The 144,179-nt window shown below is 40.1% G+C and overlaps 2 protein-coding genes across 2 annotated transcripts; both read right to left on the reverse strand.

Moving 5' to 3' along the window:
* Positions 1–11,724: 11,724 nt before the first annotated feature.
* cdc42ep4b (CDC42 effector protein (Rho GTPase binding) 4b) lies at positions 11,725–32,450 on the reverse strand. Its single transcript, XM_053341484.1, has 2 exons — positions 32,279–32,450; positions 11,725–15,885 (listed from the first exon to the last, which is right to left on the reverse strand). The coding sequence occupies exon 2, from the start codon at positions 15,703–15,705 to the stop codon at positions 14,707–14,709; it is 999 nt and encodes a 332-aa protein (XP_053197459.1). The 5' UTR covers positions 15,706–15,885; positions 32,279–32,450; the 3' UTR covers positions 11,725–14,706.
* Positions 32,451–38,030: 5,580 nt separating this feature from the next.
* Positions 38,031–112,948, reverse strand: sdk2b (sidekick cell adhesion molecule 2b). Its single transcript, XM_053341153.1, has 44 exons — positions 112,854–112,948; positions 99,216–99,322; positions 95,078–95,225; positions 86,143–86,276; positions 83,612–83,723; positions 82,924–83,114; positions 81,447–81,530; positions 80,975–81,169; positions 78,321–78,437; positions 77,779–77,946; positions 77,336–77,438; positions 74,555–74,731; positions 73,399–73,535; positions 72,487–72,634; positions 71,309–71,449; positions 70,401–70,582; positions 69,698–69,813; positions 68,352–68,547; positions 67,852–67,950; positions 66,777–66,968; positions 64,700–64,821; positions 64,381–64,490; positions 63,280–63,430; positions 62,906–63,143; positions 61,892–62,007; positions 61,497–61,686; positions 60,957–61,055; positions 60,151–60,345; positions 59,402–59,603; positions 58,868–58,971; positions 58,362–58,432; positions 57,588–57,720; positions 56,841–56,897; positions 56,022–56,123; positions 55,578–55,693; positions 54,968–55,154; positions 53,307–53,444; positions 52,692–52,853; positions 52,472–52,597; positions 51,379–51,543; positions 51,109–51,249; positions 49,308–49,446; positions 44,317–44,446; positions 38,031–38,453 (listed from the first exon to the last, which is right to left on the reverse strand). Exons 1-44 carry the CDS (start codon positions 112,931–112,933, stop codon positions 38,031–38,033), a joined length of 6,444 nt encoding a protein of 2,147 aa, XP_053197128.1. The 5' UTR covers positions 112,934–112,948.
* Positions 112,949–144,179: the final 31,231 nt, after the last annotated feature.

Here is a 144,179-nt window from a genome sequence, read left to right on the forward strand (position 1 = left end):
TGGAACAACTCAATCCAATTTAGGATTGATCCGGATTTGTTCAAGTACATCTTAATAGAGCACTCACATGCCATATGTACATTGGAATAGTTTTTGGAGTCATTCCTCCTGTCCATACTGGCTGTGAAGTGATCCCTTCATAGCACAACCACACTGTGAAATATGGGGGACGTAACCCACAGTCGTTTATTGCAAAAATGCATTCCAAAATGAAGCTGAGGCTAAATATGATGCTTCTGCAGTCAGCCAAATTAAGTCTGTATTTTCCAAACTTACAGTCTTGGTAGTGTGTCATTGGACAGTGTTTACTAGGTACTTACTGATACTCAGACTGCTGAATGCTCAGATTTGTGTTGGCTAAACTTTGCAGTACAGTGTTTGGACAGGATCAGTCCTCCTGTATGGACAGGTGAAATCATTACAGTGACCAGTAACTCTCAAGATCATCTGTAGGAATTTGCAAAAGTATGCATTGAGCTTTGGGACTGTATGGAGGATAAAGCTACAATATAGTGCATATATGAAGGTGAGGGTGAGGTACGGGTGAGGAGATGTGAGATGCAGGGTATCATTTATTCCCACTCCAAAGAGCAGCTGTCCCAAGAAGGGTCAAACCCTGCAGGTGGTCTGGCAAGACTCCAATGATACTGATAGAAGACCAGTTATTTCTAGGTCTAAAAGATGACTTCCTATCCTTAAAATGTTACATGTCTAAAGAAACAAATTACAGAAGAAGTTCTAATCTTTCTTTTTATGAATACAGAAACAGAAGTCGTAACTATATATAAGAATAATTTTTTACTGTTGTCTTCAGACAGAGTCATGGATTATATTTAGTTAATTACATAACTAAATTAACTAAATTTAATCAACCCAAGGATGCTGCCCCCAGGGTATCACGTTTAGCTGTTAATTGCGTATTTCCTTACTCTTCACTCTCTTCCAACTATCTCTGAGTATCTGAGAAAGGGCTGTTAATTAGGGTACATTTTACAATACACAGAAAGCAGCTTTTCTCATTATATATTAATATCTTTTTTAAATGTAGATAAAATACAAGGGGTTTAAGACACAGTGTCCCTATAGTAAAGGAGGTGCAGTAAACACTGTAAGGCTATAAGTTCCAACCCCTTAACAAGTTTCACTGCACACCTCCAAAATAGCTGCACAGTTTCCAAGCCAAGACATCGATGGCCTTTTGACCTTCTGCAGCCCTGCAAGGGATATGCAGAGGTGTAGATTTAAGGCTTCTGAGTATAGTTTGTCTGGGTGAGACCTCTGTTGGGTTTGTTGAGTACAACTGCAAAAAATGCATTGCTCATTTGTGACCAGCCATTGTTGTTGTTGACCTATTATGCTTTTCCTTATTTTCAGTCATACAATGTTGCAGTGTCTGATGTTCATATTTACTGGGGCCAAAGTGTCAAATAATGAGGAAAACGTATATATAAGTGATGCTGAATGCTAGTTTTCCAGTGTTTTTTCTACTTTCAGTCCAAACTGCTCATGACGGATTTCTTTATATGGACACCTGCTTCAAGCACAGGCCGCTTGTACTATTCCTCCATGCATTATTTCTAACTGATGCACTGAACAAATTGCTCCAAACATCACCATACCCCATGGTGACAACTGTTTTTTAGCATCGCTAGTAGAACTCTGCTTAGTTGGTTTAGAACACGTTTCGATTCCTGTAAATTCTTCACCATAAAAGTCTCCATTATTTAGTCATTAAACACTTTATACACACAATATGAACCAGCACACAATATGAACCAGCAGATGGGGGATGGGGTACACAAAGGGCCAGTATAACATAAATACACACGCACACATATATATATATATGTGTGTGTGTCTGCGTACATTTAGGGTAAGGTAAAAGTGTAATGAAGTGTAGGATGAAAAATGTTCAGTGTCACAGATTCCTTGCATCCGATGCTTCTTGGATGAAGTCAGACATTTTTAGAAACAAGCAGGAAAATAAGAGGGTGAATGTCTGGCATTACTCTCACTGAGGGTGACAATTGAACAGTTCATGTTAAAAGAAGGAGAGGGTTGGTTTGCCTCTTTTTCCTAAGATGATTCTTGTAGTGTTTATTGGAACAACAACAAAAAAAACCTTCAAGCGTTAGAAAATCAAATTGTTTTCAGATGTATTTGGTTTTTGCATTTTTGAATGGAGGGATAGTTGCAGTGCTTGTGTAAATAAACCCTTTAACCTAAAGTGGAGGTGTGGGGTTTCATCGTGTGTGGTCCACATGCAAACTTCTTCTCATGGTTGACATGAAGTTTCCTGGAAATGAAAAGGATTGAGGATGATGAACACACTCTGAATTTCCTCATGGTTGGTTCTGTATCTTTACTTACTCATACCAATTTATTATTTTGGTTTATCATTCACATACTGACATGCATAAGTACAGCTGTGAACCTTTTAAAGGCAGGCCAAAATACTGTTAAACTCTCTCCTTACAAGCAAGTTTTCCCTTGTAGTTTTTGTTCCTCAGCAAAGGCCTCACTTTTCCACACATGCTGGTTAGACTTCATGCCCTGCACCAACTTTCCAGTGTGCAAAATGTTGTAACTGCTACTCTGTACTCAGAGACTGTCCTTTTTTCCATTGCTAGGGCAAACTATCCAATGAGCCAGCGGTGTCACTGGTGATGATGCATGACCAAGAAGTGCAGCCGAGGGTTTGTGAATGGCTGGCTAAATGGCTCATTAATCTGCCAGTGGCTGTGACCGCTGTCAGTCATGATGGGGCCTGCTTGGTTTGCTAAGCAAATGTAAGGGATTATGGATCGAGCCTGTAAGCAGTCACAAATGCTCCATTGTCAGGTTTTCTAAAGCACGCCAAGAACAAAAATAAAAGAGAACTATGTCATTAATTGTCAACAAATCTTGTGCAGAGTCAAACCAACAATTGATCCTACTTACTGTATTAAGTTGGAGTGGGTAGTATTATGTATTGTGTGCGTATCCAAAGCCTGATATACCATCTTCCTATGTGCTGTAGACCTCCATTGTTGTCCAAAAACTATTCCAGCAATCACATTTTCAGCCTCCAGAGAGTGGTTCCTTATACAGGAGACATCACTGAGCATGCACAGGGATGTGGTTCAAGTTTACAGAACTTCAGTACAAAGGCAAGAGGTTGTAATATATGTGAAGCATTGTAAACAAAACTTCATTCTTGTGCATTCACATCGGCATCTGTGCATCTGCCATACAAGAACAACTCTACGGAGACTGAAAATATGATTGCTACTTGAAGCTTTTTCAAAATAAACTACTGTGACCGTATTCTTCAAGGTGAAGGAACATGTCACCTACTATTTTTAATAGTTTTTGGACAACAACAGCAATCTACAGCAGCATAGAGGAATAAGATGTATCAGGCTTTCTATACTCCCAATACTTGTAAGTAGGATTATTCGATTTTTGTTTAGCTCTGTACATGAGATTTGTTGACAATAAGAAAATAGAAAATTGCCAGTCTTATCTATTACAGTAATAGTACACATTGACTTTGCATTTGTGTTGTCTTAACTCATACAGTAGGTCTAAAATACTGTTTCCCTTTTTATGTAGTAAAGGCAGCACATTTCTTAGGAGGACGATACAAAGAAAATCCATGAAATTAAATTCAAGCCTCATCATCCTCATACAGTATGAAGACAGTCCAATATGTAGAGGGAATGGCTTTTGGAGCACACCCAATGATTCAGCACTGCATCCTGCAGGAAATTACTGTGTTGAAATGAGGAGCAGAATCTCGTCAAAGTACACAGGCAGGTCACAAAAGTGTGAGATTTAACCCGTGAGACTACTTACTGTCACATATCTACAATCTAATCAAAGTGAAAAGAAGATAATGGCCTTTCAAGTTATTAAAAGTTTGATTTAGAGTATACTTGTCCTGAATCTTTATTCTGTCAACAGTCTGTCTGGTATATCAATATCAGTCCTAGTAAAACAGAATAGAAAGCAGTTTACCTTCACATCTCTTTTGTGTTTTGCAGAAAATGACTCACTTACTTTCAATTCTGCTTTTTTATTTGATAATGTTATACCTGAAAAGAAAACAGGAACACTGGAAGAAGAGTGGGTGGAGAGATACCATCAGGGAGGATATCAGACTCTTCTAAGTTGGAATCAACACTGCAGCTCTTCAAATTCTGGCTAAACCATAGGAACACCTCCTCTGGGTATGTTCAAGCACATATGCACATCTGGCAAAAAATAAACACTAAAGAGGAAATGGGAGGTGCAGATGATGGAGTAGTGAAGTATCCGTCCAGTCCATTTCCTCTTCTGTTTCGTTGCGAAATCGCTCTCGACCCCACCCCATTTTTTTCATTCAGAGGGAGAGAATATGCGGGGCACGCCTGTGTTTTCTGTAAATATCTTAGGTCTCCTTTTCACCACCTCCCTACCAGGGAAGGAAGCTGACTCTCTGTGCCCTGTAAGAGGTTAAATCCCAGAGGGGGGTGCAAGGAGGCTGTCATCCTGGACCCTTAGACTGATAGCAGGAAAAACTAGGAGGAAACCAAAAGGAATTGTGCCTGTTTTTCAATAGTAACAGACAGGATGTGTAATGTCAAAGTGGTGATGTGAAGCTATGGTATGCCCGGGTTCTGTGACCTCACATTCTATGAAAACACCCACTGTCTAATCATTTGATATCACTGTTACTACGAGTGGTTGTAACAACCTTTTTTATTTATTTTTTTTGCCTAGGAGCAATATTCCCTCTCAGAAATACCAATGTGCTGCTTGAACGTGATAAATACAAAAGGCTTTACACTGTAATGTTTACTTTAACAAGGGGCCAGAGCCAGACCTTTCTATTCAACATACCAGTGCTCACCACATTACCAAATGCCATTATTATAATCATATCCAGTACTACCCCATACATTCCAGAGCAGGCCAGTATCCAAGGCCACGCTGTACTCTGTGTTACATAGCTCTTCTTAGCCTTGATATTCTTTGGATGCGGTTCAAGAGACGGAACTGTCAACAGTTTTCATCCAACATGTCCGCACTCAATTACATTAAGAGGCAGACGTATAGCGCCCAGCTCATCTGTGTACATATTTGGATTGCCTCTGACACTTCATGCATCAAGTTTTGAGTGAGTCACCGCATGGGGAAAATATGTGTAATTTTGATAATTCAATAAAGTGTATTGTCTGTTTTTTTTTAATAAATTTTCAGTATGATTTAGTGTTTGTTATAATTATTAAGAGGGTTGGGATTTTGGCTTAGTACTCCTTCTATCTTAAATCTCCTACTCTGTGTGGCCTCAGAGGATACTTGACATGAACATTAATTAATGAGTACTTTCATGACCAAAAACAATGTGGACATCCCTGCCCACACAACTTTTGTGTTCTTGTGGTCTGAGGCAATTTTTCATGATTTGGACAACGCCTTATAGTCCCAATTAGGGGAAATTTTAAAGCTACAGCATACAATAATATTTTAATTGTGTGCCTGCAACTTCGTGGTAATAGTTGGAGAAGGCCCTCTCCTGTTTCAACATGTCATTACCCCCCATGCACAAAGCCTGGTCCATATGAATGTCATATATGAGGGTTTCAGTGACTGTGAGCCAGGTCTGATTGCCCAATATCAGTACCCATTCTCACTAGTGCTCTTGTGACTGAATGAGAGCAAATCCCTGCAGCCAGGTTCCAAACTTTAGTGCAGATCCCTGCCAGATGAGTGGAGGTTGTTTTAGCAGCATGTTAATGGCCATGGTTTTTGAATAATATGTTCAAAAATGATATAATGCTCAGGTGTCCACCTTCTTTTGGCCATATACTGTAATATTTAAGTATGTTTGAAACTTTATTAAAATATTTATCAGTGGTAAATGTTAAATATTAACCTCTAGACAATGTATATGATGCATTACTGAAAGGTGAGATTGAATAATTTATTCAATGCTTAAATGAAAAGAAGTGACCCTGACTTGTGTATATTTTGCCTCAGACATCAGTAGAGCTAGTTTACACTATAGAAAATGTTAACACCTACAATTAAAGGCCAGGAAGTGGGTGAGTTTTTGATATTAAACATTTCAGCTTTCAAATTTTGGGCTATGTTAAAATGCTAATGCTGTGTGTGAGCTCACTTCCAATGTAGGAAGTTTAAAAGTGCCACATTGGAATAACATGAATCATGGTTGAAAATATCCTCACCCTGCTTCCTCTTGGTTTGAGGGTTCCCAGAGCTTGAGGCCTTCTTAAAAGAACCGGAGCTAGAAAAAAAAGGCTTTGTCCAAGCACTCAAACCTACACAAGGGGGCCATTTGCAAACCTCTGTTATTCCAAAGTGCTCAACTGAAAGCCCTTAATGTGTGGCTGTTATCCCTTCACTTAAATGTGCTTTGCTCAGCTGAAAATGACCAACATAGCCCTGAAAAAAAAACACCTGCCAGACTCATTAATTATAATTTATGGGTACCAGACCTTGGACCTTGACTTGATGGATAATTCCAAACAGCTTTCAAAATCAACCTATATGTTGATCAAAGTTATAGTCAGAATGGCAGAAGAAATAAATGGAGTTGTATGATCCTCTGCAGCGAGTCACTGTATCAATGTACAGTGTGCAGTGAGTGCAATCACACACAGAGATTCAGGGGCTGACGCTTCATTATCCACCCATCTTGGTTTGTTTGACCACTCTCTCATTTGAAAAGATTAATTGGCCGGCTCAGACCGGCTCAGCTCGACTAAAGTAAATATTTAAGTGTTTGAGGTACATGCGGTTGGCTTCAGACCCCTCAGTGATAGTTTATACTTTATACTGTGGTTTGTTTTACTCAGCCCACGCAGCAATCACACTTTTAACATCCAGCTCCACCTCAGGTTTACTTATAGAATAATAAAAAGAAAAATCAAATGCAGACAATAGCCACACAGAGAAGAGTAAGAACTCCAGTCACTCCAGCTAGTTATTCTACATGGATTTCACTGCTTTGTCTGCAAAAATGCTTTCTTGTTTGTGAATACATTTCAGTCTCATTACAGGATAAAATGGTGGATTACAAGGAATACATGTCTGCTGAGACTAAACAAAAGACAAAATAATTACTGGTAAGTCTGGTAAAGATTTTCAACATTCGTTCAAAGGTGCATTTAGTGTAAGCAATGCTGCACGAAAGGACTCAACATAAGACATTCTTCTTTAGAATGACTCTCAAAACATATGAATTGTAATCCTAAACCTCCAAAATTAAAGTCACCAAGCACCAAATTTAGGTTAAATTCAACCTTTGCCAAGTCAATTTTACAAGGACTAACACTCAATATGTGCTGATGCTTCTTTAAAGTGGCATTTTAAGTAATTTCACTAATGTTATTTCTAATACATCAATGGCAATGATTCATTATACATGTACAATATGTATCACTTTTGCACAAAAAGTCCTTAAAATCCTGTGATATAAACTTTCAAATCATGTTATGTTCATTTGTAATCAAATGTTTTACAGCATCAGTAGTTTGGCTTATTAACAGCTCATAGTTTGCATTCCCTCTACAGCTGTTTGATATCATGCACATCATCGCTTATGTAAAATACCAATCACACATACATGTTTGTGTGAACATCTGATTTTCAAGTATAAATTGCAGCCAAAAGCAGATGAGGTGATTTGGACATGTTATCATTTTATCTTTGATCAACCAAGATGGCTTTCCTTCACTCCCTTAACTTCTGTAGTTACAGAGGAATATCCTAACACCTGGAAATAATTCTTTATAAGTAAATAGTTTTTTACTTAGCAAAATATTGATGAAAAAAAATGAAGGCCTTGTATTTGCTTGTTTTCACTGTTGCTCCAAAAAAAGCAAAACAAATGCTCAGATGGATGAAAGAAATAACTTCAAGAATGCCAACAGAATTAACAGCTGGCACATTCATCATTTTGTCCTGAAAAGTTTGTTGTGTTGTGAGAACATGAGTATTTTCACAAAGACGTTCCAGGTCATGTAAAGTTAGTATAACAATAATCTGTGAGAATTACAAGTAGGACGTAACAGCTGAAACAATAATGTTCCAAACATTTCTGACACTTTGACAGGTTAATCACTGTAACCACACTGTGAAAGAAAGTGTGATGTTGGGTGTGAATCAGCAGCTGTGAAAGAGAAGTGAAGTTAAGCAAACTTAAAGCTATATGATTTTAATATTGCTTGTCACAGCTATAGAGAGTAATATGAATATCAAACCACACATGCACATATGCACGTACACACCAAACATTATGTTATATGAACCTGTAGTAGTAGATTAGTAGATAGTAAGAGAAGGGAAAATGTTGCTGTGCACTAACCACTGGCTCCATCTAGTGGTCATTAATAGACATGACGTACAGGTCCACATCAAATTCCAGTGTCACCAAAAATGTACTTTTTCCTCTATGAACCAAGACCTTTAAGTAAGAAAACTGGAAAATGTGATTGATTGCTGGTATTAAACTTTCGCTATATGCTGTATTTTTAAGAAATGTATTTAAAATGTTGAACAATTATCTATGGGTCCAAACATAAATCAAATATGTAAAGTAAATGAACATAAGATACCTATATTGTGTGTTCATTGTAATTGGAGTCATTCAATCTGTACAGATAGATAGATAGATAGATAGATGTGTTACTATATTGTTGACAGCAGGGGTTAAATTGGGCGATGTTATGTGAGTGTGTGAAGGCTGCTTGCCAGCTGGCTTAATGTAGCAGTTTGCTGCCAAAGATTGGAGGCAACCTGCTTCTAATCTATCTTACGTTAAAGTAATAGTATCATATCGTAAAATTCAAACATTGTTTAAGCAGAATATCAGACCAATTTCTATCCCTACCTTGCCATCCACTTTTGAAATATTAACACAGAGAAGGGTATAAACATATATTCATTGTGGAAGATGTGTAAAGTTAAGTGTCCCCTGATGACACAGGAGAGCCTAGGCCTATGTGCTGGGGCTGGTCCAATTTAACCCCTAGTTGAAAGTCTCAACAAACCTTACAAAACACAAGCTCTACTAATTAAGAGGGTTGACACTTCACAGATACTAAATAAACACGTCATACTACAACCTTTTCTAATTTCTAGGATTATATTCCAAGAAATCATCCTTTGCTCAACTCACAATGTATGTATTCCATCTCTCTGGTAGGTGTTGCTATATTATTAATGATTGCTTTGCATGATTATGTATTGATACAGATGCACAGAATCAGGTACACCCGAACTGCACATGTACATATATGGCTTCATGATCATCAGGATGACGTCATCATCCTACCTAACAACCAGGTCTAATGATCACCCAGCCTTTATTAAAGTGTCAGTATAGATTTCCACTGCCCTCTTCAAAAACGCATCCAATCAAAAAGATAGTTTTTTTGTCTTCATTTAGAAAACTTGTCTAACAAAACACGGTATAGGAATCACAGAGCAGCATTTCAAAGAGGTTTTGAAACACTCTGAAAAAACCAACAGCACAGCTTCTTTTTAAGTATTTCTTATTTATGACTGCGTATGATGATGTTCAAAATGAAAGAAAATAAGCAGCTGCATGAGCTTGTGGCCTTGTAGTTGATCAATTTAGACATTCGTCAAATAGACAAGACATCATAGACAGGGAACATCAAACAAGAGGAAAAGCAGGGTAAACATTTCCAGCATAGCACACGGGCATTAATTTTTTAGCAGGATACTTCATCTCACTGGCAAGAACACAGACTGTTCCTCGTCGCCGCTCCAGTGAGTCACCATTCTGATCCGGCTATTTATCCTCCTCCAAACATCGCAGAAACAAAGGCGATACATTACTGAAAGCACAATTTCTAAATCCTCTTATCTGTCCATGCAAATACATTTAGTATGCTTTTTTGCTGTATTGTGTAAATGACAAGACATAGTGGTAGGATATTAGTATTATTTGCAATTAGAAAACCTTAATCTCATTAATAGGATATACAGGAAAAAATAAACATGTTATTGATGATTGAGTTCTGGAGAGAATGAACAAACATAGCTGTATGATTCTGACCAACATTGATGTAAAAGAATATACCTTAAGTATATATATTTTGAATGTAAAATCGAAATGTAAAGACAAAAAAGCCGAAAGGTTGTGTTTGAAATTATTCAGTGATTGCAAGTATTTTATAGCATAATCTTAAATTTCTCACACACACAGGATATTTCTGTGAAGCAAATTCACAGAAACAGTGATGGATGGTAAAACAGGAGTCTCATAACACGTTCACATTTCATATGAGGTGTATATAGTGTGGATTTAAAACTCATGAATAGTTTGCACTGCAGACCTGTTTGAGGGATCAGGTAGAGCTTTGCATGGTTGCATCTTCTCAATACCCAACCAACAGCAACAACAACACATCAGATATGGTAGCCTGACGTGAAACTGATGCAATTCAAATAAACAATGGACACATAACCTCTGTAGTTGTAGTTTGATAGATGTAAGCACTTTAACATTGAGTTGTTTAATACTGCATATCCTCAAGCTGTGAGGTCTGCAGAAAAATATCTATCTACATAAAACTGCCACTAGAGGGCGAAAGTAGTACACTTATAAACGAGTACATTCACTTACAGTTTGTCTTGTCTTAAGTGCTGATATTTAAACCAACTGTTTTGCAATTAATGTCATCATTTTATGGGATGTGTAAAGCAGCTTTAGAGTAATCTGCCAAGCTGACAGAGAGACCAATCTGTTTTCATCAAACTACACTGAATCTTCCAAAGCTTGTGTCGGTTGTCATATGGCTTTGAGGGCAAATATCCAAAATGAAATCAGGATTTTATTTTTGTCCCCTTTTGATTCTGTGAAGTTTTGTGTTGATATTCTAACACTTTGGTTTCTGTTCTTAAGACATGAGATCGTGACAGTCTTCATTGAAACTAAAACTAAAACCTCCAACTGTCCTGAGCACGTGTGTGTCACAATGTTGGCACAGACCCAATGTGACGCCTCACGTTACTCGTAAGAATAATGGAGACAATACTCATGTCCAATCATCTTATGTCCAGATGGCCATCGACTGGACAAATTGGATTTGTTAAAGAAAGAAAGAAAAAAAGCTGTGATATATTCCATCTGTACTGTTAATGTCCTGTTCTGTCCGTTAATCATGCATGCACCAGTTAAGCTATATTCACTCAGCTTTTGTTAAACATACAAAACTAATGGGGGTCATAGAGAAAAGTAAATATGCTGTTTTAATTGCTGTGTAATATTTGAAGGGTTCATGCCACAACATGAAACATAAGGTATGTCTGATTGTTTGTGCATCTTCATGCTTTATTAACCAAGCTCTAAAGCCAGTTCACATCTATGTCAGACTGGAGCTAACAGTAATTAGCTAACAAGACAGATCTTGCCCGTAATGTGGAATCCGTTACACACAACAAGGTTTTATCTTCCATTTCAGGGTTATTTATGTAGAATAATCCCCTCCAAGTGGGTGTTTGTTAAACTGTGGATGTGTCTGGAACTCTTTCAGCAGCTCCCTCAGTAAAAATTCTTGGGTGTGCATCAAGGTCAGATTTCGTGTGAGTGTTCTGCCTATTTTGGAAGCAGAGTGCGAATAAAGTTGCAAAAAAAGACTTTGAAAATGAAGCCGTCTCCTGCAGTATCAGACCTTTATAGAGATGAAACAAAAACAGCAGTCACAGTTAAAGATTACCAGCTTTCTCTTTTATTGAAAAATATAGCTGTTATTTCAAAGAAAGGAAAGGAAGGGAGGTAAATATATTAATATACTGTAAAACCAGACTGAAAAAGAGGAAGAGAAAACAGTACATACTTGGCATAACACTACAGCCACTGAATAGAAAAAAAAAAAAAAAAACATTCTACAGCTGAACATGGAGCCAGTTGTTTTTTGCAGTCCTTATCTTTTTTTGCCACTCACCAAACCACAGCCGTCGGGGCACAGACAACTTTTAAGCAGACCTGGGGCAGAAAGTATTCGCAAATTCCTTTATATGGTTCTGGCCTACTTAGAAGTTTCCCACAGAAAAACACAACAAGTGCCAAAAAGTTCAGACAATTACAAGAAAGTATTTTAGAGTAATTTTGTATACTTTTCCATAATTCTCTATTTACATTTTCCAAATTCCGACTCGCAAATACAATTAGGCCACAAATGTGCTATTTAGTTTAAAGCGGCTAACATTCTTCTGGTTCACACACCAATACCACGGAGTGACACTGCCAATAAAGATTGTTCACTGTAATCATTGATGGCACAAATTATATTTACATTACTTGATTATAACGATGGCAGATAAGGAGTGTTTTTGTTCTTTCTTATTTTTTTTAGTGTCCATTTCTTGGTGATAAAACATGAGGGATTGCAACTGCCCAAAACAATCCACAAGCCACATATTTCACGATGGAGCAAAAAAAAAAAAAAAAAAAAAGTAAGACATCTTTAAAATTTGGCCCATTTACATCAAAATGTGAAAGAGATCAAACTCAAATCATACTGCATATCTATACATTGGTAAAAAATAAACAAAATCCAACATCCTGCTAAACATTACCCGATAATATGGTTAAAACATACTTGGCAATTACCACTGAATTTCTCGCAACCTGCTCATGTAGACATGGTTTCAAAACAACAATAACTCAAAGCAGAATGACACAGCATCCTGATTCTAGCAATATACACACACACCCCTGCATCATTGTCACAACAGGAAATTCAAAGCTCCCATTTGTCAGATGTGGTGAATAGTTTTCTAACACCTAATAATGAAAAAAGAAAAAAAAGTCAGACCATAGTCATGGATACCGGACAGGAAAGTACTCCTGTTTCTGTCTTAATTCATAACTGAAACTGAGCCAACTGAATGAGCCAGTATTGTAAAAACCAACTAAACGCAAAAAAAGCGAAAAGAGAAACAGCCCACCTGTCTGTCCCTGACCCTGCTGTTCTTGGAGTCGTTCCAGCTGGTTAGGGGCCAATTATCCAGCATATTTAATGAGTAGACTGGGAAAGGCCAGATGATTGGTTGATTTAATCATCTGTTCCTACTATGTGATTTGGGTTGTGTAGAGTAGGTGAATATTATCACTTGTGGGGCCATTTCAAAAATATCTTTCATTCTCGCTGCCCCAAAACATACCTGATGCCCAGCTGCTCTCTAATAACACTTTGTGCATGTTTTGACATCCTTTCGCTGCTTGTAGAAACAAGTATGGACCGATGTCTACAAAGAAGAGATGTGTTCGGATGAAGCAGTGACTATTAATTTAGATGCAACCATTTTGTTTACTGCAGCAACTCCCTTTCAGACATTTCCTCTTCGTCTTTCTGCTGACCTGCTAATCCTGCTAACCTCAGTGACGATGTGGAGTGAACACAGAAATACACATCAGTTGCACAGTCATATTCAGCCACAACCACCACTTCTGTCCTTGTCAGTTTCAAAACATGTGTATTAAAACACACATAACACATACAAAAGGCCTCTTCTTTTTTTTTTGACAATTCATCTTTTTTTCTTTTTTTTTTTTTGCTAATTAAGAAGCATTCACTAACAGCGAGGGATTTTGTAAAACAGAAGTAATTGTCATTTAATACAGCCTTACCATGACAGTGATAGCAGGAGTGATGTGATTTTGACAATTTTATGTCTACTTGAGTCCAATAATTAAGTGCAATTCAGCCAATTTCTATAGAAAGAAGTTGACCCACTCTGTAGTACCATTAAGAAATTCAGTAAGAAATTAAACACATCAGAACCCCCCCCCCCCCGCCCAAATCAAAACGTTTAAGACCTAGCAGTGCACATTAAGTATGATCTGTCCCTTATGAAAATTAACAAATAAATATCATAGATCTGTCTGTGAATTTAAAGAATGAAGACCTTTCCGATGATAAACAATTGCAAAACTACACACTACTCAACTCAAATACAATGGGCTTCTGTAGACCAACTGCCAAACACTGTATGTACCTAAAATAAAGTAAAAATAGCAAAAAATCACCCCTTAAAGTCAGACGTGGACAAAAGTAATATCTACTTTATCTATTTAGTGTCATGCCAAAACACTGTATTTGGCAAATGAAGCTCCATCACTCCCACACACGGGGAATACAAAGCTATCCGAGTTTCACTTCTTGTCCTTTTCCCTCTTCCTTCCTCAGAACTTGTACTACACATCCACATTCAGTTCGTGACCTCGTGTATCCTGTTTTTTTTTCATACATCACACTCCAAATGTGATATTCATGTGATTGACAGTTTGGGTACAGTTTTCTAACCTTGTGATCACCCTTGTTGTCTTAAAATGAGTGTGAGAAGGACAGGGTTTAACACAAGAGTTGGAATTTTCCAAAACATGTGAGTTCAAAGTGTGATGTCGCAAACAAAATTTGCAAGTCGTGGCCACTTTGTGAGTCAGTCTTTATGCACTCCAGCACACACTCAGATCACATCTTATGCCACAGTAGAATGAATAAGGCCTGATTGGTTTCATTTTTGATGTTTAATAGAGAAAATTGATCTAGAAGAAGCTTAAATCAGATGTGGCCCTGCCTCAAGTCCCTCCCTTGCCTTTCCCAGTTTGCAACAGCCTCCCAACGTCTTCTCTCTTCCATTAGTGTCCTTCACGACTGTTCATAGCAGCAATATTGGGTAAGCTTACACTCGAATCTCATCATCATCCTCATCCATGAAAGTGAAATCTCTGTCTTCGTCTCCACGAGGGGAACTGTACTTTGCACTGTCCGTATCACCATCATGGAGGTGGTACTGACGTTTCTCTTCAGTGGCTGAGCCGGAGCTCGACACAGAGCAGCTATCCAGGTTGTGGTGGTTGTTCCTGGTGCGTAGCTCTGGGGTGTAGGGATCCACCATGGCCTTCTGTTGGTACATACTGCGAGGTGGCCTTGCAGGGGCCTGCTCCTCCTCCTCATCATCTATATGGGGAATGTGGGAGGGGGACCCACGGCCCTCGCTACCTTTGCCCTCCTCATAGCCCAAGTCGTCTTCCTCCCAGCCTTTCTTTTCCATCACGCTCAAGATATCCCCGAGCATAGAGGGCCCCAAGTCAATGTGGAAGGACATCATAGATTCGGCATGCTTCATCCCACCTCCCTTAGGCATAGATGGGGGCAAATCTGTAAGTTCGCCAAAATTACGTTCGTCAAACTCTGCATCCAATGTCGCCATTGCTGCTGCTCCATTTACTGGCTTGGTGTCGACCTCCATCAGCTTTTTCATGGGACTAGAGGACACGCTCTTTGGCATCTGGCTGCCTCTGTTAGTATCCTCATCATTTAGGTAAGGCAGGGATATGGCGTTTTTCACATAACTGGATGAACCACCAGATGGAGCCATATTGTAGTCATACTTGTCTCCCCGATTAACTGACTGAGAGCGCTTGCTGCTTCTGAAAGTGCGGGACAGTAGCCCTTGTTTTTGGCCCGGGGAGCCCTGCTTCGGTTCTGGCTCTCTGGGAGGTTCGCCTGATCGCGTGCTAAGAAACGAAGTGTCCCCGAAGGCATCGCCTCCCCGGCCCACGTGCATGGTGTGGCGGAAATCTCCCAATGGGGCGCTGATCATCTCTGCAGTCAGGTCAACTCGAGACCGTCGCTTCGACTGGTTAGAGTTGTTCACCAGCTGCTTGAGAATAGGCATGATGGCTATCTCTTTCTTATAATCCACAGGCAGATGTGAAAATAGGTTCTGTAGGAGTTCCTTCCAGAGTTCTTTGGCAATTCTATGTTGATGTTGTCAAAGCACGTAAAATTCCAGGTGTTTAATGTGTGCAGCCATAATGGTCCTCCAGCTCTTGTTTCATCTTACGGTTGGTTCAGCCTATGATGAAGAAGAAAAGAGAGTATTAAAGCCACATCAGTAGTTATGTAAAGTAAGACTAAGCTATGCACCTTGGCAGGCAATGTGGAAACATATAATCAGACACATCAGACAGCACTTTATTCTGATGAAAATGCAACACACTGCTTTAAATGCTTCTCTTAAGAGAATCACATAACTCTCTGTTTTCGGATCAACATCAAGTATGGAAACTTTCGATGGCAGAACTGGGTGTAAATTAGCAAAAGCTTTTATATGGAGCAATCTGTAAGGGTGTTATGTAATGATGAAGAAAAGCTTTCTGGTGCAAAGTTCCCAGAACCCTCACCTTACTTCAAACTGGTCATAATACTCCCTGTGAAGTTTACCGTGGCAAGATAAGTTCCCATTCAAGTCTGTCGGTACAATTATTCTTGTACATTTTTGAGCTGTTTCTAAAAAACCCTAATAGGCTTCTGTCACTTTCAATTTTTCAAGTAGCTGCAGTGTCCGCTATCACTGCTGTGCTTTAGTTCCCATTTAGGCCCCTGACTGTTACATAACCAGCAAGACACAGGATACTGGGAGCTGAAGCGGTGAAAGATGCCAGGAATAAAAGAATGAAGGAGGGGAGAAAAAAAACTGAATGAAGTGGAACAGCATTTTTCTAGCTCTGATCGACTCAGAAAGTCCAGATATGCTACATTCTGTAACTCTCCTATCATCAAAAGATAAAATGTTTCCACTGCTACCTCTTTATGTTTCTCTTTCATTTTTGTTTTTTTTCTGTTCAACCTTGAAGGCAAGATTTGAGCACCTCCAACAGAAAATGTAGTCTATTACTTTTTTAAAAGTCTGTTTTTAACTTATTCCACACCAATGGGCATCTCCCAGTACATACATGAGTCTATCACCTCTGGAAATGGCAGTGACTGATTAAAAGCTTGGCACACTAAATACCGAGTTTCCATTAATGATCTTTGACTCACTGATGCTATGGCTGATTTCAGCAGGATTACATTACTCAGACGGTCAGACAGATTGTCCTTAAGTCACCAGTGACTCAAGCATGAAACTTGATCTTAACACAAAACCGAATGGAGAAGAGGTTGTAACGCCCACTTATGTGCTAGCTACAGTCCGCTAGCTCCATGTGTTACTGGCATTAACAAGGGATTCAATTGTTTCAGCCAGACAGCTATCCCATCATTCCCAGTGTTTTCAAACTGGAGCTGAAGCCCACGCTGTGTGCGTATTCCCCCTGTGGATGAATGGAGGCTTCACTCAACAATATTCCAAAGTAACGTCACCCATGAAAACATTTGCATCTCTAACAAGAACCAATTCAATCGGAAAGCTAACTGTAGCACTATAGGGAACAGAGGGGGGGTTTGAGAGATGATAAAAGGCTGTTTTTTTTCAAGACAGATCATCCCGAAGAGGACTGAACTTTATCCACTGTCACGATTCTAGCTTCTATAATCAACACCTTCGTTTAAGTCTTCTTCAGTAGCTAGATAGAGTAGCTAATAGAGGAGAGAACTGTCCCCTCAAACAACAAAAAGACACAAAACAAGGCCTCAGAAAGCACAAAACGCATAACAATAGTATTTAAAGAGTTGTTGGAGTTCACACCCTTGAACGTCACAGAATAGTTACTGTTACGAAAGCTATTTAACAGCAACTGGATGCCAAACTATAAGATTATAGCTTTGACTAAAACAAATACCAACAAAGTCCCTCTGAGCGGACCCATAGTGGTTAGATTAATGCCGTATGATCTATCATTAGCTAAACCCTTTATTACTTCATGCCTTGTGCAGTAGCCAATTAGCATCTGCTGGACAAAAGGCTGCTGAATGTGTGACTGACCACTCAAGACAACTCATCCACTGATATGCTCCTCCCTGCTGCCCATAGTTTTGTATTTCTCTATGGCAACATCAGAGAAGAGCAGTGGCTATCGAGCGAGCTTCCTGTCTCTAAGCCGGCCGGAGACAGAGAGAGAAAGATTTTATCCCCTACATGGAGAGATCAACTCATTCAGATGGATTAACCCTTCTTGGTGGCCACATGCAGGGCAATAGGACAATCACAGTGCTATAGCTGAAGGGGAATGCGTTTGATGTGTCTTGACACTAGAGGACATTCAACCTCAGCATAAAAGATGTCAGTGGGAGCTCAAATATCAAAAAGGTACAAACCTCACACCTTAAGTCATTCAAGGAAATGGCCCATTTCATGTCTTTGGGGGCCCCATGGTGTTTGATGAGGAATAGCCCCCCCCCCTACCCCTAGCCCTCCCTCCCAGGCTCATCAAGACCCCATTATAGTAGGCATGACAAAAGATGAAATATAACCTGCAGGCAGTCCTGTCATATTCACTTCTAGGCTTTCAGTACTTTTAGAAAGATAAATCATGAAGAATGACAGTGTCATGTGCGTGCTACCGTTTCAAAATAACATTCCATAGACCATTTGAGAAGTCTAAAAAAAACACGCTTAATGTTCTGCATATTAAAATGGAGCCATGTTAAATGTTTTTTCACATAAAGAAAGAACATTTTGGCATTTTCTCTGAAACTATGAACGCTTTCACCAAATCACTGTTGAGTACTGAGGTATATTTAAACCCTGCAAGGTTTTCCCTGGGTTGACAGTGGTGGCGAAGGGTCAGGATGCGGGGGTGGGGGGGTCTCCTGAGCAAAACTCTGGAGAGACTCAGCAGCCAGAGCAACTGAGATTGACACTAAAATGAGAATAGCTGGTTCACCTTAAAGGTCAGTCCACCTTCAGTGAGCCTGGTCAGGTTAGGCTGACACACTGTCGCTAACTTCGAGGCTGACCTCCTTCACTCTTCCAGCAGTTGGGAAACACCACACAAGACTTTTCTTGGTCTTCAGCACAGCATTCACTAACTGACACACTATAGCCTTTACTGTACATTTACTGCAAGACTGAAAACTTACTGCTAACCTTAACCTCTGCTCCAATCGCATTCACTGTCACTTTAGTGCCTCTCCCTCTCTCACACTCGCTCAACCACACACACACATTACACCCTGCCCTATTCCTTAAAGAGCTACTCTACTCTTTTAACAGTACCTTTCACATAGATGCCCTTTGGAGAATGAGGAGAGGGCAGTAATCGGTACAAAGAAAGCTTTTTTGTTATCTTGGTTGAAAAATCTCCAACGTTTAGGATTCATCTGCTAACTATTTCCTTGATTGACTGATTAATGAAAAGGTCAACAGAATCTTAAAAATGTGAACAAGCAAAAATTTTTATGGCTGGCTTTTAGACATTTGCATAGTAAGGACCGAATGTTGCTTGACTTTTTCCAACATATTACTGTACTGTATCTGATGCTTTTATTGTATTCAGTTATATATTGATGGTACAAAAGAGTGGGATATGGATTGGAATAGAAGTTCTGATTTATTTGCTGGTGCTTTACTCAGTGAGATTTAGCGACCATATGGAGTATAATACGTATTCATTAATAAATTGTCTATTTCATTGTCTGGTCACACAGAAAAACACATATTCACAGCTTTGTGTTTGCTCATACATTGTGCTGATTTGATGACCAGGGATTTCAGTCTGGCCTGTATGGCCCATACCACACATGCTCTGAGTTCAGCTGGGGGCAAAATTCCATCTCAGCACTCTTTCACAAGCTGACAGAGCTATACAGACAAACAGGTCATTCCACCAGGACACAGCTACCAATGCAGACACAAACAAATAAAAATACATTTGAACATGTTTGTGTTAGAGCAGTCAGCATACAATGTTTGTTTCAGTTAAGAATTTTTACGTTCAGCTGTCGTGCCAGCCGGCGACGATGCCTTTATGTAACCGAGCACTCAAAGTGCCACATGATACCAGCTCAAACTGAGACAAGTGGTGACAGGGCCATGAATGATTAAGAGCATCCTATGTCGCCCGCAGACTCATGCACACAGAATGACATCACCACCACCACCATGCTCATCAGCGTTCAGTCTTGTAATCCCGTGGATCACAGGCGCCATACAGTCCTCAGCTATCCCATGCCACTTTCTCTCTTTCCACTCCATGCACAAGCGAAAGAGGCTTTGGCTGCTTGTCCAATCACAGTTCGACTACTGTCAAGTTAAACCAACAGGCATGCAGTGACTGCGAGAGGTTCTGGTTTTATTTTTGACTGTGTTTAAATTTTTAAAGCAGAGACAAAGAAAGAGCCATCATTTATTTAGAAGATAGAAGCCTCCATGCGATCTTACATAAAGAGTAATTACATAACAGTGATGGAACCCCACGTCTTCTTTAGCAAGCTAACTTGATATCTGTAGACCATAAGGTGGATATGATGATAAATATGCTTCCCCAGTTCCCACCATTGATAATGTTGGCTTATGCATCTAGCTTTATCCAGATAAACAATAACAGCTTTCCAAAGTACTTTACACAAGAGTCACCCATGGCAACGTAGTAAATCAGTAAAGTAAGTCAGTAAATTGTACTGTTTACCATGTATTTTTCTGTTTTTATCTTATTGTATCTTTTATCTTCCATTTTATTGAATTCTTAATGTGTTTTATATCTTATGTAAAGCACTTTTAATTGTTGAAATGGGATATACAAATAAACTTCCCTAGCCAAGCAGAAATTTAGTAGTCACTTTGTGATTTTAAATGCCACGTGTAATATGTATATTTTTTTACAAGGAACTCTTGTCTAGGCTGGCTTTAAGTCCTCTGTGGTCGGTTTTAAGAATATAATGTTCAACAGAGACTATGCTGTGTGCGCAATAAGAGAATCTGCTTTGTTTAACCTTGAACTAGCCACAATCTCCTCCATTGTTCACGCCTATTGTCAGCAACATTGATATGCAAATGAACATACGAGTTAGCCAGCGCCGTCTATAATGTTGCTAATCAATTAATCAATGGGGCCGCATGAGAATGGAAAGTTCTCAACTCTGACAAAGAAGATCGGCAAACTTCATTTGTTCCAACTTGACCGAGAGGTTCGTAACCTTAAGCCCAAACAACTGATTCCCACGGGGGGAGAGGAGCCTGCCAGTGTGAAGTCTTTGTTGGAAGTTTACACATTTTAGCAATATGTTATTTTAGCATGTTAGTCATATATCTGGACGTTTGCAGATATGAACCATTTCATTTAATCTACTACATTACTACTTCTCTAGCATGAATAGATGCTAAGCTATCCATAGCATTAGACATAGACTGAAGGATTAGAAAACTGCCCCAGCTATAATTCCCTATGCAGTAGCCATAATGCTGCTACAGCCAGTTTGTGTGTTAACATTCGTTCATTTTCACAAACTTTTGACGCAATTCATGTAAAAATCATGTTCATTTCTAAAGCAGTAGGAGGCTGACAGTGGTTATACTGATAACCATAATTATACATGAAACCTCATACATCCAAATCCCAATCTCTGGAATCTCAATGACGGAGCTACATAGCTAGCTGGCCAGCTGTACCCACCAATCCCTTCTGCAGTATAATTTTGCATGTGCAATTATTGGTGTAACATACTGTTTATGTGTCACAAATTGTTATGTGCCATGGGGTTTTGTCCTGTGAAAGATAGTTAGTTGTGGATTATTAATTGTTGTGTTATAGAGTTATATTTGTTAACAGGGGTCCCCTCTCAATAAACTCAACACAGCTTGCCTTGACAATAGCACTCTTGGTGGCCATTATATATTTTCTAGCATATTGAAGAGTTAGAGCAATTATCTCAGCTATGCACTGGTATGGCTGTGTATGAAAATATAACATTGTATTGTATATTAAAGTAAGTATACCACCCAGCACTAGCAAAGCCTCCATGTCATTTAACAATTATTGCATGTGCCTCAAATTCCCCTCTAGTCCATAGACTTCCTCTCTTAAACTCGCTTCATTGATAATTTAAAAAGAAATATGCTGAACACACCCATAATAGCTGAAACAGGGATCAGAAGTTCTAAATGTGTCAACCTGTTACTGACACAAAACACAGTGCAGTTAACTAGCCTTGGTTCTTTTGTACTAGCCTAATACTACCTGTGACAGAAGGAACCTGTTCTTCCTGTTGACCTTCATATCTATTCACCCAGCTCTGAGGCTAACCCTGGATGACAAATGGCAGAAATATCTCAACCCCTATCAGACAAAGGGTGGGAATGTTAAGAAAAAGGGCCTCACCTCCCATGTGTCATGGAACATACCTATTTCACACAGGTGAAACTCTGAAGAAAGTATGATCTCACGGTAAACAGATCCAACTCATGTAAACACGCCTGGGGCACACTGTACTGACATATCTAATCCTACCAAAGCATGGAATAAACTACATAATCATTAACAATACAGTTTGGACAATGAACTCAACACAGCTCATGTACTTACTCACAGACAAATTAAGATGAAAAATTGTCCAAAGGTAAAACACATAAATTGTGTCAATTGAACTCTGCAACAAGTGTTGAACCTGCTTAATATCACATCATCACCACCCACCAGCCAGTTTGTTTTTCTGATGAGCTGATCAGTGAAGATAATTAAAGTATTACTATGAATATGATACAGCTTTGTTATATTACACTGAGTAAGACTTTAATTGAGCCAAATTTGAGGAAACTCCCTCAAGGCATCCCCTGAGATTTCACAACCTGAACATAATGTCTCTGGCCATCGTTGTGCCAGCACAGTGGCATAAAAACCAAGTATAGAGTGTGCATATGCAAAAATGAAGTTGAAGCTTGTGGGAGTAACCACCATTATGTCACTATAAGCCATGCAAATGTGTCATGCTAGTGGGTTCTAATAAGGATGACCAGCTGGCTGACATGGGTATGAAGTCACTATGGAAAGAAACATCAAGATACACAGAAATATGAGCTATGCAGATATTCAATGGTTTGCATAGATGTTGGTAATATAAGAGCAAAAAGAAACCCTGTGACATGCAACAGGTTGGACTTGGACAGAGGTCAGAGCTGTTGAGTTACATGAAATGTTGACTGTTTCATCTGTAGAAGACACACAACATGGTGAACACAGTGATATTAATTCAAAAAGGCTTTAGGACACAAATTCTCAAATGGCTAAAATATACCTACATCAGCAGGACAGGGTGTTACACTATAGGCCTTCTGTGTGTGTGTGTATAAACTGTATCAGCCTCCAGGGCCCCAATGCCGCACAGGCAGAAACAAAACCACAGCAGGATTAAGGGCAGCGTGTTCGACGTGAGCAAATAAAGCCAGCAGGCCTGGACCGGCCCTCCACGCTGTGTGATGGGAGCTCAGGACAGCAAACACCACACCTCTGTCCACCCGAAGAAACATAAGCAAACCACTAAATGCCTAAGCAGCCAGCCCTCCTCAGGCTGACTCCAAAATCCACCTTTTATCCCTTTTGCTGTGTTGCACAAGCTCCTGTTATGACATCAGCACGCCATGTAACACAATGACCACGTGACTTTGTGGATTTTTTTTTTTTTTTTTTTAAATCTTACCAAATCCTAATATCCAGAAGCAGATGACCAGCTTCCAAACGATTTCTCTGTGTTTCCAGTCAAGCTGGCCTTTTATAAAGCTGTTACTCCTGCATGGTTGGACAGCGTTTGGTTGGATACTGGGTGGGCTGCCATGCTGGGCTCTAGTCAGAGAGGGAAAAAAAGGAATCTTGGCTAAAAAACTATGAGATGGATAATGAGAATTTTTCTTGACTGTAAAATCCGGCTTTGCCCAAAACAAGTCTCTTAAGAGTTGTGAGGAAAAAAAACGGCCCTCCTCCTGATGTATAAATTACATCCCAAATAAAAATGTGACGGGGCACAACCTTTCCCATGTGGAGCAACATTACTGCAGGGACATCCACAAAAGGAAAGGCACAGATGGAAGCACTGAGGAGAAACACACCCTCAAAGGGGCGGTGGAGGGTGTCACCGCATTGGATTCTCTCAGTCATGCCAACACAGTGACAGACGTTCTTTCACCGTGTCCTGCATGAAATGTACCCAAACCCTCATTATGCCTACAGTGGAGGGATTGTACTATAGTGTGTGTGAGTGTGTGTATGCGCACGGTGTCTAATTAATCGCAGAAATCCTCCCCATCAGTCTCTAACAGATAGACAGTATTCACGACTGGTACCAGAGGACAGGATGAGAGCCAAGTGGTTGAATTAACTGTCCAATAGCTGCTGGATGACAAAACAAAGCAGGATTCCTTGTGAGGATTGTCTTAAAAAGACAGTGAGAGAATCCAGAATACTCTGTTACAGCAGGGATGCCAATATCACAGTTGGCTTAGACTATAATTAAAAAGTTCAAATAGTTTACTGGCCATACTGCCTGTTGTTTTTCCAGAGAAAGAGGGTCAGAAACGCTAACAAGTTTTTCTGAATGAGGCTTCTGGGAAACAAAATGTGCCAGATCGACAAAAAGATAAGTCGATGCCAGTGCGACAACCTTCAGTCAAACGGGGCACGCGCACATAAACACACACACACACACACACACACACACACACACACACACAAACTTTAGTGAAATCAGCAGGAGGCCTCTCAGTGTGACTGGAAGATAAGTGACCGTTTCAGCGCTGTGTCAACTTCTCAACGGCTCCTGGCCTTTTTATCAGCAGCCTCCCCGCTGAAGCCAAACACACAAACCGACTATAAAGGCCTGCAGGCACCCAGCCCTGACTGACAAGATGAGTTAATAAACCCCCATGGTGTTAACTTTAATGACACCAACTGCAAACAACAAAACGCTTGCAGACAAAAAAGAGATCACGCCTGCCCACAAACACGGCCACTTCAGCCTGATAATAGTCATTCAAAACAGTTGACAAGCTGAAAAATCCCAAAACAGTGAGGAGAGATAAAGACTGGAACACGTACACAGCTCCTTCCCTTGTAAAGCACGTTGTTAACGTAATTGCTTCCTTGCTTGATTGACCAAAATCCACCGTGATTTGGTTAGTGCTGCGTGTTGCTGTGAATGAGTGTGTGTAAAAGTGTGTGTAAGGTCTTCTTAAAGTGACTCTTCAGGAATGTCCAACCGAGCACACGAGGATTGGTTACATCTCAGCAGCTCAGATCTCTGATAGTGTTGTTCAGTGTGCACTGCATGCGATAATCTGATGTGAGCTAAGTACTGTTTAAGTGAAACCACAAGTCAGTTGATTAGCTGTTTGGCAGAAAAATCAATCAAGTAATTTATCAAGCAAAAGATGTCATAGATTCAGTATTTACAACTTGACAAATATGGAGGCTTTCTACTTTTTTCTATTTTATATTGCTGTAAAGTGAATATCATTTGACTTTGGACTGTGAGTTAGACCAAGTCAGCAATTTGTGGAAGTTACCTGTGATGGAAAGTTTCTAGAGATAGAGACTAGATTTCTAGTAAATAAAAGTCACATATTCACATCACACTTATAATACATAGCTCTTCTGAAACCTGCAGCTCTGTTGGCCAGATGGTAAACGTGCCAAATTCAGAGTGCTTTCAGGAATCATTGAAGGATAACCAGTGTCATCTTACAGAAATCATTCTTTCTTTTTATTTGGTTTTGTTAAAGATAGCTTTCACTTTTGGTGTGCTACTTTGATTTGGCAGCTCACACTGGTTCATGTCTGCGGGCATGATGTTTCTATTAGGGGGAGGCACATATGGCATGTTGTGACTGGGTTTATAACTGAACTCTGTATGTGTGTGTGTGTGTGTGTGTGTGTGTGTGTGTGTGTGTGTGTGTGTGTGTGTGTGTTTATGAACGTGTTGGTGTTCACACAGAGAAGTTCAAAGTCCATCAACAGCTCTTGCTCAAATGGCCCGGTGCTTAGGTTAGATAGTCAGTAAAATAGGTTCAAGGGTCATCGGGAAGAGCTGGTTTATGTTCATTGAGTGACAAACACACACACACACACACACACACACACACACACACACACACACACACACACACACACACACACACACACACACACACACACACACACACACACACACACACACACCTTGTTGGTTCCAAAGCGGAAGACAAAATTTCTGCGTCACCGAGGAACAAGTGATGCCAAAAGAGGTACAATAGAGGACAAAGAACAAAGCACTACTAAGGAAGATGGAAACCAAACCCTTCTGGCACACCCAAACTACATGAATATATAAAAGGTGAAAAGATAAATGCACAAACACACACATACTAAGATCCACAAACGAATGACACCTACTATTTACAGTTATTCAAATTCATTCCATGCAAGGATACAAAGGCTTGAGATGATTATCTATCAAGGTACTGTAAATTTTTTTCACAGCACCCGAATGCTGACCTAGAAATATCCTCTAGAGTCTTAAGCCAGTAAGATATGTTGGTCTATATTCATAAGGAAGCCAGCAATTCTCACAGGGTCATCAGACAACCATGATAAGATCTCACAATAGGTCATGCGACTGTTCCCCATCTCACAACTAGTTTCCCAGCACGGATTTGTCATCTAGTGGGCACAGAGGGGACCACAGTTACGCAAACAGTCCTCCTTTGTCTTTTCAGTACGCTTGGGAGAGACCACCTGTTTCTGTGTCCGTACAGAGCTGCAAAACAATGAAAGTTCGCTGGACTGTAAACAGGCCGAAGCCCGGACCAAAAACGGCCAGCTGCACACGCCGCCAGGAATGCGTGTTCACAATACAAATGAGTCAGTCGTAGTCAGGTCAACATATTGCACAACCATGGTCCTGCTGTTAAAAGCGGTATCAGTGACTAAGGCGAGAGGGAAACTTAATGCAATCATAGCAGGTTAATGCTTAACTAATACATTAGAAGCCCCGCATTAGTGCTGGGTTGATGGAGTAATGACAGCACTTGGATGTCGGATTTCAAGAGAAATATTACGCAAAGAAAAATAGATCTACTGAATTTCTCACTGGACTGTTTCAATTAGAACATTCAGTTGACCAAATGTATAAATACACATAATACAAAAAACCCAGACCATTTATTAAGCTTAAAACAAAATGTGAGGCTTTCTAGCACATTTTCAAGGCAATGTTGTTATTTCTCAACCAGTGTGTTATATTTCTGTCCATAATGACTTCAGGCCATGACAGCATTTTACTCACCACTTCCATGTTGTTCCAGTGAGAACACCAGTAAACGTGCTGATGGGCTTCAAACTAGGTGCTTGTTGGATTGTCAAACAGTATTTGAAAACCAAACCTCCACACCTTTTCGAAATCAGAATTGGGTCAAGTGGGTGGCAGTTAACAATTTTTGTAACTTTTCAAAGCAAAAGTGCACCCACTTCATGTGGTGATGTGTAAATACGCAGCATTTGAACTTTTCATTCTTCACTGATCATTTCCTGTCACTATTTGAGCTTATAACAAAGTGCAACATCATGGCAGGCTCAGAGAAAAGACTGTCTGAAATTGTGCGCCATTATCTTTCTTGTAGGACTCCTCTAGATCATCTCAAACACTTGTCTAGGAGTGACTGACTGAAATTAAAAACAGAAGTTCTCCTCTGAAAATCCATGTGGCACATGGAATCAAATTTGGATGCTGCAAAGATGGCAAGCTGTGTGAGGCATGCACCACCCTATTCAAATCTGTTCTGGCTAGCTCGGTGTTTCCCAAATCAAACAAAGTGAAATGTTAACATGAGTAATAAGCTTATCAGACAGAAACATGAAAATACGACCTAGGTTGATGTGAATTTCCCTATTTCGCTTTTAGTCACTGATAACAGCAGACTACCAGTTCTTCAATAATAGGGGTGTAACAGTACATGTACTTGTCCTGAACCGTCACGGTACAGATGTTACTACAGTTGTATGAAAAATTCATTTTGTGACCCAAACAATTCTTACTTACTCCAATGTGTGAAACAATAATCCTAGAGTTCCACCCAGAATTGGAAGTGCACTACTAGCATGATTGTCGGTATGCAAACTGGCTTAGCCAACGTAGCCTGGTTACCCTGCTGGCCATATTTAAATGGCACCGCATCTCCTCGTCCCCTTTCCCCTTTGGTTCCTCTTTTATTGTATTTTGTAATTTATTGTAACAATGTTGGGTTATAAATACTGAAGTGTTAGTGTGTAAGCACAACATTACTGTGGTAGCTGCTGGAGGTGGAGCTAGTTTGAACTACTTTATACAGTTTGACCATAAATCTGCATAAAACAGCAGTCAGCAGCTGTCCTGACTCATTGCAAGAAACAGAATGATTGTTTTCCATCTCTGCTGCTGAACTGTTTCAGTAATAGTTTACACAGCAGTAAAAATAAACTGTTTCAGTAACAGTTTTGGCCAATGAGCCATTGTTGGACGTTTACATCTTCATATCTGCATCTAAACTGTACTGAACCATGAACCCAAAACTGAAGAACTGAACCATGAATTTTGTATACTGTTACACCCTACTCATTAACGTGCTGCAATCACACACAAAACTATGACTATGTTTCAAAATATGCTTGTGTGAGATTATACACTGTAATCAAAGAGGATTCCAGTGGAGTTGGACAGGTGTGCCGACTGATGAGCTGTTCTTTTACAAAGTGAAATCTACACAGGATGTTCTGAAGCTTTCGCAACATGGGAACAACCCTCTGAGCTAGCCATGATCAGCTTCACTGAAACTGCTCTAACACATACATGATAATTATCTGAACTGGTTTTACAACTTTAAACAACACAATGCAGCAAATAAACAATGACGATGCTGCAAGGGAGTAGGTGGTGTAAAATAAATCTTCAAAGATGTTGCTATGTGCTATATGGCATAGTGAAGTGATACTGTTGTTAGTGTTATCATGCCTGGAGAGAAATGCATACAGTGTGGAGTGCTATTACACCGCAAAGGAAAATCATTCCTGTTGAACTGGTTATTTTTTCCCCACAATGATCATGTCTCACTGACAGTAACCAAAACAACCACATATGTGTGCTATTGAGTGTCAGGTGCATACGGGTTGTCACACAAAAGAAGAAAGAGAAAGTGGTCTCTTCTTTATGGGAAAAGCCGTGATATATTGTTGTTAAATGAGGTGGCATCACCTTACCAGAGTCAGCCATGGTTTCCCTTTCAGTTTTGTGGTGGACATAGAATGTTGATGGGCTTTTTTTTTGGGAGAGGGGGGGTTGGCCCAAAACAGCTGATGCAGATCTGCCTCTCAACACAATAATGAAACACCATCATCTGAAATCCATTGACTCTAGAACATAAACTTTCTAGAGATCAAAAATACACTCCAGTCCTTAACTGGGGTCAGGAGTCCACATGGGGTTGCAATATCAATGTCAGGAGTCACAAGATGATTAACAAACACAAATTGTGTTTATCTTTTAGATTTTCCTCAAACTTCTATTTTTTCTTGTGGATAACTGGAACATTTTACCACTTAAATAACTGTCTGCCTTGCCAGACATTCACAACCAGGGAGGAGGGGAATCTGCTTTGTTTTAAGGATTAATATATTATATAATCTCATAATATATATATTGTGTGATTATATAACAACATTTTTACAGAAGGAAACCTCTTTTACAATGACATTGTGTAGCATTGATGGGATTCATGTTCATTTTCTTTAATACTAAGTGCTCTTATATTCTGTGAAACACTTGACATGACATTGACATAAATCCAACATGGATTTTGCTGCCTTATAAAGAGTGTTGAAGAATGAACTCAAACATCCTCAACATGATTTCCTTATCACAGCTTGCAGACCTACATGCCTTCTTAACATGTGGGGTGTCTGAAACAAAAACTCCTCAGGGAGTTCAACAAAACCCTCAATACCAAAATCAAAAGCGGGGAAAAAATGACATCCTTTGTCTAAGAGTGAAAATTATGAACCACTTCAGAGTTTTGGATTGTATTTCTGAAACACTTCCAATAACATATTTAAACAAGCTGTTTTCCAAAGTTTGACTCAGTGAAAACTAAACAAAGATAAACTTTACTTTTGGAAAAATTCGCCTCTGTTTTCCATTTCTTAAGAAATTATCATAAAATCTAAACATGCTAAAAATAATTCATAAAAACTCATCTTAATGTCTTGACCAAATGTCAGGACATTCTCCCATCCTCCCCGGACAGTCTCCTATAAAGCTTGAGATAAAGGTGGGTGGATTACTGAGGACACAAATAATCTGCATTCCCTTAGCCATGGGAAGCAACGAGAACATGTAACATAGTGTACGTTACCACATCTGACTCCACCTAACATGCTCCACAGATTAAAACCTCCAGGCATACACACACACAAATTAAACACTGACTCTTATGTTGATTCACAAGGAAATGAGTTGCCCTCCACTTTAACTAACTGCATGAAACAAAACTGCCTGAAGTTTTCATGAGAAACAGAGTGCAAATGAGTCTAACATTTCTCCCCAACCCCCCACTCCTACACGCCCTCTTTCCAGTATAAAACTGTAATGACCTCAGCTCAGTCAGAGTCGGGCAGGTAGCCAGCTTCCTCACTACGCAGCAGCACCGTCCCCTCCACGGCAAACTGAAATAGCTTCTATTGCAAAAAAAAGCACAGTCAGAGATGACACACACACACGCACGCACACACACACACACACCCCTCCCCTCTGACTCTGAAGCACATACAATAGATCTTAATGGAGAGATATCTGCCTGGCAGCTCTGTAGAAGCCATACAACAAGGAGCTAAAAGGCTTGGAGTGTGTGTATGTGTGTGTGTGTGTGTGTGAGATAATGCACCACTTTCGTCACTGGAAAGTCACACTCACTGTGGGTAATGATGTCTGACCTTGGCCTAAATCTCTCTACTTTAAAACTTTAAAAAAAGGCACACAATGCTGTATTTTGTTCACTCATTTCTCTATCACATCCGAGTCTTGGGTAAATGATTCGTCAAGCAATATGACAACAACTGACAGAGCTTGGGGCTGTTGTTTTCGGGTGTGGTTGTGTGTGTGTGTGTGTGTGTGTGTGTGTATGTATGTGTAGGAGGGGGTCAGAGTTCAAGAGTCTGACAACACCAAGCTCATTTGTCAATATGTCCACTTTTGTTGAGACTGACGGTTTAACGAGTACAGAGGGTTAATTACTGATAATACGTGAGGAATAATGAATGTTATAAAATGGGACCCACAGACTTTATGGTCAGTGTAGTTAAAGTCAAGCACACACACTATACAGCCTTCAATTAGAGCATGATGAATGAGGCTGGGCAGGTATACAGCCGCGGTGGCCTAGAGTAAATTACCCAGTTCATCAGGCATGATGACCATGAGAGGCAGGCGCCAAGTTTGTAAACACAAACAGGAACAACAAACTAATGAAGCGAGAAGGAGTACAAATTTGAGAGGGACGGATGGAAAGTAGCTGTGTTGTTTGTTGAGCTCTTGGTTAAGATTTCTAACCTCAAACTGCTGTGTGTGTTCCCACTGCTAAGTATTAGTGTTACGTAACTCTCAGAGAGGAGAACTGATGCTCCTAAGTCCATCTGCCTCACTCTGCTTAAACTATATCCTGTCCTGAATATTGTTATTTGGGACACTTATTTTAGACCCTGTAACCTGGTTCCCACTATGAGTTCATCTCAAACCTGAATAAGTACGTTATTATGAATCCAGAGGTCTGTGGACCCTTAGGGGCTCTTTATGGGGCTCCCGGGAGGTCTCTCCAATAATGAAGAATAGTTCAATTTCAGTATTATTTAACTTCCCAGAATTAAACCCATGACTCATTTCATCTGCATGTTTTGTTTTTGGCCTTGCATTTGAAACAGATGATTATGTAAATGTATGATGAATTATACATAGCATAACTTCTTGTTTAAAATGGGTGCTCTGTGGTTACATTTAATTGGGGTAATCTAAAACTTCAATATTTGGAGGGTCCTTGACATAGGCTAATAAAAGATTGCCTACACTCTTTAACAGAGCAAAGTTGAGAAAGTTTACATTGTATTTTACGACAAAGAAAATCAATAGTAAAGCAACTTTTGACCCATGGAGACGCTTTTTCTATGCTGTAGTGGTGACTTGCATTATGTTATGGTTTGATTTTTACACTTTCTAATCCTCATCAGGCTCATACGGGGACAAGAAGGAGGCCAGAGGACTCATTGTTTTGTCTCTACATGGGACAGCCAAGAGCCTGATGTGACTGCCAGGCGCTGATTGTCCTCCAGCAGATTTGACATTCAAATGAGATGCAGATTTCACACCGTGTTTTTTTTTTCTTTTTTGTATGGTTTTCCTTACTTCAACCTTGTCTGAAAACTATATTAGACACACTTACTATCGCCGTGTACTTACTAAAAGTCGTCAACGAGTCTAATACAACACAACACTATAGTTTAATAAAACTAAAACAAAACAATAGTCACACATGAAGAAGTGTTTACCTTTCTGTCCGACCGGCTGGGAAGTTTTCAGGTTGTATTCCACTCAGCTTTTTTGGTAAACGCAGGAGAGCAGCGTCTGCCTCTGCGTCGCTAGAAATTCAGGTTAGTTTCCTCAGCGGGAGAGCAGCGGAGTTGCGGCAGGACAGTCCCCTTGTCGGTGCTCCTATGTGTGTAGTTTGCATCTATCTGGCTGTGTGCGGCTCACAAAGCGGCCCTCCCCCTCTCCGTTTTCCCCCCTCCTCCTCTCCCTCCTCCTCCTCTGCTGGAGAGCACCACCTCCTGCTGCGGTTTAAAGGGACAGAGCCCCATTTACCCGTTTAGTCCCCCAACACATCACAATAGAAAGAACTTCAACTTGGTGGGGCTCCCAGGCCATTAGTTCAGGACTAATGGCTATGGAATAAGACCTTCAAATAGTTCAGTGAAAAACACACCAATTTAAAAGAGTAGTTTAGCCGTTTTGCACTGATTCGCTTTCTTGCTTATACCCATGAGAAGGCCAATACCAGACTATAGTAAATGGACTGGAAACAGAGGGAAATATGTTCTGGCTCTGTTTAGATCAAAATCCTTCTATCAGCACCTCTAAAGCTTATTAGTTAGCATGTAACATGTGCTATGGCGGTTACAGATTATTTCCTGGTGCACTGATTTGAGTCTGTTCTCACCTTTAGGTTGCCAAGCAACCACAAGAGACTCCCAACAGCTTCCCTGTGCCAAACCAGGAAATCGTCTGGCACTTATTCCCCCCTACAAAAACACAACTTTTTCATTTGTAAATATTTAAAACAAAACAAAAAGCAAAACAAAACAAAATACAAACTAATTAAATACATACAAATACAGATTGTTTTTTTAACCTTTTGGACAGATCTCTATTTTTTAGTATTTGTCACATGGTTGTAGCTTGCCATAGAGATATATGAGAGTGGTATCAACCTCATCTCATCTGACTCTGGACAAGAAAGCAAACATGGATGTTTCTCAAAATGCCAAACTAGTACCTTAATTCCTGTTTAGTAGTTATTTGCTTTCTAAGCTGAAATTCTTAATATTTTGGAGTGAAACATTTGAACCAGCAGCGGTTGAAAGAGGGATCATTAAATATATTTCACACCAGCACAGTCTGTGAGGATTGGAGATCTGTGTGAACCTAGAGTGTTCTGTTAAATTTGATTTGTATGCATTTGTGTTTGATACATTGGGTTCCTTCTTTAAAGTATATAATAACCTATTTTTAGATTTCAGATTATAGGACTAAAAGTGGTCTACAAGTAGAGTTAGCGTTAAAAAAAAAAAGTACACTAACAATCCCATTTTTTCCTCATGATTGCAACAACACACAAATGCAAACTTTAATACACACGATCATATAGGCTTAGTACCTGTAACAGGTATTGACTGTGAGCATTGCCCATAAAATTCTACACTAATCAATGCTCTTCTCATTCATGATTTGCAGCATTAGGGCAAGTGTCCTGCAAAGTAGCCCATTACTATAATTAAAGATCCAGACATATTGATTTATATGATCACTAACTCATGCTATCCATGAAGGTAATTATGGTGGACGTGGTGCCCTTTACAGCAATTATTTTTTGACAATCTCCAAATTACATTCAAAATGGCCTTTAATTTCACACACACAGAGCAAATTTACAACCTTTGATGCGTAACACATTCGGGTCATGTAGAAATGAGCTTGTGCATGTGTGGTTACAAGTCATCTGGTCCTCAGGTGTGAACTTCAACTCTAATACACCACTGACACCCACCTGTCTGTTAAAGCCTCATTCGGCCACCTGTAAATATCATCACGTCTTATATTATTACACTATGGACCAATTAGAGGTGCAGTATTTTATGGTAGCTCTGTTTGGTTTCCTCAAAACTTCAGTGAGGTTGTGCAGGAACACAAATCTTTGGTGGCGCATTACCCTGAAGTGGGCCCCTTATTCCGTTATTACTTCCTTGTGTGGCTTTGTGTTATACGTTATGTAATGCATACAGCCTGCAAAGCCCACAGTAAGAAATTGGGACATGAAATACTCTCTTGTCAACAAACACAAACCAACAAAAGGATAACTCCAATGAAATTGTGACCAGATATGACTTTCAGCAATTTATGTCACAATTTTCAGTTGCCTTACATCCCTAATTAGATCTTGCCTGAACCAACCTGCGCACAGCAGAACGTAGAGTCTGTCCAAACTGCAAGAAGAGTTAGACTGAAGCTGGTTAGGGCAAATTGACTTTAAAAAAATGCTTACGAACATGCAGCATTATTGTTGTACTCTCTATCATAAACGCACATTAAGTCAGAAACCAATTTAAGCATCCAACAAACAGTATATTACAAAGGCATTCGTGAATAGCACTCAGGGAACATCCCCTTTCTCAAATTAGTATCCTTTCTCCAACTGCCAGTATATCCTTCTCAAATGCCCAAACCACCCTCAGTGAAGCTCACAAATGAGGCAATTAAATTCAGGGTTTCAAACTCCTTTGAACTACACCTTCTGTCTGAATCCTTTAATATTCCAACTGTGGGTTCTCAAAGCTCATCAGGGCTATTTAGTACCTTGGGCTCCCTTTTTAACAGGGACCACCAGCTCACTCTTTACTCTGTCATTCATTTCCTGAGGGAGAGAGAAGGAAATGAACATTTCAGCAAGTGAAATAAGTCCTGTCTGTGATTCTTCAGTCGGAGAGAAATTTCCCATGTGTTTTCAAAAAAGGGATTAGTGCACTGGACGCCCTCGTTCCAATTCCCAGTTCCATCCCATCTAATCTCCTCCCTTCTCATGCCTATGTGTTTAGTAGGTTAGCTCTGGATCAAGTTGACTGTGATCCAATTAGCATCTAACACCATCAGATAGTGGAGATGTGCTTCTGTCATGCATATATATGTCTGTTAATGTAATTCATTTTTTTTTCTGCTCAACCATTACAAATGCAACAAAAACAGGTATTCTTTAATGGTTGAAAGGTCCAGCAGAGTCAGTTTAGCTAGTAAAAAAAAAAAAAGATGAGCTAATGAATTGTTGTTTTTCAGGAGCGGAGAGAAAGATAAAAAAGTCAAGAGGGGACGTTTGCAACCAGATAACAGGATTTCACAGCATCTGCACTAATCCAATTTATTGCTGCCCTTATTAGAACTAAGGTTAGGTACAATTTCATCAACTAATTAGGCAATGACCAATGCCACACAACACTGCCAACATGTTATGTACACTAGTATTTTTGCATGTTTTATCTTTTCCTTATATGTTATAATGATATTTGTTCAAATTAATTTCTTTGTAACCAAAGTTGATGTGATAAATGTGATATATCCTGTGTATGTAAGACATGTGTTGTTTACATGTTTGCTATGTTCAGACAAATACTAGTATGAACTTTTTGCAATGATTGTCGGTGAGAAGCTGAAATACAACCTAAAAAGTCCAGCTTGCCTAAGTTTGAGGACTAAAGGAGCTGAAGACATACGATTGATCAGATACCAAACCACCACAACTGTAGTATGATAAATATGATATGCTACAAGGTACAATATTTTATCGGTCCACTTGCCGTGACATAAGATGTGTTACTTCTTAGCTAATCCTTACTAAAAGACACAATTACGATGCAATGACATTGCTGAGCTTTTAATAAAACAAACAGTATTTATATTTAGACTGAACTGATCAAAATAGTTTGACAAGCAACAGATTGGTCCTATTTATAATCCAAGATAATTTAAAGTAATAATATGAATAAATAACATATCGTTAAAATCATTGAACTGTATTTAATTTTCCAAAATCTAAGCTCTAGTCTCACTAAAATAGTTGCATCATTTGAATTGCCACGTCAGCATTAGCCATTAACTGTCCTCATCCAATTCCTCTTTCGTTTTCACGACTTTACTCCCTCTTTTACTTACCGCTGCATTTTCACCCTTCCCCCTTTTCCCATTTCCCGTTTGCAATTGAGCACCAGAATCACTAACATTGAAAAATAATTTATTTCAGAAATGTACTGTGATCATATATTCATTCAGATTCTGCATGATAAGCTTTTGTAGCGTACAATGAAATCACCCCACAGAGAAGAAAATAAGTAGAATGACATTTTTTTCTTATTTTTTTCTTTTGAACTATGGAAACTAGGAACACACCACTGAGTCTTCACTATAGCGTTATGAGTGCACCTGACAGGCGGCTGGATGGTGCCGACGCTCTGTGGCGTTACTCCAGGCAGGTTTACAGTTGCTGCAGGACAATCTCTTTATAACCAGACACACAGTGAATGATCTGTAAAGCTCACAAAAAGTGTAATCACATGCACACACACACACGCACACACACATTAGCATTTGGGACAATACAGTCACACCTGAATAGTACAGAGTGGTTGATTACACAAAAGGGAAAGAGGTGAGGCAATTCAATGACATCATCTCTCGGTGCAGACTCAGTGCTGCCCCGTGATAGTGGTCAGTGACAGAGAAGAGTTATACCAGCAGGGAAGGAACCAGGAAAAGAAATCCTCTTTGTTTCTTGTCAAAATCACACTGCTAACATTTTAGCGGGGAGAGCAGCTGTGCCCATTTCAAAGCATTTCAGTAGACATGTGCAGAATGAGACCGATGTGTGTTCATGTGAGCCAGCAAAGGGTGGAAAAACATGAGTTGTGTATGCAAATGAATTCACAGCCCACATCTGTCAAGATTAAAAGAAGGCTCTTGTAGCGCGAGGCCAGCCATTACGATGCTACAATCAATGGCACTGTCAGCAGTTCAGTCACAATTGGTGCCACAGATCATAAATAAGTGTTTCTCTATCAAGGCATCGTTGATCCACTGTAACACACTCACAAAAAGACTTTTACACTTTCACTTTAACAGATATACACCCATTTCATATATCCGCAGGATCCTTCAGGCACAGAACAGTCACTGACATTTGACCCGCCATGGCCAAATGTTGTCCGACTTTTCCATGGATTAGTGTGCTATTGACCAGTGAGCTGTTTCCATGGAAACGCATGATTGTTGCTCCAATGTTCGCTAAAAACTCTCCCAGCCAACACATTAAAATTTGTTCGATTTGGCATGAATTCCACATCCATGTCTGTCTTTCATCAGTTCCTTTTTTACATCCAGTTCATCTTCCCATCATTTCAAACACAAACGTGTCCTTGCACTTCCACAATATGGCTCCATCATCTCGTTTCAGTCTCCATCAATGCAGAGTCCGCATTGACTTGATTTCATCTTCTAGGTACATCTACTATATATATATATATATTAATATGCGTGTGTGTTTTCAAGGATTCTTGTGACTTTGTACAGAATCAAAGAGATTACCATTGAATGTGTTCTAAGAAAAGAAAGCAAAAAGGGAGGAAGTAAATGGTAAGAAAAAGTCATGCAAATAGTTCAAATAGCAAAACAAAAGTGACTAGATATTGCAGTTACTTCATTAACTGGTGAGAGAAATCAAAGTCTACACTGGCACACTTCCACGCATTAGACAAAAAAAAAAGTGCTCCAAAAAGTCTCATAGTGTTGTTGCGTATGTAAGGCTGAACTAAGAAAGATAACATAAACAAAACAAAGAAAAAGATAAAAAGAAAATGTAATCAAATGAAAGAGAAGCATAAATGACTTGATTCAGCTGACTGCGCTTTTAATGCGAAGCTGTGTTTTTTTCAACACAAGTTGGGTAGATATTTCCAGAAATTTCAATGTCCTTTTCAGCATTTTTCACACAAAGGAGGAGAAGCCAGCAATGGGGGCCCGTGAACCAGGGGCTAGGCTGCTGGGGGGCCTGTAGAGGGTGCTGTGCTGGCTTGGGGGGTTGGAGCTCTGCTGGGAGGGGGTGGGAGTCCGGCTACCTTTGGGCCTGAACAGGCTGCCTTGGCCCTGGGGTTGTCCCTGGGCCTGCTGAGGCTGGGGGCTAGGTGAACTGAGCTGGGGTGGCAGCGGAGGTAGAGGAGGCAGTGGCGGTGGGGCGCAAATTTCCGGCTCGCCTGACTCGGACTCTGTGTAGCTGTAAGCCTGCGCACGTGATATGCCTTTCTGTTGGCGGCGCCAGGAGTTGTAGTAAGTGGGGTCACTTATGTAGTGATTGACAAAGGAGTGGGTCTTCTGTCGGTTGGGGTCCACCTCATACTCACTGTCGCTGCCCTGTGAAAGAAAGAAGAAGAAGAGATATTGATTTATGAGGTTAGCATGGGATGATTCTGTAGTGTTTCCATGTGGAGCAGTTAGAGTTGCAGAAGCTATAAATGTAAATGAACATGAAGTTATTGAATTATTCTGAGCCGTTATTAATTCAGACTCATCCCTACCTAAACAACACACACATGCACACACACACACGCACACACGCACATACACACACCCACACACACACATTTACAACACATCACAAGTACACATGGACGCCAAAAATGGTCAAAGATGGTCAAAGCATGATGATGGAATGATGACTTGTTACTGAAGCGTGCATTGTAAACGGACCATCAACACAAGATGGCAAAGGTCAAATTATCTTCAGGACTAAAACCAATCAGTCAGTGGATCAACTATATATTCAGGATATACGATCTTTGAATCCACATCACGCCAGCAAGACGGGGTTAGGTGTTGTATAGCTCAGTGTACCACATAAAAAAACCTAGAATGGGAATCAGAGGGAGAGGATTGGATGGGAACTAGCAATAGGAACCAGTCACCTATCAGGCTAAAAACATTCAAAGCAGGCAGCCACAGGAACCTCACCAAATGCAGTGGAAGTGTATGTAGACCACCTGTCCCATATGAAAACACCAGCGCCTCCTATGGGTGAACAGAACAATGGGTTTTACAGTACATCACCATAACAGAATGATTAAAATGGCCCAGTAATGACGATGATAATACTATAAATATGTGTACATACGGTATGTAATGTAATGTTAAAAGCTAACAAATGGTACAAAAAAAAGATTGTGCAGTGCATTTTCAAAACGAAGTGTGATTTTAGGAGCTCATTGAGAAGGAAGTGGAAATATTTTTCTTTATTGTTCAAGTCAGTTTGAATTCCGTTCAAGCCATCTGCAGAATAATGACAATAATCCTCCACACATTCTCGTCACTGACCTGCTACCTTGCTGCAGGCTGGGCTAGAAACACTATTGTGTTCACGTCAAGTAACATTCCACGTGTCAAGTAAAAAGCAACGTGATCATTGAACACTCAGTGGGAAATGCTCATGGTCAACTAATTGCCATGAAAGCAAGCTGCCAATTGACCAGCTAGCCTGTGATTAATCACAGGGCCACAATAAACTATTGTACAGTTGACTTTGCCAAAATCATTGCTGGAACATTTCCCAAAGAGGCTGCTTGAAGTATGCATTAGGTGTATTACAAAATCCCTCATATTATCATGTTCTGTCTTCTTATATGAGAACATGGGTGCTGGCACGCACTCCAAGGATACGCTCCAGAGCACTGCTCTAATGCTGGATATTGCACATCACATATGTGATGCATATGTTGGTAGGCTCAGATTTCTTTCTGCCGGTTCATGTCGCCTTTGCCAAAACCCTTATGTAAAGGCTTTTCTTCTTTACTTGTGAGGAGAGTTTATAAATGTCCAAACATACAATGCTTGTGTTGAATTATAAGGGAAAGGTCTTTCATTTTTGATCCTCTTTGACTCTAACAAAGGAAAGCAACCCCCCTCCCCACACACACTTCCTTTTCCACAAATAAATCAAAGGCAGACTTTGTGCTCAAAAAAGTTTCCCTAAACATTCAGAAGTTGATCAGGATGTTCATACTTTCCTTTTTACTTTCTTTTCATATTGTTGTTTCTCTCAATAAGGGGAGTCAGATGAATCATTGGCTGTGTGTGTTTGTGTCCATTTAAAAAAAAGAAGTTACCCTGTTGTAAACACTTGAGGCCAGCTAGTGTTGAAAAGCATTCCCATCATGCCAGTGAGTTTAGCAACACAACAACACAATAACAAGATCCATTCACAGTGGACCAACAAGACATACTGAGCCACTTCAAGTGGTATTACCTCACTCTAAAAGAATTAACACTGCATTGGGAGATGAAACACCACTCACATCATGGTTGTGTGTGTGGTTTTGAGTGTGTGTGTGTGTGTGTGGTAGAAGGAAAGACTGTGTACAGACCAAGTGTTGATACAGTGAATTGTGTCCTACTCCTGCGCACCCCTGCTTGGCTGTGGAGTGCGCTCAACAGATGTTCTGACTCTTGAAATCATCTATATATAAGTATACACTTTGCCTCCTTTTGCTAACACTGGACTTAAACAGATATAACTCAAGGATCCAGCTGAGGAACCTACAGTGGAGATGGAGATGCTTGAAATTTTGCCTCTGGGGTAGCACGGCCAATGACACAGCTCCTTACTTCAACTCATTATAAGCTAATTACTAGAACTGAATGCTGTGAAAGAAAAAGAATTAAGGCATGAAATGCAGCATCGCACCTCAGCCTCCGGGGAACGACCATCATATTTATGCGAGGATATGTGTAAAACAGACACATACCAGCCTGCCAGTGTCAATTATTAACCATGTTTTCATCATTATGATGTTAAATTAGGCAGAAAGAGAGATTAAAAAATCGGTCCAATTAACAGGGGAAACCTCTTGACAGTAGTTTATTTTATAATCAGCATAATAAGTTTTCCTGTGTTCCTGTTTACAATTGCTGACAACTTAGGAGGGAAAACAATGTGAGAGATAGAAAAAAAGGAACATCAGACAATGGAAATATACTTCAAGTATAGGTAGATATTTCTTGCCCTGTTTGTTGGCGATAATTTGATCATTACTGGCAAATAAACGTGAACTTTGAACTTTGACCTTTGACCTCAGCCTGGTAAGAGTTCAGCTGAAAATACCATATGTCATCTCCTGTTCTTGTTTTTATCTGCATGTATGCCTTAATTTGATCCACAAAGCACTTTAGGATTAACCAAGTGTTAAAATGCTTTGTAAATAACATTAAATCATACCTTCCTATGGTTTATATGATGGTATGAGACTAGAACAGCAATCTCCTGACGAGCTAGGCCCCCATCCCCCCACAATTGATGCATACCCTAATACCACAGAGTGGGTCAGTCCTTTGTCCTCCAGTTATGGATTATTGCAGGAAAGAGGGGGATAATAGGGGGGCTGTCTTTGTCACTCTCATTGATGAAGTGAACACAGCGGGAGTCCCCAGAGATAAAGACAATAACAGTATATGTGGGTCTGGAGGGGGATTAAGAAGTCCTGTTCAAAGACAGGTTCACAGTTTGAACATTTTTGTGGGTTTGTTTCGCAGTTTCTGTGTAGAAGGAAGGAAGGAAAAATAGAAATGGGAGGATGTAGCTGGGTTTTTGGCACACTGTTGCTTGCGTCAAAGTGATGTTGTATTTTGTCACCATTAAAACAGGGATGTAGGCCTCCTAAGCAGCTCCTATCCCCTCTCACTACCACTAATGTATGTTGCATCATCAGAACAATTATAATCAAAAGGGATTTGAGTTTTTGTTTGGAATTAGTGCTGTCCCAGACTGGTGGACTATGATGACAATAGGCATGTACACCTATTATATTTCTCAACTAATTTTTTGGTCTTGGTTTAAGGGACTGTATGAGTTTGGGGCTACTTTTCATCTGATGTCATTCCTCCCCTCACCCACCATTGCCAATCTCTCTCCATTACCCTCTGTCTTAAGTTGATGCCATACAATTATTAAAAACAAAATCTAATTTATTCACGGTCATGACTTTGCCTTTATTGTAAGCTGTGACATCATACTTCAGGCCGGGCCAGTCAAAACAAAGCGGTGCGTTGTCACTAGAGACAATCCAAACACTACAGACGGTATTCTCGGTTGAGCCTCAGCCAAAAAAGCTACAGTAGTTAAAAAGACGGGGAGGGTGAGGGTGGAGAAAGAGAGAGTTAGACAGACAGAAGCTGAAAGAAAGCATGCAAGAAAAGAAAGCAGACATTTTCATTTCTCTCTCCCACAGAATGCCACTCTGCAGAGAGCATAATCTACTGTCTTATCTCTGACTCAGGGATGAGATCATCTGTCTTCGGCTGGTTTCAAACTTGTATGACACACAAAGACAACCTTGGTAAATGAGAAAGCCTGTATTATAAAGGAAGAAAAGTCAATGGGTCTCTACCTGCAGGGGAGTAGAGCAGTAATGGTGGCCTTGTTGCCTTGCCAAGTCAATGTTAGCTTGGCCCAAATCCCCTCTTGAGGAGAAGCACAATAGTCAACTTATACCTGCTGGTGGAGGCCCCAGGGATTAAAGAGGACAGACAGCACAATGTCATACTGATAGCTCAGAGTTATCTGCTCAATAAAACTTCAAAGAGCATTCCTGGATTTCTCTGAAGCACCATTGGGTGCTGATATGGTGGCTTGTCAGGGGTATGGCAGTGGAGCCCTGGGGTAATAGGCACAACTGTGTGTGTTTTAGCCCATTAAAGCAAAAGGCAGCCCCCTGAATGTGCAGTGTGGCATTGGGCAAGCGTTGTCATCTCAGACTGGGGGGGCAGTGACTGCCTTAGGTCTATGTTTGACAATGCACAAGTGCGAACGGTAGATATGTCAGACGGGTGATGAAATGTCGAAATGCTTCATTTGAGAGGATGTTATCGTGCTGCGAAAGGTCCTGTCTGTAGCAATTCATTGAGGAGAGATTTTCATTTGATCTGGAAATAGGACTTAGGTGGCGATAAGGCCAGGTGAAGAGAGACTTTTGCTTGTGGAATTCACACTGGGGACGTTTTTTAGGAGATATTCTGAGATAATTTGGGAAATGCCTAGAGTAAAGAATTTCTAGATGAAAGAAAACACTGAAGGGAGGCTGAAACCGAGGAGATTCAGGACCCCCCCCCCCCCCCCCCCCCTCCCGCCCCCCTCCCATTGCTTTCATCTGACTGTGATCAAAACCAGACTGTGGACCACAAGGCGTTTCACAGAGAGCTGGAGTAGGGGGTGACATAAACAAAAACTGAAAAACAAAACATATGCATATAAGACATCTGAGACAAAATGATTCAGGGCGAATAAAACCCTCAAAATGAAAAAGACAACTGTGAGGAAATCAGACACATGAGGGTGAGCGGCACGCAGACCGATCAATGGGAAGATAGAGACAGACGGATAGAAAGGCACAAGTCATTGATTAAACTCACTTACTGGGCAAAAGCAGTTTGGCTCGGCACATGGAAAAGGCCACGAGTCAAAGACATTCTAGCAATAGCTTTTAGTCTTTTATCAGTCTTTATATACAGCCAGTGGTTTTGACAATATCTGCTCCGACAGGAAATACTTAAAATATTCAAAAGATTTTAAAAACTGTAATTTTTGACTGCTTACAATTCATATAAAGCTAGGTTCTGCCACAGAGGAAGAGCCTGGGTAAAAAGCCAATACAGTATTCAATAGGTTTCCTCATGAGATGATTTATATATTGACTTGACTTACAGAAATCCAGTAGGAAAGTTGGATAGGCTGCCTGGCTAGAGCTGCAAATTCCAATACGTAACTAGCTCGAAAATACATTTTGCACAGAGTGTATCGGCACTCACCATCTTACATAACAAGTGCTGTGGCTGAGTGCAGTGGCCTGAATCTCAGGTGGATGTTTGCAGAGTGACATTCTCCACAGGTCACTGCCTTGTCTAAAAACTGCTTTGCCGCTAGTGTTCAGAGTCATTAATCTCTCATCTCTCCATGTGTATTACTGTAGCTATATCTTATGAGCTCTGCAGGCCAAACGCATTCAGGTGAATGACAGAGAAAGGACACCACATTATGAACTGACACAATAACACTGTACAGCCAACAATGCAAAGCCGAATTCCAGAGGTATTCAAGAAGATGACGGTGTGCACACATCGACAGGTACAAATATATAACAAATAGACAGTTTATGCAGACAAATAGTGAGCCTTTTACATTGAAAAAAAAACGTACAATATGGAGCATAAACTACAAATGTTGCTACTGCACCTGTGAGTCTGAGATTTCTGAAGGTTTCTCAGTCAGGCTGCTGCTCTCTGCAGGAATCAGATCATTGTATTTTGTGCTGACATCCTCGTCTGAGTAGTGGAGACTGCCTGGGCTGGGCCTGGGAGGAGACCTGGGTAAAGGATAAAGGCAAACACTCAGATTCATTCAGATAGTTCTTGTCATTCACTGCAGATTTTTTTTAAACCATGCATCATTCAGGCATTTCATAACTCTTCAAAATCTCCTATTTTATTTTCATAGATTAGTAATAATATCATTAACATAATTCCTGACATTTGGGGAGGTTAAACAAACTGTCAGGTCATCCAGATTTATTTAGAAGAAAATGTTTACCCAACTGTTTGTTAGAAACATCCATCACTGTCTAAGATTAACTTCTTATTTCAGTGTTAACCTACCATAGTGGTGCATGCACAGTTTCCTTCTGCAATAAGGGGATTATATTTATTACAGCATTTTAAGAGAAGTCGTTTTTTCAGTTTTAGCTTCAAATAAAGTAGTTTTGATAATCTGGATGAACTGTTGAGCTGGCTAAATGTGTGGAGCGTCCTTGTGACCCAGTGGTCAAGGATGCCCATATAATCACAACATCCTCTATTCAGTTCCAATAGTGGATGTTTGTTGTATGCTATACATCTCTCTCTCTCTCTCTCTCTCTCTCTCTCTCTCTCTCCCTCTCTCTCTCTGTGTGTCTCTCTCTCCTCCATCTCTTGTTTATTGCCTGTCTTATCTTCTAACTACGAATGTTTATTTTCCCATTGTGTACCCAGATCTCAGCAGTCACTTTTGTGAATACAATTAACATTAGAAACAATGACCAAAACAAATCACCAGCTCGTGTTGTCATAATTATCCTTTTCAAATCACTTGACCTTCTGTATTTAATCAAGAAAACAAGCACATTTTAATAAACAGGAAAACCATACAATAACTCCAGGCATTTCTCAATTATCCCTAATATCCGAGACACAAAAGTGAACACTTCCTTTGAAGTTCACATGTATCACTGTCTGTCTGTGCAGCTTGATGAGAATCATGGGACACTCATGAGATGGTTGCCTACAGTCAGTGTCTCCTGGAATGAATAATTCCCCCTGATTCAGTCCTCACTGTGGGCTGTGGAATGTCAAACCACTGGGCCCTTGTGACTAAATTATAAACTGAACTCTTGCGGCGCTCATGGGGTCATCAAACAAATGGCAGCCTCAGGCTTTGCTCTCTGGCAAATGTTATCACAGCCCACATGAATGATTGCATGGATTAAACTGCCAGTGGCATGCTGCCGTGATCAAATATACCATTCAGGTGTACATTTAAAGAGTGCAAGTGATGGAACTGAGCAAAGGGAGGGTATTTGAAAGCACTGTGAAGTGAGAATAAGGTCAAAGCGAAGTGTTGAATGAAGCTGAAAGCTAAAAAGAGAAAGGCTAGAGAAAGATGAAATACTGGAAAACCATTTCCTAAAATGGTGCTCCCTAGTCAGGGGTTCTTTAAGTAAATATGAGAGGAAGAAAAGCTCTTGTGCCTAAGCTCCTCCGTACTTTCCACTGTCCTGCTAAACAAACACCCATCTGTTTCTGCTGATTGGTGCTGGTTTGGCTGAGACTACTGGGACATACTGACTCCTGTTGACTTTCCAGTCCACAGTATCGGCCGCCAGTCGCTGCCAACGGAGCTGCCGCAGCACACACAGCCGCTTTACACGTCAAAACCACATTTGCATAAGCATTTTCCAAATAAATATATTTTGAAAGCATCTCAAAAATGTTCCAACAGTTTTCACAGGGGTGGTATTTTGAGTATGGTGTGGACAAAATGGAATAACTCCACAGGGAAATCACAAAGCAAGCTGTAATTAAATTACACTTGATGAGTTATATTAAACTAGATTAAAGCTAATTCACTTAAGAGCCATTGATGTACAATATACTACAGTTTGGCTAATTGTGTGATATCCAGACTCTCTCATTTTTATGTGCATGCTTGAGGATGTTTAAAAGAGCTCAAGTGTCTCAGTCTGTTGCCGATGTTTTATCTGACTTTGCTTAAATGTTCTCCTTTTGTGATCAACAATGGCAGACTCTGATGAGAGATGCAGTACAGTCACTACTAAGGATACAACTCTCATGTAACAGATGAGGTTTTTCTATGCTTTTTTTCTGCCAGGTTTTTAACTAGCAGTAAATCGTACAGCAGCAGAGCTTTAATGGATTATTGAAAACTCACGTAGCGGTAAACAACATCATATTAGATTAAAACATTACAGCTGCAATGAATTATTATTCCAAATTTGTGTTAATCTCTTATGTCATATTTCATGAATCAGATATAAAATGCCCCCCCCCCCAAAAAAAAAATTGCTAAAAGTAATTAGCATAACCATTATAAGGATTTCCCAGAGCCCAAGGTGGTGTTGGAAAAGATATCCGCTCTACAATGATATAATGTATTTTGTAATATTTGATATGACAGTTGTAATAAAAACGGACACATACACTAAAACAACAGCTTCACACTGTTATAGATACAGATGATGTGCATAAATATGTGGATATAAGTACATTATCTCTCCTGCCTATCCTGATGGATTCATTTAAATGCTGGGCTTCACTGTATTTTTCTTTTTTTATGTAACTTTTCTTGTGCTACTCTATTAACAATTATTTTCTTATAATGATTAAAGTTTGCACTGCTACCCCTAGACTGTGAAAACATGATGAATTGGGGGGTTATGATCACAGTAATGGCATATTTAATGGAGTAAATTAATGATCATAAAGCATAAAAAAGTTTGACATATTTTAAATAGCTCTTGAGTCATTTGCTTTTGCTTAATCAATTGATTCATTGGATAAATTGTTTAAACACAGTATTTTTCAAGCTGAGTGAAAAGTGTCATATTTTTTTAAAACTGCAAAAAACTCAATTTCAAATGGAGATCCAATTCTTCTATAATACACAGTCCAAGCTCAGAAAAACTCACAACAAAGTCTTCATCACAACTCTGAAGTACTATGTCCACTTACACACAAGAGGACCCTGCACCATAACCTTTACCAACCTGCATTCCTCAGCAGTCCTTGCATTGAGCCCCCTTTATAACACAGCCGAACAAAGAGCTAGAGCCAATGTGAAGAAATGCTATTGTGAGCCCTCAGGGACATTATGATAAACTGCCTGTTTAAAAACATTGAGGAAGCTCAGCCCACTTTCACCCCTTCTCCTTGACTCTCATACACTGTTGAGTGAGGCGTAAATTATTTATCAGCACTCTCACTCGGATAGAGAAGGGTCTATTTAATCCTCTCGCAGCAAAATTCAGTCAGCGGTACACCGACTAAGAAATGAGAACCAGGGGGTGAAATCAAATCTGCCCCCGGTCTTTACTCATTACCAGGCTCTCCTTTTGCTACAATTGCCTGTAGGGACTCATTAACATGTCTGAAGTGTTCGAGAGCTTTGTCACTCAAGAGTGTTTAAAACCATGTTAATCTACACTGCATTACTTCACCAAGACCTCCTTAAACCCCAAACCAGTGTGTCACAGTGGGTTTCAAACCAGGGAAGTGTTACAATGCTACAAAGACACGCGGTAATGATGCTTTTAATCTCTCCCTCTTTGTCATTACAGCAGTGAAACATTGATCTTCTGGATGTAAGACCTCAGCCTCAAAAAATGCAGTTGGTCTTCTTTGAGTGAAGTTTAAATGCTGCCAGAGTGGATTTAGACTCAGGAGTATATTATTCCTAAATTGTTTATTTTCTTAACAGAGCCAGTTATGTGCAGTGGAACAGATAGTTAAACTGTTTCAGCAAAAGCAAAGATTCAAAAGCAGTTTTCTTCAATCATTGCAAATAATTATTTGCATTAGCTTTAACCTCCTTGCAGTGCTATACTATATTGACAGTTTAAGTAGTGACACATTAAGTTCTCAGTCACTAAAAGAGAACTGCATTGACTTTCTCATGATGGTGATTGAATCTAGTGAGTGAGTGCGTTTACCCCCTTTGTGTTAATCTCTGGACAAATGATCTCCACACGGAGAAAATCTCTATCCAAAATCAACCGTAAATGGCATTTGCTGTTTGACACAGCTTGGAATTAGAACAAATACAGTGGGATTAAGGAAGTGTTTGATTTCTGATCCTGGTATAAGACAGAGGACTTTATCCGTTCTTTGGTATTCTGAGAGCAGAGATCAAGATGTGGCATTAATCTATAATCGGACGCTCAGGTGTTGGGATTTCGGTTCCCCTGCTATGGGCTGAGTTCAAAGAGTGCTGATTCTCAAAGTACATCTGTGCATTCTTTTCCTCCCAGGCTCTCCCTTCAAGCCAGGCAAAGACATAATAGGAAGCTGCCTGGAAGCTCCTCAAAGACCTGGGCCTTCTTTGATCTGTCCTCAAGGTCACACTCACATGCACACAAACAAATGCACACACCCAATCAAATCTCTCACCTATTCTTATACAAATACATGTATATTGTATTATATGTACTCTTCACAACATGGAAGTGCAGACCCATGCACGCACAGAGGAGGCTAATTCATTTAAGGGAGTGCACCTGTCACTTAATGATATGATATCCATGTGAAATACAGTCAACTGTCCTCAACAGCATTACAGCATTGACCTAATGCAAAGTATACCTCCTGACTCAGTCTCTACGGGGTTCTCAGCCCAGGTGTCAGTCAGAGTGATTGGTTTTAAACAAGGTCATGTACTCAGCATGCTGCACGTGTTACAGCTGGGGACTCACTAAAATACAAAAGCTCATTAAAAGAAAATCAGCAATTAGTCTGTTTATATGCTGCTTTTAAAAAGCAGGGAGAGAGCAAATTCAAGTTATCAGGGGGAGAGTAATTTGATTGAATTTCCATTTTTAAATTAATTCTCATCTAGTTCAAACATCATCTGCACTTTACAATTTCTGGTTTGAATAAGCTATGAGCACATGGATCACTGACCTGGTGTAGACACCGTTCTTCCGGCAGAAAGAGTTTTTCACAGACAGTCGTCGATTGTTGAGCTCCAGAGCGGGGAAACGGCCTTCATCCAGACTGACCATGTCTCCGTGGGTAAGGGCGTTACAGTTGGAGTTGTTACCTGGACACACGTATAAAGACACTGTGTGACCACAGGCCAGACAGACAGGCAAGTTAGTGTCTGGGAGGGTGAATGGAACTGATCAATGGTTTGATCAGTGAGTGAGTGAGTGAGTGAAGGTTTGAATTAAAAGGGATGAAAAACAGACAAGTGAATGAATAGAAATGTTGCTATATAAGCGTGTATGGGTGCACCATTTAAAGAAGAAGTGAATGAGTGAATCATTTTTAGGCTGTTGTTATAGAGATGGTATATCTCAAGATCTTGAGGACAAGTCCAAGTCTGCTGCATAATGTTTCAGGTCCTTAAACGCTGACTATTTAAATAGCATGGCATCTGAACATGTTCCATTTACAGCTGTATTAATAGTGCTTATTACATGGCTTTAATACACATGCCTAATAAACATTCAAGGTCTGTGTTAATGTCTGCCTGTTGCTGTCCTATTTATTTTCCTTGACTTTTAGCATGTCAAAGCTAAGTCAAATTAATTCTACAGGGAATCAAGTCGACTCTTAACTCCTCATTTTCATGACCTTAATCTTACTTGAGAGTCACTCTTGTCAATAAGACAAATGAGTGTGACAGAAATAAAACAAACAATATGAGTCTGAAACAATCAGGACTGTTAAAGATATTGAAAGATAAAGGTCCATAGATATGATTGATGGATGGCCATGGAAAAGTTTACATTATAGGTCTAATACAGAGGACATGAATGCATGAGTGCAAATGATTAATCTGTATGAAAACTTCACCTACAGATTACACTGGAATATGATAAATGAGGTTGCCTCTCTGTGCAAACACTGTCTGAGGATCACGCATGAATGGGCAATAACACAACTGTTTGCCTCGACTCCAAGTGTCCCTCGGGACTGATCAAACAGCTAACACTGTAAACTGACAGTGACAGACTTGCCATACTTGCCCTATACTAGATTAATGTTTTGAGGGGTTGCTGTATGCCATGTTATAGGTTAAAAACACTTTCAGCCATCCGAAGACTTATGGGGGACCACAGTGAGGCCTGGACCTCCGTGGTTGCTCCAGGGCTACTTGAGGTCAATTGGTGGTTACGCAAACACACAGAAGAAGAAAAAGCACTGGGTAGGTCCAGCGGCCTAGGCCAGATTCCTAGAGGGGGATATGGAGGCTTTGAGAGTGTCTTTGTGTTGGAGTGAGAAGGAACCTCTTGTTTTTCCTCTGTCAGTCAGAAAGATGGGCAGTGACCCACAGGGACCCCCTACCCTCCCCTGCCTGGCAGCTAAACAGACATGGCAGAATTGCTGAGCTGAGGGAAATACCCGCTGATGTCAGAGCTGCACTGAATGGACAAGTATGGCCCCGACCCCTGCTTCACTATGTCTCTCCTTCGCTGCCTTTTTGTTCCCTTGCAGTCAATTATCGGATTCATTCCAAATCAAATCAAACTCAAGATAACTTTCTTTTGTTTTTTACAATTTTTATATTACCCTCTTCCACTGCCCAGTATTTCAAAAACTGCAAATCATCAAATCCCCTGATAATCTGTTACTCTTTTACAAGAAAAAGTCAAGTCATCAGATTCTTGGCCTTCCATGTCACTGGGTTAGAAGCAGTGGTAAAAGACTTCAATTTAAGTTAAACGCTTCATTTAATTGTGCAATTGTGCGCACTCACCTGATTCAGACTTCTTGGCATACTTCTTGCTCTGTCCCCTGATAATGAGGATGAAAACCAGCAGCAGGATGAAGATGAGCCCCACCAGAGCCACCACAACCAGGAACCACCACTCCTCATAGAAAGGCGCCACTTTTTGGGCTGGATAAATTACAAAGAAATAGAAATTTATTTTCATCAGACTCAACTGGCCACAGTTCGGGAATTTAACTTAGCCTGTATATTATCATAATTCTGATTTATATTTAAATAAAATATATGAAAGCTCACCAGATATAGATGGAGAGGGTAGACTTGGAGAGCCATAGCCGTAATCATTCACTCCTATTACCCGGAAGTCGTAACTGACTCCTTGCTTCAGAATATCCATGTTGAATGTGTGCGATGTCACTTCTTTAGGAATGTCCTTGATTAGGATATCCCACAATCCCTCATCTGTAATGGAGTAAAGGTTATAATTTGGGTGAGAGGAGAATATGAAACTTGTAAAACATTAGAACAATATCAATATGTCATTGTTAACAGGTTTGTTTGTTTGCTTGATGTGCTCCGGTCTAGCTGGCAGCACCCGGGGTAATTCATAATTCTTGTAAATATTACACAATCCATCAATTTCACTGCTCTCGTAAAATTTGCAGCAACCAAATCTACATCATAAATAGTGGTGCAGCCATATTTCAAATGAAGAAATGTTTGATGGTTTGCTGCTTGCACTGGATATCCTGCCAGGGACCATTTATTACACATTGCTGCTTGTAAACATCAATGTAAGTTTGACTCTTTTATTGGGGGACACAAACATAAACAAGCTCCAGAGTTCATCTGTCATGCTGCTGAACTTTGGCGAAAGTTAGAAAAGCTGATGTAATTCAGCTCTTAGACAAAAAACAAGTCATCAAGTAATATGATACTGCTGAGATTTATGGCCCTTGGCATATGGATAAGAGAAGATGAGAAGGCAGGGGGGTTGTGAGGTATGTTTAACCATCTTTAACGTCCCCCCGAGCATTAAACCTAGGCTATACATTATCATCAAAAGTGTTGCTAACTCTTCTTAAAATCTAGAACTCGGTAACCCCCACAATTTTCACTCAAATTTGGTGAAACGCAGCCCTTCCTGTGAGTCAACTACCATCAATCACTCTCTTAACCCTGCCAAGGACTGTCAATCACAACTGCAACCGGATGCCAATTGTCTCAACTGCAGCACCACGATCAATAACCCATTAAAATACCAGTGACACAGACTGTGGGGTAGCAGATGTTGACACTTTACACCACCTTCCTTAATCAAACTATCAAGAAGGCTAACATATGGCTAAGTTTACAAATTCACGCGGGAGAGTGCAGCTGAAACACCCACCTGAAGGCCTGGCTTCGATAACGTAACGTGTGATGGGGGCACGTCCTGGGTCCCCGCTGGTCCAGTGGATGGTCAGGGCCGCACCATAGCGTGTGATAAAAGGCTCTCCAGGGGGGCCCGGGGCACCTAAAGAACAGTAATAAAGTATTTAAGTGAAGCATTTAAAATCACAAATCAAAAACATCTGAATTTTCATTTTAAAAAACATCACTTCCACTACCTTCTCCCGGGCCAGTGGTGATGTTAGCCTCCACCTCGGGCCCGTAGATGAAGGTCTTGGCCCGGATGCGGAAGTTGTAAGTGATGCCATCGACCAAATCTTTGAGCTTCAACCAGAGGGGTCCGCTTCCCTTCACGTCCACCATCACTGTCTTACTGACGCCTGGGGGGGAGGGGGAGTGAAGACAGTCGGCACAGGCCACTGAGGACTCTAGACAAACACACCACATTTAGAGCAGGTCTTACACAGGCCAAGCAAGGTGGGAGCACACTCAACACAGGCGAACACACAGACACGCACATGTAGTAATGGAATTAGTAGAGAGACAAATGTTGGCATTTTGGCATTGTAGTCATGTATTATTTGTGATGATAGTACAAGATAGCGTCAGAAAGGAGTAGAGTGACATATGAGCTGCTTAGGTTGATGGTTAGCTTATAGCTCAAGAAAAATGCACCCCACAAGACAGATTCCAACAAGTTAAAGTGATCTAAATACATCAGCAATTCTACACCCGTTTGAATTTATTACCCCAAAAAGATCTTGTAGTGTGCATAAAAAGCTTTTATGAAGCCAGCAAAGGAAATGTGTTACGGGTAAGAATGAGAGGTTTACCATCTACAGGTGTGCAGGGTTCATAGATCAGACGGTAACCCTCGATGATGCCATTAGGAAAGGTGGGCTCGCCCCAGGACACGTTGACCGAGGTGGTGGTCAGCTCACTGAAGTGGATGAAGCTGGGAGCACTGGGAGCTGAAATGAAGAAGGGTAAGGGTCAATATAGGTGGTATGCATATATGTTTATTTCAGCTGCTTGGAAGGTTTTCCAATGACAAAGTGGAGGTAACAGTGGATGCATGTGTGTGTGTGGGAAGCCAGGTAAACTAAAATGTATATGTGGGAGAGAGATAGATAGAGAGAGAGAGAGAGAGAGAGAGAGAGAGAGAGAGAGAGAGAGAGAGAGAGAGAGAGAGAGAGAGAGAGAGAGAGAGAGAGAGAGAGAGAGAGAGAGAGAGAGAGATTGAGTGAGAACTACAAAACAATCATATGACAAGTAAGGGTTAATTGTATTAGCCTACATAATAGTATCCAAATACTCTGCGTGTGTTTTAAAAATTGTAGAAGCTATTACTTTTCTTTCCTTTATTTTTGGTCCATGTCAGTATAGCATACATCTGCAGCTCTAAACTGCTGCTGTTGTAACTTTTATTTATGCAGGTCCATTGTTGGCGCTGCAGTTCTGCAAACTGGATGACATTGGTTGAGCCTGGCTTTGCTGCTTTGCATGAATGAATGTGTGCGTCCTTGTTCACTAGCTGAAATGCTTTGATTAGGTCAACACCCCATTTTTTTCCTATACCATATTAAAAGGCTTAGACATCACTCTAAAATACTATCTTGACCCAGGTCATGTTAATTCACAGCCACAATGACCAGCCTCCGGGCTTTATTACAGTTGGTTGAACTTGTGACACGGCTGTGCTCAAAACATACTCTGCCCTGTTGTCTTTAAACTTGTCGAGCAGGAATTGAAATGCTTGCAAAACAAAAAGCCCCTTTGTCTACTAAAAAGATAGGATAACTATCTCCACAGTGCTCCTCCCTCCTCCCTCTTCCATCTTGTCATCTGCTTCCTCCTCTCATGACAGTGACCCATAACGGAAAAGTTCATCTCTTCCTTTCCTCCTTCCTGTCTGACATAAATTATTAAAATACATAAAATTGTTTAAAAAAAACTTCTTTACATAGAGGTTCACGTGATAAATAAATAATTAGTGGGAATGTTATTTAGATGTAACATGTCTGTAGTGAGAACGCTTGCTCCAAGAAGTTTCACACCGTCTACTTTTCAGACAAAACAGCAGATTCAGGGAATGACTTCAGAGTGGGGTTGCTGATTAGAAACGTCTGCTCAGTGTGTGGTTCCGCTAACATCGTTTGGCATGCTGACAGCAACTATTAGCATCATCCTCACATCAAATTATTTCCTCATGGTTGACTCATCCACTTTTAGAAAACTCTCTGGGTTCCCCAAACTAACATCCGCACCACAAGCACATAAATATGACAAACGAATGAACATCTCTTTGCATGCTCTAATTAATCTGCTTTGGTCATGTTGTGCTTTTACCTCATTCAGTCTTAAGCTTGTCTTCTTTTTCTCAGTACCTCTCCATCAAGTGTTCATTCATTACATTAGGAATAGTTGCATTCAGTCATGTTTTTATAGTGAGTAAATCAAGTGAAAATGCATTGGTATCCAGTTTGAAATCTACCTGCTTGCTGAGTGCGTCCCCTGGTTGGGGGGCTGCGGGGTCCGTCCCCAGCAGCATTGAATGGCGCTACACTAATCATGTACGTGGTATAACCAGTCAGGTTCTTCAGCTTCACCCCTCCCTCAGGCATGAACAGAGTACGCAGCCGTTCTGTCTCATTCTTACGCTGGAACTCCCAGAAGTAAACCTACAAGGAATAAGAAAGGCATAAATACATATTAATGTGTGTCTACAGAAGTTGCTCAGGGAATATATAACTTCTGCTACTATAACACTCAATCACATTTCAAATACCCTTAATGATAGAAACACGGTTTCATATTATTTCCTGTAAATGTTTGTGGTTTTCTTTACCAAACCTTTAATTGTAAGCCCCTCTGGGTAAAATTGTGCATCCAGTGGAATTTAACATCAAATAGTGGTAATCTCTCATGAATCACAAACACATTTAAATATTTATATAATGATGAAAACAGAACACACTATTGTTGTGTTATTAAAAGGTGATTTTCAATAATGCAACGATATTAATATATTAATATAAAACATTTTGCTCCTGGGCCTATAATGACAGTCAGTGTTTGCTGAAGAGATTTCATGTGATTCTGACCTTGTAGCCCTGGATATCTCCATTCTGAGCGTCTACAGGAGGAGGTTCCCACGTTACATCCAGCTGGGTGGCTGTTGAGGACTGAATGACCACATTCTGGGGTGGGGCTGTGGGCACTGTCAAAAGCCATCACATAGATTAAGCATATAATTAAAGTCAAGGACATTTTTCTGCATGATATGCATTTATTGTAGTTTCCTCTCTCACTTCAGCTTAAAGCAGAAAACTTGCAAAGAAAAGCTGCAAGATTTAAGGAGGACAAATTGCGCTTGAAATCTTAGCATGCTTTCAAAGGAGTTCAATACAAACATTGCCAAGAGCAGCTGCTGCATGGAAAAACCTAATGTACTTGCTTTGAAGATGGTCAAATCATTTTGCATTTGAGACGGTGTTGATAGAAATGATGGGAAAAGCACTGTGGTTAAATGGAACACGCATACATACCTGCTTCTCCCACAAACACCTCATGCGGAGGGCTGGTTGGCCCCTCGCCCACAGCGTTGTACACACTCATACGAATTTCATAGCGCTTGTGTTTACTCAGCTCTGCAGTAGAAGTAAACAATCAGAAACAAAGAGTCAGAATTTGTTCTTAACATCAAATTAATAACTACACTTCTACATTTTTTATTTTCTAAATTAGAATATCCAGTTCCCTCTCCACAGTGGTTCTTGTAATTACCTCACTGTTAGCCAATGAGGAGGTCAGCTGACCTACCGCCCCCTATCTCAGGCACTGAAATAATTAGCACACTAACAAGGACATGATCCCTCACTGAACACTGCTATTGAGAATTAAACACTATTTTTTCTGGTGTGATGGGTAATAATTTTGCCCTAAATGGGAATTTCTACTTCAATTACAAATTACACATTGTAACTTACACATGGAGATTGTAATTATGAGGTTGTTGCATGCTGTAGTGTGGGAGGTACAGGAGAAATATGTGACCATCTGCTTCCGTAGTGCTTTATCCAAATAAACTGTCAGGAGCAAACTAAAGAGTATGTTGAACGATGTGGGTTTGTGTACTTGATGTCCAAGATTCTGTGTGTACATGAGCGCCTGTATTGGCTAAAGTAGAAGTGTTTATACTAACACGATGTAAAATTTGAGTTAATCTACTCCATATTCTGCTTTCCTGTATCACTATTCAAAGCAGCGGGGCACTTGAGACATATGAAATTAGTTTAAGGATTGGATGATTGTGTGTGTGTGTGTGTGTGTGTGTGTGTTTGTGTGTGAGACATAACACAACTTACTGTTCAGCTCATACTGGCTCAAAGTAGGATCACTCAGATTCCGGATGCTGTATGGGGCTATAGAGGAGAGGCAGACAGAAAAAGTGATTTAAAAAAAAGAAGAAAGAAGCACATTTAGAGGGAGGTGATGGAGAGACAATCATATTAATGTCCAAAGTCTAATATTTTCGTTGTTGAAAAGGGTATCACTATTGTCATTAGATCCACTATGGTCATAAAACCCACACAATCACAGTGATCATAGCTCTCAGTGAGCCCCAGAATGACTCAGCGAGAGTAAAATTATAGGCTAAGTTACAAAGAGCAGTAGAAACAGAGTGGCTCCTGAGTAAACCTAATAATAGCCTGCAGTTGATAGCTACTGATCACAAGATGAAATGTTTTGCTGTGAAGTGTCAAGACCAGCGGGGAGGTCTTTGGAGCAGAATAGGCCTGTGTGAAAACTGTCCTCCGATGGAAATAATAGTGCTGCTGACACATAAAGACTACACAGCCATATCGGAGTCTCACAATTGTATCAATGTGTGACTGAAGTAGAGCCAGTGCAGAAAATTGCACCTTGCACTTTTTTTCTAAATACACCACTGTGGTATGATTGGTTAATTTCTTTAAGTGCAACATTTGAAATCCCTGACAGTACAATACTGACACTTCTTCCAAATGTTAAAATGGCACTGCATAATGTATGTGTGTAAAGAGAACCCAACTGAGTAGCTGGTAAAATAATACAACTGCAGTATTCCTCACCAGTAAGCTCAGCCCAGGTTGACATACTGTTGATGGTATGAACAGAGTAACTACGGAGACGGTCATACAGCAGCTCCCGGTATCGGATCCGAAATCCCAGTAAAATTCCATTTATCTTCTCTTCAGAGGGAGGCTATTAGAGAAAAGATAAGGAGTTCAGGTCTAGTGTGGTAGATCTATGCAGAGTTGACAGAAACAATTAGCTTAAAATACCAATAAATACCATAAGCCAGCTTTTCAGTTTTAATAAGGAACACATTAATTGCTAATGTAGTTTCAATTGAACTTTTATGTTTGTTCACTATAATGTTCCACTTCATCATCATCGACCTTGTGTTCTGTCTGGAACTGGAGAGACTTACAGTAATTGAGACACACAGTCTCTTATACTGAGCTCATCCACAGGTGAGTCACATGGAGAAATCCCCCATGGTTGAACATGAGAGAGCAGGCCCAGAGGGTAGAAGCAGAGAGAGTGAACAAGTACCTCTCTATCCTTATAAACTCTACAAGTGTTCTCCATAAAAGTAAAATTGTGGCTTGGAGCCTCCTGTTTTCCCCTTTATGACCTGTTAATTCAGGTGTGAGTGTGGGAGAGAGTGTTTTTATTAGACACAGGAAGAGTGGAGGGAGTGTGTTAAAGTGTGTAGCATCTAGCCTGTAAGTATAGGCCTACCCTCTATACTGTCATGGTCTCTCATTAGAGGCCACTTTTCTCAGACAGATTTAGCTAACAATGAAATATAAAAAAGCACTTATACTGTCTTTTCTTACCTGCCAGCGAATCAGCACTGATGTTGTTGTGTGTGGCGTGACGGAGAGAATAGCGGGTGGTTCGTCGGGTGCTGAGACAATAAAAGTGAGATAAATTAGCCAAATGGACCTGAAAATGTGCACAATTCAAGACACTAAATCTATCCATGTGCAGTGGCATTCATGGGGCATAAAGACACAATAGATAAAACAAAAAAGCCATTGACAGATGAGTCAAAAATAGTACTTAGAAAAAACACTGAGCAGTTTTTGCCAAGGTTTTAACGCTGCTGTCTTGTCTCATGGTAACTGCAGATGGTGCGCACATGATATCACCTGATGTCTTTGCCAGCAGTCTCTACATGCCAATTTATTTCATTCATGCAGACATTAAAATATTTCCATAGTGACATGATGAAGCCACACCTTTAGCTTTGTTTTCTTATACTTTTACATGTTAATATTGGCTTCTCAGATTAACCTTTTGCACTGTCAATAAGGATGTTTTCTCATGATGTCACCCTTACCATCCTGTAGAGTTGTGATAGCTTCACTTTCCTCGCTGTACTCACTGTCCCCTATGTCGTTGGTGGCTTTTACTCGGAACTGGTAGGATGTGAAGGGTTTCAGCCTTGGGGATACAAGCGCAGAAAAACACATCAATCTTGATGATAAACCACAACACTGGATCTTAAACCTTTTGTACCACAAACAGCAATATAGTAACTTTGAAAGCTATACGTTTTTCAAGTAAACTAATAAAAACACACACATTAGTTTTCTCCAGTACCCTTAATGTTTTTGAGTCGATTAAACCATTGTTTAAATTCTAAACCAGACTTTTATACCCCTGAAAACATTAGTCTGCATAAGGATATTATTGTGTTGCCAACTTAACTATACAGTCGTAACTGAGGGAATATTACAGCAAATGTAGCAGTGGGGACTATAAGTCTCTACAGCTAAAAGGCACTAATAGAAAAACATTTGTCATAACAAAGAAGATGAACAATTAACCCCTGACTGCAAACAGAATCTGTTAGCTAATGGATGCACTCTACCTGGATACTATGTAGGAGGTGGCTTCATGGTTAACAGAGGCAGAGTGGACAGTCCAGTTGCTCTCAGGAAGCTCTCTGAGCTGCACCGTGTAGTAACGCACAGGGGAAAGGCCGTCGCTGCCTGGCTCCCACGAAAGCAAAACATGGCGTGCCTGAACATCTTTCTGAGGCACTGTGGGACGGCTAGTAGGCTGAGGACGAGCTGGAAAGACACAAAGGGTCAAAGGATTTAGAGAGTGAAGGGAAATGGAAGTTGGGATTAGAAGAGGCAAGGAAGTATGGGGAAAAAATGACAAGAAGTTGGTGGTTCTATAAATGGATTTCCTCACATTTGCATGGGCCATGTTCCACAGACATGGGTAAATATGCTATTTTGATGAATGAAAAGTAGCCCAGAAATGAAAGTTGCAGAGTAAACAATCCCAAATAAAATGCCTTGAGGGAAGCAGATGGACTGATTTGTTCTCACAACTGCATTAGAGTGCGTCTGATAAACACCCACAGGGCACAAACAGTCCTTTAGAAAACGCATCTGCTTACTGGACTGTTAACTGGAAACTAACAATGCACAATGAAGCTTCAGCAAAGCTCTCTTCAAGTTGTGTCATTACTGAGATCACGCACCTGTGTCTGCTCTCAGAATGATGTATCTTTGTTTCCTAAAAATTGCATTGCTATTACTTTGCAAATCACTATTAGAGAATCAGTTAGTCTTAAGATACAACACACATTGAGTAGGTGATGGTTACCTCTTTTCTCCGTGGTGACCACCAGTGCCTCGGCAGCCTCGCCCCAGCCCTTCCGTGTCTGAGCTGTGATGCGGAACACGTAGACAGACTCCGGCTTCAGGCTGGTCACTGTGTACTGACGAGCGCTGGGGTTCAGCACGTCCACTGTGGCCGCGTTGCTATTGGTGGAATTGAGGTGGTATGTGATCTGGTAGGCTGGAGAGGAATTGGGGACAAATGTTATAAAGAGCTAAGTGTTTTGTGGGTCTAAAAATGTATTTCGGGTATTTAAAGCATTTGTTGTCCGTGATGGTTTTCCTAACAATAAGAGGGAAAACAAACTGTTTCACAAGCAGCTTTGTCTCTTCTCAAATGATTCCATTAGCATCTGCTCCTGCACCACTGTGTGGGTCTGTCATACAGTACAGTTTAAAATAAATTATCTGACAGATGTGTAATGAATCACAAACTCACAAGGAAATCCCCCTACTAGCTAACAAGAGGATCTAACTCCCTTTACAGCACTGCCGGAAAATAACAAGATCTGATTTCCCCCAACTAACATTGTTAATCCATCAAGTTATAAAAAAACATTAACAAACTATGTTGGATGTCATAACAAACAACACGTCTAGGTCTGGCACTCCTTTATATCTTAATAAAGAAGCTTATATGTGTGAAGTATTTGGTGCAAGTCATTTCTTAATACTAGCTGTAAAAGATACAGATGTTTATAGATCAGATTTTCCATTTTCTAGTAAAAATGAAATAAATAAATCCCACCAAGAAATGAAAAATAGAGTAAAAGCATTTTAGATATGACTAACCAAGTATAATGCCATTAGGCTGTGAAGGAGACTGCCATATAAGCCGTACTGAGGTGGTCCTCACTTCAGGGAACAGGATACCCACTGGAGGTCCTGGAACTGCAGGAAAGAGAAAGAAGTGATTTATAACACTTTAAAACTTGAGACAAGATGTCATACTCCCATTAGGTGACCAAATATCACATGAAACCGAAGATATATCGCCCACTAGCTTTTATACAACATTAATAAATGGAACATTTAAATGTGAACTTTACTTGAACTATAAATCTCCCTAAGAAAGCAGAAAGGTTATTAATGTAAAACAAAAAAATAATGTTCCATGAGACATTACTTCTGGGACTAGAAAAATAAATGGTACTTCTTAAAAAGTGTCATGGATATTTTATGAATCTTTCATGCACTAATCTTGTCAAAATGTAATAGTATTTAACTTTAATACTCGATGTACTTTGTACACCAAACTCTGGGTTAAATGGGTAATATTGATTAAAAATTGAATAGATGGCTGCAAATTCATGCTTCAGCCCATTTCCCTACCATCATCCAAAGTCCTCTCCAAGATGGGTGGGGAACTGGGCCGTCCGTCTCCAATTCGTGTAAAAGCCAGAACCTGGATCTCGTAGAGCACATATTTGCCCAAACCAGTCAGCTGGACACTGTGTGTAGCGTTGCCCTCCACTGTCCAGAAGTGGACTGCACTGTCAGAGTCTTTCTCTTTGTACACCACCTGATAAAGTGAGGAGAACAGGAGATAAAGGGACATCAGGGGAGAAGTGAGTTTGGAAGCTAAGTAGAAAAAAACCACGACACGTAGAGTCCTCTCACACTGTCATCCTTTTACTGCCTAAAAATAGCTGACATTTCTAACAACTTTTTCAATTAGAGACTGCTAAATCAATGTCAACTGTAAATCATAAAAAACACAGACAGACCTTGTAGCCCAAAATGAGTCCATTTCTGTCTGGCTCAGGAACTTCAAACCAGCGTACCAGTATACTGCTAGAGGTGGTGGCGAAGGCGGATACGTTGGTGGGCCCACAGGAGGGAACTGTAAAACAAAGAGATCAAAGAAGTGAAATGATTATGCCTGAAGAGTCCATTGTTTGCCATATATTCTGGAAAACATATTTCCCATGGTTCATGTGTGTTTGTGTATTTACTCTTCCTCTCTTAGTCTTATATGACAGAGACAGAGATGCAGTTTGAGTAATCTGCTATGGTTATATTGTGTGTGGTATATTGTATGTGGACATAGCCTCTCATATCCTGGTATACCCTCCAGACCTACTGAATTACCCAAGAAAAAAAAGAAAAAAAACAACTCAAGAATGGGCCTTTTCTCCTCTTTGGCACTCATCCCTGGACATAATGCACTGATTCCTAAGAATTTGCTAGAGTGAGTGGAAAAAGGAGCACAGGAATTCCACATTTGAGTCCATGTGTTCTCAATTTTCTCAGACTCCTTCCATTCCTCACTACCCCAGTGTCTGGAGAGTGGTGTGAAGGCATAAGCAAGGCGAGAGAGAAAAAGAAGTGTCTTTGCTTGAATTGATGTGGGTTGTTAAAAAGAGTCTAGCAGGGTATTTGAGCAGGAAACAGTCTGGTCACACATAAATCTAACATATGGCAAAGTGTAAACCATAACTGTGCGTTTGTTACTTCTGATATGACTAATAACGTAGATACTATGCGCAGATGTTGCAAATATAGCATTATAAAAGTAATCAAAGTGCTTTCATTTTCAGCAATATTTTTTGTCACATGCAGCAGAAGAGAACAAAGGAGTATTTATGTGCTTTGGTGAAACTGAGCAGACAAATGCTGTGCTTCAGTAACTCTAATAACGTCGTGCAGATATTTGTTTATTACTCTTGGATCAGAAGATTTCCATAAATGCAAACAAACTGTGTTTTTCACAGAGGATGGCCGATGAGGTGCAGACTCACCAGACTCCCTGGTCCTGCCTCTGACTGGCTGGCTCCAGGGTCCCATCCCAATGCCGTTGACAGCCTGGACCCTGACCTCATACTCTGTCCACTCCTCCAGGTCCTCAATAGTAAACTCTCTCTCCAGGCGGTCAGCAATAACATGGGTCAGTGCTCGGCCCTGTGAGCCTGCACGGGAGTACTGTACCCTGTACCCCAACTGCTCTGCATTCCCATTATATTCCCATTCAGGCAAAGGCTGGGCAAATGAAAATTAAAACAGGGGATAGTGAGGAAAATTGAGTAAAAACAAGCTAGACTGCTTAGTCTGGGGTAGTTTAACACGTAATGGATAATTCAGAGTTAATACACAGGAGAGGCAGATCCCTGCTTACCATCCATCGTAACCAGAGGCTAGTCTCACTCGCAGTGCGCAGAGTGACATTGGCAGGAGCCATGTCTGGAGGAGCTGGCAGGGTCTGGATCTTCCTGGAGGGCTGGCTGGGAATACTGGTGCCCACAATGTTCACCTGACGCATCCGGAACCTGGTGTTTGGAGTTAAACATTACATAATTATACATTATTATTCTACTGCAACTTCTGCAAATTGCCTGTTTCATTTCAACAGAGATGACAGCTCAGAATCTGGCATGTCATAATGAGATAGCTGCTCAAAATCATCAGCATTACCATAGTACTTGCAGCGTGCATCTTCTTACATGAGGCTTATTGCATTTGAACAGAGATCAGAGAATTGAATATGAATACAGTATGAATATGCTGAGTGGAGGGTTCATTTGAGTTGCAGCCTGAATATGGATGGGGGAAAAAAACAACTAAATTTTGATCCGAAATGAGCATTTAATTCTACTGAAATGTAAAGTGGTGATATTTGGAATGATGAGAGCTATAGCTGGTGCGGGCCTTTAGGGATCGACTCAGAAATGTTAATTGGTTATAGCGAATCTGATCATTAAAATATGATCATGCAAACACTGTTAAAAAATCATTTTAAAAATCACACCAACTATCACAAGTTTCTACCCAAATCAAAGGAAACGAGAATAAGATAAGACTCCTGTGATATGCAGGAATCAGAGCAGAGATACTGCAGCACACATACACCTTATCTGTTTTGTCCCAATCTGCACAAGCTTAATTTTCATGTTATCAGGCTTTGGCTAAGAATATACTGGGAAAGTCATGATCAGGTTCATCCTTTATAAGATCATTCTAGTACAATGATAATGGAATATGTCGTGTATGCATATATGATAACTGTATCTGTTTTTGGCCTGTGTTGTGCTATGCTGTGTATATTTCGTGAGCAAATCTGATGCTGTGGTCCTTATAGATGTTAACTTTGTGACAAATGTTATTTTAATGAACTTTTAGGGTGTCTTGGCTAATTCTGGCACATTTTTGTTAACTAAAACCTGGTTGCCGACAGATGCCCATTACAGTTAAATGGAGGCACACATGGTGAAGTAGATACCTGTAGAAGGTGTATGGGTTGAGACCTGGCACTTCTAAGGAGCGAGCATCAGGCTCATTGGACACCTGGTGGACCATCACCCAGTCCTCATTTTCTCCTACCACACCCACCTAGGACCAAGACAACAGAGAGCATGACAAACACAGCAGAAAATGGCAATGAGAAAAAGTAAAGCACTGAAAAAAAACTCTTCAAAGTTCTGTAAGTCATACTTGTTTCAATACCTTGAAACACCTAAAATAAAAAAAAGATGAAGGGAAATCAAATAATATAAGATTAAGGGAAATGGAACTTCAGCCCTGGACTAAATGTGTCTCACCTGGGCCTCCACCTGCCATCGGGAAATGGAAGTTTTGCCATCATAACCAGGTTTGAATTGCAGGGTGACAGAGCGTGGGCCGATGTTGGAAATTGCCATGTTGGTTGGAGGACCGGGGAGCTCTGTGAATAGGCAGAAAGGGTCAAAGTTGAGAAAGACAAAAAAAGACTGAGGGAACAGATAAAAGACAGTGGATGCCCTCTGACAGGGTGTTTTAGGTTTGTAGGCTTTGCCTGGAAAAATCCATCTACCACAGCGCTCTCTTGTGGCCGTACAGATACTGCACCCAAATTAACATCTCCAATCTCACATAATTCTCTATCTTGTGCTTCCAACTTTCGGCTAAGACAGCAAAAGCAGATTAGATTTGGAAAAAGGTGCTTACACATAGTACACAGGCAGAGACAATGCCATGAATGTCAATTACACTGCAGTTATCTGAAGATACGATTCAATCTGATATCCTACTGTTTACACTTGAGCTGAGTAAACAATAAAAATGGATTATTCCCAAGAAATCCTAGAGGGGAAACAAAAGTGAAAACAGTAAATTCGAAGAACAGTGGTAGACCATGTTTGGGTAAGAATATTATTGCTTGCTTATGTGCGTATATGGTGGTGTAGTTGTGTGTCGGTGTGTCTACGCAGGTATGTATAAGAAAGCTCTAGTGCATAAAATAATTCCTACTTTATCTTTCTTTCCCCTCGCTTCCCTCCAGATAAACATTAAATCCACCGTTACATGTTCCATTCCAAAGCACAATATACTATAGTTAACATAAATCCTGGTTGAAGATATTACTGTCAAACCGTGGCATACTGGAGTGTGGACAGTGGCCTGATATTAAAAAGATATAATCACTCCCATGGGCATACTGAGCAATTTTTCCCCCTAAGACTGCTCAAATGCGTATGTATTCACCCTTAATGAAAAGCAGATTATACGTGTCGTGGTAAAATTACCACCTCTAAATCATTTGCATGACTGATTACCGAGGTGGCTTTTAGCTGGATCGTACAGTACAGTTGCAGGCACATAGGCGTTTTCTTTACACGTACAAAATGGGAGTAATCACCATTCTGGGGACTATAACTGCTGCTCTAAAGCCTGCTCTCAATATAACAGCCTGCCATTTCACAGGTTTCACAGATGTACAGGCTCTGTGAATGCCCCTCCATTAATTGACATGGGCATTGTATTTCTATTACACAATTTTGCAAATATGAAATAATTAAACACTGTAATTGTCCTTAATGCTCTTTTGGGAGCTTTTATTCTCACTGGTGTGGGACAAGATACGTGTATTTGGTGGATTTTTTTGGTTCTGTCCCAGCTGAGGTGACCGGGGTTTGATTTCATTGTGTCTGGCGCCAGACAACGTAGAGTGAGTTCACCGGGTTAAATGTCAAACACTAAATCTGCAGGAAGGGAAGGTTCAATAAAGACCCAAAGGTATTTATTGGATTGGACAAAAATGAACAAAGTTACAAATGGAAACCCATAATTTTGACTTGTGAATTAGTTGAATTTGATTATGCTTTATAACCTTTTAGTGCAACATTTTTTAATTTTCTTAGTGCTACAGATAAGTCTCATTTGCATCTCTCCACATCTAATGAAAGACACTCAAGAACGACTGTGGGAAATATAACATCCAGTATTTTTGGAGCTTGACCCGTACAAACGTCTAAAAGGCAGGATGTCTGGGTCTGTGTTGCATCGATTTCATTGGTTAATCTGTCCCTTACAGGTCCCCTAGCTTTATGGAGGGACAATAATAAATCTCCAAAACACCCGTTTCAGTGGAAGAAAGTACCAATGAAAACTGCTGACAGTCACATGTGTGGATTATGGAAAGAAATGTCAAGATTCTCATTTTTCAAATTCAAAGTTTCAGTGCTGTGAACACCACAAATTAAATTGAATTCACTTCTGACAAACTGATATAGAAGCAGATATCTCACACACTGGAAAAATAACTGTGTGCCTTGATACCACAACGACTAAGAGAAACTGTTTATTTTCTTGCAATATAGTCAAACTGAGGTTGAATGTGTAGATTGTGTGCATACTAACCTGGTGGGACGCCTGAGGAAATAGTGGAAGAGGACAGCTGGCCCTGGCCTTTGGAGGTCATGCCTGCCACTTCAATGGTGTAGGTGGTGAGAGCAGTGAGTCCAGTGACCCTGTACTCTAAGGTGACATTCGGCAGGTAGTGGGTAACTCTAGTGTTTGTGCGGTTGTACTCCTCCCACGAAATGCGGTAGCCTAAGACGAGTCAGAGATGGGTGACAGAGACAGACTGAGAATCCACTCAGGAAAAAAAAAAACATTTGACAGCCAGTTTTACTATAATACCAACTCAGCTCGCATGCTATGGGGCAAGCTAACCAAAATATTAAATAAACTTCATCAAAAATTGAATATAGCAAATTAAATCATACTGTGATTATACCTCTCTGCACACACACATCGTACACCCACTCACACTCACACACATGCTCACCCTCTCAAAGTTAATGCAATTTACTCTTTGGCCAGCAGCTCTTTTCATGTGATTGCATAAGGCATTAAGCAGCATTTCTTGCCAAATCAATAATTTCACATGGCGTGTCAGTGTTTGTCCCCTTGGAGAGTGCAGCACATTAAAATGTTTTGGAAATAACATTTAACAATATGTTGCTAAATCTCAACCTTTGTCAACATTTGAATATCAGTGTTACTGGTGGGTGTTCTATACTCAAAGTTTATACTAAGTGATGTAAGACCATTATGTAAACTGGAAGAGAAAATCACTGGTGAGACCAAATATTTAGTTTTTTGATTAATTCATATTTTATTTTTCAAAACAGGCTCCTCTATTGATGTGTGGTAAAACAGAAACTACATACATGCTGTCTCATAAAAAAAACATTTGTATTTGGCATCTGAATATAGCAAATGTGTCCAAATTTTAAGTGCTACATCCTCTTGCCTCACTAACTATGGAAAAGCAGTTTTTAAAAAGCAAGGTATAATAGGTAATATTTCAGTTCTGCCATGGTGCTGCATTGGTTCTCTTTCAGTGGAGCTCTGGTAAATATCAGAAACTGTTATTTCTCGCCTTTGTTGCCTCACTACAAGTATAATTTTGGAGTGCTAGCAAATATACCTGTGAGAACGCCATTCTTCTCGCCGGGCTCACTCCAGCTGACTTTAAGTGAGGTATCCAGGATCTCGGTGAAACTAAGGTGGCCCACAGCACCGGGGGCTGGACAGAGACAAACAAGAATAATGAGCAAGGCCAATAGGCAAATGAGCCACTTGACAAACAGCAAAAGCTCATTACTGATCAGATGTACCCAAAAACTGGTGACAACATTTGCATTTTAAATGTGTTCATAACAAAATCAGTACAAACAAGATAATTTCTGAAAACAAACTTTAGATGACAACTTGAGGTAAATTAAGAATTATTAAAGCTTAACCAATAATCTTCAAGTCCCAATTATGGCGATCCTGGCTGGATACAAAATACTCACTCATTAGCACTTCTCTACATCTTCTCTCTGCATGAATAATAGATCTTGCCCAAAGGATGTGTTACTGTGGGATGCTCGTGTCCCCTCTCTGCCATGAGAGAGAGAAATATGTGGAAGAAAAGTCACTTACTGTCTTCATGTGTCCTTAATGCTTTGGGTGGGCTGCGGGGGCCGTCTCCGGGCGTAGTGAAACACAGCACAGACGTGTAATACTCAGTGAACTTCTTCAGACCTGTCACATATCCCACATGAACGCTGTCCTGGAAGTTTGGTCGCACTGTTACCATAGAAACTTCTTCATCTCTGCCTGGTTCCCAGGCCAGCAACTAAAACCGAAAAAACAAAAAGAAATTTTAAAAAAGTGAGTGCGACGAAAATTACAGAGAGAGCCAAAAATAAAGTAGCTAATCATTCTTTATGTAATCATTCTTGCACATTCATTTTCACAAAACTATAAGTAGTGTCTCTCTCTGGAAGTCCTTGCCTACTCTGAGGAGTTATTTGGCATCATAGCTGCCCTGAAGAGATTTTGACTGGGAGCAAATGACTGAATAGCTCCGCTAATGCAGGCTGGGAGGGGAAAAGGGAGATAAGGCTCAAGAGGGCCATGATAGCATCCCATCATGCATGTTGATTGCAGACCATACAGCATCTACAAATGGGAGATTGAGGCCTGGATTGACCAATTAGGTGCTTAGATAATGAGTCCCAATGGCAGATCTATTGGTTTTTTCCAGTTTCCAAAGTGGTGAGTGAGCTTCCAGTGAAGTAAAGAGTTGGCAAGAGGATTTCAGACAGATAGATGCTTGACTGTCTGCCACTCTTTCTCTCTCTCTCTCTGTCCATTGGTCTTTTTCTGGTTGCTCCCTGAAATTCTTTCTTTATGTCAGTAGTCTCCACTACTTTTCACACTCTCTATCTCTATTCTTCTTATTATCCCTTTAGTCTCTTCTTGGGAAAAAAATGGTATTTAATATTCAGTTTGTACAGTGAACCCTCCACCCTGCTGAGTAAGGCCTGTAAAGCACTATTGAAGTAAGAGACAAAAGGGGAAGAAAAAAAAAACCCAATTACATAATTAAGTCTCAACAGAGTCAAAGAAAAAAAATAGAACTACCCTATGGATTTGGCTTCATGATTCCCTGTGGGGCTACATTAATTTCAATGAAGGATACACGGGAGACTGAAAGATGGACTACATTCAGCCCATGACAAAATAATGAAGACATTCATCATTACGTGCACTCAGCTTCTCAATAAAATATATAAAAAATGATTGCAAAGATAAAGAGAATGACCTCAGACTGACAAATGAGTGAACCAAGTTCATTACTCACTACGGCACCAAATACCTTTTGCCCCTTGGCTTCTCTCTCCCTCTTGCTACACAGGATATGTAATACTACAGGTTCAGCTCTGACAGTTCTGTCAATGGAAGTGATGGCTAGTGTTGATGGCACCATGGCAGCTACTGACCTTGTAGCCCTGGTTGATGCCGTTGATGAACTGAGGGTTAGGGGCTGTCCACGTAAAACGGATCGTTGTTGAGTTGACTGACTCGGCCTGCACGTTGCCCGGTGTGATGGTTGGTACTGGGATGGACGAGGAAAAGAAGACAGAGAAGATATAGAAGAAAAGGGAAAAAAGGAGATATGAGGAGACTAAAAACAAAAGTGTGAAAGCCCATTTCAGTTGACGGCTGGAAGTCTGCCTGCATTTATTTTGAAGTCAGTATTGATCGCTGCTGCGCAGGTCAGGGCAGATACTGTCATCACTCTCTTTCTGATGCCACTACACCTAATACCAAGGCTCTCTGTGGGTTTGTTTGTGACTGTGTGAACTCTTTATGGATTTTAGACGGATGTTACACCATTGTGTGGTCCTTACAGAGAAAAGTTCATGCTAATGCAGTTGAACATCAGTCAGCATTGACATTCGATAGTTAATTTCAGTCAAAGATAACACTGGATACCAATTAGAATCTTTTCTTGCACTTTCAGGATAGTTAATTCCAGCATTGCACATAATGTATTTTCATCTTTCTTAAATATAAATCTTGCTTTAAAATAACACCTATAAATGTGAACACATAAATGACACATCCAATGATAAAGAAAGACAACTGTTGATATAAAAGCTATCATTTTGGATCAGTAACACTGATAATAAGAGAACTCACCTCCCTGCAGAGTCCACTCAGTGACCTTGTGGCTGAACGTGCCCAAACCTGCCCCATTGTAGGCAGCCACCTCAATCTCATAGTTAGTCCAGATGATGAGGTCCTCCAGCAGCAGGTTGGTCACATCATGGCTGGAAATGTTCTTGATTTGATAGTCCACAGGCAGCCCAGTGAGACGGTACCTGAGATACAAATGCATCCAATTTGAATGCTGGACTTAAGGGTGCGTGTGTTGGCTGTAAGGTTGTACTGTATATCTTGCCTCAGCCATTACTTGCAGTACACTATGCTCTTTGCTAGGGGGAGACAAAGCACTAGTAAACAAGCAATTAAAAAACACTGATAGAACTGACTCTTGTCTGGAAAACACCTGCTGTTTCATTTGGATGAATAAAAACCCTGACAGAAAACCAAACTAATTACATGTTTACAGGATTTACAGTCAGTTTGGCATATTGCTGACTCAGCTTAATAGAGCTGCTACAGTTTATTTTAAGTCAAGCCAGTCATTAAATATTACTTTTCTTTGCACTGAATTATTTTTTAAATGTAGTGCTGTTAACTTGACACTGTAGGGGTCCTTATGTGAACCATATTGTGTGTGACTTAATTGCAGCAGCTCACCATATTAAGATAATGGACTGAATATAAGGTCAAAATGAACTCAATCAATGAAGAACACAGAAGAAAACCACAGACGAGCAGATACACACAGCTTCTTCTACTCTATCATCCTTGCAAAATCAATATTGGATTATTCTTTTATAAAAAGCAGTTTGAAAATATATCAGCACATGAGGGTAAACCTTGTACTAAGCAAAAGTGAATGTTGAGTTTTCAGTCCATTTTCAAATAAGAAGTAAAAAATGTGTGTTGTCAGTATAGGGGTGGATGAGCAGGGACCTTACCGAACGGTGTAGCCCCTTAGAATCCCATTTTGATGGCTTTCTGGTGGGGGTTGCCACTGGATCATGATGGACTGGTTGGTCCGACCGCTAGCTATAACATTCTGAGGGGGAGCACTGGGGGGCTCCTCTGGGAGAGAGACACTGTACACACACACACACACACACAAACACACATACAGAGATATGAAGTGAGGGCTGTTAGAAATAGGATTAAAATAACATTTCCTTTCTAAATATGAACACAGCGCTGCATTTTATTTAAACCCTATAAACATAAAGCTTTGAAATAACATAACAGACAACCCAAATGAGGCATATCAGTTGAAGACTAAGTACCTGTATAATCTCAAAATCCATGACCATTCTTGTACTTTTGCCAAAATATGTGCAGCACCCACAGCTAAGAAAGTCGTAGCATGCCTGGGCTATCCACCAGCCAGCTAAACACTGTATATTTACCCTCAAAAAATACCCCGAGCGCCTGGGGAGAGGATGCGTGTGAGAGATGGGACTGAGATCAGTGGCGGTGACTTAGTACCAAATGGCGTCACACAGCGTACGGTGCCAGCCCCCCTGCATGACACAGACGATGCCCCCCATGGCTCTCCTCTGGCTAGGGAGCTGGCAGCGTGAGGCAGCGTGACAGACTGACAGAGGGAGGGAGTTGAGGGAAAGGGGGGAAGAATGAGGGCTTAAAGTTGTGTCAGGCCGCAGAGAGGCCAAACCTGATCTCGCCTCAAACCTAAATCCCTCCCGCTGCTTGAGGAATGTGAGAGGGAGTCGGTGTGTGTGTGTATGAGAGTGTGTGTTTACATGTGATTGTGCATGTTTGTGTGTGCGCATCCGCTTTAGTTGGCTTAAATGCTTATATCCCTCTTCACTGACTCTTGACAGAAGGGATCAGTCAAACGGGTTGTCTAGGAAACCTACTTCATGATGACAAAGTTCTATTCACTAACAACAACAAAGCTCTGTTCCAAGTTATTCTTTACAATGTTTGCGATTTCTTATTTCCCACTGCCAATTTGACAATGTGATAATTAACAATACTGTCATAGTGCTTGCTACCTACACAGAAACAAGTAATATGTTTTATTATCTCAAGGAATTATAGCTTGAATGTCTCTATACAAAGAAAATATTATATATATGTGTGTGAATTTTGTCCTTTAGCTCACCGGTCTGTCTCCTTGCTGAACTGTCCCTTCCCCACATCATTAACGGCACAGAGTCGGAACTGATAGGACCGCGCTGGGATCAAACCACTGACTGTCACTGCTATGGATTCTGGCTCAATATTGGCCAGCAGGATGGCCCAGGGGGCATCTAGAACAGAGAAAATCAAGTGAAACATTTCACACATTGTTCCGCATGTACACACATCTTGTTCAATACTCATCATTCACCTTAACTTCCCTTAAAATTAAAGATTTTTTGTAAGGAACAAGTCAAACGTTTTGTAGCAATTTCATTGATGTTCAAATAGGATTTTCACTTTCATGCCTGCAATCATTTTGTCATGGCAGGTCACATTTTAAAATTCAAACTCATTAAATAAACTAAGTCATGCTGGGAAATGAGAATAGTACGAACACAATGTGCTGCTGGTTATGAGCCAAACACAGTTCTACAGTGCATACACTTAAATTGAACATGAGATAGACTGTAGTGTAGTTTATATATACAACTTGAGATTAAAGGCATTGATGGACATTCTTAATTACTCTTATTGATCATGCTCTTAAATTCTTTTTCAAGTTATTTGCTGTATGTGCTTTGCACTTAAGCTCTTCTGGGAAATAGGCATCACAGAAGCCAGGCTGCTTGGAAGAAGAAATAAAAAACCCACATAACAAAACACTAAACAACATTTAACATCTTCTTTCACTCATTGTTGCAATGTTGATGCCAAGAGCTGAGTTCCTTCTCCCCCAAACCAAACTAAATATAAATCATTTCATTTATAAATAAATCTTAAAGGTGTGTAAACTGACACCGAGATTACAAAGTATAAGCAGTAGAGAAAGATGCGATAGATGGAGATGGAGATGGATATGTGGCTGGAAATATCTGGATATCACATGACTTACTGTTTTCGGAAACCTCCAGAATGTAGCGTATGAGAGGACTGTTGCCATCAAAGGGTTTGGCCCAAGCCAGGTCGATGGCTCTTTTTTCAGATGTGCCCAGAACGGCTGTAGGGTTCTCCGGGGCATGGGGCAGCTGCCTGTGGGGAACAGTGGGAGAACTTTGATAAATAAAAGAATCTCCCCTATCACCGCGAACCCTCCACGGAGCCATTGACTTACTGAGCACATTTTCCGTCTTCTCTGAGTATCTCTTATGTGAATTCGAAGTAAAGTTGAATGTTTTATAAGAGAGAGATCAGTTAGACGGGTGATGAAATGTGGAAAGACAAGACAGCAGAGACAGTTCCTTGTCAAGACAGACACACAGGACACAAAAAAATGAGACAGATATCACCAGAGGGGGAGAATTGGATGAAAAGGAATAAGGAGACAGATAGGAAGAAAATGCACAGACAAAGACATGAATAAGTGAGGCCGGTGCCGGGGATCATTAATTCATTCAGCCATAAATTCAGATAAGCAAAGACAGATTGATAGATAAACTGTATAGCAATGAACGGATACAGACGGTAACTCTGTCAAAAGGCAGACAGCCAACAAGACAACCGAAAGGGGGACAAGGAGAGACAGAAACAATCAGTCAGTCAGTCAGTTTGGCAAACAGAAAGTTACATGTCTCATTCATATTCAATATACCCTAGCTGCAGTGACTCACTCTGTGCCAAAGCATAAGTAGCAGGGCTATGTTTTTGGAGAAAGATATCTGAGATGACAAAAACAATACAGCAGTGTTTGTGCGAGTATGAGTGTGGTATCACAGAAAGGGAATGGAAGAAGGGGTCCCCTGGGGCGGGTAGCGTGTTGGGTGAGAATGAGGACAAGGGAGGTGAAGAAGAACAGGCGTCATTTAAGTGAAAATGAGTCAGAGGTGTCAGTGAGAACAGGCAGAATGGCAGTGATAGGCTGGCAGTAATCGCACATGTGTCTGGTTCTGGCGTTGGTCTGTGTGCATTTTGTCTAGCTTCAAAGAACATGTTCCTTCCTGTGTCTTTGCACACGATGATATTGGAGAAACAAGTGTGAGAGGAATAGAGGAGAGAAAAAAAAAGGAGTAAATAGAAAGTCAAGGCTAGTGACAAAAGGTGAGAAGGGTTACCTGACGCGAAGGTGGGCACTGCGGGAGTCGTTGCCGCCAACCGAGGTTACTCTGCACGTGTATGTGCCTATGTCACCTGACCAGGTTTGGGAGATGTGGAGGGTGCCGTCCGGGTCCAGCCGAAGGCGAGGGGTGGACTGGACGCTGATCACTGAACCCTCCTTCTCCCACACATGCCTGAAACACAAAGTCACCAGTAAGATGAGCTGATGTTGGTATTGTCCATCATCAGCATAATTCTCATATGCATCTTCATTCCTTCTACAGCATCAGTGACTTGCAACATAATGCGATTTTAAAGCTGCATCAGTTTTCTCAAATGAATTTAAACATCAATCACAGTGACAATGTTTTTCCTTTTAAACATGTTAACCTGGCTCTTAAACACATGTTGTTGTGCATTCAGTCAAAGTGCTGCTCAACAAAGTGCAATCTCCAAATGTCATAATGGGAAATATGGAAATATGATTCAGGCTGACAAATACTGGATTTGACAAACTGAACACAAAGGCAACACACAACACATTTTAGCAGCAGTCTGTCTGCATACAAAGTAAACAGAAGAATGCAAGTGGATATGAACAGACGCAGATCTGTCCGGGCAGCACGAAATAAGGCTTAGATGAGTTCAATGTAGGTGAATGCTGTGTTTTTTTTGGTTTGCTTTAACTGTTTTATTTGAGTTTCCTACATTTGGGTCAGTAAATGCGATCGATTAATCATAAAAAAGTGACTTCATTAATGAGGTCACTGCAGCATCTTAATGTAGGCCTATAATGTATTACTTTTGGCTTTCACGTTCATAAGTACATTGTCCTCAGTTACAGCTGCAAGTATCATGTAGTAGTAGTTGTACTTTTCTTTTTTACTATATTATAGCAGCAGAGCAATAATATTCAAATAAGTGGAGTATGACTAACAAGTGGGTGGCTCTATCCATATAAACTTACTGTATAGCTAGTGTTTTATAATGGTGACTTACTCTCAGTGGCAGAAACAACGTGTAGCCTACAGTATATGAAAGAACATTAATAAATGTATGTCTATCAAAAATAGTTTCAACCAGATTTCTAGAATCTGCCATTCATCATTAAGCTACCAGCTGTTGGAATGTGCACTATGATACAAGCATGTATGACAGCTTTAGATAGTAGGTTAACTGTTTTTGACCGTAAAGCAATTAGAAAACTGCGGTTGGGTTGTTTTATATTCCACCACAATCCGAGAAGAACCTGCTATTAGTGAGGTTTTTCATCTTTCTCCCCTCTGTCTCTTCAAACTCGCCATCAGAGCTGCCCTGCATGCATATCATAGCGGCTGACGGCTGCATATCAAACACCGGATTCACATTCATGAAGACTGCACAGCTCAAACGTTGCCTCAGATGTAGTCTTCTTTTCTGAGTAGAAAGGGACAGAATCCTCTATTGATCGCTACTGATGTTGACTACAAGCTCGGAGTTCAGTAAAACGTCTGTTATGAGGATTGTGTGCTGCACTGATTTTGCAGTTGTCAGCAGGAGTGTGAGAAAGACTTTCTTATAGTGATACACAAATGTACATCAGTGGTCCCAAAAAAAAAAAAAAAAAAAAGAAAGAAAAGGTGTGTGTAGGTGGTTACTTTTGTACAAACTGCATGTCTAGGTTACATGCTGGGTACACAGCATTCAGGGCAGGTGCTAAAATGACTGATTAGCAAATGTATAGAGGACAATACAGCAAGTAATGATGGAGCATCTTATGATAAATCTATAGGCCAAATGGCTCAAACATTGTGCATTGGTTCAGGTGAACAGGATAACAAACAGAAAAATGTGTGTTGATGTAGAAATGGAATGTAGCATCTGTGACTTACATGTCTTTATATCTGGCCTGTTGTATCACCTGACTTAGCAAGAGACAACCTTGAATCATTTGGAAGTGGTCCAGCTGCAATGCTTTTGAACTGGTCCCTGAAAACTCCCTATCACATTCAGTCAATCCGAGTTAAGATTTGTATGCAATGCTCTACATGGTCCCCCGTGCATCAGTAGAGTCTATAAGGTCTTTTTGATCAGGGCTTGTTGCACTGAACCTCTACAGAGGCTGAAAACTTAAGGAGGGTGTGATTTCGACATGCCTCCTAAACTTTGAAACTTGTTATTTTTGAACTTTTTTATCTGTAGACTCCTTTAAAAAATATTGCTATATATTCTATATTTTTTCTTATTGTGAAAAAAAACCCACAACCCAAAAGATCCAAACCATCATCCTTCTAAAAAGTCTTACATGTGTAGCCAAAGCCTGATGTAGCTGAGTCTGTGCCTTGAAGCTCGATTGTTGTCCACTAACTATTAAAGGCACATGAATGAGCAACACCGCTGCACTGGGTAGCGTGTTCCTTCATGATGTTCAACATGGGCATGGTAGTTTATTTTAAGCTAATCCCATATACACCATGCTGATGCCGGAAATAATCACTTGAGCATAAAATGTGTATCATAAGAAATGGGAAATTTGTCTGGCATACATGCAGTTTTTATTCATGCTTGAGTAAACTTGCAAAAATTATAGACTGAGCCTTTTTTAGTAACAGAAACTACATATTTGTTAACCCTTGTTTAAATGGAAAAAAAAGAAAAGGAAAAAAAGGAAAACCACCATCCTTACTCTGTAAAAAGCACCTCTCGACCAACCTGTTTCAACTTCCCTTTGTTTAGTTTCACCCCCCCCCCCCTCCGATAATGTGTCTGTGGTTGCTACATAAGTAAACTTGATAAAGTGTTTGTGAGTGTACCCTTACCTGACAGTTACACTGGGGTCATGTGTGACTCCACAGGTCATAATGGCTTTAGTTCCTTTTATAACACTCTGGTCCTGTGGGGGTGTGGTAATTCGGGTGCGAGCTGTGACGAAGAAGATTCACAAGTGAGTGAGTGAGGAGAAAACAGCCTAAGAAAGACCAATGCTAAAAATAAATAAATAAATGAATAAAAATTAGATAACCCATTTCAGTTTATATTACTGTGTGCTTTTATATCTGGACCAAAAAAATATGATTATATGACACAGCCTTGTTTTTCAATCTTGCTTAAAAGTTATGCCTCTCTATAAAAATTCTACCACTGTTGAGTTCCTTTTGTTTTTAACTGCTACAGGGATCAATGTGATGAATCACTTATATTCAACCACTTGTGTATTTGAATGGATATGAAAGGCCTTGTCCGTCTAAACCGAAACACTCACCCCAGACCACGAGGTCAGCTGATGCCTCATCGATGCCCCTGGAGTTGCTGGCCATGCAAGTGTAGGTCCCGGCATCTGAGATGTGGGAGGGGGAGATGAGCAGGCTGCCTGACTCGAGCAGGGTGAACCTGGGCAGCTGGACAGAACCGCTGGCCAACACGCGCTCGCCTAAATTGTGTGAAAAAGCATCAGAGAAAGAAGCAGATAAGAAAGGAGACATGTGAATAGTGGATATTTAAAGGTGAGAGAGAATTTAAAGGAGGAGAAAAAAATGTGTGGGGACAGAACAGGAGAGGAAGGCGGATCACGAGGAAAAACAAGGACAGTGTTTTCCTGATCTGCTATTGGGATGCAAACATGAAAAGCCTGGTGCATGGTAAATCCTGGCTAAAGGAATCCAATCAGGCTTTATTTGTTAAGCCATGGCAAGTATGCTCCCATGTGTAATAGATAACATACATCATAATCCCTAGTTGTGTGTGTGTGTGTGTGTGTGTGTCTGTGTCTGTGTGTGTGTGTGTGTGCATGTGTGCAACAAAGACCTTTCTGCCAGGTGATAGCCGGTCTCGGAGCACCAGAGGTCTCACAGTGCAGGATGACAGACATGCCGTCGATCACAGTGCTGTCAGAGGGTCCGGCTGTGATATTTGGGGCAATGCCTGAGGGTAAGACAAACACACACAAAGAATAAAGACAGGGCTCAGTACAGTAAAGAGAGAAGGTAAGAGGGTTAAAAGAGGTGAGCGAATAACTGTCTGTGACAAAACCCCACTTCAAACGTATTTCTTGTAAGCACCAGCCAACTGCATCTCAGCGTTTAGTCGATCCTTTGTCCCACTAATTCTTTACGGATTGACACAGCCTTCACCTTGGTGCCACCTCTGTCTGCAGCTGGTCTTTTTTTTTTTTTTTTTGCAACCACAGAGATAGTGGATATAGAGAGAGGGAGAGGGCGGTAAACGAATGAGAGAGTAGCATAGACAGAAAAGAAAAGGCAATATGTAGATAAGTAAAATCCCTATTTGTGAAATGCAATAAATCAAAGCTTTTATAGGATGACAGAAAACTGTATCACTCCCCGGAGGAGAGGAGGAATGGGGGAGTTTGTCAGCGCTGATCTGAGGACACAGGGAATAGGAGAGAAGGAGGAGTGGGGACATGAATGTGTTGAGGAAACGGCAAGATCTAGATGGAAGGAGAGGAAGAGAGGAAAGCGTCAAGGGGAGAAAAGAGAGAGAGAGAGAGAGAGAGAGAGAGAGAGAGAGAGAGAGACAGAGAGAGATAGCAAAGTGAAGGGGGTGAGTTAGCCAGAGAGAATATCATGAATTCTGATCATGTGGTGCCGCACAGAGTAAAGGCAGCAGGAACTGAGACAAAGTGAAGAAAATGAGATGTCAGAAACTTGCCAAATAGACGCACAGCAAGAGTCAAATTACTACTGATTTTCAAATTCCTGACACACACTCCGACAAAAAACAGGTGATTATAGAATGGTGATGAACATTTTAGATTTTTTTATGTTAATGTAAACTAAACTACACATAAACAAGAACATTATTTAAGAGAAAGACTATATATTTTCTACAATTATCATCACATGTCACATTCCTGACAGATTCAGTTAGAAACAAGGGGAAAAAGACAAATATAGTATTACAGTACAATTCTGTCTCTCTACTGTATGTCTCTTTGCATAATTAAAACTCTTTTTTTTCCCTTTTCTTTAAAAATCCAGTTTTCACCGACACGATCAAGGCAGTTTAAACCAGCTGTCATCTGGATTTCATTTCCCCAGTTTAGTTGCTTCTTACTGTGATGAGACACTGATTACAGTAATTTGTAGTAAGTCGGGTCTTAATACAACGAGTAGGTGGTTCTTTTTTCTGACTGCTGTGAGGGAATTACAGGCAGAAATGGCCATGGCATACACAGTTTCAGGTAAATTTGTAGGTTTATGTGTAATTTACTGCTGTATTTTTGATTTTCTAAACATAGATACATTTAGTGTATGTGTAGTTTGCCGGCACACAAGTGAATGACAGCTGTGACATGTACAGATTTACATACAGATATGTCTTGTTGTCTTTTCTCTTGTCTTTCCAAATTTTCTTAAATCTGATTTTCTGAATTACTGGGTTACTGAAGTTGTTGATCTTAGTTGTGATGGGGAATTTCTTTCAAACCTTTGCTGCATTAATAACACCAAGCTGCTTCATCACAATTTTTTTGTATTTCATTTTTGGTACATTGAATAAGCCTCACTTAACAACTCAAGGGAACATTTTGGGACATTCTCAGACAAGCAATCAGAGAGGTATGAAGGTGTTATCATCATTTAGGGCCTTATAAAAAAGTAAAATCAATCCTCAATTTTAAAGGTAGCCAGTGTAATGATGCTGGAACTGATGTAGTATGTAGCAGCCTCAAGTTAAAGTTAATATGCAGGTACAATAAAATATATGTGTTGAGTATAATGTTAATCAGTTATGTGCTACACAAAATCTCTGTAGACGTGATATGCTACTCCTTCAGTCAAGTGGAATGCACATCCATGGGTCCCCCTATAAGTTATGTTTAGTTTATTTGGATCCCCATTAACTGTTACCCAGGCAACAGCTACTCTTCCTGGGGTCCATATCTCCTGCTTCTGCCTCTCCCCTTTGTCACTGTACTCCACGGGAGAGGTAAGCATCTTCTGTGCAGTATGCTGACATGTTTTTTGTGTCATTTGATTTGTGTAGTTGACTGGATGCCTGATTTTGTCTCTTATCCCCCCTTTTGCCGCTGTACTCCATGGGAGAGGGGCTTGAGTGTTTTTCATGTTAATTGACTGGAGGGTTTTGTCACTTATTTCTATTGTGAGAATAAATGGCGCCACCAAAGATCCTGGCCGGTCTGAGACTCTGCATCTAACACAACGCACACTAAGTTGTAATTATTTTGGAGTGAGTAATTGACTGACTTAATTGAATCCACTTAAGGCAGCAAATAGCTCCTACTCTTCTCCTTCCGTCTAGGTTGGAATTCCATTCCACTTTTGTACAGCAATTACACATAGTATTTTCTGACTGTGACAAGGGGCTTGGGAGAATTGTGTGAGAATTTTACACGATTTCATACAAAAGGTCAATGATGAGTTGAAAAAAACAACAACATTGTACTTTGATAACAGTAATTATCTATAGAAAGCACTCACTGGTAACAGCCAGGTATGTGTTAGTCTGGACTTCTCCTGCCAAATTCCTGGCAAAGCACTGAAACATCCCGGTGTCATCAGGCAGGAGGCCATTGACCTGCAGGCTGCCTCCAACCAGCACCCGGTACCTGGGTGTTTTCACTGGGTCAATGGGCAAAGCATCCTTATACCACACAATATCAGGCTGGGGGACTCCTGCAGAGGGTGAATTGGGGTGAGATTTATTTATTGTTTGTACATTATACTTAGAAATGTTCTGCATAGAATCACATAGAATAGTTGAAATATTAGTTAAACATTAAAAATATAATATTTCAATATATGTTTAGAACAACATACTTTTAAAAATATTCTAACAAGTGATTACTTAATAAAATATGACATTCTTGTATTAAAATGCACACACATTGTACATATTCACACACACACACACACACACACACACACACACACACACATACACAGTGCTCACCTCGTGCCTGACAGGGTATGTCTACAACCTTCTCCATTTCAGCTGTTATGTGTTTCTCTGGTTCTTTAATAAATTGTGGTGGCTCTGAGGGACAAAGTGAAAAGAAAAGGCACAATGATAAATAACGAAACACACAATACAGATTTGAAGTGATGTAACTTCAAACGTGTAGCTGTAATCACCAAAGCTTGAACTGTAAATATCTTGTGCTATAAAATATAATGATGGGGGGCAAAACTCTTCATAGCGTAGCTGGAAATAATTAAATTATACAGTAGTTTCATGAAATAGATCATTTAAAAAAAAAAAAAAATGTTTCCATCAAAGTCATGGGGAGAGGAAAAAGGCTCAAGTTAGCAGTATCAAGGGAAAAGTTCACCGCACCTTGTGCTTTGAATCACATCACAACCTTGAAAACATCAAAGTATTTCAGTGGGATGGATGAAAGTGACTCAAGCAATGCTATTAAACAGTTTCTTCAGGCCAGCCATGAGTTTTCTACCTTTTAAATCAATAACATTTTCTGCTCATTGCCTCACAACTTCACAGCCATACCTTTGCCAGATTAATATAATGAGAATAGTAATATTAATATGAATTTCATACCAAGTAGACTCACACATTTGCCTGATGTATGTAGTCAAATGTTGAAACACTGTTTTTTAATACAGCAGGCAGCAATTATTATAGTATTATAAGATAAGATAAGAAGTACTTTATTAATCCCTTGAAGGGGAAATTAAATGTCACCTGCCAACATACAGCAAGGAAACATACAGACTCAGGTAGTACATGTTAAGAGCAAAGCAACACATCAACATCAATCAAACAATCCAACAATCCACAACACTCAGCAGTCAACAGCGATGTTCATTAAAAAACCCTCACTGCACCATCACATTATTTGCCTTTATACTGTGCATAATAAAAAAAGAAGCTCTGAAAAGAATCATGAACATGAATGAAACGTCCTTGAAATCCTGAAATGATTCAATCATTAAAATATATTCTATATAAAAGATAAATGCAGTAAAAAAAACAAAAAAATAAGATGAATGTGAGATGTATAAAAACACAAAGTATGAGACAAAAGAAATATCAATGTATTTTCACATAGAAGCAGCAAAGACACTGAAGCGTTCCCATCACTGCTTGAGCACATTTCCATAATGTTTATGCTTTCTTTTTTATATGTAATGTTTGTCCTCAAGAGCCATTGTAAAAGTAGCAACTGAAATAGTATTATTATTTGTGTTTGACTAAACCTGCTTTTCACAGACAGGTCAATGGGTATATATTTACATGACTGTCTCTGAATGGTACTTTAATTTCTTTAAAGTAGCAAGTGGAATAAGAAGATAGTGTCACCTGCAAATGTGCATGTATAAAGAGTGATTACAACAGTCCTGCTGTAAGTGCTAAGTGATAATACGAGAGAAATTCCAGACAAGGGCATATTTTAGCCTATAATTCTTACCTAGAACGTGTAGATAAGCCCCAGCGCTGACTGAGGGCACACTGCTGCTGCGGAGAATCGCCTCACACTCGTAATAGCCGGCATCACTCACCACAGGACTGAGGATGGTCAGCCTGCGGTTGAAGTCGCTCAAACCGCTGGTCACCAACACGCCATTCTTACGCCATGAGATACTTAGCTTGATAAGAGGTCTACAAAGATGAAAACACAGTGTCAGAGTGTGTTCTACATTCATTTCCCCCACTGTTTGGCTTTTCAGTTCTTGTCACAATCTGTGTAAATATTGCTCAAATTATGATTTTTTATTTATTGTACTTCATGATGAAAGGATTCTGGTTCTGCAACACTGGTCCAAAATATTTTTTCTCACAATATGACACATACCTATCAATCTATTTAATCTGTTGGTGACTTGTGTATAAAAAATATCTGTCAATGGGCTGAGATGATGCCAGCTGTTTTCAATTCCAATTTGACTATTTCATGAATCAAGGGATGTCATTAGTTGGGTCGTCTGCTTTGTTATTGCATATGCCAAGATACAAGAACACTTGTGACTACAAATATTTGCCCAATATAAGCAACAGTGTTGAAATCAACAAGAAGAAGAATCCCCATGCCTTTTATTTTTCACCCTGCAAGGTGAAATGACCCTTTAAAAAATGGTGTATGACCCTTCCACGTTTACCTTGCATTGGCCACACACTCCATTGTGACCTCTGACGTGCCCGTGACCACGCTAGTGTTCCTGGGAGGGATGATGATGGTGGGGGCAATGGGGTCTGCTGGACCTCCAACATCTAGACAGACAAACAGGTTGCCACACAAACACATGTAGAGATTAAGCAAGATATATAGAAGTAGATATTTAATAGAGACAGAATGTGGTGAGTCCACTGGCAGATATAATGGGGTTCTCCGGACGGTGATGTCCTATACATTTCATTTCCACCCAGTGACTCTGTGGGTGCTCATCAACATGAGATATTGAAACTGACCAGTGCACACACTGTATCTGAGTTCTGACCGAGAGATGGGCTGAATAAGATGAGACAGTGCACTGACTGTGTATAATAAGATGTCTGCTAGAGAACTAGAAACAGGGATAGAAAAATACTGCCTGACCAACACGAAGCTAAAGGGGTGAATAGACTGCTGTCTGCGCATATGCATATGTGTGCAAAACAGTTAATGTCTGTCTGTGTGTGTGTGTGTGTGTGTGTGTGTGTGTGTGTGTGTGTGTGTGTGAATGTGTTTGTGTGTAAATGTGTGTGTGTGTCAGAGACAGACAGCCCGTGGCAGTGGGTGAACAGTGTGTGTACGGTGTGTGTGCGGTGTGTGTGCGGTGTGTGCGTGTGTGTGTGTGTGCTGCTTGAGATGTGTCATGTCTGTGATAAACTCACACTGATCCGTCAAACCCATCATGCCCTAGGAGTCTGCTTGTGGCTCAACATGTCAGATGTAGCTTCAGGGGCTGTCATAACTCAATCATACCAATCTTGGGTCATTGGATGGTGTACACAGGCCATGTGTGCACCATGTGCAAACTTTAAACTAGGTTTGACGGCTAGTCACCAGGAAAACACTGCTGCATATTTCAAGCCTACAAATACTTCAAACTTAGCTGAGCTGTTGTGTACTTAAAGAAATAATTTATGTGGTTAGCCTAATTTATAAAGACTGGAGGCAGGGGAGAACCACTAATCTGATCCTGTCCATAGTTTTAAAATTAATGAAAGCACTGACTCCAGCTCTGTGCACAGACATGAGGTTGAGCTCTACCTCCTCATGAAGCAAATACTGTATGTGTTTTTCCTTTAATTATCGATTAGTTGAAGCATTCCTGTAAAATAACACCAAGTTTGGAGGAGGAGGGCGTCAAACAATGAGCAACCAGACACATTTTTATTCTTGTAAATGTTTAAATCTGGCTTTTAAACTTGGTTCTGAGTGTTAAAACTATAACATGAACAACACTGTCAGAGTTATCCTTGTCCTTCACTCTCGCCAAGTCTTAAGCAAGTACTGCTGGAGCCAGGAAAGCTCATGGGAAATGCAGTGTCAGAGGCGTCGCTGCAGGAACAGCTGCTATAGCAGATACTGACAGATACACACGCGCATACAATGAGCACTCACTCAAACACACGCAACCCTCAGTACTGGCTTTCCCAGCAGCCTGCACATCAATGTGTGTACGTGTGCTTGTGTGTGTGTGTGCACATGTGTGTACATATGTGGAGCATGTGTGGAATGTTCATGTAAATGCGTGGCATCATTCCCTGAGACCCGTCGAGTTGAGACCTCCTGCTACGCTCTCTATCTAACCTGAACCAGAGAGTATTTGTGTGATTGTGTGTGAGTGTGTGAGTGTATATGTGTGTGTGTGTTGTAGCACTAGTATTATCAACTCTGCCACTGTTCTCCATATGAGCCTATGAGCATATTTCTGCTTCCTCGTGTTGTCAACTGTAATATCTTACCCTAACTCTTCCATATTGAACTCCAGTCTACCATGTCATAAGATGCTCTCTGTTAGGCTTCCTCTTATATTTCACTCTGCTGAGCTGAAGCCAACTGAATTGGTCTAAATGTGTGTATCTTGTGTTTTTTGGTTTGTTTTGGGAGCTAAGGATGCTGGGGAATATTAAGAACTACTTGGCAGGAGAACAGACTGTCTGCGCTCCGTCCCTGTAGCTTCCCTCTTCCTGTATGTGTGTGTTTATGTTCATCTGCCACAATTAGCGAATATGGCTACAGAAACGCTACACTGCAGTGAACAACAACGTATGTAATTATCATACATATGTATAATCATTATGTATACATACAATTTGCAGTGCTGGACTGAACTTAGAAGAAGAAACATTAGCAGTATTTTACGGTGTGATATTACTATTTTTAAGTAAAGGACCTAAATGCTTAACCTTAAACTGATTATTTGATCATTATTACTGATGCATTAACAAGCATGTCATTTTTATGCTGCACCTGCTTGATGTAGAGATGATTTGAACTACTGCATTTATTTCTGATGTATGATGATGTGAAAGTGTAAAGTAAAAATAAAATAGAAAGACTCAAGTAAGGCAAGGTCCTTCAAAATCAGTGTTGGTACCCTAATCAGTGTTGCAAGATCTCACTTTGCATCCAGACCCCGTCACCTGCCTTGGCATTATGATTCGGCTGCAATATGTGTGTACACAGTATGTGGTTACTTACTCTCTACTGACAGGGTGATGGGCTGGCTGGTTTTGTTCTCTCCGTTCTTGTCATTTACCGCCTGGACGTAGTAACGCCCAGCATCTGGTGCCACCGTAGACAAGATGACCAGCGTGTTGTCCAGAGTGATGGCACTAAGGAGACAAAAAAAATAAATAATTAACTTAATGAAAAGGAAGAAAAAAAATAGATAGGTGTGAGGAATCCAGAAAAATGCAAACCATTTAAAAACAAGATCTTTCAAGATCAAAAAGGTTCAGAAAAATCTTCTTAGGATAAATAATATATATTCAGCCTTCAATGGTAGTGTTGAGCTGCCTAATTAGATTTCAATATGTTAGAAGTCTGGTTATGTGTCCACACTTGATCCCATGGCTGAAAAGGGCATTAAACATTTTAACATTTTAATTACACTGTTCAATCAGCATTAGTTATATTGATTTACAATGTGTAAACAATGTGTTGCAAGGCAGAAATATTGACAACCTCTCCTACTTATACTCCTCCTTATGGTCGGTTTTGAAATATGATAGCCCTGCATAATAACCCTGAGCTTTTAATTGGCTATTTGTATCCCTCTGCTTCCTGTGGCCTGCGTTTTGGCAGCAAACCACTGTTGGCAGGAAACAATGGTATCTTCCTTGTCGGCTGCTAGAATGACACCTGAATAAGTAAACACTGATCCATTTTTCAGCAGGTGTTCTATAGGGGCTAATACCTGGTATCTTGTTGTCTCTATCAAGCCTTACCTTGGACTTTCCCTTGTCAATGCAGCAACCAGTGAGGGAGAACCCCTCCTTCCTCCTCCCTCCACTCTGGCGCCTGATGTTACAGCCCCCTGACTATGTTTACAATCAATATTTTCTTATTATCTGTGCCTGTTCAACAATCTGGAGGAAGATAGTGTGTTCCAACTGGGTGCCTTCCTCCACATATATCTTTTCATCTGGCCTTATCCCTCCATCCACCATCCACCGCTCCATCCTCCTCCTCCCCCCCTTAGCTTCACTACCCGCTCCATCACCCCAGATACTCAATGTGGTCACATGCAAAGGTCACGATTGGTTATCTGCCCTGGCAAACACACAACTACCAAACCAAAAAGCTGTCTGCAGGAGAGACACAGAATAGATATTTGAGAATTAAAACAAAAAAAAAACAACCACAAAAAGGTGCATTTGTGACATTATTGACACACCTTAAGACCGGGGCACTTTTACATCAGAAAACAAGAGATTTTCAGTCACAGACCTATTTGGAAGCTTGGTCTTTCAGAAAAATACTACTGTTAGAGAAACAAATCAATATCATTCAAATGGTTGTGGCTACCCTCTGTGCTCTGTGACATTTCTCTTTGATTTTCTTTTTGACATTTTCTTTAAAGTTCCTAGAACTATTGGCAGTGCTATATCTGGAATAACTGCAAAACTGCAAACAGTAATGGCTTGTTCTATAGAACTACTGTAATTCTCGCTGCTTGTTGTACGCAAGTGTAAAGACGATGACCCCTGTCGTATATATCTCAGCAATGTTCCTGCTTCATGACGGTTTACCTCTTTCTCACTCTCCTCATCCAATATCTCTTTCTCTTTCTCTCTTTCTCTCTCTCTCTCTCTCTTCTACTCTGTTCCCTTCTTCCTCCTTCCTGACCTTCATCTCTTCAGGGGGGATCTAAGTACCTGCTGAGCCTCATCATGGGAACAAGAGAGTTGATGAGAAAGTGGGGTATGTAAAATAGGAAAGAAGTAAAAAAAAAAAAAAAGTAAATACAGGTGTGCACACATAAAAGAAAAACCCTGAAATTCGCACTGTAGCTCTATAAGGAGAACTTTGGCAACATACAGGAGATGACATAGCACAAAGAGTGATATGCCTTGTGTGCTACATCTCGCTACCTGTGCTGTTAGCATTTACAATATGATGACTTATTAGATCCATCCACGGACTGATTGATTTTCAAATATCTCATAGTGGACACAGTCACTGGGCTCATTTGGGATTCCCCATGCATGCTGAGACTGAAAACAGTCTTTCTAAAGGGGCTGGCAGGCCTCAATGACTGCAGCTTATGATCTGCGGTAAATATTTAATGCTAGCTCGCTGGAGCGGTGACATCCTGGACACACAGCTATGAATTATGGATCCCTTCAGGGATGTGGGCAGAACGGAAGTGTCCAAAGCGCTGAATGAATCCCAGGTGACTTTCCCAGGACCTTTCTAAAATGGGGACACAATTCAGGACTTAACTTCTTTACCTGTCGCTTAAGAAACTCTTATGGATGAATGTACAGGTTACTGCTGCTACGTTACAGGAGGCAGAGCTTTATACAACCTGTCGTGAAGAGACAGCACATCCTCTCTGTGATAATGTGTCACGCACTGTACGAGAGGACCTTACAAGGTCTTTCCCTTTTTTTAAGTTTCTTTTGCATCCAAAGACCTCTCACTACTCAAAAACCATGTCCAAGCACTTGCAAAACTACATTTGAACTAATATTTCACCATCATTCACAGCAAGTTCAGATTTCATCAGTGTTCATGTGAGCAGGAGGCAATTTTTCTCCCTGCTAGTTGATTTTAATGTGCTGCCCTGCTGAGCTCTCTCTCCCCTCAGCCTGTAATCAGGGCTGCTGCAGCGGGGGTCATATGAAACTTTGTTACACAGCGTGTTCAGCAGATCTAACTGCTCCCTACTCTCGCCTGGCCTTAGGGATCAAAGACCACATGATGCAGGAAGAAATTAAAAATAAGCCAATTATCCAGAATGGCTTTTCTTGTATATCAAGGGAAAAGGAAGAGGTGGATAAGAATTTGGTTATGAGAAGCAATGAAATTGTTCTTTCTTTTCTTTTCTGTTTTTTACTGGCTCACCGTGTAGTGATTTCTTGTTTTAGCATGTTGCTTATTTTTCTCTCATTCTCTGTCTGGATGCATTTCGGTCATTCATATCCAACTCCCTAGTCACTCAGTGGTGTTGTGAGCAGCTGTCTGAGGCTTGCTTATAATGATGGCTTACCAAGTATCCAACACAGTGCAGGGATTTATCAAGCCACAGAACTGAGAAATTTGGACAAATCAGATATGTGTGATATGTTTTATAATATAAATGTGAATTTCTGTCTGCTATTTTTCTTTTATTCCTGCATCTTTGACTGCTTTTTCTTTTTATTCCAACCCAATTTCCTTTTCCATTATTATTCTCCAGAACAAGCTGCAGTTCACAGGAGAGCCTGGCAGGCTGGACAGCTGCTCAGAAACATCTTGGCCAACTGTGCAGCTTTTCTGTTCAACCCCAATTTAGCTTGCAACAAGAAGCAATATTAGTTTCATACGCAATTACCTTCTTGTGGATCAGTTTATTTATATTTAGCATTAAGAGTGGGTTTTCAATGACTGCCAGCCTTATAATGATTATGTAGCACTAATCAATAATGATCAAGGAGATTTATGTTTGATTGAAATAGAAAGATGGAAATTTAAATGTTTGATTTCCCACCGGTTAGGTCCCCTCTTTAATTTTCATTACACTAATAAATTACATGAATGCAAAATTAAATAAACAATGATTCATGGTTGCTCTCTTTAATTAGAAACACATTGTCCCTGAACTGAATATTTTGAAACACTAGCTTAAGAACACATCTTTGTAGCTAGTTCAACCACTGAGTTTGTCGGTCTGTATGCATATCTTATCGTGTTAATCCAGTACTGACATAGTGTGACAGAGCCGGGCCTGTTCTAACACATACACACACTCGGGAGTGTTTTGGCATCTGTCGTGGCTGTCCCTCTCCGCTGGGCCGTGAGGGGCCTAACCTCGCTCCACAGCCTCAGACCTCCATTACATGCAGACAAATGGCCCCGGTCGACTGATGGCCTCCCCCAGGAGGGGGAGAGGGGTCGGCGGGATCAAGCGGCTCACATGGCTGGCTAAGGTATGAGTCAAACCGAAGCCAGTAGACAGATGAAGGCAAAAAGAAAGCAGGAGAGAGAGAGAAGAGAGTGAGAGCAAGCAGCAGGCTGCATGCCCTACTGCTCAATAGACCTGTGATGAAAAAGCTACAGCTCCTGGGGATGGAGAGATGGAGGAGTGAGAGAGATGAGAAGAGGTGGGGGGAGTGTTGCTCATGAAAACAGCCACTTGTTTTCTCACCGGGGGCATGAACTAGAGATTTGTGGCTCACTGTTCGCTTTCTGCTTCCCTGTTGCTCGTGGTTGGTTGAGTGTTCAGAAAACCAGCGTCGGTGAAGAAAAAAGGATGTGCCAAATAACCTACAAAGTCAAACAGTGTCATAAATGAACCCATCTGCCGAGTAGCCAAAGATTTCACAACATAACATACTATTACTAAGTCCATCCAGAAACTGAATCCACTCAACCATCTTTCTACACATCCACATATAGGACTATCAATATCTGAGCTTTACCAAGACAGCACTTTCTTCGATAGAGTATAATATTTTAACCCTTTTTTTAAATTATGAGACTTCTTAACACAGTGTTAGATAAAAAAAAACCTGTATTGATAGTATAAAGATGCAAAAGTAGCCTGACCAAGCATACTTTCATTACTTTACACTTTTCTTTGATCAAAAAGTATTTAGCAAGTATTTGATTCTCTCCTAGATACTGTATATGCAGCGCTCTCTGGTTTCAGCTACTCATATATATAAAGACAAGCTGATTTTGTCTGTTTGTTTGTTGTATCATTGTAAATTGAATAACTTTTAGTTGGTTGGACAAAACAAGTATCTCTTTGGGAAATGTTAAACTAAATGATTAATATAGGAAAATAATCAACAAACTAATCATTAATCACAGTAATCATTAGTTTAGTTGCAGCCCTAGATACAGTACAAACATTCCTTCATTTCTGCATCCATACGCATGATGATATGTTGTTCCCTACTGCGAGAGCTACCTCTCCTTGACATCGCATCCCTTCTGACCTGCAGGTCGTTGGGTGCATGACTAATGCCGGGCAGTTGGTTGTAGAGAAATGCAGAGGAGGCTTGGCTATTCACTGGCCCTCATGACTAATGGGGAATCCATAGCAGACTGACAGGACCTGAGCATCACAGGCAGAGGCCATTAATTGATCAGTAGCTACAGCAGATTACTCAAGGGAACTGTGTGTGTGTGTGTGTGTGTGTGTGTGTGTGTGTGTGTGTGTGTGTGTGTGTGTCAGGGATGTCCTCCCGTTGACTCCCCCAGGTCAGGCTCCCCTTGTGTTCTGTCTTAACAGACACCTCTACAAGGTTGTTTTCTGTGTAATGCAGATAAATCCATGTCCAAGTGTCAATAGAAAGTTTCTGGGAGAAAAAATAAACACGTAGTGGCTAGTAAGTTGTTGTCACAGATGAAATAGTGAGGGGATGGGTGCCATCGCTATATCCAGTAGCAAGCTCACCTTCTAGCCAGCAGCACTACAATTACAGAAGGAGCCTCTGATTATACACCACATTAAGTCCCCAAAATAACATAACAAATCATGCCAGATGAATGGAAAAGACCCTGCCAAATGCATTCCCATTCAATAAAGGAAGGATAATGACTGTTGCTTATAAATAAGTTATTTTTCTCTTTGCATTCTGCTTCACATCACAATACAACAAAAACATGAGGACCCAGGTTGAACCGATCCATTGCATCCATCTATGCCTCAGTGAACATTTCAGCAATAAGTCAAGAAAGGGCAACATTTCTTGAACCTTGACAGTGAACCAGAAGAGCACAGCAAAGACCATCAGAGAGAATCACTAGACAAAGTGAATCCACAAGTTTATGAGTGTAGCGCGAGAGATGGCACAGAAGTCTTTGCCTTTGCCAAGAGCAACAGCTGCAGAGACCACATGGCAAAAAGAGAGCAGTCACAGTGCAACAGTGAGATGCTGACTTGCCAGGGGGAAACTGGCAGCAGGGAAGTAAAATTGCAGAAGGTTTTTGTGGGTTTATTTTACATATCCAGGGTCCTGGTGGTACATTGCGTTGACACTGTAATACGTGTGTGTACTTGCGTCCCTGACCGGATTGGATTTTAGTAGCCTATTCAATTGGGGATCCATTGTCAAGTTGATAAATTACCTTGATATATCTGGTCAGACTCTACTGAAACTCTTTTTAAATATTATCTAGATATTTCACCCAAAACCAAAAATATGAACTTCATGGTGGCACAGAGAAGGTACTGCAACAAAAGACAAAGCAGACAAACGTGTGCTGTAGCCTATATGAAGACAGTGTTTTATCATCATTGATACTGGAGAGTAAGTGAAGTGACATTTGCAGGTATGATCTGCTGGTAGATCCTGTGCTGAAGTTGAGCAGCTAATTCATCTGACCAGCAAACTAATGTTAGTGCATGTCTGTTTGGTGGCTCATTCAGCAAGCTAAGGTTCAGGACAAGACATGTGTTTCTGTAAGTTATTTAGGGAGACTTTAGCAATAGAGATAATGATGGTTGTTATTCAAAGTCTGTGGCTATTGTGTTATGTAGCAGGCTGCTGTCTGGGTCAGTGTGACCTTCTGCTCTGCCTGTGATAGAAAATTGATGTTCTTGCAAGTTACTGTGACTTAAATGAACAGTAGCATGGAGCCTTTGAAAACCTCAGTTCTAAAGTGTCGGTTCTACCTTGCTTTTCAGTTGAATTTTCTAACCAGGAGGGATCGAATAAACAGTATGTAATTGAAAAGGCCACTTGTTTTCAGTGTATGCTATTAAGAGACGATGCAAGACCAAAACAAAAACTACTCTCCTGTATGACACAATTTGAAGAAGAAGCTCTCAGCATTTCGATGAACGGCGCAAACTGATCAGAATGTGAATGTAAACACAATGCCACAAGAGGTCTAGTTGAAATACAACAGCTTGCAGAGAAATCAAGTCTTGTATTAGCTGTTAGATTGGTTGGAGGTAATTACCACAGTTATTCTGGGTGTGCGTTTTTTTCCCTCTCTGCTCTACTGCTGAGGTGTGATTAAGCAGAGCACAGCGTGACGTTCAAGGCAGATCCCTAAGGAGCCTGCCTTAAAGATATGACACCTGAGGAGGTATAGTGGGAGGAGGGGACAATGAGGGGAGACAGAGAGAAGCAGGTAAAAAGCATAGATTGGGAAATGGTCACCATAGTGGTACTGCATGTTTTTTTCTTTTCAATCCTTTATCTCCTTTCACTACTATTTCCCATTGTCACTTGAAATACATGGATCTTGCAGATAGAACTACCAGTCTAACAATGACTACAATCATTATGTGTAGAGGGCCATCTGACATGTTTAGAGAGACCACACAGCTGGAACTAACTCTGGAGAGCACTAGTCCTTGGAAAGGGCCTTCATCAAGGTAACATTTGTGGTTCGGCACAGAACTCTCTCTTTGGGGCTCGCTCCATCTTCCCCACTAGTGAGACTTTGATGCCTCTACGGAGTCAACGCTAGTGGCACGAATCAAATTCAATTAAATGATTTTCAATGAAAAGGCCGCCTGTTATCAACGGTGCTCATTTGCACACAGTGACCTTGGCGGTGCATGCAGAATTAGCATTCTCAGAGCTGGAGGGTAGGAAGCGAGGATGAAGAGACGCAAAGTACACACAGTGGGTGGCCTATTATGGAGGCAAAAGGAGAGGGAGAGAGAGAGAGAATATCTACAGAAGAGATAAAAGAGAAAGAGAGAGAGAGAAAGAGAGACAGGAAAAAATATTGTCAAAGTTGCAATCATTTACTTTTTACAATAATCTGTTCAAATACCAACATACATACTCCGCGAGTCACAGTTTGACTTTACTGAAAACAACTTCCCAAAAGTTATCCAGATATTCACAACAAGACAGAACAAAATCAAAATGACTGGTCTACCTACGGCCATCGGCGGCCTTCAGCTTCTCAGTCAGTCTGGGTGCTTGTCTCATTGTCATTCTAGGTCAGGGTATGATTACTGATGATGAGGAGCTGATAAGAAAGATTCACTCTAACCAAGGGCAAGGTCACCTCCCACTGCGAAGAAATGCAGATGTGATGAGATGGGGATAAGCGTCTTGTACAAACACACACACACACACACACACACACACACACACACACACACACACACACACACACACACACACACACACACACACACAAACACACACACACACAAACAAAAGGACTGAGCTGTATGGAAGAAACCTCTGTACACATGCTTTACCACAAAAGGCCTGTCATTTAAGAGAGCCAGAAACACTATCCCCTCGAGTGGAGATATAGAATCTGTAGCCAAATGGAAGCTATAATATCAATTTCCTTGTTCCTAAAATTGCACATGCACCTCAAGCAACTAATGTGCCAAAACTGGCCACTGCTGCTTTCTTGGGCCACAGAAGTGAATCAGAGTGAGAGAGAGCACCTCTTTCCCAATTCATTTACTCCTCTTCCATTTTAAGTGGAAGCAAAACAACAATCCCATTTGAGCCTGTCATCAGCTCCTGTGGTTTCTAGCCCCACCTGGTACTGATGGTAACGTATGATAACAGCCGACCTCAGAGACGGCACGGTCTCCTATTTTGAGACCAAAATGAAGAAAGACAGAGGAGAGGAAAAAGAGAAAGAGACAGATACATCGATAAACTGAGATATAAGTGGTTTAGGTTTTCTTATAAAGCAAAAAAATGAGGGAAAAGGGGGCAATTCCATTCAACACAGTCCCAAAACTGCTTTCTTCTTAACCCTTATTCAGCAAAAGAAATATGAACTCTGCCTTTTTGGAAAATTCAGCGAGGTGAATGACAAATGACAGGAAGGAAAGAAAACACTTTCAAAGGCAAAGCACCCAAAAGACCCACAGGAACAAACAAGACACCAAACAGTATTCACAGGATCAAGACTAAACACAAGGCAAAAGGCACAAAAGATTAAACAGAAACAAGTAATAAATAAATAAAAAATAAAAACTTACATTCGACTGCTTGGTGGAATCTTGCGCCCATCTCTGAACCAGGTGACTTGCGGCTGGGGGAAGCTGCGAATGCGTGGCGCGGGTACGACGGCGCCCTCTCCTTGAGAGACAGACTGTGTACGTTCACCCTCTTCAAAACTGCCCATAACTGCCAGAAATCAAACAGACGACACACAACCACAAAAGAAAAAAGCATGTGAGAGAGAGTAAGAAAAGAAAAGGGCGCGTAAAGTCACAGGCAGAAAAATGTCCCTTTCCTTCTTGAGTGTGACTTTTGGTGCCTGCAGAGCTTTTGCCATCTGTTTTCTTATCTGAAATGCTACATCGAGTGGCTTTGATGGACAGCGCAGCGTTGTTGCCATGGTTTCCAAAGTACATCAAGAAAGGCTTGGAGAAACCAAGACGTAATGACTCACAGAGGGACACAGAGGGGATGCTAAATTGACTCATATTCATATTCTGTGTCCTCCTTTGTGGAATGCATCGAGGACAATCAATCTTGATCACTCTCTAAATGTGTGCATTACTCAATATAGTAGATGACCAGCACTGTCGCTATTCTATTATCTCCTAATACATTTCATTTGTTACAGCAGATTTATTCCTCCATAGCCTCATTATATGGTAAGAGCTGACAAAAATACTGCACTAATATTTCTGCTCGGTGCTCTTATTTGTAAGTGAGATCTATGGGGAGGATAGGATTTTTTGATGGATTTCACTGCAAATGGGCCTAACTTCCAATGGTTCTTTCAGTCCTCTGATACAATCATATTGGCTGGTGCTGACTGTAAACCTTTAAAGGACAGCAGTAACAAGCAGACTCGGTCTTCTCTTTCTCCCGACACTGTCTGAAAAAGAAAGTGCAGACTTTTTGGCGAGGTGACAGCTGAATACCTAAAGATTGTTTTTGTTTTGTTTTATTTATTTTTTTTTAGCTCTATGAGCTGCACAAAAAAGATGGATCATATCTCTTCAGTTCAAGGGAAACAATAAAGAAAACTCTGCTGAAGTCATTTGAACATTACATCAAACACTCAATTAAGTCTCAACACAGTTTAGAAATAATATCTTTGAAACATGTAAGGATCAAGGTATGGAGCTTTGAACTAGGGATGTTAGAGTAGTTGTGCGTTGATGGCAATCTTATTTTTCTCTCTCTCTCTCTCTCTCTCACTCTCTTTCAAAGAGAATAAAAAAGGTAATCTGGCTTTGCGGTGCAGCTGTGATGCTTAGCTTAAATGAAAATCTGGGAAGTGTGCAAATCCCCTGACTTTGATCTGCAGTTTCGGCAATGTGATGTCCTCCTCCCCTTCCCTAATCTCTAATGCCTCGGCATGTTTCCCTTTCTCTGAGGTGTGTCTCTGCAATCCTAATTGTGCTGCCTCAATGGAATAGCTTGCAAAAGAGATCTCCCCATCTCTCCCTTTATATCTTTTTTTTTCTTCCTTTCCCTCACTTGTCTATCTCATCCATTTCTTCTGCAGGTGTCCTTAATTCTCCTTTTTACTCTGCCTCACCATCCGTATCTCTTCATGAGGAACTGATGAAGGGGAAGAAGAGAATTATGGAAATGGGCAGAGGTGGGAATATAGAGAAACAGAGTAACAGCGGGGTGGAAGCCAAGAAATAAATAGAAAGCAGTGGTGGCCAGACTACAGTCAAGAGAGAAGGAAGAAAAATGACAACTGAAAGAAACAACAGTGATAGAAGCAACAAAGAGTCAGACTGTTGGAAGAGAGAGGAGATGCAGAAGAAAGCAGTTGGCTACATCAACAGTATGTTTTTCCAATATTGTAGAAGTGGACTTATGGGATTGTTAGTCCCTCTCTGTCTCGCTACCATCTCTTTCTCCCTCACGCCTGGTTGGCTGCATTGTTCAGTCAGGTACAGCGGTGTCACATCCACTCAAATGTCGCTGGAACAAGGGGAAGCCAATGAACCTGGCATACCCTGGGCAGACGGGATAATGGGTGTAGGATGGCTGCGACTTTGTAGGAAGGGAGGGGTGTGGATTCGACATGACAAGCCTTGCTTCTCCATTGTATTTTACAAACCGGGAAGGATTGGATTTACAGTATGTCACTGAAAAGGCCACATCCTTTGGACATGTGCTATTATTATATATTATAAAAAAGTTTGTGGTTCACACATAGAAGTGAATGGTGAATGGTGGTTACTGCTAGATGTGACGATGTGAGCCTTGTGTGCATCCCCACTACCCCTACCTGGAATTTGATTTTTTACCATTTCCTGAAGGGTGCAAAAAATGTTGCTACCAGCACATAAAAGTCCTTGCAATCTTCCTCTGCTACCTCCCTTTTGAAAAAATAAAAAATCAGACAAGATTGAAACAAGACAAGAACACTCGCTTCTCTCCTGTATTAGACAATTTGAAGAAGCAGCTCTCAGCGTTTCGACGAACGGCGCAGGACAAACTGATCACAACATGAATGTAAACACGATGCTACAAGAGGTGTAGTTGAAGTACAACAGCTTGCAGAGAAAGCAAGATTTTTATTAGCTTTTAGATTGGTTGGAGGTGATTACCACAGTTATTCTGGGTCTAGGTTTTTTTTTTTCCTCTCTCTCTCCTCGATTGCTGAGGTGTGATTAAGCAGAGCACAGAAAGAAGCAGCAAGACAGACCCCTAGGGAGCCTGATAATTAAAGTTATGACACCTGAGGAGGTATAGCGGGAGCAGGGGACAATGAGCGAAGACAGAAAGAAGCAGGTAAAAAGCACAGAGTGGGAAAGTAAGAGAGATATTGTAAATGAAAGAGGAACCATAGTGGTCCATGGCATGTTTTTTTTTCAATCCCCTTCCTCCCTTTACTGCTATTTCCCATTTTAACTTGGTGCATGGTGGACCACTGTGGACACCTGACCTACATGGATCTACCAGGCTCCCAGTTACTGTAACCATTATGCATAGAGGCCCATGTGACAATGTTTAGAGGAGATACAGGGCTGGAACTAACTCTGAAGAGCACTAGCCCTTGCAAAAAGACTTCATAGAGGCAACGTTTGTTTGCAAAAGAGATCTTCCCATCCCTCCCTTTTGATCTTTTTTCTTGGTCTCCCTCCCTTGCCTCTCTCATCCATTTTTTCTGCATGTGTCCTTAAATCTCCTTTTTACTCTGATACACTGTCCCTACCCCTTCGTGAGCAACTGATGAAAAGGAAGAGGATAACTACGGAAATGGGCAGAGGTGGGAATATAGAGAAACAGAGTAACAGCAGGGTGGAAGTCAAGAAATAAATAGAAAGCAGAGGTGGCCAGACCAAAGTCCCGAAAGAGAGAAGAAGAAAAGACCGACTAAAAGAGACACTGATAGAAGCAACAAAGAGTCAGACTGTTGGAAGAGAGAGGAGATGCAGAAGGAAGCAGTTGGCTACATCAACAGTATGTTTGCCCAATACTAAAGAAGTGGACTTATGGGATTGTTAGTCCTCTCTCTTTCTCCCTATCATCTCTTTCTCCCTCATGTCTGGTTGGCTGCATTGTTCAGTCAGGTACAGCGGTGTGTCACATCCACTCAAATGTCGCTGGAACAAGGGGAAGCCAATGAACCTGGCATACCCTGGGCAGACGGGATAATGGGCGTAGGATGGTAGGGGGTGGGGGTGGGGGGTAGATTCAACATGACAACACTCCAGACACCTCTGTGGTGCGTCTGTAATAGCTCGTTAACAAGACGAGGGAGTGGAGCAGCCTGAAACCGGCGCTGGAAATTTACAGAAACACAGCGCATCTGAGTCGCATTTTCGCCAAGAAACGACAGATGTTGTTGACAAAAGATAGAGAATGAAATAAGTGGCGGTCATATTGAAATGAAGCAAAGTTAAAAACAACCACGGCAACAATATCAATCTAATGAGAATGCTGAGTGGAACAGCTGTCCGGGTTGATAACACCCCGAATGAGATGCAGGTAGATCTTTCACCCTGCCAGCATCTGTCCCTCCCTAGTCAGTCCTTGATACAAAGGCAACCAAACAGAGTGTGGGCATACTGTGTACTCTGCAGGCAGTCAAACACACACACAGATACGCTCTCTGTGTCTATCATACATCCATTTATTCATCCATTGGCTCTATTTATCTCTGTTTCACCTGCAACCCTTATGTATACTTACAGGCCACCTGTACTTCTGTACGCCTCTGTAGAAGGGCTCCCACTCGATTCCTGACGATGCAGCGGTAGAAGCCAGCATGGGAGCGGTCCAATGAGGGGATCAGATACCTTTAAAGTAGAGTACACAAACACACACACAAGAAACAGATGAAGATTCTCTTAAATCACAAAAAAACTGGTAAACTAATTATGTCAAATGTAGAAATCAAAGGGGTATTTATGTAAGTGCACAAACACAGGCATTTGCAAATGTTTAAACGCAAACGTGCTAAAAAGCTACAAACGCAGATCAGTGTCTGAGCACACACACGTACTTAAGACCATCTAATAGAGGAACAAGGGCACAGAGGACATCGGAGCTTAGCTGTTGTTTATTCCAATGATAATGATGCTCAAGAGGCTAACCCGGCTACCACAGCGAAGCTCTCCCCCAAGACACACGCACTTGCATACACAGATAACAAACACCTGTATTAAAATGTCTTTGGAAATGCAAACACACATACGTGCACACAATTCCCTGGGGCAAAGGTGGAATCTGCATGTCTCCAGCAATTCACACTCCACCCATGACCTTGACTTCAGTGTCCAGCTGTGGTGACAGTACTGCCTCCCTGCCATGTGGAGGCAGCGTAACATACACTATACAGTATACAGCTGCTGTGTGTCAGGGATTATATATTGTAGACGGACCACTGATTTATTGTATGTTGCATATTGAGCCACATCTGGAAATAGCTGATGTCAAACGAAGATGTGAGTGAGGATAGATAAAAAGTAGATCTCGTTTATGTTGGGAAGATGACACAATATTGCAAATTGCCATATGTATATACAATATATAGGTTAATATAGTATATTAGTAAAATCTAGTAAAAATACTAGACTGGACAACTGATACTGGTAATAATTACTTTTTTTTCAAGTATACAATTAAAAACTTAGTACACTTTAATAGTATAATAAAATACAGTGCAGTTATGTTCTCTTAAGCATGCAAAATGGTACTTTGATTACACTTTGATGATATTGTTGACTCTTTTACTCTCTATGAAAAATGTATAATCAATATACTTTTATGTTGCTTGAAATATACTTCAGCACAATGATCATTTCAGTATGGCATAATTGACTAAATATCCTCCCCCATACGTTTCCAGCCTCTGATTTTTGTGACTTCACAAAACAAACAATCTGATGAGCACGCCCACGCTGCACAGTCATTGGTTTGAACTTGTCTCTCAAGCTCTTTTGTTTTTGGTTTTTTTGCTCAGTCCTCACATAACAAATTTCACCACTGCAGAGAACAACATGATGAATGCCTTTCAGGAGACACTGTCTGAAAGTGACACCATTTGTTGCATTGAGACCATAAAGACATGCATAAATAGCTTTTGGAGAGAGATCAGGGAGGCTATAGTGATTTTTAGTGGTCAATCAAAATAGGTATAAAACTTTTTCCACTTTTTCCTTAAATACAAACCAAAAAAGTTTGATTTAAGCATGCTCTAAATCCCTTTTCTTCTGTCTTTGTATAACAGGTTGCAGATTCAACCATTAGACCATTAGAATATCACCTGTGAACTAACAAGCAGTCTATTGGCTACAAGGAAATGATTCCTGCATATTCTCTTCAGTAAGCAATGTTTTTGTTTGATTATGTGCATACAGGCTTTCAACATCTACAATTTCTTAGAGAGATAAACCCAACAGTACTAGGATACAGATTGGCTTTTGTCTATTTTGAGTCATTCAAGTAATTTCAGAAATCAGGCATCCAGACTATTCAGCACACCAGGAATCAACTATTTAACAGCCATCCAATAACTAATACATGCCTGTGCAGTGGGATACATGGAGCGGCCAACTGTTAAAATGGTTGCACAGACAGTCTCTAATGGCATGTTCGATGGCAGCACAGCATGTAGAGGTTGTGAATAAGCCTTCAGCGACTTGTACACGCTTAATCCGAGTCATCCTAGCACAACACATTCTTGTCAAAATAAATACTTCTTGTAGGAAGTGAACCAGTTTCTACCAGGAGTATACTTGCCATCTTTGCTGTAATGTTCCTGCATGATGTGCTCAAGGGTCTTTGCAATAGCACACTGCCAGCGAGAATGTCTAAGTTTAACCTTTAGTTAATGGGATGTACCAGTTTCTATAGTAGCCATATGCAATTTGTTTGAAACGTTTGCATGAATAAATGTTTAGGAAGAACATGAGTCAAGGAAAGAGAAGTAAAAGGAAGAAATTCTAACGTTCATAGGTTCTTTTAATTGAGGACAGTCTTGGAATAGCTGTCATCACAGGAATTGTTCCTTTAAAATAAGCAAGAATGTTTATGTATGATGTTGATTATAAAAAATGTACTCCTTTCAAATGATTTGCCGTTTGCAGAACTCACAAGAACTCTACTCACAAGTTTTTACTGACCGCCAAAGACTGAAGGGAAGAGTGGAATAATAAACTGATATATAAGCTTCTAAGAGGCTGTATAAATGTACTGAATGAAATGTAAAGTACAATCAAAATATTATTTTTCCACACCTGCTCACAACCAGAATATTCTTTAAAAACCTTGACTTTGATCAGACTAACAAATACCGTTGTTATGTCGGTCCAAGCATCTAGCCAGTATGCCTTAAGGTTTGTTCAGAGTAATGTTCTTCAATGTCAAACTACATCAACATGAGGGAAATAACACTACCAAATAAAAACAGTACATTGTGTACCGTTTTCTCCAAAAGATACACCCTCATTTTAAAAAAAAAACAACTTTTTTTTATTAGATTTTCCAGTACTATACGATACACCCTCATTTGATGTTTTGATAATGTTGGTGGAGACCGCTGTGCAACATGTTGGCCCAGTATGTCTGCTGAGTTGAGATCTGGTGAGTGACCTCAGTCAGTGACCTCCTGTGCCTTTTCTTTAATTTGTCACAACTGACACTTTAATTGACACAGCTGTGCAAAAAACAGAAAAAGAAATAACATCGATTAAATATGCATTTCTTATATTCAGCGTGAAAAACGTTAAGATAACCACGCTTAGCAACAACAGCTTTTGTATTGACGGAAAATGACTCACTGCTGATTGGTCCCTAACTCAAATGTTCCAACATATGTGGGCTGAATAGATGAAGTGAAACCAAATAGCAATGATTTTCAGACTAATAAGTGAAGTTACTTACGTCCGGACTAAATCAACTTTCCTGTTTTATGTTTTTTTTTTAACTAACAAGCTGCCTCTATGCTTTGTAAGTAGCTGCTAATAAATGAAAGTAGTGCTGCAATAACAAATGGTTTGCTGTGTTGGAAGGCTGTTAATATCTAACAAATAATGAAGTAGTATCAAACTTCATTAGCGGCAACGTCAATTGGGCCCAATAGACTAAATGAGTTTCAGCCCAAAGTCTGTTAAGGCTTAATCAACTAATCAGGAGGCTCTATTAATGATGTGTGACTTTTTTCACATGTTCCATCATCTAAATTAATACAATTATGTATATGCGTTATGCATAAAGGGAAAGGATACGAGGTGCATAGATGATGGAATAGTGTGTGGGAAAGACTAAAGTGTAAAAATGTTAGTCACATCAGAGTCTGGGTGGAGAAGAAACAGATATTAAAGGAGAAAAAGCTGACAGGTGGTGTCTGTGCTCCAAGTTTAACCTCGTTGAGCCCTACCAAGAATACACCCCAGAGCCAAAGCCCTCGGGGTGACTTTAGACAGTAGTCTCTCTCTCTCGCTTTCTCCCTCTTTCGCTCTATCCCTTATATAATGAATACAATTAACCTTTGCAGAGCTGTGAGTGTTGGCAGCAGGTTGGGGGAGTCAGCAGGGGGCTCGATGTGTTGGACAGAGATTGATTGATGTTCCTGTGGTCAGCGCACTCCGTCAGATCCCCTTTAATTAGCCCCACTCAGGAGAAATGATTAGATGGAGGAGTGGCAGGGAGACGGATAGAGGGACAGAAGAAAGTGGGAGGACACGCTATGAAGTAGGGTGCAAAAGGGAGGAAGGTGGGGGAGTGCGGGAAGGATGGAGGAATGAAAAGATAGAAGGATAGAGAAGGAGGGAGGGATGGTATAGGGAATGATTGACAACACCATAATCCTCGATTGAAGATGGCTGCAGTGCACTTTAAAGTGAGTGTTCCCTTAATAACATAATTCCTGTGCCAAGGTTAGCTCCAATAACATTTTACTTAAATTGCTGGTTATACAGTACCATTATAAACCCTCAGACACACATTGCAGAGAAATTATAATTACACCCTAACTGCTGGAAAAGAAATTATAATAAATTTTAGAGCATCATAACGATGAGCTGGTAATGACGATCATATCTTTTAGCCCTACTTTCAATGCAGTTACCATCATTCCAAAGAGTTCTCCTGTTATTAGGGTTCATGTATTTAAAACCTGATGTAAGGATGTGTCTTTTACAATACATCACATCCCTCAAAAATGACTTTACATGTAATTATATTGTCAATGTCATCATGGTATTGTTCTGAGTTTACATCACCATCTTATAATAGTTTAATGTCACTTTACTTTCATTCAGCATTGTGGCACTCTTCTAAGACTTTAACAGCCTGTAATACATCTAATACTACTTATTTTTATAAAATAAGTAGTATTAGTGGCAAATTACTTCTTATATCTGACAGGCTTATTACTTGTTTTATTTTAGTGGTCATGATGGATTGATGTATGTCATTTTTCTAATATGATGATTATACGCTTGTGCTGTGCATATTGTGGCTTAAAATATCTATCACAGAATGCAACACGTACAATATTACAGTGTTTACTCTGTATTCATTCAAAATTATGAGCTTCACTGCTAAAATTTAACACAATCATTAATATCAATGGGCTACTAATGATTTTCACTCTCACACTGTGTGAGCATGATAACACCCTAGATACAGTAGAAGTGTTTTGAGTCATCCTCCCTCTTGTAATTTTTCAAAGGATATCTACGTGAAAAGGTACTGTTATAAGAGTAGTGTAGCTCTGTTAAGTGATAGGGTGGTGCAAATAGCAAGTGTGTGGTTGAGTAGCAGTAAAGTAATGGTGAATGTGAGTGCAGCAGACAAAAATGGTTAGCGCTAAGTTGACAATGTGGCAGTAATAGTACAGTTTAGGCTACAGGCTACAATGTGTCATTTAATACATTTTGCAGCTTCTCAAAATTGACAAAAAGTCTTTTCTGTTGTTTCTTCAACTGCTGACAATGGGTGAGAGTACTTTGACCAGACTCACTTAAAGTGGACTGACCTTTAAGGTGGAGGTGCAGTCAGTCATTTTAGTGCCAATCTTAGCAGCTTTTAAAGAGAGAACTTCCCCAACCACAAATCAGTCAGTGGAAATACTATGCTACCATGTGAGGAAACCAATTGAATATACTAACTCACACTTGCACAAACACACATTTTTTAATTATTTGCTGAGCCTCTGAGGTGATGCCTCTGAGCGTAGTTTCTTATTATCCAAAGCAAATCAATAATGTGGTATATATGTTTGAAGATATGTCCTTTGAAAGTGTATCTGATCATATATTGAGATCTCTTCTGAATTCTATTGGATAAGAGTTTTCATTTTAATCCTGTTCTATCTTCTTTATACCCACCACATACAACACATGACAGGTAATGGAGACTTCTGGCTTAAGCTACTGGAAATCAATAAGGGGTAATTCGTCTACAGGCCCAGAGGGACAGCATCCACATGTTCTGTCCAGGATATAGATGGACAACTTGTCTGATGGAGACAATTTACACGAACTACTGTCAATTGTATTTTGTCACTACTTTTTTATTTATTAAATAACATGGCTTTACCATGTTTTTCTCTGTACAGTTTGTCATGATCACAGTAAAAGCCAATTTCAACTGGTTGGGTAAAGGCTGGTGTAGTGAGTGGTGCAGTTTGAGCTTGAATTGCAGTTGCAGCCACTCACTGGAAGAGCTACACATATAACTGCAATCAACTGCATCAAAAACCCTGTCAGAAAACTGTCACATGTCAAAAGTTGTCAACAGAGGTGTGGAAAGATTCTTGGTCCTCTTTTATTTATTGTTTGATTGGATATTTCCTAATTTAAATCAAGATATCAAGAAACTGCTAATTTGAAGTTATTTTATTCATGCAACATTCTTGTGCTGCTGTATTGAAAAGTTAAGGGTGTTTTATTTATATTGTAGATAAAAGGGTTTTTGCAGAAAACTAAATGTTTTACCTCACACAAAGTTATCATATCAAATAATTTCAGAGCAAGAACAATTAGCAGTACGAATATTATAACAGTTTGAATCAGACTGTTTAATAAGACACTATCTTTTGTAAGTGAGACTCAAGACAATGCTTAATTAAATCAGCTGATGATTTATCACCAACTTTTGATGCACACAAAGACTATGGGTTTTCATTGTTGTACATCTCTACCTTTTCTGTAACATAGGTAATGTATTGCAATTATGGCCAGATATGATGTATGGTATCAATAGCCTTTCCTTTCCTTTTGTAATATCATGAGGGTCTGTGAGAAGCCTGCAGATACCGGCACTGAGTGCTCCCCTGCCAACACTCTTTGAATGTAGGTCAGCACTAAATGCTTGGGAATCTCACCAGTATGTCTCTATCACCCCATATCAAACTGTAGACACAATATTATGCAAAATCATACTTTACTGTCTTTAACCTTAAAGTACCTGAGAATGTGTTTTAAATCTTTAGTATGTCTTTATTACATTAAGTATTCATGGCTAAATACATGAGAAGTGCTTTCTGATCTGACCCTCCTATTGGCAGGACATCATTTGTTTGTTACTTATCATTCATTATGTAGAAAATGAATTAAGTTTTATGATGTGAAGATATAATGGCTATGTTGTACTTGTTTATATCTAGGGAAAGATCATGGTTTCGGTAAAACATTGTGGTTTGAATTTAAGTGATTCAGTTTTTATGGTTACAGGGTCTTCATGTCACATGGTTACAATGTCAACAATGTGGTTAAATTTAGCGGAAGATTGTGTTTAAAACCAATGGTGACACAGTTGGAAACAGAAAACAAACAACCCTCCTGTGTTAAAGTCTGAAATTTTGTGGACTCATCCGTCCATCCTCACCTCACAACAGCTGCTAGAGGCCTTTGTCACTTAACCCTCAATGTTGTTTTGGGATACTTGCAGAGACGGCTGACTCTGTTCTTTTTCTTGGGAGGACAACCTCTGCTGGCAAACAGCCCAACAGCTGTCATCATATTTTGTTTCAAATGTTGCTAAAATCACAGACACTGAACACTTTTCCAACTGAGCACCAGGCACTTTAACCAGTGAGAAGACGATAGCACAAAAATGTAGTTAATCTGATTATGTGTTGCCTGAATGGAGTAGCAGTAGATTACCTGAAGAAACAAGCTTATAATCATGTTGTGGCTGGAGACAACCTTAGCCTACAACCAAGTCCCCAGCCGCACAGTGACCTCGGAGAGTTTGAATGTATAACCGAGATAAAGGATTCGTACAATGACTGACTCCAAGCCAGCTCAGCCCAAGCTCGGCTCTGTTTTGAGCCCTGGGTGCTAGGTTAGCTTGTTAGCTTGGATGCTAGTTGCAGGAGGATCCTTCAATTGAGAGAGTGGTGCAGTAGACACATGGTCACTACTGCAACTATTGTTTCACAGGGTTCTCTGAAACCGCGAGACCGGACTGGTGGAGCGAACATTCAATACACACTCATTGAAGTGTAATACAAGAAGGGCCTAGCCTCATGAAAAATAGAAAAAACATAAACATAGCGGTCACTAGCCATCCACCACAGTTGGCTTGTTTATAGCATGATATTGCAATATTGCTGTTATTTCAACAGCCCTAGTAGGAGCCCATGCTCATAGTAAGAAGCTGATTGAGGATTTCACATCTTTAAAACGTTGAATTTAACTAAACAATAATTGAACATAACTGCATACTACACACATATAATAAATGCTAGCGGTGAGCAGTACATTCTTAAGTATTGATGGCATTTGAGAATATTATCTTAATATGCATGGTTGAACATTCAGGCTAGTTGCTAATGCTGTCAGATGTCTTTGTGCTTATAGAAAAGTGTTTCATAATGCTGGCTGTGGATGTCCCATTAGAATAACAGCTGTACCTGCCAACAGTGCAGTGACACTGATACTCATTCAAGTACACGCACTCGCACACAAACACTACATATGCATATTAAATATATGCTGTCTCTTTTTTTTTTTCTTTCTCACTCCCTGCACTTTCTGACTCACTCACTCCACTCGTCCATTGAAAAAAAGGGGTGAGCGAGTGCAGAGATGGGATGGGGAGATGGAAAGGTAAAACAACTATATACAACAACTATTGTATCTGGGGGCTGTGGAGGAGAATGCCATGGAGGTAGGAAATGGACATTTTTAGTTACAGAGGGGAATCCATTAAGGTCATCCAGTGAGAAATGCTGGATGGAAAGCTCTGTCTGGGCCCTTCCAGTCCCTGACATGATGTGCTTCAAGTACAGATACAAAGCACAGGCAAGTTTTCTTCCCATAACTGAATGCTACTGCTCAGTGACAAAATGAACAACTATAACGAAAATCAAATACAAACAATATAATCAGATTGAAGTGAAGTGAATCAACCATTTATGTTCTTATGGATTAGAAAATATGTTTAAGTCTAGAGATAGCGTTAGGGGGATGTTATCCACAGTCAGATCGTCCTATCAACAATTAATTTTTTGATAATCAATTTGAATTTAACGTAAGGAAGGAATTGAGACTCATAAGAATACATAATGATGTGAAAACTCAGTGGTTAAAGTCATATGAGTCAGGGAAAGGGAAAGCGAAAGCTCATGGTTCCAGTTAAAACATTGTGGTTTGGTTTAAAAGTATTATGATTGTGAGGTTAGGGAATCTTCATCATCATGGTTACAATATTAATAAAGTGGTTAAAGTTAGGGGAGGATTTGGATGTTCTGGAGATTTCTGAATGATGTGAAACTGAGATCATACAAGGAGGGTGCAAGTCAGTTAAGGGGGGAGAAAGTAAGTGAACCAGACAGTTTTTTTTTGTCTTTAGGAGCCAGGCTGATCAGGTGAGTCACATCAGTTAATGAACCTTCCTTGTCAGTCTTTTGCCCTCTGAAATACAACAAGAGAACCAGAACAGACCACAAAGTTTCAAGTGGAAAGGATTCATTTGATAGATAGATAGGTATAAAATACAACAAATATGAATTTCCTCCATTTAAACTGACATTTCAAATATATTCCTTGTAATGTTTCCTCTTCAACACATTCACCTTCATCCTCCTTCCAAGCTACACACAAGCAGAAGAGATGTCCATTAGACTACAACCTACGGTATTGTTGATCTAGCTGTTTTGCCCTTGTGTTAAAGTTAATTCTGAATAATGCAAAAAAGAAAAAAAAAAGAGGAAGACATTTTATGAGCCTCTTATTTGTCTGCTTCTGTAGGGCTCTCTGCTCCTTGAGGATTGTGGGAGTGTTTATACAAATGATTGTTTATGGAAGTCAAAATTGGCTGATAATAAAGGCGTTGTTTGCTTTCAATATAATTTGATTTATTTTCTTAGGGAAATTATGTGGCAAGAGTTGGAACCAGTAAACATTCAGAAAAACAATCAGTAAAAAAGAACAATAGAATTAGACCCAGTCCAGTTTCAAGTTAAGTTTGGAACTAATTGAAAATAAAACATTTGCGCCACATCATTGGGATATTTGTTAATGTGTGGAGTCTACACACACAGAAAACACACTGTCATCCACCAATACTTTGCCCCCCTCTCCATCTAGTTAGCAAGCTGAGTTGTCATCTCCTTCCTCCCAGACATGTAATAATATTGTATTGAACTTGTGTTAATTTGTTCAGAGCCACCATGAAATTATATCAGTTGGAAAAAAATATGGATGATGTGTTAGTTCACATATGAGTGGATTAAACTGAAGAAGACAGGGTGAACAAAGATGATGAGAGAGAGAGAGTGTGTGAGAAGAGGAGCGGGAAGATGGAGGGAGGTCTTTCAGGAAATATATGACAGCAACTTAATGTATAAACTCTATTACCTGCAGTAGAAAAAATATGTTTTTGTACACAATACAAATGTATTACTGAGTGATTTCTGAGCATACTGCCACATTTTGCAGAGACAAATCATTACTGGAGAGACTAAAGTGACACTCTATTATACTAGCCGTCAAAATGTTAATCTCATTTTCTATGTTCTTTTTTGATTTGAAAGCAGCGTTGACCAAGAAAGCTCTTCTTTTGTTAGTGATTGTATTGTAAGGAAAACTAATTTTCGCTCCTCAAATATTGACAACAACAAGGGACAGTTAGTACATTGAGATGAAAAGTCAATCAGAATGAACTTGAGCTGCTGGGGCTGTCATGTCTTCTCCATCATGCTGTTTCATTTCCTTGTGTGACGGATGTTGATTAGATTACCTCTGCTTTCTTTTTTTTCTGCCTGTCTGTCTCATTTCTGTATGAAAATTGTGGAAAAGTTTGTATTCCCTACAGAAAAAAGAGGCCACACTCCACCAAGCCAGCCAAGAACCAACTGACAAACAAAAAAGACTCTTGAGGTTAATTAATAATTAACTCTCTTAATTAACTTTCTAGGTTAATTGGCAGCTTAAAGACTGGTGGCGTGCTAGGTAATCGCCCCTGAGATTTTAGTCATGCGACAGGAGGCTGTGACGTTTTTGCTGTGTGTATTTGAAGACCAATTGATCTACTAAAGCACTGTGTGTGGGATAATTCATTAACTGATAGGTTCAACAATTTTAATTTTACTGGATGTAATCATTGATCTTAATTAAGTTTGCATTTTAATTTGGAGACAAATCTTTTAAATTATTATTTGGATCCAAATAAAGGAGGATGCAGGCAAAACAGTGTGAATAAAATATGTATGAGGCTAGTTGGCATTGAGATGGTGATGGGTTAGGGTTAGGCTGTTATTTGAAAACTGTCAATGCTGAGCCTGTTTTCTCCCAAATGTGGCACTCCACACAGTGGATCACTAAAACTGTGCCACTCTCTTCCCTTCCAGCACTCTCTCACACGCAAGCTCACACCTACATGTTGAATAGTAATGCCAACACACACACACACACACACACCTTGCAGTATTGATCGGTTGCCAAAGGACACAAGGTCAAGTCGCATGGTGTCAATATTTAAAGCAGCACTCAGCACTGGGGACCTCTACCATAACCTCATTAATATGGGGGTCTGCTCTGCTCAAATACACTCCTAGCACAGAGAAAACCTGACTCGGGAACTGAGGAAGACTGCATACTCACATATAAATGAGAAAATAAGACACTCACACACACAAACACTCACAAACAAATTCCCTTTTGCATGAACACGGTTTCAAAAACACAAGGAATGAATGAATATATTAACAACACATAAGAAATGCTGCCCTTGCCCTTAAAGGTAGCATCTGTGTGATGTGTTTCATATTGAAACAGGATGTTACTACAGTTTACAACATGACTGATCACTCCGAGCTGTAAATCAGTGGGATGTTTGTAGAGTAGAGAAAAGGTGGTTTATTTTTTGGCATTTTCTTCCTGTGCAAAATGGTTTTCACTATTATAGAGTGAAAAAGTTTTTTTGGTTGGGGTTTTCCCTTATCAGAATCAAGGGTACAAGGATAGAGGATGTTGCACAGATCATAAAACCCCTGAGGCAAACGTGTGATATAAGGCTTTAATGAATAAAAAAATTACTTGACTGGAAAGATTTCCGGTTATATCCCAAAAATTGCCCAGGTAAGCAATACTAAAAAATATTTAATGTCAAAAATGTTCCATTACAGTGATCCTCCACCAACCAATAACAACTACATTAATATGTTTTATTAGATGCAGTGATTCTCCTACATTCATTATGCAGAGGCACACGGCTGCTGCAAAATTATGAGCTTTGCTGCTAAAATTTCATACAATCATTGATCTTCTAACGAGTTTCAGTCGTACACCGTGCAAGAACAATGACATCCTAGTTCTGTTTGTGTGCTGGAGAGCCCTATCCCAGAAGCACATGGTGCAGCAGTGTCAAGGACGTGCATGGCAACATCTTGGTCTACAACTTGTCAGTTTGGACATGACAAGCTCTTTTTAAAAGTCTGTACTTGCAGGACTGACTCAGGACTTGTGAATGTCAGCTGTGGCACACCTGACACCTCCCATGGGCAATGGACGCCAGCATTCTCCCATGAGCCAAGATGACTTCTGGGTATGCAGGTTGTCTGTTGTATGATTTGTAACCCTGCAAGGTTAGGGGTTGACTAACCTATAGCTGGGCTCAGTGATGCAGTGTGAAGACAGGACAGGTCGCATTTGTCAGGCTTAGCCTACTGTAACCAAAGAGTCCAGTAGAGGACGAGATAGAACGAAGGAAACGATATTGTAACTCTAGTTCCATAAACATAGGCAGGGACCACTACCTAGGTGAGATGCTGCCTTCTATACTGTGTGACGCACATGTAATCTGTAGCTACAGACATACACATTTCACTGGGTGAGTGTGTGTGTGCAACTGGAGGAAAGTATTACCCAAAGAATCCAATTGAGGGCTTTGTTTTTTTCCCTACAGTGTGTTTGGGTTCAGACTTTATTTGTTCATGTGAACCACCCCAACCACTATCCTCCCTTTAACTGACTACTGTTTTTTTATTTGAGGAAACACAGTACATACCCTCACTCATACATACAGGATCCCACACAGCTTTCTGTAAGACTACTGTACTTATTTAATCACCCATACTATCCCCCAATCACTCCACCCAATAACACAGTCAGACCTGAGCCTCCAAAGGGCAGTGCTATTCTCTCCAGTATGGTCCATTTTGATCAATTGTTCTAGCATGAGCCTGTGTCACTTCTGCCCTTCCTATCCCACTGTTCCCATTCTGGTCTTATCTGTCTCCAGAGATTGGTACGAGAAAGGCACAGCTCTATCAACAAGGCGGCTGTTGCTTGCACATTCACCCACTGTTGTTTTCACATACTCTCTCGTTCTCACATATGAACACAACAGGTCAGCTAAGATCAGCAAAGTGAGTGTCAATGAGCTTTCTTTCAGTCCTCTAGTGCTTCATTTACACTGCTGCCTGCACACACACCATACACACAGAAACATTCGGTGCAGACACACTTCACTCTGAGATAAGAGCAATGTTTGCCACATGATTAGGATCTTTCAGTTACCATTAAAGACGGTTTATCTCCTGCCCTAACCCTCATTCACGCCTTTTGCTTGTTCGCTGCCTCTCCAGAGAGAGTGATGGAGGTCACAGAGCCACAGGGGAGGACGGGAGAGAGGCAGGAGCAAAAAAAGAAAAAAAAAGAAAGAAAAAAGCAAAACAGCGAACTATTTCTTTATTTGGTGGGCTATTCTATTGTCAAACAAGACCAAATAATACAAATATTATTATTATTTATTCTGGCTATGATAAAGCCAAACCACTGAGTTTTTCAGCTAGGCGTTTAGCTAGTTTAGTCTAGGTTTGTAGTTACTAAAAATCGCTCATATCTATCGTACACTCTCTTTTGTCCTCACCTGTACTCCAGTGAAAAGCGGGTCAGCTCTGTGTTGTTGTGGATCCATTTGAACTCCAGTGGCCAGCTCCCCTCGGCCATACAGGTCAGCACCAGCCTGTTGCGTTCCAGATGGAGCTGGCTGCGCACCGGCTCTGTCTTGAAGTAGGGAGGCACGTCATCTGTAAAGTACAAAGAACAGAGTTTGGAATTAAGGATTTGCTTTTTTCCTGCTGCTAAACCTAGCGAACCTAAAATACCTCAAAGAAAGAACAGTTCTTGGTGTAAATCTCACACATATCCAAGAGCCTGGAGACACTGGGCACATGTAAATAAGCTTTAGGAATAATAGAGAAAGAAAAGTATTAAATTTGATCTTAACTTTCATCTGATTGTGGATGGTTAGATGTTTGGGTCTTACCTAAAACAACGTAAAGTCTATTATATGTGATAATCACTGGCATGTAAACAACTAGATTCCACACTCCAGATGGAAACCCTATCTGAACGTCTCGCTTTTGGAGCCACTTAATCTCACGTGAGGCATTGTTGCCTCTGTCTGCTGATCTCGACTTGCTGTGAGAACATCAGAGATGGCTTGCTAACAGGGAGGAGGGAGTGTAGGCATGAAGTCATGACGGATTGGTTCATGCATCTCCTGCTCTGTGTGTTTGTGTGTCAGCAAATCATTGGCACAGCGCACCACTTTCCCCGAGCTAGACAGAGTAGACAGGAGAGGAGTAAAGCCTAGGAGGAGGCATGAAATCCTTTCATCATTCGTTCGCCTCCACTCCGTTTCGCTGTCTTTCGCCCTTTCTGTGTTTCTTGAACACGCTCTGTTGAGTGTGAAGGAATAGATTGAGGAAGACCAGTGAGAACCTCTCCACAGGGTGATGCACATATTGAACGTGTCAACAGACACACATATTTTTATATCTCAATCAAGAAGTCTCACACCCAAACTGTCAAGGTCCCAAGAGATTCTAATATCTCAACCTTGATAAATGACACAAAAATGGAGAGCTTACTTGATGATCATTGTAAATATAGAACACATTAATTGGATGGTTGGATAATATAATTATCAAATTGACTGATAATCAGGCATTTAAATTAAACTGTCAAAATGATCTATAGTGGTGATATTTTGTTCTTCTATTTTGGCTCAGCAAATCCAATAGAGGTAGACAGATAAGAGTGAAGGAATGAGGAAGAAAATTGAGGATGAAAGTAAGTGGGAGAGGGAGTGAGAGACCAATGATGATTTACAAGCTTTTCACTTCCATTCAAATTCAAATTTACTACTAAAGCTTCTAAAAAGTATGCTTGATTTAACAAGAAGATTTATCTGTATTTACTTACACTATTACTGCTGCACAAGGAATATTTTTACCACGGTTCCAGTTGTAAAGGCTCTCGATTGAAAACATTTGTAGTCAAACATTTGTCCATTTTTATGCTGCTGTAATAGTCTGTCTGTCTTGATATAAATGAGTGGACAAAATATTAGAAAAAACCTATTAGTGTAATGCAATACAGTTCAACAGCAGCACTAACTCCATCCTCCAAAATGGTCCTAAAGTTGAATCAACTCCTCTCTAAAACAGTTTCAATAAAAACTGCAACATTATAACCTTATTGAAGGCAGGATTTATTGCAGGACTGTTGTATTAGACTGTATTAGATGTACCTAATAAACTGGGAACTGATTGTGTACTTAAGAGAATGTTATAAAAGAGGTAGAATTAAAATGTTATGTTGAGGACTGATGTCAAATGAATGAGTAATAATACTTTTGTCCCACACAAACATGAAATTGGTGATAGAAGGTGATAAAACACATCATTAAAACAATATAAAACGCTATAACAGATCTCAATAAGTCAATAATGAATATTCATGAACTCCAGACTGACTGATGTATATTTATAATGTGTACTTTGGTCTGATTTCTGACTTTCGACAAGTTGAGTGTGGCGCCAGCCTGCAGGACGGCTGGCAAGAATAAATATTTATAACAAACAGAGAGAAGACAGAGGAGACTCAATAAAGTACCACACAGTATTGATCTGTCAGATTCAATGCACATACCTAGTATTTTCAAGTTCGAAACTGTGCCCCTTACCATCCTGACTGCGCTGTGCTGTTCTGTTAAAATCTGATCCCTTAAGCTAGTCAAACATGAAGAAACTCTCCGCACAGCAGAGGCATAAAAAGCAGAGCCAAAACACAGACACAGCTAATCAGAAAGTCACACTGTGGAGTAAAGCCTCTGTCAGAGGCAAAGAAAGACTGCAAAATGAGCCAGAAGAAAAAGGAAAACTTGGGTTATGTTAAACTTAGGTTATATAAATGCTATGGAAAAGAAACGGAGTGAAATGATATATGAGAGAGCAAAAAAGGCAGACAGACAGTTTAACAGATGCAAAATAGAGATAAAATGTAAAATAGACTCTGATGTGTCTTTAGAGTTGAGTGCCTGGGCATTTCCCAAAGAAGTGTGGGTTAATGCTATGCCTGGCATAGAGAAAGATATGCTGCAAAAATGAGGGAGATTGAGATGTGCAATAGTGATTTGAGAAGGCCGAGACTAATTGTTCCCTGGCGATGTGCGCTTTGCTTTTATCTATGATGGGGAGATAAAAGAGAATGAGGAGGGAGGCAAAAAAAAGGGAGGGAGAGAGTGGAAAGAGAGGAAAGGTAGAGACAGCAATGCAGCAAGAGATAGAGATAGAGAGAGAGGGTATGCAAACAAGATGCAAGCATGCATACGGTATTACCCGCACACAGATACTCAGTCAACCACAGGAAGGTGTGAGGCCAAAGAAAACATTGATCACTGATGAGTATCTCCAGTAGTCACTCTCATTAGGAAGTCCATGAGAGCTCATCAGCGATATCAAACTGTGGAATCAGCAGCAGCAGCAGTGGAAGAAAAACACTATCAAGTACATATGCTTACACAATGGCTATGAGTGGCAACTAATAATTATTTTCATTCATAATTAATCTGTCAATTATTTTTCCAGTAATATATTGATGGCTCATTCTATTAAAAGTAAAGAAGTTAAAAAATGTCCATCATAAGTCCCTATTGCCCAAGGTGAATTACTCATATTGCTTATTTTCTCAAACCAAAACCCACCCACTTGATCAGATTGTTACATTATCAAAATTAATCAATTAATATTACTATACTAATAATAATACAATTGAAGTTGAACTATTCAAAGTGCTATATATCTAGCCTACTACATGTGACCTGCCAAGCATCAAAAGGCAGACAGGAAAAAGCTAGTAACTATCTATCTGGATCTTCAGATACTAAATGCTCCACTATGTTCAGCAGCTAGTCACTAACTGTGTCTGATTTTTTTTCATTTGGTGCTGAGCAGGTAGAGCACAGTTATAGAACATTTACTCTGAAAACACCTGTGACACTATGAGAGTGGTGAGAGTAAACTAAAAGAGTGAAGTTGCTGCAGAAAAATACCTTTAATAGCCCATTTAAGTTATAGTACAAGGTGCCTCATCAGGGGAGAAGTACACAATTTGAAGTCCACAAATTATATGGTAAATGCATGTGTAACATGTAATAGAAGCTTTTGTGAATTGCAGAGAAAAGCACTTCAGCACTTATGACTGTGAAGAGAAATGATGGCTCTATATTGCTCTGTACTGATCATTTGAGATTTGACCATCACATAACCAATATCCTTCATCAGGTTCTGTAAACTGCAAATAACAATGATGATAAATGAAGCTTGGGTAACATACTGTATCCTCTGTCTCATGCCACGTGATGCGACACCTGACATTAAATGCAGAGGCACACCCACAGTGATTAATGACTTCGTCTGCGCTCGCAGTGAACGTGAACACGCCTACAAATGCACCCACAGACAGACCAAACCCAACCCGACTCGAGCTTCCACTATGCGGCTGTGTGATTCCTGTGCAATACAAAGCAATTATTGTGTGATAGGGGCCTCTCATTTGCATACAGTATAGCTCATGCCAGAGGATGCTCCCTGGGGCCAAGGCCCAGGTCGACTCAAAGCTGGAGCATGTGGGTCTCTGTGTGAGTGTGTGTGTACGTGCACGTGTATGTGCAGGTTAGTGTGTCAGACGGATGCTCACAAGCCAGTCTGCAGCACACAGTCAATTAAATCAGCTCTCTCATTAATGAGAACAGTGCCAAGTACAAATGCCTGCCCTGGGGTGAGAATTCATAATTGAGAAGAACTTCAAGAATTCATTTCTAAAATAACAAGAGCTATAGTCAGGGACACTTCTACTATTTCCCTCCAAATACTCTGCTTAGAAAGGTCAAAACAACCCTTTAAATTCCTCTTACCATTATCAGTCTTCAGACTCTAATGTCACACAGCACTGATTGACTATAATGGAAATACTTCACAAAAATAAGGACAGGCATGGTTTAGATAAACAGACTTCTGGCGGATCTGGAGGCTACAGAAACAAACAGCAGGAGTAGGATTTCACTCCGTTTTCTAGTTCTTTACTCGAAATAGACACTTTTCAAATACATCTAAATGAGAATGGAGAACATGAAAAATCTTAGCAGGCAGCCGTCTGTGGGCATGTATGAACAATCTGATGTCATCACGAAGAAGGAATAGAGGTAACATTGCAAACTAAGCAGGCTGAAGTCCATAATTTTGACTTTCAAGGAGCATTTTTACAAATACCGACCTCAGATTTAGGAGATTAGTCCGTCTAACCAACAACATCACAACAGTATTGCCTCCACCAATTCATTAAGAAATACTTCACTGTTGTTTTCAGGTAAAACATTACTTACTGATCTATGCCACTTTTTAATGATAATGTATGCGTGACGTCAAACACGTTTGCTTTCTCCTGCACACAAGAGCATCTCTGGATCATTTTTCATAATGAACAGAAAAACACACTGAACTGAAGGTGATCCAGGCTGGATAGCGTGTAGATGTGCTGAACTAATCTCACCACTTAATCACTTCTTTGACTTGACAAATTTTGGGAAATTTCCCCATATAATTCATAAAAACACATTGCATCTTTTCAATGAATGCTCCTGAGGTCTGATGTGTCTCAGAGCTCGACAGCTCTACAGATTTCACGTTTTCTTAGTGCGAACCACACGGTTTTCAGAGTGTTCACAGATAAGTCAGGCAGTCGAAGCACACACAGTCAACTTTCCAGTTCCCAGAAGGCTGTGGTGCTGCGGTGGCAGCCATGAGTGGCAACCTCCCTCCTAGCTCAATCCTCAGGGGCCCTTTGCTCCCGGACACAGCATACATATTTCAGGTGCAGCCTGGGGGCCCCACACATACTGACAAACAGACACACACACACACACACACACATGCATACTCTAGCTTTTACATTTGCGTATCAAAAATATATTTGCTGTTGTTGATAGACATACAACTATACAGTGATTGCAAATGCGTAATGAATGTGTACCTGGGTGTAAATGAGTGTTAATATGTGTATGCTTCCGTGGCATTGTATGATTTGTTTATGTCTACATAATAAGTGTGCGCATGTTTGTTTGTGTCATTCCTTGATGGCAGGTGTCTGTATGAGTGTGTTTGTGATGCTGATGAGGATGGAAGTTTGCTGGTGGTCTAACTGAGCTGCTAATGGCCCCGCTGGGTGTGAAAATCTGTTCTACTGTCTGTCTTTATTTAGCACATTGGTCTGGTCCTCTTGCTGTGTGTGTATGTGTGTGTGAGTGTGTGTGTGCGTGTGTGTGTGTGTGCGCGTGTGTGTGTGCATGTGTAGGATGGGAATGGAGGCGATCCAAAATGTGCCAGTTTATGTATGTCAGCACGGTATTGTACGTTTTGTGTGTAAGTATGTGTGTGTGGAGTACTTTGGCAGATGTTGTGTATGTGTATGTGTATGTGTGTGTTTGTGTGTGTGTGTGTGTGCATGGTTGCTGCTGACTGATATTTTACTCATCCCTAAGAGACATTCAAACCAAGGCCAGCTGCTGATTTCCACTAGCCTTCGCCCATACAAAGACAGACATACTGTATGTGGCACACAAATTAAATTGAGCCAATCAGCTGTTCACTATTCTGTTCATGAACACAGAAACACACAAACAAGTGCACACACATTCCATAATACATACATACATACACATAACACATACTACACATCATGTCTCAGCACACCTCTTTTGGCCTGTGTCCAGCATATTACCGTAGGTCCTTTTTGCTCCATTCATGGCTCAGTGACACCTCCACCACCACCTCCTCCTCCTCCTCCTCCTCCTCCTCCTCCTCCTCTTCTTCCTCCTCCTCCTCCTCCCTGCCTGTAGCACTGCATTTCCCATGAGGCCAGGCTACCGGCCACTAATCTCTACCACCGCTGGTCTACATGGGTTTAGGTCAGCTGGCAGGCTTCCAAAGCTGCAGGTTCAAAGACCGCTGCACTGTCCAGAAGACTGACTCTCAGTGGGTAGGAGAGGTTGACCCGGCCAAGGTTACAAGTTAATTAGTCTTTTTTATTTATTTATTTCTTCATTTTTTTGTGTGTTTATTTCTTGGTATAACATTTGATCTACCTTCAGCTTGCAATACATGTCACACTTTCATCCAGCATCGCTTTAGGTCCCCAACCGGACTCCCCCCGGGATCACAGATACATCTAAGGGGTCAGATTCTTCCATTTCTGTAATTTTGAATCTTCTGTAAATACGAGATGCTTTCACCTCTTTAGGGCATGTAAGACTCTGAAAAGGCCAAATCACTCTTTGGTTGCAGCAACATGTAAAGGGACAAGGCATTGTAAATATAATTGTTTTGTTAAAAAAAGAAAAGAAAGTGAATGTGTTAGAAACCACTGGTCTGAGATATCAAATTATAGAAAAATATGCATTAAGTCAATTTGAACAGCACACATCTTCGTAAATTAGCTTGAAATATGATTAAAATCTGAATCTTCAAAATGTTGAAAACTGTAACCACTCATATTTGTGTCCTGTCCTCTATGCTCATCTCCTTTGGTGTACAGATAAGATAGCGATGTCTTGGCCGCGATTAATCAGAGCGGCACAAACATTAAAAGTGTCTACCTCTTTAAACAGCCTGGGCAAAAAGGGATGGCAGCCATAAATCTATAAGCTAACCTTTAGCCATGACAGGCTAAGCTCTCAGCTTGCATGCTTACCTTTATCACTTAGCCCACAGCAATCCTTCCCTCACCTCCAATAATGACTTGCAAAGCTAGACTAAGCAGCTAATGTTGCGAAACAGAGCTACACAAAGAAAAACATTTTTTAATACACAGGTCTGGGAAAGATTATATACTAAAAAAAATGAAAGAGAAATGTGATTTAATGTATGCCAACACATGATTTTCCATTCCTTTTACTTTCTTGTAATTGCCTCTTTCCTCCACATGCAAATTTGTCTATTTGTGTGTTTAGGGATGTGCATTTGTGTGTGTGTGTGTGTGTGTGTGTGTGTGTGTGTGTATATGTGTAAGAGAGCTCAGGAGAAGGCTGGTTTAATTTCCCACAAGATCCAGAAAGAAAAATCTCCTTAGTGGTGGAGTGTGGAGCACAGTACACTGAGCATATTATGCTATTATGTTTATGGAGGCAAATCAATTCCTGTATTATGGGACACAATAAAGCAGAGAAGCATCTCATGTGTCAGGATCATATGGCTAAAAATCCAGCATGAAATATTGCTGCAGATAACCTTTACCATGCTTCACTGAGGTCTTTATGCACTGAAACAGGCAAGATTTAAGCTCACATCTTTTGTCCAAAATTCAATGTATTGTAAGATTTTAAACTAATTTATGTCCAACCACGTAAAGTCTTGATTACATTTTAAGTGGTAATAGCATGTGAGGAACACACAGGGTTACTTAGGTTATAAAACAGTTTTAGACTTTTGTTCAGACAACGCTGTGCTGTGTGAGGAAAGTGCAAAGGAACTAAATGTACAGCCTTAAAGTACAGTCAACACACACAACTATACAAGACAGTACGCTCCAGTGACCTGACTAACCCACAGCTTAGAGCACGGGTGTGTCTGCAGTCCACCCCTGGCCTGCTGAAAAATTAACGCCATGGAACAATGTTCTTCAGCACTCAATAATGTATGGGCACGTTACAGCGGGGGAATCATAGACAGAGAAAGAGAAAAAAGGAATGTATCCTTCCTATTGCTCACTTCCTCTGTAGACTCCAGCGGCTTGAAAGTAAACTGACATACATGGGAGCAGACAAAATGTGGTTTTGCACACACTGGCACATCCAGGTGTTGTCAGGTAAACTTCACAACCACCCATGCGTATACTATAGCTTTTGAAGTTTGTGGTTAATGTGTGAATTAACTGAATACAGTGTGGCTCATGTGATAATGACGTGTTAAGCACAACAATTTACACTCTTCTTGGTCACCATTCAATATAGTCAGCGAAATCACATATAAATGCAACACTATATAACTCATATTTGAGGTAAATGGCTTGCAGGCATTCCATTTAAAGTTTGAATGGAAAAGGTATGAAGACTACACATCCAGTAATTCAATCACGTAAACAACTGCTGAAGTGGTTTTGATAGGATGCCAGTTAGAATGAAAATTTGACAAATAATGTTCAAAACAGATGCCATGGTTAAGTCAGACAACACAGAATTATTATCACAATCATCAATATTCATGGACATCAATATTCAATTCAGCAGCAAAGCAAATTTCTCAATTATCTCTTAAGATTGAATTATTGAATAAATGAATGCATACATGCAGAAGAGCATGACTCCAGTGCACTGATGTGTGTGTGTGTGTGTGTGTGTGTGTTTCACAATTCAAACAAACTGATCAGGAAAACTCAGCTGGTCTGTTCCCTAAACACTGTTTCCTCAAGCCACAGTTCAGCTCAGACTTACCCAAAAAGTCAAAATTCCACATGGGAAAGAGAAAAAAACAAAAAATCAGAAACAGCTCAAGAGATAAAACACTCTGCTACTACTACTAATAATAATATTATGTGAAAGATATGTTGAAAAGATAATTAACATTAAGGGTCTTTCATCATGAAGCCATGCCACAATAACAGCAGGCCTAAAATGTAAGCATAAAAATGAATATTGACCAATTACCTAAAACTCAATTAGAATGAAATGAAAATCAATATCATAGGTAATCAATCATGAACAAAATGAAATGCAATGAATTGTCAGGGTTTTCCATACATTCCCATACATTCATTTATTTGTGGTGGCCCATCCTGATAAAACTTTGCTCCCCACAAATTGATTTTCTATTTTTGGAGCTGCGCACCCTACTCTCGCTCGCTCTCTCTCTCTCTCTCTCTTTGATATACTCCCAAACAGACGTGGATGCATCTGCACTCATTCTCTCTCTGCTGCACATAAACACCCTCCTCTGAGCTCTCTGAGCCTTTTCACTGCAGTCACGTCATGCCATCTATACGTGAGAGGTGCAGTCGAGCTAACGCCACTTAGACCGATGCATCTACAGTATATCGCTTTGTAAAGTGCTTAACATGGACTGTAAAAACAAGGGACTATATGGCACTATACAGCAGGTGCTTCTCATAAAATCTGAAATCTACATTCTGTTCATATTTTTCTTTGTCAAACTACTGTTTTCAAGGCCAAGAAATACTGGCGGCGATCAAAATCTTATCTAATCTTATCGGCATTGTTTAAAATAAACAGAGGTTTAAATAGATCTGTCTTTTCAATTATCCTCAGCTGAAAAAAAACCTCACTTAAATCAGACCTGTAATTCATACAAACCAAAAAGTTAAAAAATCAGGGCTTGACATGTTTTATAATCTCCCCAAGATGAACGTGGGCACATTGTGCTAAATAAAATGAATTAATTTTAAGAGGACTTGCTCTAAAACAGAAATTTGGGGAATAAATGTCTAAATTGCCACTTAGTGAAAGTGATTAGTGCAGGTCAATATGGGGATCATTATTTGATAGCCGAGGTAGTTTGAAGGAGAGGCCATTATCCAGCATCCCTCCCGATTCAACACTTGTTCACTCTGGAGTACGTCAGGAAACAATCCCACTTCATGGCCTTGTTAGAAGGCTTTTAATGTACGAGAATGGGCTTTTTAGTCAGTCTTTGTTATTGCCATATAGTAGCTGATTGTTGGTATTAAGGGGATATATAAAATGTAATGCACCAATGTGTGTGTGTGTGTGTGTGTGTGTGTGTGTGTGTTCCTCTATTTGTGTGGTTTGTGTTAATGTGTGTATACATACATATATACAGTATGCTTCAGTATGTGTGTGTCTTCTGGTCGGTGTATCAGTGCACAGCCATGCATGTTTTAATGCAAACAGCAGGCGGACACAAACTAGTGAATATTTTTCCTCTGCACACACACACACACACACACACACACACACACACACACACACATTGTGTGCCGCTGGGATCTTGACAAAGTCTCCACACAAACAGAGCAGCATGTATGCACACACACGTCACCCACCTCATCCATCTCATCCCTGTCTCTGTTGGCGGCTCTCTACTCATCCTCTGATGCTCACACTGAGACAAAGGCATATACATATAAACAAGGAGACCCCCCTCTGTCCTCTTGCAACACACGCAAACATACACACACACAAACTATCAGGCCCCCCCTCCCTTCACCTCCCCTGGATAAATGTGATCATTAGTCTGTCCCCTCTGTACTCACCTAATGAAGGGCATGTCTAAATAAAGCTACGTATCCTGCTCATGGATATATAAAGAGAACTGGATACACCGTCAAAGGTGAGGCCCTGTTCATTCCTAAGAAAGTTCCTCAGCCGAGAAGCCTAAAAAGCCACTTCCTGCTGAAATACCTCAAATGAAAACATACTGTGCATGCTCTATGAGCCACATGCACCCACGGAGCATGCTAATTAGAGACTTCCGAAGGCTGAGACAGCAAACTTTAGGTCTGGCCCTCCAGCTAATTTGAATGGGAATAAAACAATTCAATCATTTGGCCCTTCTGGATTTGCAAAATGTGATCAGACTGATTGGATCAAATTCTGGTAGTTAAATGAATCATTTCGCTGGGGTTCTGTCGACCAAAGAAATGTAACCATCATTTTACTGTCACTCCTTTCCCCCATGAGTATGTGGTTTGGCCACTATGTCAAATTTTTCAAGGAGGTAGTGCGCACTCTGAAAAGTGAGGCCAAGTGCTTTAAAGCTGTATTCTTTCAAATGGCCAGTAGGGGGTGACTCTACTGTTTTGCAGAAAGAAGTCCAATTGTGTGGAAGTCTATGAGAAAATCAGTTTATGGTCTCAATCGCTAGTTTCACGTTTTTCGTCAATGCAGTATGATTTTCATTTAAAGTGAAATAGACAATAAACTGGCGTATGCTTTAAGGTATGGCCCTTGGTACCTTGTGTTTGACAAGTTGTTACTACTGCAACCCCAGATTCATAGTATATAGGTGTGGTTGCTGTTATTTCACAGTGTGTTTTCAGCTCAGGAAAGTTACTTGTAACAATTTGGTCACCTAAAAAAGTCTTGTTCAGCATTTTGTTGTGCTAAAATGGCATCTGAGGGCCTGGCTGTTTGTTTTTTCTAGTAAGTGTATTTTCTTTTAATGGTTTTGGCCTGGTATTGCTAGCAAAATTTAGTACTAGCGTTAGCAATATCATAGTTAGCCATAGACAGTAAATGTGCCATGCTAATAGCTAGCAGCTACATCTACAAGTTTCTGTCTTATGTAACCTCATATTCTAATCATATTTGGTCGGACTTGTGCAGAAGATGCTTTTGTAAACTTTTTAAGATATATTCTTTAGTTGCTAAAATGCTAACATGATTGGCCTGATATTAGCTAAAAGAACGACGGTTTGCGAGAATGTCGTATGTATAATGCAAGTTCATTATTGTCATTTCATATACATTTATAGTTGAAATTCATACATTTTGGTTTATTAAAAATGTATTTATGTAGCAGTAAGTCATAGCCAGATTGTCATTGAACCTGCCCTAACACTATTGAATTGCTTTTACTGTATATTTTGCTGCATTTTTCCAGAGTGTCCAGCTTGATATATGGATGCATCTACAAGAGTATAGACTGGATACTCTTGTTCATCAATAGGTCTGTTGAATGCATTTAATGGACAGAATTTGTCTTGCTGTTAAATTTTGTCAATTAATGAGAACAGTAGCCTACACCAAGGGAATGGGTGGCATGCTGAGCAGTGAAACCAGCCCCAATTATTTTTTTTCTTACCTTCTTCCATTCTTTTATTTTTGACCTCCTGCCGTGTTCTCACAGTAATCATGGTTGCCTTATCCCTTACTTTGCCCTCCATTCTGATTGCTGCCACCACTGAGTCTCTGTTTTTAAATGTTTTGAGATCCGGAAATGGAGCAGCAGAAAGGAAATTAAGTGCAATGGTAAGTGGTCCTCTGATTCTATGTCTGTTTCTTTTTTTATTTCATTATATTTCTTACTAAAAAAAATGTTTATTACTAATTTATGAGTAGAACCATCATGGCTTCTGGTCAAGGGTATGTATTTACATCCTGACACAAAAAGCCTGCTGTGGTTCTTTATACCCATGCAAAGGTTGTTTCTTTCTTGGGTCCTTTATAATATACAACACATGGGTCATACTGTATAATTACTGCCCAATGCAACCAGAGGGACCACAATATTTTATGAATCTAGGTATTATAAGTTATCAGGCCACAGTTCATTGTGCCAGTCTACCCAGGTCACATCAAATAATGGAACAAAGTGGATAACATATAAAAGAGGAGAATAAAAGAATTGAAGGGACCAGGGTGATTATGAGGTTTTCTAAATGCTCAACTGTATAATGAAGTCCATGGATTAGGTTATGAGGGCAAAAAATATGTTGCAAAGGCTTATAGTCATTCAGCAGTGAACTGGGTTGCTATGGAGTATACTGCCTTTTGCCACAGTTTATGGTAGGGTTTATGGTATGGTATATTATTTCTTCGTTCAAAGGTTACATAGAAATTTGAATTAACATGTCAACAACACAAACTGCAGCTGTTAAGGCATATAATGTGATATAATCATAAGCACCAGAAGAGATAATAAACAAACCTTGAGGTGAGATGCAATTGTCAACTACTTTTTCCAAGGTCAAATATGAACTTTGAGCTTTTTCTGTTGTATCCACATTAGTAAGGACAAGTCTGAAATAGAGGTCTGGCCCATTTGTGTTCTAAAAGTAATCAGTAAGATCTTAAAATTAGGTCTGGTGAGGAAACATTTTGGATAAGCTGCAGTCAAGAGCAGAGAGGCTTTTTGCTGTTGCCAGAGAACAGTAAATTAGGCTATACTGAATGAGTCAAGATAGAAATGTTATGAAGGCATGTACGTGACAGCTTACAGGTTTTTTTTGTGACAAGAAAGACTTTAATCTCAGTTGAAAGAAGCAGTATGGCAAAACTGTTTTGAAGTGCTTCTTCAGACTGAGGGTGCTAACAAAAACTACACCGAGATTTCAACAATACTCAGTAACATATTGGAATTAATGACAAAGCTGGTTGAAGATCTGAACGTTGGTACTTTTAAGGTTTCACTTGCAGGGATTTTTTTTTGAGACATCCACTTTTGAATGTGCTGAAACAGTTGGGTCACACAAGTGGAGACAGATATGACAGTGAAGGCAGTACTTAAGCAAAATTGACAGCTGAGGATAGAATCATATCATATCCAAAGCTACACCGAGATTTAGGAGAACTAGAAATGGTTGTAAGCTGATAATGTTTTTTTCTTCATAGTTTTGGTTTTGTGACCGTCTGTACGTAAAAACCTGATCTGAACTTTCAAAAACAAAATCTTGTTATTCATAATAGTTAGATTTTAATCTGCAACAACTTTCTTCCAAAGAACAGCCAGAAAGAGATTTAAAGCTGTTATAAAATTGTTTATCATTCAAATCCAGTGCTGTTGTTTTTGTTATTCAAAAGAGTGTGTTGTTTTTTTTGCACAAGAGATTTGGGAACTGTATGTGGTAAAAACAATAAAAAGAAAAAATAAATTGTATTTAAAAACCTAGACAGATGTGTCTAAAAGGCAGCTGGGAAGTTTAATCTTGTTTGGTCCGTAGTTTCATCAACAAGGAAAGAAACAATGAATTGAAAGAGAGGTTTAAACTTTTACCCAAACATATTTTCTGTTTCTGTGATCTCCTGTCTGATATGGGATTCCTTTGAGGAAAAAAAAAAAAAAAAGATGTCTGTGAATGTAAATGGTACTACAGCCATCTTAAGGTAAGAACTTAAGATAAAGGCTAATCAGAGATGCAAGCATTTAACCTGTATCCACTTATTGAACTTCTTAGTGTCTCAAAAGTTTTTTTCCTCTATACTGAGGTGAGGAAAGGATAACCTAATTTGTAACCTAATGAGAAGAGACACAGTGGAAACTGGATACAACATATACAGTCACCAGTGTAGGAGGGGTTACGATCAGAGGATCCTGAATGTAGACAGTCTGATGGCTGACATTTGAACAGTAGACATTTGACAGAGAAGCCATATCATCCATTAGCTCAGCTAGTGGAGACAGCATATTAGACCGGAAGGGTTGTTCTTTCCTTTCATTCAATGGAGAGCCACTGGAGCTACTGCTTGAGGATACCCTGCCCTGAAGACATCACCATTTCAATTTATGAATTTAACACCAGAAAAGAGTGGTTAACAAATCCTACAAATGTTTCCATATGTCTCCATGTGTAAAAAAATTGCAGCTTGCCTGTGCAGCCTTGCAGGACCCACAGCCTCAAAAAATGTATGAGCTATATTTTCCCAAAATGTAAAACTTTCTTAAACATAATAATAATGTTTAAAAATAGAGAAGTAAGACCAGAAAATTGTCACCTAAGGCAGTGGCTGCATTCAGGTATGTAATTTAATAATGCTTTCTGCAGCCACAAAATAACTATATCTACAAGCTGTAGGTAGCGGTTTCAGGAACAGGCTCAAGTAAGTGCCAGCTCTTCTCCTTCCAGTTTACCAAATCTTCTTCTCTCTCTTCTATTCCTCCAACCTATCGGTCCAGTCTCTCTGTCTCCAGTGCCAATCGTACCATTACTGCAACTTTCAAGTGACTGACAGCTTCCTCAAATGGAAGAGTATTGGCTGCGCTGTGAATGACAGGTTTGCCTCTCACCTACGTAACCATGTCTACCATTGTTTGATGAGCATCTGTCTAAAAGTGGACACTTAAAACACACGCTCAGCCACTCCACTGCTCTTAGTGAGCTCCTCTCCCTCACCACTTCATAGAGTAAAACAAATATTTTTCCCCCTTTCAATTTATATAAGATGCTCTTCAGATTGCAGTGCCCATTTTCTATCACACTGCATAATGTCCCTGCAGCCCTGAGAAAATGTAACATACACCAGGTGTGCCAATCTGGTGATATGCTGACCCGAGCCAAAATGTATCGATGCATGGCCATATCCATGTGCTATTTCATGAATAATCATTGCAATGTTGGAACCATTTATTTTTTATTTTTTCAAATTACATATTAAATTCAGGTTTGACTCTAGAAATGTTGAGCTTTTTATTTATCTAACTTCAAATTAGAACACATTTTTTTGGCAGTGTTACATTTATTTCTGAAAAACACACATACACACACACACACACACACACACACACACACACACACACACACACACACACACACACACACACACAAAAACAGTATGATTTGTCAGGATCCTAATCTTCCTTAAACTGTAAAAGCACAGAATTATCCTAAGATCAGAGGGTTAATGCCTATCAGTGAAACAAAATGAAAAAAGAGATTTCATGTCATCTGAGGCACATGTGTGCATTCATAGTGCAGTACGAAGCGATCCCAGGACCAGTTGAGCTGTTTCTCGCACTGAGAAAATGAGTTTGCCCTTTTGCTCTGTATCTGTTATAGCTGTATCCAATTCATACTGGAGTAAAAGAGCTGAGATAAAGCCAATGCTGGAGGCCAGTTTGGGTATCACTGAGTGTATGAACACATTGTATGAGTGTGTGAAGCGCTGAATCCTAATGTGGCAATATCTGTGGAAACCCACAAAATCTAACTGCAAGTGTTGAGTTAAAGTTTTGTTCATATATGTATGAGTAGAAGCAGGAATCACAAGTATAGTGTGATTTCAATTAGAAGAGTCCACTTAGCATATATTCCACAGTAAAATTAATCAAAGCTGTTGAGGAAAGATATGACTTATAGATTATATGTGTGAAAATCCTCAATTATTGCTTTACACACCTCCCAAAGCTCTAGAGTACCCAAAACCATTCATTCTTGTGGTTTCAGCAGACACAGTGGCCAAGTGATGAATGGGCAATGGCACCGCACGCTTCATTCAGACAAGTCCTGCAAACCTCTCTGCATAATGACACTGCAAAAAGGGGCCGCGGTTGGACCATCCATCAGAGGTCCCACGCTCGTCATTGTCTATGAGAAGATCACAACCCTGTCGAGCAGTGTGGGGGTTTCACCTGTCCTTTACACTCATTCGAAACTTGTTCTCCATTTGCTTTTATCAGCGACCTGTTGCCCCCACTCTTAAATTGCCCCTCCATTTGTTTGTATTTCTTTTACTGTCCCTCCTCCCCTATGCGCTTTACTAATAACTTTCTTTTTTGCCACTGTATGTCACTCATTTTTCACTTAAAATAAAAAACCCGCCATTTTAGATCCAAAGCACTTAACTTTTAAATGAAAATATATGATAGTTATATATATCTCCCAACTCTCCTAACTCCTCATTGTATTAATGTTGCGTTCTACTGACTGAGCTCTGAAATAACTTATATAACTTTGATTTTATAACCTTTTATTTTATCTTATAGCTTTTCTTCCTCTGCCCACATTTCATCTTTTTCTCCACACCACATCATTTTCCTTTTTACCCTTTACTCCCTCCTTGCACTTATAAACCTTCTGTCCTTTTCCCATCATACATCTATGGCTGGAGGTGGGTGTCATGTCTATGTCTGGTTTCTTCCCTGTCTCTGGTTTTAACGTGAAATGATGCGCCCATCAGGTGACATTGAACTCTGAGTGTTGAGAGGCGGTGGGAGTGGCCTTTAGTCTATGCGGCAAGAGAAAGTGGGAGAAAGACAGAGAGTGGGAGAGGTGGAGAAGTGTAGTCTAATTGTTCTGCATTGCTCCCTTGTCATAGCTGAAGGTCAGAGCCATCCCTCACTCTGTCACCAGCAGCACCCTCATGACAGGTGAAACACTCGTGATTGACATCCTATCAGCTGTCTTTTAACATCCTCATACATCCGAGAACCCACAGGTGCACACACAGGCAGACATACACTTCACATTATAGATGACACTAAAGCATACACTATCTGCACAGTAATTCATTGTGCATGAAAGCAGTAACTACTTGTTGCACTCTTGCTCACTCTGCTTGTCTTTCCTATACAGCATCACCTTCATATATCAGACGGCTCTCCATTCATTGTCACCATCTCCCCCACATGGCACCGATGAGGCACGCTCCATTTCTCTCGCACCTCACGACGCAGAAACAGATCAGTTGTGGGCCGACATGTATTCACCATCACATCACAATAGAACATCACTCTCTGGCTGCCATGAAAAATAATGACTCCTTTTAGCAGTATATGGAGTTCTCTTTGGCCAGACAAACTGCAGTTGTTCTGTATTACCCTCTTTTGTATTCATGCATATCCACAAATGAAGTATCAGTGCCACAACATAATGCCACCACAAAGGGAGCTCAGGAAACGAATGGATTTTGTTGGTGAGTATGAACAAAATGGATATAAAAGCGAGTGCTTCAGGGAGCAGTGGCAAAGTGCCTGGAGAATCACTATGTCCTTGAACCTAACAGCAACTAGAGCTAAAGTATTAGTAGAACACTATTGTATGTAAAACACTGCTACGATATATTGTGCTGCATCCATAATACTTTGGCTCAAACCTTTTTACTGGAGAGAAGAAGCTGCTAGACTCAATACAAAGTCTTGTATTACTCTGTGATGTCCTTGGAGGATTTCTTACCATTTGGTTCTTATTTTCTTTTAGTTTTGGCTGATTTCTATTCATTATTATAAGACTGCATTCAATAAAGCAATTGCTGTAAAACACAGTGACTATGTGGGAAGAATTACACAGTCAGACAATCAGATTATTATTCTTCAGATTTTCAAAGCCATTTTTTGGGGGTGGTGAACTAAAAGACTACACCTGCAATGTTATGTCATAACATTTCAAGGAAAACTGCAAAAAACTATGGTACAGGAAGTCTGTAAATGGGTGTTTACAATGGACAGTTTAGGTAAGAATTTAACTGTTCACCGTTGTTTTTCTCTTCCACACAAATTTGGTTGACCTGTATGTTCCCAAGTTTATTGTTGAAGTGTCATCATCTGCATCCCACATCTCAGCAATTAACTCAGTGGGTGTAATGTTAGAAATGCTAGCCAAAACTACAAAAATGAGAGCCAAGTTGTAATAAATCACACTTAGCATTTGAAATGTTCACATCACAAAATAACATGTTCACATGCGCTATTTAGGAGCTATTTGTTGGCTATTCACTAAAAACCAACAAATAGCTTTTCATTAATATGCATTTCTTCATGTCATGTTTTCCCTAAAGTTCTTCTTCAAAGTTCCCACATTGGCCTTTCATCCCCCCATTCCAAGGCCAATGTGGGGAAAAAATGAAAAAGAATTGCTTCAGCTCCAAACTACAACTCTCTTAAGGACTCTCGTTCTCCCTGTGCCCTCTACCTGTCTACACACATCGAACAGAAAGAAAACCAGGCTAGCATCCTCTGTGCAATTAGCCCAGCCTCTCCTATTCTTACCTGCTGCATCAGGCTTCTTTTATAATGCAGATCAGAGCCAAACAAAGTCCTATGATGCATTGTACTGAAAAGCGGAGTGTTGTCATTGTAAGAAAAAGGGCAGGATGGCCTTTGCCAAGCGTGATGAGATGAAGGGCCAAGGTCCTTCAAAAGCCAGATACCAGAAGCCGCTTGCCTTTGCCATTTATGTCCCAGATGGGGGTCACAAAATGCAGCCTCCTTGCTTCCGTTTTCTTTTGTGCTCTGCTTTGGCTCACGTCCTTTTCACTCCATCATTTTGTTCTTTTTCATGACCAAATCCCACACCTGCCTTCACTTTTTTTTTCTTTTTAAGTCATGCAGGGAAGAAGTGAGCAAGTAAGCAGGGCATCTCAGAGTGACTGGGCCTGAGAAAATAATTAACAAACGTAGCATCATTGCCGAAAGATGGGGAATTAAAAGAGTGTTTTGAATTGTTACAGTTTTGGAGGAGGAAGGATTGGAATAGAGAGAAATAAACCCTCAAAGGGATCTGTGGAATATCAATAAAGGGCTCTTCACACTCTCATTAAATGTATTTCTCTGAGGAGAACAACGTCACAATGGTGTGTTGATTTGATGATATAGGTGTGCAGGAATGAGCATACTTGTGTTATTGCAGCACTCTTTCAGCAGACATGGCACAGAATGTTAAATTTTACTTTACACTGATAAACATGAGAGAGGGCAGCCACTTCTGGAGCCAATTTGAATGAGTGTGTGGAGCTTTTCTGAGGCAGCTACAAGTGAAGTGAAAGTGTTGATTAATGGTTTCAGGTCCAAGAGACTCAGACCAGGGAGAAAAATTGGTATACTCACAGGTTACATTACTGTACATATGGTGTTCTTCATAATTGTTACATTATATTTTTTATATTTGTTTTCTTCTTTAATCCTTTTTTGTCATGTGGATTAAAGGGTTAAACTCTTTTGCATGATATATTTAAATAATATAAAACGCAAATACAATATCCAATGAACATCATAGGACATTCAGGGTAATGTCTGTCAGTTATTGTTGATGTCACATGTCTTATGGATACAGTAGTAGGCAGAGGCACATGGGAAACTCATTACAGTACAATGTACATCAAAGATGGATATTTTTAGATCAGTAGGCCTAACCCTATCCAATGATTGTCTGACTGCATGGGGGTAGGGGTATATGACACAAGGTAGTGATAGTTGGACACAATCTAAAATGGACTACACTATTACATTGTTTCAGACCACCAATGGACAGTATAGACCACACGTATGTAATAGGCAGGCTACTGTTTGAATCCGGTCTGAATAGCAATTTGTTCCTGACCTCACCTGGACCGCTTTTGAGAAACTTGTTCCTTTCTCATCACCACAGTTGTCATCATTAGCCATCAATAAGTTGCCACAGTAAGATAGTTATGGAATGTGGGAGCTATAAAGTAAAATGGCTTGTTCAAACATAGCTGATATAAAAAAAAAAAGAAAATCTGATAGTGACAAACACCTATAAGGATGACTGGGCTGAGAAATATGCATTCATTTTGGGGGAGGTATGACACCATTGTGCTTGATTTGCAATGAAACAGTGGCCATAATGAAAAGTGTAAATGCACCTGAAGTTGTGATATCAACACTCCAGCAGAAAAAAGGCCAATTCAAACATTTTCAGCAATGAATAGAGTGAAGAACTCATACCACAGCAGTCTCAATAATGAACACTGACACCATCACACTTTTTTATGCTCAAGCTTAAGGACTTGGCTAGACAATTAATGTGTCATTAATACAGAAATGCTTTTCATGTACAGAGTTCTTGTGGTTTTGTACTGAAATATCATCATGTAATGTACTCTTACCTAGAATGCAGTGGAATTCTATTAAGTGGTCTTCTAAGGCATTTCAATATTCCTGGTACAGAATACCACTGCTATTGACTAGGTAGAAAGCAAGCAAATTATGCCACACATATGCTGCATACCTTCACTGAAGAATTACACAAATTCAGCATAAACTATAAACCTATAAGCAATGATCCTAAACTAGCCACTTTCAAACTGAAAATGAATGTGAAACATTCTCTGTAAAACAGAGCAAAACATCACTAATGAACTTGTTTAATCGTAACCTTGGTTGGTGGTGTGTGTTTGTGTGCACGCATGTTTTTTAAACAGATGAATGTTATATTTTGTGTATTGTATTTAATGATAATGCAGCATATCATAACGAGTGCTGCTGCTCCTGAATGGAAGCCCCCGGTCTCACACTGCTCAAGGTCATTAGTGCTAATGCCACGGTTTTTGCCATCTGCTGAGATTGTTTACACTTGCCTAGATAATTATCTCCTAATTAGTAGTGGATGGTGGGAACTATATGCTCTGCATGTGTGTGACTGTGTACATATTTGTGTGTGTTTAAAGGGGACATATAATGCTCATTTCCAGCGCTATATTTTATTCTTGGACTCCACTAGACTAGCTTTGCATGACTCACAGTTTGACAGCTCCTCAGTTCTGCATATGTGTCATAACAGGCAGTTTTATATACTCTCTCTTTAAGACCCCCTCCCGATGAGCCCACTCTGTTTTGATTGGGTAGCTCTCTGGAAGCTTGCTGAGGTGCAGCCATATCAGAGTAATGTTAAGTTACCATTGATAGAAACCCAACACAAAAGTTTTTACATGACTAACTAACTTTACACGACAAACCTTTAGTATTAATAGTCATTTATCTGTTTCTGGTTTTGTATCAATTGCTCTCCTGCCCTATATAGCGTGTGCCTCCTGTATGTGTGCTGATGAGTTGCAGGTTGTATTCCCTGATTGGCCTAGGTGACGGGTTAGCTGCTGGCTGGCTGGCTCACTGGTTGGCTGACACAGATGATTTATACACCAACTGATGCTGGCTCTCATCCTTTCTCTACTCTCTCATTCCCAACAATGGAAGCCCTCCTGCTGAACCTAGAATTGTGTGTTAGCTGAGTGTACTTGAGTGGTTTAGTTGGCTCTTTCGGGGCTGAGATGAAAGCCAAGTTTGTTAAACAGCTTTCCTGCCAGCAGATGGTAGATCATTGTGTACTGTAGTTCAAACTAAAGTAGCAGTCACAATCAGTAAGAGTGAAAAGCCATTTTCTTTGTGTAAGCCATTTTTTCCCCCTGTTTTTCTAATTAGGAGTTTAGATTATCACTTATAATTTTTTTTTTTTTGTTAGGGGAGTTTAGGGTTGGGGTTAGTTCTTTTTTGGGGGGCATTGCTCAACTCTTGCAAATAAACTGCTACATTGTAAACCCTGGTGGCTGTCATGTCAGAAAGATTAGTTTTGCAAACATTGTTTACACCATAAAGGCAGAATAACAGCACAAAGAGCAAAAAAGTGAAGGACTACAACATACAACATGAATGTTTTTGTTATAATAAGTTCCATTATTTGTATTTGACCTCCAAGCCCTTTACTTGGGATTTAAATGTTTTTTTTTCAGTGAATTGGGTTTTGTTCTCTCTTAATTAATATGTTATCTATTCATTCATTTATTTATTTATTTAGTGCTTTTTATTAAATATTTCTGATTACAGTGCCAAACCTTTGCTCTCAAATACAAAACATTTGATTGAAAGTATCTGTGTGGCTCAATGCCAAACAAAGGTGAGAAAATATGCTTTGTTTTTTGTTGTAAGTGTGAACTAACCCCTTAATGGTATTTCCTTTCTCAGTCCCTGATGCTAGTCCCTGTGGAAGGATAATGTAGTACCACAAGACCCCAAACATATTACACATGTATGTAGTAAAGATATTATGCGCTGGTACTTTAATTAAAAGACAAGAGAAACCACAGTCTGGCTTTCAAATCCACACAAATACAATCCACAGACTGTACCTCCTTAGCAGTTTCTCTTTTCCCTCCTTGTCTGTCCCTTTATTATTCTCTTTCAGTTTGTATCGAGAGAGAACACAGATTCTAATCACTTGATGAGATTACATCTTGTGCCCATGTGTTTGTAACAGAGCATGCGGTTTCTCCTATAATCTCTATGAGCCTTTATAGTAAAACAGATGTCGTGGAGGGAGATGGCCCTAATCCAGTGATGTACTATAATCCACAAGTCCTCTGAATGGCATCACAGAGGATATTATGTTTCCTGGTTCAGCAGTTGTAAAGTGAGGGGGAAGATCGGGTGGTTAAGGGTTTGGATTGGAGGTGGGAGTTAATGCGCACCGACTAAGCAATCTGTGTTCGAAAACAATTTCAGTATTGCTGCTTACCTTACTTTAAGATAATCACGGAGAGGAGGTCAGAAGTCATTTCTCTGGTTTCCAAGCTGCAGCATGTCTAGCTAGGTAGATTTCATGAGTCTAACTTTGCACAGCACCAGCACCAGCAAGCCTCTAAATCAACTGTCAAGAAAACATGCGCCTTTGTTTTACAAAATAAGGAGCGAAAGGGAATCAGAGACCCAAAGCTTCCTTGGTGTTCGGGCATTTGCTGGCATATCTGAAGTATAGCCTCAGGACTTATGAAAAGTTTAAGACGGGGCTGTTTGCTTCTTTTTCTTGTAAGGAATGAGATGTGACAGCCATGGGCATGGAGGAGCAGAAGCTGAAAAAACTTGTGCAGCAATGCTGGAGGTTGATTAACACATAGTTGTGGTGTAACAGATGAGAGGTTCACAACCTCAAGTCCACACTGTCAGATCTAGCTACAGAGTGTGTTCTCATCTATTAAACAGCTTGAGTTGTAACCCTTGATGTCAGGGTCTGTTTTATGTAGTATCACCAGACAGAAATACTTGACCAGCCTTTCTCCAGATGTTGATAAGATTATTCTTGACAGCAGATGTTTCAAGCTGTCTTTTATTCTCAAACCTGAAATGCAGATTTTTGCAGTACAAGTAGATTTAAGAACAGGCTGGATATTCAGAATGATGTACTACATATTTTTTTAATCTACATGACTTTGTTTTTATAAGTTTTCCAACTTACTTCCGACTCTCTACCCACATCAAAAACTACCCACTTCCCTTTATAATGTTAAGCTACTGCTTCCTGTTGACTGGTGTTGAGTGCTGCTTACTGTAAACTGGATGAATCAAACCTATTCCTAGCAGCATTTAGCTCAGGAAACCCAGGAAAAAAACCGCACTGTTCAACACTGGAACGCAGCAGAAAGGGAATCGATTCCATGCTAATCACTCATCTTGGTTAATGGAGTTTAAAGTCCACAGAGTATGAATCTTGGGCAGATGGGGGATGATAATTCAGCCTCTCTAATGTTGATAAGAGGCTTGAAAATTTAGTGCAATGCAACAATGAAAAATAAAAAAAAATCTTTCTCCCCCTCATTTCAATTCAGAAAAGGGGAAATTAAAGTACGTAATGCTTTTTGGAATTTTGAAATGAATGTTATAAAATACAACATTCCTATTTTAGACATTAGGAATATTACTGTAATAGTCTGCGGCAGAGGGCATTACTTCAAAAAAAATGTTAGATATATGATTTTAGGAAAGGGTTAAGAATAAGATCTAGCCGGGGGCCCCCTAGAGGCCTGAGCCAGCAGTGTTCACAGTTCAAAGATGTTATTGGCCTCCATGATCTCCTCTGGACTGGGACTAGGAAGAAGATCAATATTTATGTTTTTGCCAGATCAAAGGATCACTGTTCAAAAATAAACACTCTGCCCACCGCATCCACCGACTCCCTCTGCTATCACTCACCACTTCAGTCTCAAATACTTTTTCACCTCAGAACAGAAAAAAGAAATCTACTTTTCACAGCTCAGCAGTGCTAACTTAGTTCCAAATAAGTTGGATGCTGAGAAAATGATGATCTTTCCTCAGCCAGTAAACACTCAAACACTCAATCAACCATTGTATATACATGTAATGAATTTCACTGAAGCAGGAAAAGGTCAAACTCTTCGGATGCTCAACAAGAATGGCGAAAGTTAACATCCATGCCTGGAGGTTCTTCATTTGGAGCAAACGTTTCCTTTAGCCATTCTCTAACTCCACGCTTCTTTGTGTGCTCTTTGAATAGTGTATTGCATGTCAAAGAAGGCAGTGTTTTATCCTGAGGAGAGATGTTAAGATGAGGAACAAGGCCTGCAAGTGTGAGAAAAGAGCACCCCGGTTTTTGGAGGTGAGAGGTTTGAGAGGTGACTGAATATAAAATGAATGCATTCTTTGTTCTGGCAAAAGCAAAATGAAAGAGAATCAGCTCAGTGTTTTCAAGGAATTACTTAGGGAATTATATTGTATTGCTGATATTTTCCTACTCATTTTGGCTGATTGTGAATGCCGTTAAATTCACATATTCACATCTCTCATGTAGTGGAATTAACATATTATTATGCCCACTTATATCATGATGGCCCACTGGCAGATGCAGTCATAAAATACAATGCTTTTCAAAGCGTACACATTCATGGTGAAAAAATAAGAAAACTACGTCAACTTAGGTTACATGTAAAATAGGATATTTATTTTTATGTAACATTTTCAAACAATTCATTCTACTTAACAGGCTTGGATGTTGGATGATGCTCTCCCTTAGACAATCCTAACAAAAGCGGCAGCCAGGGCAAAATTTGACCTATTTCATAAGTTGCAAAACAAATAAATAAATGTAATCTCTGTCCACAGGGATCAAGTAGTGCATTATACAACTGTACAGCAATTAAAGCCAACTAAAAGAACATGAATGGACATAGTGTACTCTAATGATGTCATAAACAATATCAGTCAGAGAGACTAAACCACATTTACTTTCATATTTTACATCTAGCTCATAATAGTTATGTACTTTTACTTGAAAACAGGACTTTTGCTTGTAATGGAGTATTTTCATATTGCTGTATTGGTACTTTTTTACTTCAGTGAAAAATCTGAATACTTCTTCCCCCTCTACAATAGAGTTGGATAAGATCCAGAGATACTCAGTGATGCAGCTCCTGGAGAATAACTAAAGCTGCTCATGTTGACAACTGACAACACAATAAATTCATTTAGCATCTATGCTGTTTGATTTAGACTGTTATGATGGTTAAAATAAAGCTGACAGTTAATATGTCCTTGCTAGCTGCCGCATTCAAAGCTACCGAGGCTATCACTACAATGATAACACTGAGCATGGATATAGCACCGAAACATCTTTCTCAGGACATTATGCAGAAACAGCAGGGAGAAATATGAGCCTTATAGATTACATTTGCAGTTTAACTTCAACCATTAAATCATTTTTTCCTTTTCGCCTTGCAGGTATATTCCCAAAACATGTGTCCAGCAGTGTGAGGCTAGCCAGCTAAACAGAACACCGCTTGGTAAATCACATGGGACTAAAAAGCCTCCAGGCGTCTTCATTTCACAGTTTTTTAAATACCTAACATGGTGATAGTATCCACTGGCATGAAGTGTGTGTATTGGGCAAACAGTAAACAGTTTTACGTCACATGCACATAATTAAAGCATAATCTTATCAGCATAATATGTTCAGTTCGAGCTGATGCCAATATTTAATTTTATAGCTTTTATCAGCCGATGCCAATGATGTGTCAATATTATGGTGCATATCTAGAACTACTAGTCAGTATTCCTTGGCTTAAAGAGAATGAGACAGAGAACATTGTACTTTTCCTATTATGCAATGAATACAATAATTATCTTAAATATCTTCCTGCTTGGGTACAAAACAATTACCATTGCTAAATCTAGGCTTGGCAAAGGCTTTTGCTCTTTTAGCCTCCAACCTCTAAGTGGGCAGACCAGACTATGTATTTGTTGGACAGCTAAGCTAGCAGAAGCACAAAGGCACAATGTAACAGCTTCCGCTTGTAACTGTAGCTTACAAGCCAACAACGGACTTTGTGTGTTTTTTTAGCAATGGTATAAAGAAGTCACTGTGAGCTCCAGAATACAACTCCCCATTAAACCCCAAAGCTGTTTCCCCATGCAACCAGACTTTATGCTAAGCTAAGCTAACTGCCTGCAGGCTATTGCTTCATATTTACCATACATGAGAGTGGTATTAATATTCTCATCCAACTCTAAGTAGCTTATGTGGCAAGACAGGGTGCACCACAAAATGTGTCAATACTTGTAGATAAAAATAAAGCTCATTAAGGTTTTTGGCTAAATTTGGGTCTCAGGCTGCTCTCGGGGTGCTTTTTATGCACATAAGTGTGAAATTAAATGATTTTACTAGCAACATGTAAAGAATATAATTAGCAAACCTCAAGACATGTAATTTACAAAGCAGATCCATCTGCTATAGGAAAAATAAAAAATAAACAGGTAATGTAGTTAGACTCGACAACTATTACTCTGCAACCAGTTAAAAAAGCAAGTGATGCACTAAGTCCTGACAGGTATCCCCACAGCCTATGACTGCACTTTTGAGCTCAGTTTGCCTCAGTGCGAGAAAAGTTCTCATCAGTTCCGCTAAATGAAACATCAGGGCGACAGCAGAAGTAATCCCCCTATGTTGAAAAGTCCACAATTATACCAAACTCAGTGTCCAATTATGCTGAGACAGGACACATGGGCACTCTCACACACTCACACTCACACACACACACACACACACACACACACAAAAGAAAGAAAGATAAAGCTTTTGCAAAAGGAGTAAGGTGCCGGAGCTCAATGTAAAAAGAGAAAAGAACAGCATAGGAAAAAAGTAAGTGTAATTATGTCTTCTAAGGACAAAACTGTAATTTAATAAGACCCTGTGTCGCGGAAAATGTCTTCCCGCTGTGAAACATGGTCGCTGACAAAATGTGTGGATCAATAGTCGCCCACTGGAGCTCCCTTCATAGGCCTAATCAAAAATAATAACAATGATAATACTTGTAATGGCCTGGTCACACTAATAATTTCCATAACAATTACAATAAATGACACATTGTCCCATGTCAAACTTGAAACGGTCATTGTCCATTAAACAGAATTAGTCATGCTGGGGAAGGATGAGGAAATGTTGTCGGTGGATATATAAAAGCCTGGGTGCTCAAATGGATCATCTCTCATCTGTCACTTACACATAACTCAAACAAGAAAGGACGATAAACAAATGTACATATTATGTGAATCGCAGATCAGGAGTTTCTGATCAGGTGGATGGACAGAAGCTGAGAGGAACTAAACTCCATGAGCAGGGTTGAGGAGGAAAAGTGGCATTAATACCCATTTAATAGACTGTGGCAGAGCGCTGGCTGACTATACGTATGAGGATGCGAGGCGTTCCTGTCTGTGTAAGTGCCTTTTGTGTAATAAGACGGAGACTCAAGGTTTAGGGGTTCTGCACAGAGGCATTGTGTGTTAGTTTAAGCCTCAGATTTAACCCTGCTGCACAGGGAGCAAGATCAGCTATTACTGTCAGCAAAGTTATTACAGCTACACACCAGTTGTAGGATTACTCTCTGTGTGATTTTGTGTGTGTGCCTGTGTCAATGTGTGTGAGGCATATCAGTGAGTTTACACTATACGAGAGCAGATGTGACAGTATATTATAGGTTGTTTGTATGCTACTGCCAGTGTGTAATGTGTGCATGCATGCATGACAATGTGACAAAATTCAGGACATGCATATGTGGTATGTGCTTGTCTGCCTGAACTAATTTGTCACCTTATTCATAGTGTTGCAAGTCAACATTAATGTTGTGATGTATTTGAACCAATATCAGTTTACTGACAGTGAAAGCACGGATGATTGAATTGATCACGGTCAGGAATCAACCCTTTTGAAGGATGATGATAGTCAATGTGAAGGTGGACGATTTTCAGTCTTAAAATGTGAGTATGAAATTGGTTATGACATCTGCTTTGGGAGAAAGGGTTTTAACATAATCACTTTTGACTGACCTCCATACTATATATGTGAAAATGCTGTACTGTATATGTGTTATTATGAGGCATTATCATGTTTTTGCAAATACACACACAAAAGGAAGAAAGGAACTGAAATAACATTTTTTTGCTATAATGAAACCTATAAAGACTCTGGATTCAGAAAGAACATGTGAATTTCATGGAGATGAAATGAAATCCCTGAAGATTTCATGGAGCAGAGGTTATGCGTTTATTTTTTTATATTACACCAAGCTAAAGTTTGCCACCACTGTTGGAGCATCTGATTTAACACACAGCCCAGTAAGTACACTGCACATAAAACAATGCATTTATGTCAGTTAAGTCAAGGCTATTTTTTCCCAGAAAATTTAGTAAAAGAAAAAATCAACTAGCTTACATAAAGCTGTTTCAATGGTAACTCAATGACTGTTTCAACATTTAAAGTGCTACAAGACACATGAAATCCTTTATGTGCAGTGAGGTTGCATAGCTTCGTATTTATATTAGATGCAATTGTGGTAACAGTGGCTTGTATTAGTCAATACATTTAGGTGCCATGCTATTGTTGCATTAATATAAATGTGTGCATATGTACAGTACACAGCTCTGCACTGACCAACAGGCATTTCCAGAGAGACTGACTACATGACCACTTAAACTATTACTGTCAAACCTCCTGACCTAGACTATTTCCTTCCAACGTACCAGTAAACAGACATCACACACACACACACACACACAGAGCACAGACACAAATTATCCACCCCCAGTCTCTCTTCAGTCAACTACTCTGCTTCTCAGAATCACAGCCACCATAACATATCTCCTCCAGAACTTCCAGGTAAAATGGACTCGTCTGTCTCGCTGTTCTATCTCCCTCCCTCTTCTCTCTTATCAGCAGATGTCTTGTCTGCTGCTGCCCGCTGACTCTTTTCAGAGCTTCTATTTTAAGAGACGAGTTGCTCCATTCAATCACACTGTCCGTCTGTAGGTCCTCCAGACGACAAAAGGAAACAAAATCTGTCTGTGTGTATAGTACGTCTTTGTGTGGACATGTGGGTCTTTGTGTGTGTATGAATCTGAATGTCTCTGTGTGTGCGTGTGCGTGTGTGAATGTCTGCTGCTTTGTGTTATGTGACTATCTAGACAACCTACACATCCCCAGTTAAAACAGCAGACCAAAACAGAGTGTTTCCAGATGGAGACACTCTGTAAGGCACAGTGGCCCATCCCTTCAACCACAAAGTGTGCACACACACACACACACACACTCACACACACACTCACACACACACACACACAGTGGATGTATGTCCTGCTGAGGCGTACCATATCTCACTCTCCCACTATGTTTATCTCCAGTGACAACTTTCTAGGCCAGGCTATTGTTTCACTGTTTATCTGAACCTCAGGCTCCAAAACCAGCCACACTATGATTCAGTCTTTCTGCTCCCTTTTATAGACAGCGGGTATGAAGTTGGAGGGAAAGCGGTTTGGAGAGGAATGAAGCAAGCGAGGCAGCACGCTAAGAAATGAATGTTTTGTTCAAGGTCTCACCAAGGTCTCATCCTTCAAGACTCATCAGAGCCTGACACACATTGATGAGACTAGAGATAAAGTGGATTTGCAAATATTTACCAGACTTCCCCTTTAAAAGGAATTGCAGGGTCTATTCGCCCAAACCACACACACAAAAAAAGATATAACTTGCTCACCCTCAGCAGCCATGGATATAGTTTCAGTTTTATGTGCCAAGGTTTTGACATATCCCCTTTTGAATATAACAGTCTCAGAAAAAACTCAGTAGTGTGTCTTTCCAGAAACAGTGGCCAGTTTTTCTTGATAATCCACAAACTCCAGTCTTAACAATTTCTGTACTGTATATCATTGAAAGCAGTTCCAATTAAAAATGTCCACAGTGAGGTCTGTGGATTATTCACTGTAACCATTAACCATGAAGCACAGGCTGCTGTTGAGTTCCAAATGCATTTTTTAATTCATTGTGGAGCACACAGACATTATCTTGACCTTCGCTGAAAACTAAAAATCTCAAAAATCTGGCCAACTAAAACCAAATCTATCAGCAAAAGTAGATACTGTTGGCATCTGGCCACAGACGGGTTCACAGTAAACCTCTGTAAGTGAGAAATGTTTTTGCACCTCTCACTGGCGACCTGATTCCTTCTTTTGTCTTTTTTTTTATTATGTACTGTCATTTTCTCCGCCCCCACTTCTTTCTTTACCTCCCTCGTCTCCCCTTCTCTCCCACAAAGCCTCATTGTGGTCAGTACTAGATTGTAAAGATGGTGCTGTCCTCTTGAATCTTAGAGCTGAGCCAAGGACAGCCTCATCAAAAGAAAACAAGGACAACCAAATGCAGACACAGTTGATTAGAATGAGCACAAATTCACAAAAAGCTCTTCACTTTCCAGTTTTTTAAAAAGGCAATGATAAACCAAACTTATTAATATGCCCTTTGACATACGCGCACGCAAATCTAAATGTTAATAATTAAACAAGGATAATGCAGCTACTGTAATGAGGAAACAATAATAAATCTGAAGAAGAGAGAAAACAGAATTACTACTCTCATCCTCAGTGGATGGTAAGCTCAC

The sequence above is a fragment of the Scomber japonicus genome, chromosome 20, assembly GCF_027409825.1.
Source record: "Scomber japonicus isolate fScoJap1 chromosome 20, fScoJap1.pri, whole genome shotgun sequence".
NCBI lineage: Eukaryota > Metazoa > Chordata > Actinopteri > Scombriformes > Scombridae > Scomber > Scomber japonicus.

Excerpts from the sequence above, each read along its gene's own strand:
- sdk2b (XM_053341153.1), bottom strand. The coding sequence starts at position 112,933 with ATGGCCGAGGGGAGCTGGCCACTGGAGTTCAAATGGATCCACAACAAC. Across the intron at positions 58,433-58,867 it reads TATCACAACTCTACAGGATG|CACCCGACGAACCACCCGCT; the intron begins GTAAGGGTGACA and ends TTATTGTCTCAG. Across the intron at positions 53,445-54,967 it reads GGGACGCACTCAGCAAGCAG|CTCCCAGTGCTCCCAGCTTC; the intron begins GTAGATTTCAAA and ends TCTTCATTTCAG.
- cdc42ep4b (XM_053341484.1), bottom strand. The coding sequence starts at position 15,705 with ATGCCTATTCTCAAGCAGCTGGTGAACAACTCTAACCAGTCGAAGCGA.